The following is a 121,118-nucleotide window of genomic DNA, read 5'->3' on the forward strand; positions in this document are numbered from 1 at the left end:
ACAGACAGAACGGATTTAGCTTGGGGGCGAGCAACAACAGCAGTGTATGTCATACTTGATGACTAGGGCGAGGCTGCATTTACTAAACGTTTTGCCTCATGATAGGTGACATTCTTTTGAGTTTTGATTTTGATAATTTCAAATACACGTTTCCAGATTTCACATGACTTTGACGAAGACATATGGTCTCCAAGACAATTGACACATTTTGGAGAAGACAAACAGTCAGAATCTTCATGATCTTCTTCACCACAACTGTAGCATGTTGCACGATTCCTGCAAGACTAGGCACCGCGACCAAACTTTTGACACTTGTAACAACGAAGTGGATTTGGAATATATTGCTCCACTTCGATATTACAATATCCAGCTTTGATATACTTTGGGTGTTTCCGTTGTGAAAAACAAATGAAATAAGTGTTTGTATTTAAAGTTTCTTAAATGTTTCTTAAACGTGAATCGTTTGACATGAGTGACTTCTGGATTTTGTAGTTCAGTGGCGATTTCAGTTTCACTCATGTGGGGAAGCCACCGGTCTCTGTCTCTCAAGATGCCTTTGATGCTGTTCAGAGACTCGTGTGGAGAAACCGAAACTGCAGTATTTGCAAGCTGTTTTGTAGCTGATTGTTTTGCTGTTTTACACTCTATGAGCAGAAACCCAGATCTAAGTTTTGTGACAGCTTGGACAACACCAACTAGTCCATAAATTGCTTTTGATGTAGCAAATGGATTAAGTTTTAGAGGTTCACCGTCAGTAAAAGATACAACCAAATCTAAAAGTGTTATGTGAATGAAAAAGCCAAGAGAAAATTGAAACAATACAAAATCAAATCTGTGCAATTACATGAATAATCCACGCACAGGGCTTGGTGTGATCAGCCGATTGGTTGAACCGGGCCCATTCAACCACCCGTCTAGGTGAAGTCAGGGCCAAAGTGGTGTATTGAGCAACAGGAACACGGTTGCAGGCCCCTATTGCCCTTAACTACCAGGATCCCTTTCTCCGCCGACACAGGGCCACAACCCACGGCAAACGGGTTGGTGGACCAAATATGCCCCCCGGGTCCACAACGAGGGTGAGCGGCTCTCAGCGTTACCCAGCACCCACCACGAGGAGGTGGCCGTTCACGGGTGCCGACGTCATAAGAGGCTGATATGGGAATGAACCAATGCAACGTGAATGGTATGTGTATTACTTCAGCGAACGGAAAGCCACTGATATCGGGAACCGAAAATTTAAATGACCATATATATTACTGGATATACTTTTTCACTGCAATATTCTGATAACGTTAAAATGAAAATATAAAAGAAAAACGGTTAGGGGATATGGTTCACGGTACAAATAGAACAAAATCGACGAATGTTTTGCACCATTCGTTATTTATCTAGGCATTATCAATGTGTAATCTTGCGTCTTCGTTAAATGTTACCCTATTGACGTTGTAGTTGGATTATTTGAATAATGTGATAAAAAATCACATCTATAAACAGTAGGATTAGACTTAAAAGAGTTAAATCTGGACTGTCTGTGCATTTCTCCACTTGGTTTCGGGATGTAATTTTTGGCTGTTCAAGCAGAGATAATTCAAGTATTATAACTACCCATCAATACAGAATTAATATGCTGACGTGTCTATGTGCTCCTTGTGTTGGATTACCTTAGTATTAACATGTGCATACAGCATGGGCTATCCCTCAGTATTCTAGTATTCTATTCCTACCTATCTACTTTCCCACAATCCTTCCAGGTACATATTTGGAGGTGGGGGTAGGGGGTGTGGGAGGGAAGCAGCATTCTGTTGCATGTATGTGCGTTTCCTTGTTGTCCACATGTATGCCACATTAGTATCCATCAGTGTTTTTACTCACCATTACTCGCCATCTGTTTTCGCGAGTAACGTGGATCGCGTGTCTTTCCCCAGCAGTGGCACCGCCACAAAATATGCAACAGTTGAAGTGTGGAATTATCCAATAAATATTTCATTTCACGTTATCGCATTGCTTAGCAAAACGTAGTTCAGAGATGCGCAAGGAATGCGTAACAACTGTACCATGCCTCATATCTATAATTTGGTGGTCTATGGGTAACTGTTTGCATGCTACACTGTACGTGGAGTGATTCCACTAACATCACATTTCTCTTTTTATAGGGACATGTTAAATACGAATCAACGGGATTTAAAATGATGACTACGGTTTGACAAACACATTGCTTCTGTTCATGCCAATATGTAAATACAATCGTATATACCTTCAAAGAACTTTCAACCCGAGATTTAAACGGACACTCTTTTCCAACTGCCGACCGACATTGATAGTCAGTCCATATAGCATATGTTAAACTGTTGTATGATCTGTTGCTGGTTCTCCTAAATCCCACATGTCATCTGTGCTGGGATCGGAAGAATTTCATGCGATAGCTAATGTCTGTCCTGTGTAAAAATCATGATCTGAGGAGATGATTCACCCTCCTAGCTCCCCACCCACCATGGAGTGTCAACAAGGACGGTGCCTCATGCCTGTGGGTCTCCAGCAGACGGCACCAAGGATACTAGGAGGGTATACTCCAGCAGAAAATATCTTGAAAGGATATATCCTGCCAGATTTGCTGGCTTGCTTGTCTGACAAGCCCAAATATATCCCAGGCAGCGTAAAACAATTCAATTCTGAACATTACAGTGTGTTCGCGAATGGGAATAAGCACGTCTTACATTTTCATTTTCATTTCCAAATGTAGCTCAATATGACCCAGACAGCTGCCGACAGCCCATTGGTGTTCAGCGAACATTCAATAGCCCAGAGAGTTATCATTTTGCACGGGAGAGCGGGAAGACTCTAATAAAACATTTCCCATTCATGAGCTCCAAACTGCACTTGGTCAAGGTCAAGGTCATAACACCGTTCCAGGAGCTGATAACATACATTATCAACTCCTGAAGCACTTACAAGGATCTTGTTTACAGACGCTCTTATATATTTTTAATGATATTTGGACTTCAGGTAAATGTCCTTCTTCATGGCGTGACGCTATAGTAGATCCACCCAATTATCGTCCGATTTCATTGACTAGCTGTGTTTGCGAAACCACGGAACGCATGATAAATAATCGACTTGTTTGGTACTTGGAAACAAATAATCTCATAACAGACATACAGTGTGGTTTCCGTAAAAACAGAAGCACAGTCGACCACTTAGTGGGTTTGTAATCATTTCTTAAAAACGCACTAAATAATAAACAACATTCTGTGTCTATCTTTTCTTTGTCTAGAAAAAGCATGTGACACAACCTGGAAACATTTTAAGAGATTTACATGACTTCGGTTTGCAAGGTCGTTTGCCTCAATTTATAGATAACTTTTTAAACGACAGACAGTTTCATGTCCGAGTGGGTTCTAGCCTGTCTGATCATTACAATCAGGATCAGGGTGTCCCACAAAGCAGTATTTTGTCTGTCACTTTTTAGTATAAAGATAAACAGTTTATCAAAAGTTGTAAACGATTCAATTGATGGGTCGTTATTTGTGGATGATTTTAATATTTCTTGCCGTGGTAAAAATATGCATGAACGGCAACGGCAGTTGTGTTTAAACAAGATTGATAAATGGTGTCTTGAAAACGGCTTTAAATTTTCTAAATTGAAAACTAACTGCATACATTTTTGTCGTAAATACAAACCACATAAAGGCCCTAAACTTGTGAAGGAAGCTATGTTCTTGGGTCTAATCTTTGATTTACACTTAACGTTTTTACTACATATTAAATCCCTTGAAACTAAATGCCTAAAAGCTCTGGACTTGTTGAAAGTGATTTCAAATTCTAAATGGGGAGGGGAGCTACCCTTCTCCATCTATATCGATCACTCGTGCGTTCTAAACTTGATTGTGGCTCCGTCGTCTATGGTGGAGCCTGCAACAGCAACCTAAAACCTTAGATTCAGTTCATCATCAAGGTCTAAGACTTTGTCTTGGGTCATTTAGAACCTCTCCTGTTGACAGTCACTACGTCACAATATATCACAAAACTCTTCTCTAACGCACCTAACCCTGCATATAACTGTGTCTTCAATCCTATTATATAAATACAGGCTATAGATTGCTAACAACTGAAGGTAGATCACCACACTAGGGACCATGGGGACTTACAGTACCTTAGCTTCCTGCATTGACCGTAGCTGGATATACACCATCCTTTCAGATATTAGTCACATCTAGCCACAAATTTACAATACACATATACTACGATTAAAAACAGTGGAAAGTCTATATGTACTTGGAATGTTTTGGGATTTCCTACACTCTCAAGAGGACAATAATTTTACGGTACTTTAACCCCCCACAAGGATACAGCCACTAACAATCTTAGTTACTAATTCAAACTTCCAATCATAAAATATTTATCTATTTACAATTGATTTAACAAATCTCATTCTTTCTAAAATGTAATAATGTTATTGTTAAAAAGATCCTTCATAGTTCTTGATGTCAAATAGACATGCTTGACTGTGATTCTTTCATCACAAGGGATACAAAATGAAGGATCTTTACCTTTCAGTAGGTTTTCATGTGTAATTACTTATGCCTACCTGGGTGTCCCACTTCGTTTTTGCATCAGATCACGGATATCAGATCTAATGGTAGCTTTATAATCAGTGTAGGGAATAAGAAGTGGTGTCACAGATTTGTTGAGTGCTGCTTTAGCAGCAAGGTCAGCCAAAGTGTTACCAGGCATACCAACATGGCTGGGTAACCAACAGAAGACGATGTAGTATTGGCCAGTAGCAAGATAATTATAAAGCTCAATAATTTCTATTAAAAGTGGATGTTTACACGATAGGTTTTTATCTGAACGCAAGAAAGTGAGTCAGAAAATATTACGTATTGTTTATGTTTAGGGTGTCTTTGAATATATTAAGTGATGTTAATATGGCGTTTGCTTCTGCAGTAAAAATAGAGCTGTTATCAGGTATTCTATAAGATATTGTTCTCGATCCAGTGACTGTGGCACAAGCTATTTTCCAGCTCAATACTAGAAGCAACACGAAATGTCTTAATTCTGAGCCCAAGAGGGGGAACAAGAGAAGACTTTTTGTTATACAAATTATAGGCAGGATTAGACTCGTAACATATTGTAAGGATAATTTTATATGGCGTTGGATAAGAGATGGCTCATCTGCCTCAACGTAGAGACTGTCAACAGGAGATGTTCTGAAGGACCCTAGACAAAGTCTCAAGCCTTCGTGGTGGACAGAATCTAGTAGCTTCAGGCTGCTTTCGCAGGCTCCACCATATACGATGGAGCCATAATCAAGTTTGGAACGAACCAGGGATCAGTATAGGTGAAGGAGGGTAGTTTGATCTCCTCCCCACTTTGAATTAGAAACGACTTTTAATAAATCCAGCGCCTTCACGTATTTAGTTCTTAGGGATTTGATATGGGGGAGAAAAGTTAAATGAGAGTCGAAAATCAGACCCAAGAACTTGGCCTCCTTAACAACTTGGATGGGAGCGCCATTTGAAAACAATTCTGGGTCTTTATGCGACTTGTATTGTATACAATTGGTTTTCGGCTTAGAAAATTTACAACCGTTTTCAAGACGCCATTTGTTTACTTTGTTTAAGCACAATTGCAGTTGCCTTTCAATAGTATGCATATTTTTACCTCGACAAGAAATATTAAAATCATCCACAAAAAGTGATCCATAGATTGAATCATTTGAATCCTTGGATAAACTGTTTATCTTGATACTAAAAAGTGTTACAAACAAAATGCTGTCTTGTGGGACACCCTGATCCTGAATATAATGATCAGACAGGTTGGAGCCCACTCGGACTTGAAATTGCCTGTCTTTTAAAAACTGCGATAAAAAAAGAGGTAAACGACCCCTTAAACCGAAGTCATGTAAATCTTTCAAAATGCCATGCTTCCAGGTGGTATCGTAGGCTTTCTCGAGATCAAAGAAAATCGATACTGCATGTTGTTTATTTACAAAAGCATTTTTACCAAAGGATTCTGGGCGTACCAGATGATCAATGGTACTACGATTTTTCCTGAAACCACACTGAATATTTGTGATAAGGTTATTGGTTTCAAGATACCAACCTAATCTATTATTCACCATGCGTTCCATGGTTTTACACACACAGCTAGTGAGAGATGTTGGTCTATAATTCCACGGATCTGTATGATCCCGACCAGGTTTTGGGACTTTCCGCCAGGAAGGTGGGAAATTCCCCGATGTCCATATTGAATCAAAGTATTAAGCAACGTTTCCAGACACGATTCGGGCAAGTGCTTAAGGAGCTGATAGTGGATATCATCAGCCCCTGTTGCTGTATCATGAGCTTGCTCAAGGGCGGTATGTAGCTCATGTATTGAGAGTAATTTATTATAATCCTCACCGTTACCTGAGTTCAAATTTAATCTTTTCTTCTCCTGTTGTTTCTGCAACTTTTGAAACTCAAGGACATAATTGGATGAATATGAATGCTTGGCGAGAGTTTCACCAAGTTTATTTGTAATGTCAGTTTTGTTACTTAATAAATTATCACGACCCTTTAGATGATGAACAGTAGATTCAGAACCTTTCCCCTTTATTCTTTGAATCATGTTCCACAGCTTTATCATTGGCGTGCGTGAATTTATTTTACCAACGTAATTTCTCCACGACTGATGCTTATTTTGTTTGAAAACCCGTCTTGCTTTGGCATTTAAAATTTTTACTTTATCTAGAGTATGTACGGTGAGGCGTCGGCGAAAACACTTTTCAGTTTTCCTTACACACTTTCTGGCCTGTTTACATTCTGTTATTGAACCACGGTTTATGAATGTGACGAACTGCAGGGGACTTAGGAACAGACTGGTCTACAATTTCATTTAACTGAGCAGAGAACAACTTTATCAGGTCTGTTGTATTTATAAAATTTTTCCGGTATTAATTTTTCCATAAACAATGTTTCATTCAAAGACCAATTTGCCTTATTTGTATTCAGGTGAACAGCGCTATGAATGATATCCTGTCTAACTAATATAGTTGAACCTCCAGTTGTTTTATCCCCTGGAGGAGAAAATGAATGATAAGGACAATACTGCCTTAAATCAAATGCATCGGTATGTTTGAGATACGTCTCTTGGAGACATAGTGCTGACGGTTTAAACTCTTGAACCAACAACCGTACTTCATTTAAGTTATTTTTAAAATCCTTTGAAATTCCAATGTAATAGATTAGGTGAATAAACCATTGTGGTTTAAATATCTAAGGAGGTAACAGGAGATACTGCTCTCCCTTTCTTTTTCGGTGAGTGACCACAAGCGCTCACACGGGTGGATACTTCAGTATCCATATCTTCAAGCAATCCACATTTATTGTGAAGTAGCACAGTGTATTTTAGTGCTTTCGACAATCTATCTGACCCACTCTGCTTTTTCTTAATATCTACTTTGGTACACTTTGGCAGTTTAATTTGATAGGATTCTGTTTGTGTAGAAGATGTTGTTCCTGTTTTAATGATGGCTGTTTTGAATTTAGAGCTGCTTTTTTAATCATTACTGTTTCAGAAAGGGATGAAGTCAAATCAGTTTGAGAAGGAACAGACGTGGTCACCTTTTTGGCTATTGAAGCATAAGATGGACGTTCAGCATTTTCAGGTATAAGTAATCGGGCTTGTTGTCTGGCATCAGAGTAACTGAGTCGTTTCTCATATTTCAGTTTCTTCACACTGGCCTCATATTTCCACATGGGACAGTCTTTTGATGATGCCATGTGATCGCCTTTGTAATGTAAGCACTTAATGATGTTAGTGCACATCTTCCCATCATGATCAGATTCTCCACATCTGAAACAAGTCAATTTATTCTTACAAGAATTTTGCCCATGACCAAACTTCTGGCAATTGAAACAACGGGTAGGGCGTGGAATAAAAAGATCCACAGGAATAGAAAAACATCCAACCTTAATAGCGTGGCGTGTCAAAAGTCAAAAGGTATGTATTTCACGGAAAATCACGGTCATCTTTACGATAAGTAAACCGCTTGGCATCAATGACATCTTGACTTATAAGCTCTCATACGATTCATCAGCAAGGCTTCGGTCTCTAGGCCCTTAGAGAAATTAAGGGTTTTATGTGCAGAACAGGTGACAGGAATGTCTGCTAATTTGGTTGAAGTCATAAGATTAATGGCCTGTGATTTCCTGTCACATTCAACCAAAAGACCTCCAGAGCATAATTTTGTAACGTCTTGGAAGTCAAGACACCGGCTTTACCTTGTAGACCCTTTTCCAAAAGAAATGGTTAATAGGAAGAAAGGGCACGACCACCCTTTGCTTCAGCACAAGAAATCGTGGCCAATTATTTCTTTCGGAATACAATAATTTGGTAACGATTTTTTCTTCATCAGAATCAAGTTCAGAATCAGATTCTGAAGGTTGACGTTTTGGGGGTTTTTTTTGACTGTGTTTACCCATGTTGAAATGCATATTGGTTCAGCAACCCTGCTCCCTGCCCGCCATGGAGCGCCAACAAGGGCGATGTCATACGTAAGCGGACTTCCATCAAACTGACACCAAAGGTGGGGAGGGGTTGGCAAGCACTTAGCGTTACCCAGCCCCCAATACGAGGAGGTAGTTCGCCACGGGTGCCCCCGATGTGAGGTCGTTTTATTCATACACCAATGTGATTCATGTTTTGACGGATGATCGCATACCGGACATTGCACCTCTACTCCACAAATCATCTTGCAAAACTGTCCAACAGTGTATTTGTGTTTTACAAATTCTTTCATCATGTTAAATATAATACAATCTGTTCATACTATGAAACTTTGGCTTTGAAAAGTGGACGTTTCTTTTGCATGAGAGTTTACCGGTTGTCTGACTTCCATTTTTGAGTAAGTCGCAGTGGCTTAGCGGGTTAGGCGACTGGCTATGTAAACTGGCGATTAGGTGCCTGACTCTGTGGGTTCGGGTACGGGTTCTAGAATGTGTACTTTACCAAGAAAGTGTTGTCCTAAATAGGACACGTGTTGCCTGAGAAAGAGTGTTAATGATGCTGTTTAGATCAGCACCACACACATGGACTGGTCTACAAGGTCACTTGATCTTAATCTCATGCTTAGGGCATTATTGGAAGTCGTGTCTACGGTCTCCAAGGTCACCCCCAGACTCTGGATGACTTTGAGCAGGCACTATAGAGAGAATGGCAGAACATTTTAAAACAGCAACTCGATCATTTGGTCAATGCCAAGTTTGCATTTGTGCTTATGGTGAGACACATTACTGGACCTTTCTTCATTGTTCAAAACTGACTTGACCCCATGGTCCCTAGTGTGGTGATCTACCTTCAGCTGTTGGCGGTCTATAGCCTGTTTTTTAGATTGTCTTGTTCATATAGTGATATCAGTTTTAACTTTCCACGCCAGTTTTAATGCCACTTGCGATATGCTAGTTGATTATATTGCCGATGTGACGTTAAATATTGACTCACTTGAAAACTGACTGGAACCTTAATAATAAAGGTCACATGCAACCAACAAAAACTAATCTTAATTAAAACACATTTATCACTTATTCATGACATATGATATACACTGCTGCTTTTAAAAAAAAACAAATAAAGAAAATTATAAGCGTACAATCGCAATTCAAAAGTGCAATATTTTACCGAACCCAGTCATAGCGGGTGGATATGCACTCAAGTGTAACGACGGCTTCCGATTGGCTGTTACATTTGCTGATATGCTGAGGGTTCATTGTATGTACAGAAAGATGATCTGTTTGATGGGCATTTTAGAAGTAGCCAGTCACAAGAAAGTAAGATTCTTTATGGATAACAACTTCTTTTTGTGTACTTAATGCGTCGTTTCAGTGTGGATTCATATACTGTTGTCAAACAAAATCATATACACTAAAAGAAGTCGTTATCCATGATGAATGTATATATATAGAGATGTTGGCTTTGGAAAATACATGTCTGAATTTGCGCTCGATCCAATCAAAAATCATGTCAGTAGAGATGGTAAACTACTGCGTGGCTGGAATCTGTCATTCGTCCAAGTACAAAGCAGGACTTGAAACTGACAAGAGTTTGCACCAGTTTCCATCAGATCCAGTCATCCGAGAAAAATGAATGTAGTTTGTTTGCAACCCACAGACATAAAAACATGTCATGTGTATCACACGTGTCTAATTACATAATGTGGCAGGCACGGGACTCGGGTGCACGAGTCATATATCAACTTATTTTCTTTATGTCGTATAGTCTGATAGGTGTTAAGTTCAAATTGCACGTGGTCAGTGATTGAAGTTGTGTATTGCATGTTGTCTTTAGCAGACAGGCAGACAGACATACAGGTGTGAATAAACCAGACACTGAGCTTTCTCTGTGACAGAGACTGCTTACCACAATCAACAGGTTTTTTGACGTAGCGAGTAGATTATTTACTTGTTTGTGTACACAACCAAGATTAGACTACTGCTCACGACCTCAGACGCTGGGCATACATACTGTTTCAAGCTCCACGAACCTATTCACTGCGCATGCGTTATGGACGCAGCACAGCACTTGAAACCAGTTGTCCCCCCAGCGCTGGGGGGAATTCAGTGAAACGTTTGAACTCCAATTTCGCGGGCTTTTTTTCATCGCGTTGTTTTCAACTTTATAGGTTGAATTGGCATTTTTTATGATTTGTTTCGCTAAGTGCATACCGAAAGGTACCAGTTGTGTTTTACGTTGCATGTGACCTTTAACATTGTGCTAGGATGCTTCGTGGGTGTATGCTTTTGATGATTTCTACGTCTATTATGTGCTCAGTACCATTTCATTTCATATTATTAATCGTGTGTACATATGTTTCACCTTTCTGTTGCATCATTCCATGATTGCAATTTCAAAAAATGAAAATGTAATGAGGCCAAAAATGTGTGTTGCATAACATTTTGTGAGGAGTATATTTTTATGATAGCGTACTAATTTTCCATTAGGAGCTGTCAAAAACCAGCGAGTAGTCTTTCGATGACAGGGTTTTAGGTTCTGTTTTTGGGGGGTTTTTTTATTTACTGTTGATAAAATTTAAATTGTTCAGTTGTCACGCTACGCCTGCAATATTACTGGTGTGATGCTAACACTTAACTCACCTACTCACTCCATTTGGTATAACTTGCAATGAAAGAATCACGGTCAAGCATTTCCTGTTTAACTGTATTTATAAGGTACGAATATTTCAATATATATTTCACCCGTGAACGGACAAATCATTGTGGTGGGTGCTGGGTAATACCAAGAGCCTTTCACAACCGTCGTGGACCGGGAGGGGGAGGGGGGGGGATATTTGGTTTACCAACCCGTTTGCCGTGGTTTGCGGCCCTGTGTCGGCGGAGAAAGGGATCCTGGTGGTTGAAGGCAATAGGGGCCTGCAACCGTGTTCCTGTTGCTCAATACACCACTTTGGCCCTGACTTCACCTAGATGGGTGGTTGAATGGCCCGGTTCAACCAATCAGCTGGTCATGCCAAGCCCTGAGCACCACATTTCATTGCTCGATCTTTTGTTTGGCTGGGTATGCTATGATACATGTTTGTTGGGTTTTTTTCAAACTGAGAAAATGTGCCTAGATGTCAGTGTCAGAAGGCGGTGGATCATGGGTCAAGAATTATTAATTATTAATTTTTCTGCTGGAGTATATCATCAGGGTATCCTTGGTGCTGCAAGTAGGAAACCCACTTACAATTAACATTGTCCACTCCGTGGTGGGTTGATGAATCAAAATAATCTTACCATGGACTATCAAACCCCCACAAAAGAAAACAAAAAACAATCAAAACCAATCGTCATTTCGACAATGATAATGAACAAAGGTCATCCAACTCAACAGACAACTGGCCACGTTTCCTGCTTCTCAATACTGCAGACACCACTGAAACTAAACCCTTTTGTAATTATAAGTGCATATATGGCATCGCAAGTGAGGTGGAGAACATAAAACGATTGCGTTCAGGATTTTTTCTGGTTGAATGTAATAGCAAAACAACCACCAGCCTGATGAATACAGAAACTTTTGCTGGAATCCATGTTTCAGTTATTGAACACAGAATACTGAACACCAACAAAGGTATCAAAAGAGACAGAGATCGTTTGTTGGCCGAAATGTCAGAACTGGACATCGTTTCTGAAATGAAGGATTAGGGAGTCACATATGTCAAGCGATTCACCACCCGCAAAAAATAATGATGTCATTCCAACAAACACGTACCTCTTTTCCTTCTCTTCACCAAATCCTCCTAAGTGTGTCAAGGTTTGTTACTGCACTATGTCAGTTGATGTTTACATTCCAAATCCTATGCGATGTTTCAGATGCCAAAAATATGGTCATGGTGTCAACACGTGCACAGAGCCAATAACATGTACTCTGTGTAGCGAGACTTCACACGTAACTGAAGATTGTGAAAGCACGTTAAAAATGCACAAATTGTTCCAGTAATCATTCATACTTTTCCAAAGACTGTACAGTATGGAAAAAAATTAAAAAGTTAAATTTACTCAAAACATTAGCTTCGCTGATGCTAAAAGGCATCAACAGTACCAAATGTTTCATATGCATCAGTCGTTAAGACACCGTCTGGAAGTTTGTCAAGAGTAAATCCGGCAGTCACCAGTTTTTCCATAGAGTGTCAAACAGATTTTGACTTGGGTGAAAACAGTCAGATCCAAGTTCAGGATGAAGCACAGTTATAGCCTCAGTGCACTCAGAAGACTCGCCCAGAAACAATTTCAAAGAAAGCAGCGAAAAATAGTCAAGACTAGGGCAGAAACTGTGAAAAAATGTGTCACAGCTTCTAAGGGTTCAGAGAACCGTCTACAATTATTTAGCAATTATGGTTCATTGGAGGAGATGGATGTGTCAGAAAACATCCGTCCCAGGGCACATAGCTTGTCGCCCTCAAAGAAAGCGAGAGGTAGATCCCCTATCCATCGACCTAAAAGATATGTCATTTTACTAATATCGTACAGCGGAATTGTAGAGGTCTAAGAACTAATTTCAATGAACTACAGCTTTTAGTCCAGGATCTCACACCATCGGCATTCTGTTTGAATGAAACGTATCTGAAACAGATAATTTTACGCCAGTTTCACGTCTACCATTCTCTTCTTCCCCCTCCGGGCCACTGGGGGATCTACTATTTTTATACGGCAAGATGTTATTCACAACACTGTTACACTAAACACTAATCTCCAAGCTGTTACAGTGCAACTGACTCTGGGAGTAGCATTTACACTATGTTCTCTATATATTCCGCCTTCTTCAACACTTCGACATGCTGATCTTCTATCACTCTATGACCAACTTCCAAACGGCAGAACATTATTTTCGCCATCATCTAACTGTCCTTAACTTAAATAAATTCAAAATACCGGATGCAAAGGAGCGTCGTACCATTAAACAAAACAAACGACAATCGAGGAAAAATATGTCTCCAAACTTAATTCACGCACGCCAGTGTCCAAAGTATGGAACATGGTTCAAAGAATTAAAGGCAAAGGTTCAAAATCTGCCGTTCACCATCTCAAAGATGCTGATAATTTAATTACTGACAAATGCAAATAAAATTGGCGAAACTCTTGCCAAAAATTCTTCATCAGCAAATTATGTCCCTATCTATTGAATTGTACAATGATCTTGCTTACTGGCAAATACGACATCGCCTTTTGTTGGTAACCCAGCCATGTAGGAATCTCTGGTAACACACTGGCTGACCTTGCTGCTAAACCGACACTCAACAAATCTGTGACACCACTTCTTATTCCTAACACTGATAATTAAGCCACCATTAGATCTCATAAAAGAAGTGGGACTACCAAGTAGGTATGAATAAATAGAGATAAAACCCTATATTGGTTATACCTACTCGGGTTGTCAGCCCAGATTTGAAGAGGTCATCATGCGAAGATGTCGCGTTGGCCACACAAGATACATCCACGAATATTATATTAAAAGGTAAGGATCCTCTGTTTTGTATCCCTTGTGATGAAAGAATCACAGTCACGCATATCTTGCTTGACTGTGTTGAGTATTCCATCACAAGGGAGAAGTATTTCAAATCAAGAACATTGAAGGATCTTTTTACAATACTAGATCTCATTTAATTATAGGATTTTTAAAAGAATTAGATCGGTTAACTAATTTGTAAATAGATAAATATTTTATCATTGGCAGTTTAAATTGGTAACTCAATTTGTGAGTGGCTGTACCCTCAACGGGGTTTAAAGTACTGTAAAGTTATTGTCCTCCTGAGAGTGTACTAAGTCCCGAAACATTTGATGTAACGTTTTCCAGGTTATTAATTGTAGTATTTTTGTCATTTTAATTTATGGCTATCTCTCCGCATAAAAGCCAGTGGCTTTAAGGGATGGTGTAAATTCATCAAGGGTCCATGTAGGCAGCAAATGTGATGTAAGTCCCCATGGTCCCTAGTGTGGTGATCTACCTTCAGTTGTTGGCAATCTAAAGCCCATTTTTATATTGTATTGTCCTCTATGGTTGAACTGTTGTAGATCTAATTACTAGTTAGTATTTTCTGTGATATTCTAGTTGGTTTTACTGTCCTTCGTTGACAGATTTTTATAACGTACCATTAATTAATATGTAGTTTTGTCATAAATCACTCTCGTCACGATATGGCTGGAATATTGCCGATGTGACGATAAATATTAACTCACTCACTCACTCAAACCACTGACTATTAAGGTTATTTTTAGTAATATAATTGCTGGTGACTTTCACGAAAGTTGTCGCTGTTTTTAACAATGTTTTATTTCACTCAAACCCAACCAAAATTGAGTAATTTGCTTCACTGCATGTTTCAACATGTCGCATAAAGTACCCATTAAGCACACAAAAGTTGCGTGTCAAAGTGTTCCCATACTTTTTGTCTACATAGTGTCTGTGTGTGTGTGTGTGGTCAATCAAAGGACAGAAATTACCCTCCACTAATCCACACCTCTAGTCATATAACTTCCCGTGCCCTCGAGACATATATTCCGTGTACTGAATATACTGCGGGGCTATAATTGCACCTCATTTACATTATAGAAGGTCACAACTACTTGTATATATATTCCTGCTACGTGTGTGGCATGGCAGTGTAATCTGTTTTATTGTGCGCATACAGATCTGTTTCAGAATTTACACACGTTCAACCATTGGAACCACCCTAGTACAAGCAGAAAGGTAAGCTGGTTTACCAGTATTGTTTCTGCCCAACTGGAGTAGCGTGAGGTCAGACAAATTACAAATCATATCTTTGTGCCTTACTTCTTGGGCCACCTGATGAAACGTAGAATATACCCCGAAACCTTATATCACAGAAGTTGACATCCATAAATTCTCACCTTATTGTAAATCACGTCTGCATGTAAGTGAAACACTTTGCACGGAGTCATCATTTTCCCTCTGAACTTCCAAATCATTTCTGGAGACAGTGGTAATGACAGGGTCTCTAGTCTGGAAAGGCCATTATTTATTGTTCCAGGTATATTAGGAAAGAGTAAACGAGTTCCTATCTCGTGTTACATGTTAGAAATAATGCACAATTTCACATCTACGCACTGTTATGTTTTAGATTACACACAATGTTGTGTTTAATGTCTTCTATAGGAATGATACTCAGTATTGTCGTTAGCCAATGTTGTTAATTCGGTTATATTAGAAAACAGGCACAGCAGCACTCCGAATAAGATAAGCGTCATAACTTATAACAGCTGTTCTTTGGACATTGTCTTTCATTTCTCATTCCTCTCCATTCCACTCATGGCGTACTTCTGGGTAATGCAAGTACACAAAGGGTACCTTCTTTAAAGCAGTGTTCTCAATTTCATCAGTGAGAGACACAGTGAAACCACCTACCCAGTGGTGAATTCTGTTTTCTGTTTCAACCATGAAGATCTTTTTAGCTTAAATTCTCACTTAATTATAGGTTGTTACAATACTCATGGTTTCACAAACTGCACCAATTTGTATGGTTTGTATACACACTGCATACAAGTACCACGCCATTCTGTATCGCAGCGTTTTATGCTCATCGAAAAGAATACGGTTCTTTTTTCCTCAAGTGTGCGACACAAATGCTAAGATTTCAGATTATCATGGCAAAGGTCTTTCATTTTCACTCTGATTGATTTCTGGATCAATATTCAAATTCTTTGTACTGTAGGCATATGACCTACTTATCAGCTCCTTTGTTTTGTGTGTAGGGTATGTATATATATATGAGTGTATAAACATTACATATATTGACGTGTCTTCATAGACGATCGTGCTGTACAAGACACTAACACGGGGGTGTTTTCATCCCATTGCTGCCTCTGTACGAATAATTTGTTCACAGCGTCGATGAAGTCTCACACGTTTGGGAAATGGGACTACGCAGTGTTTGGTGTCATGGTGGCAGTCACAGTGAGCATTGGTATATACCATGCTATAGTCGGGAGACACGGGAGCCTGGACGAGTACCTTCTGGCTGGAAGAAACCTGACCTACTTCCCCGTCGCGATGTCTTTACTGGCGACACTGACATCGACCCTTACCATGTTAGGAGCATCAGCAGAAGCATATAACAATGGCATCATGTATATTCTCAGTTTCATAGCGATCTCCACTGGAAAGCTTTTGGAAATGTACCTGCTCCTCGATCTTCTGAAGAGGTTGAACATATCGAGCCCATTTCAGGTATTGATTCACATTATCAATGGCCTCGAAAAATCAATAGACACTAAATACTGTAGTGTGTACTCCAATAATTTTCTTTATTTTCCAACTCATTTCCCTACTGTATACTGGCTTCAACTATTTGAATGTTGTTTTGGTCAAAGATTAGCTGGACGTATGATGAGAATGTCAAACAGGCTCTGAGCATATAGCGCTTTATCTTCAAAGCAGATATAAATGTAATGACCGGGTGTCTGACTGGTTATTCTCTACCCTATCCACAATTACGTTTGTTTTAGGCGTTGTTTGAGCTCCTGCTTTCTTCGAAATTCAATAATTCAACGCGATTCCTTAGGGGTAACACCAATTATGTCACACGACCTTTTCACGACACATAGGACTCTGTGAAACTGCTTATGAAACAATTAGTGTTTCCGGGTCAAATAGTTTATTGATGAAGGAAAATATTCCAGGCCGTGTCCGTTGAAGCGTCATACTTGCTAAAAGTTCCACCGGAATATTCCGTCAAGATATTACTTCTCATGCAAAGAATCTCCTGGGGGCAACGAATTATCTTTTACCATTAAATAAAGGGTTTGTTTGTATCACTTAAACCTTCATAAAAAAAACACTTGAAAAACTTATGGTTGTTACATTCAATTCATTAGGGCTCCATGTCTCTAGCCAGGAGACCTATTGTAATCGTTCCGAGTATTATTATGTTTCACAAATTAAGATAGATATGCAGCAGAGACTGTTTAGGTGATCACAGTCAGGCCACACGAGAGTTAAAACAGTGAAGTAATGGTGTTTAGACACAAGGGAACAGTTTCTAATACCGGTTTCGAATGCCATCAGGCCCTGGAGCTGTATTAGATCTGGACCTTTTAATAACACTTTTCGGGCAATCTGGTGAGATGTATCAGACAAACGACCTAGTTACTTTCTCATGCATTGCAAGGTCATAATCACTGATCCATGGTGCCTCTAGGTTACAGTTCCCGGGTATAGACCACAACTGTTTCCAAAACCTTTCATTGGCATCCATGAGAGGAAGTTTATGAGGCTCACCATCACCACTCGTTTAAAGTTGTCTATAGAATTGTTTTTCATTGCTTCTACAAAGTTTATTTTGTTTGATGAATTAGATTTTCTTTTCCCATTTTCTTTCTTCTAGTCCAAACTTTTATTTTTTCCTTAAGGGAATCGACAATGTGGAGAAGTACCTTTTCTTTTGTTGTCTTGTACTGTAATTTTAATTTTCTCCAAATTGCCTTTTGCCGTTTAGACATGGAATTCCCTGATCTTAATTTCAGGCACAGCTCTATCCAGGAAATTTGTTTTCTTGTTTCTGTTAGTTATACTTATACTTTGTTTTATTGTTAGTAATAAATTGTCAGTGATTTTTCTTTGGAAAACATGTGAAGTTCCTCCAAGGTTCCAGCGGCAGCATAGACACAACAATTAACTTCATGTAATGACCAGTCCGCAGAAAGTTTCATAGAAATAATGTCATTTAATAAATCAATTTCATTTTTGGGAAAAGATATATTTGTTTGTTTGATTGGCCTCTGTTTATCCAAAAGTAGAGCAGATACTTCATCATAAATAGAGTGAAACAAAATATACACAGGGTTTTCGGAGAGATCAGCAACTGAGGAAGAGGAAGAGTGAGGGTCCAAAATTTCGGGGCCAATTGGATCTAGTTTGTTTCAGGAAGAGGAAAGAGGTTCACGCGGACGTCCATAAGACGTTTTGGGTCTGCTGCCACATGAGCATTTTGCTCATGAAAAAGTACCTGGCGGGCACCAGTTGAGGGTTGAACTGGCTCAGGGGGCATACGATGTTTAAGCCGTCGGAGTTGGTCTCGGAGATTTTGCATACGTCATGTAAGCATGCATAGGTATGGCATTGTCTCAATGCAGCCTACGCGACTTGTCATTGATGCGTGGATTATCAGACAATCCAGTCGCTATCGCACACTCTAGCAGTGTAGATTTGTTTTGACCAAGATATTCTTGGTTGGGCTCTGTGCCTTCCCCTGGGGCAAGTCCCATCTCCACTGTGATTTTTGTCACTATGTGAGGAAGGCTGACTGGGCTGCGGAGTCCAAAGATGGTTTACTCCTTGTCTGTCTGTAACCCAATGAAAACCAGCACCGAGGGATCAGCCCTAACTGGGTGATGTACGTTTGGTTCAGGGAATATAATTCCCTTATCTAGGCCCACCGCGAAGAGGCGTACGTCATCAGGTCTTTATTATTTTTTACAGATTAAAAATTGAAATGCAGCAGAGAGGGTTCGGGTGATCCTGGCACAGTCAGGCTGGTCAAGCTCATCATCAGCTCAGGGCCCTCGCCCCCTCTACACGCAGCCCAGACAGCGAAAGGGACTTCTCCCAGGAAACACTGCCTAGTCGAACCCACCAAGAACTTTCCGGAGAATATGGAGGCTCCCCAACACTGCAGCCTTCTGCATTACCCAGATTGTCAGAAGGGCTGTGCTCCCGGTGGAGAACCCGGGCACTCTCCTCATCTGCGCCAAGAGATCAGGAGGTACCAAACCAAGGGCACCGAGAACAATGGAGAGCCTGACGACAGTGTACTTGGGATGCAAGCGGGACATTTCAAAGGCGAGGTCCGCATATTTATCATGCTTTTCCTGAATCTTGCCAATCACATTGCTGTCAAAAGGGACAGAAAATTCAATGATATAAATAATTTCATTGGTTTTATCAAAAAGGACAAGATCAGGTTTGTTGGCTGGAATTCGTCTCAGGCTGTATATTGGCCTATTCCAGAGAAGTTTAAAAGCATCATTTTCCAGGACGCCCTGGACATGTTCAGGGTCATACCATGGATGGACCTCGGAGTCAAAGCCACAGGCATGGCGGAGACGATAATAAAAGCAGCGAGCCATGCCATCATGTCTTTTAAGATATGCTGTTTGTGCCAAGGAAGGGCATCCACTGACAAGGTGTTGGACAGTCTCTGTAAATTGATTGCAAAGACGACATTTCATATTGATGTTTTCTTTAAGAATCACATTCTGGCGATTGCGAGTGGGAAGTGACTGGTCCTGAGCAGCAAAAAGGAAGCCCTCAGTTTCACATTTGAGACCAGCCGACTTCATCCAGGCGAAGGAGTCGCTTGGATTGCTGTTTTGTTCCACACACTGCATATACACACGATGTAATGGCTTCTCAGACAGCTTCTCCACAAAGGACCGACTCTGGGCAGACTTGGTGAAAGACTTCACCTGGTTTACTCCCATCACTGTACCGTCCAGCAGTACATCGCCATCAACAAAATCAACTTCAAATTTCAAATTGTGTCCAACAACCTTGGCACGCTTAAAATAGCTGTGGAATTCCTTGCTTTCATCATGAATCTTGACGTGCTTCACCAGAGAATCATCTGACAAATAAATATGTGCAAAAGTACACAATAAAATTCTGTCATGAAGAGCTTCCACATTAATCAAACCCCGACCTCCCGAATTGATTGGCATATATAAACGATTAAGAGAGGAACGAGGGTGGTGTGCTCTGTTATCAGACATGATCCTTCTGGTCAGGCGGTCAAGATTCTGGATGTCTTGTTTTGTCCAATCAACTACTCCAAAGGAATAGGAGAGGACTGGCACAGCAAAAGTATTGGTGGCTTTGACTTTGTTTCGAGCATTTAGCTCTGAACTCCAGATTTTCTTTAAACAAGATTTATACTCGGCCCGAAGTTTATCTTGAATCAGGGCATTCTGGAGCTTGTCTCGAACTTGCATTCCAAGATAGGTGTAGGCCTGATCTTCCACAAGATGCTCAATAACTCCTCCCCCTTGTAACTTGACCGATCCATCATTAGTTACCTTGCCACGTTTCAAATGAAGAGTATTACATTTGTCGAGTCCAAACGTCATGCCTATATCATTAGAGACGGACTCGACAAGGAGAACCTGTTCTTTCAAATTGGTCTCTCCCTTGGCAAGGAGCTCGATGTCATCCATGTAGAGGAGATGAGTAAGAGGTGTTGGGGATCTGTGCTGAGGAGGTCCGGGATGATAGCCCTCCTCCCTATTGAGCAGAAAACTCAAAGGATTCAGAGACAGACAAAAAAGCAAAGGACTAAAGGAGTCCCCCTGGAAAATTCCCCTTCTAATTGGAATAGATTCCGAAGTCTGCACCTGCCCTTGTGAGTACATCTCAAGTTGAGTCGACCAGCAACTCATTAAAGACTTGAGTAAATCAAGTAATCGCTCAGGGAGGTCAATACACTGAAGAGACTTCAGAATCCATTCGTGAGGGACAGAGTCGTATGCCTTTTTGTAGTCTATCCAGCACATGGAGATTATTATTATTATTATTATTTACAGATTAAAAATTGAAATGCAGCAGAGAGGGTTCGGGTGATCCTGGCACAGTCAGGCTGGTCAAGCTCATCATCAGCTCAGGGCCCTCGCCCCCTCTACACGCAGCCCAGACAGCGAATGGGACTTCTCCCAGGAAACACTGCCTAGTCGAACCCACCAAGAACTTTTCGGAGAATATGAAGGCTCCCCAACACTGCAGCCTTCTGCATTACCCAGATTGTCAGAAGGGCTGTGCTCCCGGTGGAGAACCCGGGCACTCTCCTCATCTGCGCCAAGAGATCAGGAGGTACCAAACCAAGGGCACCGAGAACAATGGGGAGCCTGACGACAGTGTACTTGGGATGCAAGCCAGACATTTCAAAGGCGAGGTCCGCATATTTATCATGCTTTTCCTGAATCTTGCCAATCACATTGCTGTCAAAAGGGACAGAAAATTCTATGATATAAATAATTCCATTGGCTTTATCAAAAAGGACAAGATCAGGTTTGTTGGCTGGAATTCGTCTCAGGCTGTATATTGGCCTATTCCAGAGAAGTTTGTAGCTGTCATTTTCCAGGACGCCCTGGACATGCTCAGGGTCGTACCACGGATGGACCTCGGAGTCAAAGCCACAGGCATGGCGGAGACGATAATAAAAGAAGCGAGCCATGCCATCATGTCTTTTAAGATATGCTGTTTGTGCCAAGGAAGGGCATCCACTGACAAGGTGTTGGACAGTCTCTGTAAATTGATTGCAAAGACGACATTTCATATTGATGTTTTCTTTAAGAATCACATTCTGGCGATTGCGAGTGGGAAGTGACTGGTCCTGAGCAGCAAAAAGGAAGCCCTCAGTTTCACATTTGAGACCAGCCGACTTCATCCAGGCGAAGGAGTCGCTTGGATTGCTGTTCTGTTCCACACACTGCATATACAGACGATGCAATGGCTTCTCAGACAGTTTCTCCACAAAGGACCGACTCTGGGCAGACTTGGTGAAAGACTTCACCTGGTTTACTCCCATCACTGTACCGTCCAGCAGTACATCGCCATCAACAAAATCAACTTCAAATTTCAAATTGTGTCCAACAACCTTGGCACGCTTAAAGTAGCTGTGGAATTCCTTGCTTTCATCATGAATCTTGACGTGCATCACCAGAGGATCATCTGACAAATAAATATGTGCGAAAGTACACAATAAAATTCTGTCATGAAGAGCTTCCACATTAATCAAACCCCGACCTCCCGAATTGATTGGCATATATAAACGATTAAGAGAGGAACGAGGGTGGTGTGCTCTGTTATCAGACATGATCCTTCTGGTCAGGCGGTCAAGATTCTGGATGTCTTGTTTTGTCCAATCAACTACTCCAAAGGAATAGGAGAGGACTGGCACAGCAAAAGTATTGGTGGCTTTGACTTTGTTTCGAGCATTTAGCTCTGAACTCCAGATTTTCTTTAAACAAGATTTATACTCGGCCCGAAGTTTATCTTGAATCAGGGCATTCTGGAGCTTGTCTCGAACTTGCATTCCAAGATAGGTGTAGGCCTGATCTTCCACAAGATGCTCAATAACTCCTCCCCCTTGTAACTTGACCGATCCATCATTAGTTACCTTGCCACGTTTCAAATGAAGAGTATTACATTTGTCGAGTCCAAACGTCATGCCTATATCATTAGAGACGGACTCGACAAGGAGAACCTGTTCTTTCAAATTGGTCTCTCCCTTGGCAAGGAGCTCGATGTCATCCATGTAGAGGAGATGAGTAAGAGGTGTTGGGGATCTGTGCTGAGGAGGTCCGGGATGATAGCCCTCCTCCCTATTGAGCAGAAAACTCAAAGGATTCAGAGACAGACAAAAAAGCAAAGGACTAAAGGAGTCCCCCTGGAAAATTCCCCTTCTAATTGGAATAGATTCCGAAGTCTGCACCTGCCCTTGTGAGTACATCTCAAGTTGAGTCGACCAGCAACTCATTAAAGACTTGAGTAAATCAAGTAATCGCTCAGGGAGGTCAATACACTGAAGAGACTTCAGAATCCATTCGTGAGGGACAGAGTCGTATGCCTTTTTGTAGTCTATCCAGCACATGGAGATTATTATTATTATTATTATTTACAGATTAAAAATTGAAATGCAGCAGAGAGGGTTCGGGTGATCCTGGCACAGTCAGGCTGGTCAAGCTCATCATCAGCTCAGGGCCCTCGCCCCCTCTACACGCAGCCCAGACAGCGAATGGGACTTCTCCCAGGAAACACTGCCTAGTCGAACCCACCAAGAACTTTTCGGAGAATATGAAGGCTCCCCAACACTGCAGCCTTCTGCATTACCCAGATTGTCAGAAGGGCTGTGCTCCCGGTGGAGAACCCGGGCACTCTCCTCATCTGCGCCAAGAGATCAGGAGGTACCAAACCAAGGGCACCGAGAACAATGGGGAGCCTGACGACAGTGTACTTGGGATGCAAGCGAGACATTTCAAAGGCGAGGTCCGCACATTTATCATGCTTTTCCTGAATCTTGCCAATCACATTGCTGTCAAAAGGGACAGAAAATTCTATGATATAAATAATTCCATTGGCTTTATCAAAAAGGACAAGATCAGGTTTGTTGGCTGGAATTCGTCTCAGGCTGTATATTGGCCTATTCCAGAGAAGTTTGTAGCTGTCATTTTCCAGGACGCCCTGGACATGCTCAGGGTCGTACCATGGATGGACCTCGGAGTCAAAGCCACAGGCATGGCGGAGACGATAATAAAAGCAGCGAGCCATGCCATCATGTCTTTTAAGATATGCTGTTTGTGCCAAGGAAGGGCATCCACTGACAAGGTGTTGGACAGTCTCTGTAAATTGATTGCAAAGACGACATTTCATATTGATGTTTTCTTTAAGAATCACATTCTGGCGATTGCGAGTGGGAAGTGACTGGTCCTGAGCAGCAAAAAGGAAGCCCTCAGTTTCACATTTGAGACCAGCCGACTTCATCCAGGCGAAGGAGTCGCTTGGATTGCTGTTCTGTTCCACACACTGCATATACAGACGATGCAATGGCTTCTCAGACAGTTTCTCCACAAAGGACCGACTCTGGGCAGACTTGGTGAAAGACTTCACCTGGTTTACTCCCATCACTGTACCGTCCAGCAGTACATCGCCATCAACAAAATCAACTTCAAATTTCAAATTGTGTCCAACAACCTTGGCACGCTTAAAGTAGCTGTGGAATTCCTTGCTTTCATCATGAATCTTGACGTGCATCACCAGAGGATCATCTGACAAATAAATATGTGCGAAAGTACACAATAAAATTCTGTCATGAAGAGCTTCCACATTAATCAAACCCCGACCTCCCGAATTGATTGGCATATATAAACGATTAAGAGATTATTATTATTATTATTATTATTATTATTATTATTATTATTATGTTTTATTTTACAGATTGAGATAGATATGCAGCAGAGAGGGTTTGGGTGATTCTGGCACAGTCAGGCTGGTAAGGCTTTTCATCAACTTAGAGCCCTCGCCCCCTCTACACGCAGCCCAGACAGCGAATGGGACTTCTCCTCGGAAACACTGCCTAGTCGAACCCACCAAGAACTTTCTGGAGAACATGCAGGCTACCCAACTGCAGCCTTCTGCATTATCCAGATTGTCAGAAGGGATATGCTCCCAGTGGAGAACCCGGGCACTCTTGGCATGGGGAGCCTGATGACAGTGTACGTGGGATGTAAGTGAGACATTTCAAAAGCGAGGTCTGCATATTTATCATGCTTTTCCTGAATCTTGCCTATCACATTGCTGTCAAAAGGGACAGAAAATTCAATGATGTCAATGGACAGTCTCTGTGAATTCATTGCATAGTCGACATTTCATATTCATGTTACGGTTAAGAATTTGCTGTAACAAAAGGTGTAAGAAAACCACCGTGAACCAGCAAAACAGAACAAAGACAAGTCTGAAACATTGACGTTGGCGGATTTGTTGGCGATATAAACTCCAGTGAATGTCCGTCTCTAAACACGGCAACCAACCTTTATATATATTCAGTCATTTCCCGAAAATGCGACCATCGCCACTCACGTGGACAGCTTCCAGAACAGTCTCCGAGAAAATAAAATAAATGAAAAGGCAAGAGCAGATAATTTCAGAAGTTGGTTGGATTGCTGTTGTGTTCCACACACTGCATGTACACGCGATGCAATGGCTTCTCAGCAAGCTTCTCCACAAAGGACCGACTCTGGGCAGACTTGGTAAAGGACTTCACCTGGTTTACCCCATCGCTGTATCATCCAGTAGTATATCACCATCAACAAAATCAACCTCAAATTACAGATTGTGTCCAACAACATTGACAGACTTGACATGCATCACCAGAGCATCATCCGATAAATAATTATGTGCAGAACAATACAATGACATATGTATATATAGCGATTAAAAGAGGAACAAGGGTGGTGTGCTCTCTTATCAGACATTATCCTTCTGGTCAGGCGGTGAGGACCCAGGATGTCTTGTATTGTCCAGTCAACTACTCCAAAGGAGTAGGAAAGGACTGGCACAGCAAGAGTATTAGTGGCTTTAACCTTGTTTCAAGCATTTAGCCCTGAGCTCCAGATTTTCTTCAGACGAGATTTATACTCAGTCCAAAGTTTATTTGTAATCTGGGTATTCTGAAGCTTGTCTCGAACTTGCATTCCAAGATAGCAGTATGCCTGATCTTCCACGAGAGGCTCAATAATTCTTCCTGACCGATCCACCATTAGTTACCTTGCCAAATGACGAGTATTACATTTGTCGAGTCCAAATGTCATGCCAATATCCAATCGACAAGGGGAACCAGTTCTTTCAAATTGGTATCTGCTTTGGCAAAGAGCTTGATGTCATCTATGTAGAGGAGATGAGTAAGAGGTGTTAGGGAGGTCCGGGACGGTAGCCCTCCTCCCCGTTGAGCAGAAAACGCAACGGATTTAAAGACAGATAAAAATGCAAAAGACTGATGGGGTCCCAGTGAAATATTTCCCTTCTGATTGGAATAGTTTCAGAAGTCTGCACCTGACAGTGTGAGTACATCTCATGTTGAGTCGTATAGCAACTCATTGAGGACTTGAGTAAATCAAGCAGGAAGGTAAATACACTGAAGACACTGCAGAATCCATTCTTGTGGGACACATTCATATGCTTTTTTGTAGCTAAACCAGCACCTTTAGAGGGTTCGGTGATACGTTTTAGCCTCTTCTAAAAATCATTTCCTGTACAAGAAATTGATCCTCGCACCCTCAACATCCCTTTCTCGCCCATTTCGTCTCGCTGTAAATTATGTCATTGGAAGAGCAGTAAGGTGACACGAGGTTTGTCAAACACCCTGTGAATAATTTGTATTGAGTATTCAAACAGGTCATAGGGCAGAAGTTCTTGGTGGGTTCGACTAAGCAGTGTTTCCTGGGAGAAGTCCCATTCGCTGTCTAGGCATTCGCCGTCTAGGCATCGTGTAGAGGGGGCGAGATCCCTGAGCTGATGATGAGCCTTACCATCCTGATTGTGCTAGGATTATCCGAACCCTCCCTGCTGCATGTACATCTTTAATCTGTATGACATGATTAAGTAATGCTATTTACCATTAAATCATTATTTAAATATGTTTTGTGAATTGGTAAAGTTGTATAATTGGTAGTTTAGATTATCACTTTCACTTGTTAGTTGCTGTATCCTCAGAGTGGGTTACAGTTCTGATTAGACCGTACATTTAACCCATCATAATGGATAAATATTTCATGTATATTTGAAAGATGAGGATCCTCCGTTTTATATTCCTTGTGATAAATAAATTTAAATCTTCCCGGGATTTTTGTTGTTTCAAAGTTTGGCTGTATATTTCTTATTATCGCCAGCGGCTGAAGGGATGGTGTAAATCCAATTAGGGTCCATGCAGGTAGCAAGGGTACTGTAAGTTCTCATGGTTGCTGGTATGGTGAGCTGCCTTCAGTTGTTTGCGATCTCTAGCCAGTGTTTTACATTGCAATGTCTGCCTTAATTAAAATGTGTAACTTTTCCATGGGAGCTTTATACGAGCACTGGTCAAAAAGTTCTAAGACTTAGCTATTGAATAATATTATCGTTGATATTTTTCTATGATTGCACGATATTAGGAATATTGGATATCAGTCCATCAACAGCTATCCACATACCAAAGTTATGTGATTATGTTCCACAATGAAACTTTCACATTATTGATACGGGTGCATTCAAGTTAGACAGAAAATGTTACCTTGACACTTCCGCATTCATTTGCAGATTCTAGCACTGTTTTATCCAATTAAATTAAATTTTACATACTTTATTGTACTCTCAATAACATATACATAGAAGGATTAAACTAAACGTTCTGTTACTTGGCTGAGTTCTAGGGATGGCCTAGCACATTTAGAGGTTGCGGTGATACATTTTAGCCTCTTCTAAAAATCATTTCCTGTACAAGAAAATGATCCTCGCACCCTCAACATCCCTTTCTCGCCCATTTCGTCTCGCTGTAAATTATGTCATTGGAAGAGCAGTAAGGTGACACGAGGTTGTCAAACACCCTGTGAATAATTTGTATTGAGTATTCAAACATGTCATAGGGCAGAAGTTCTTGGTGGGTTCGACTAAGCAGTGTTTCCTGGGAGAAGTCCCATTCGCTGTCTAGTCATTCGCTGTCTAGGCATCGTGTAGAGTGGGCGAGATCCCTGAGCTGATGATGAGCCTTACCATCCTGATTGTGCTAGGATTATCCGAACCCTCCCTGCTGCATGTACATCTTTAATCTGTAAGACATGATTAAGTAATGCTATTTACCATTATGTTCCACAATGAAACTTTCACATTATTGATACGGGTGCATTCAAGTTAGACAGAAAATGTTACCTTGACACTTCCGCATTCATTTGCAGATTCTAGCACTGTTTTATCCAATAAAAATTAAATTTTACATACTTTATTGTACTCTCAATAACATATACATAGAAGGATTAAACTAAACGTTCTGTTACTTGGCTGAGTTCTAGGGATGGCATGTTGTTAACAGTCGCCATTTAATACGCTTTGGTCATTTATCACCAAAGTTCTGTGTTCATGGTATGTGATTCAGTGTTATGTTGATACCAGTCGAAAAAAACATACTGTTGTATAATTAATCCCAGATTTGTATTGTCTTTTTTGGATATGTTTCCTATTTTTTCCAGTATATCGAGGGTCGCTTCAAGTCCAGAGTACTTAGTCTCATCATGACGGGAGCGTCCTGCTTGGAGAATGTAAGATTCGTGTGGACATAAAACGTTCAACATCTCAGTGAAATCGATTTACCAGAGAAAGTAATATAGCAATACTTGATTTTTAGGTTGCATACATAGATAACATGAAAGATCAAAGATGATATTTTAAGGAATAAATACCACCATAACGCTTCTCAATACTGACATCGCATTGATGTGTCTTTATAACGTGGCGTTTCTTTGAATGTTTGGTGCCATTTCTTGCCAAAACGCCCAAAGCAGAGACATATATTTGCCTGGCATGCTTGGTTATACGTATAGAATAGACTGCGAAGACGCGTGAATAGTTGATCACGAAGTTCTTTGTGACGAGTCTATTCTACTTAAACCTAAATTCGTAACCGGTTTCGCTATTCGGAATATCGAAACGGGGTTCAGTGTAATATTCGCCGTAAGAGCACGTGCATATTACTGCACGCTTCGAACTATTGACGTGTAACTTCCTACTGACGCCATATAAAACTCACAAACCATAGTGTTCATGCATACACAAGCGTGACTGTACGGTGAAAGGTACGGAGCCGGCAATGACGGGTGAGACTGGTGATAACCTATTTTTGACACAGCGTGCGTTTTCGCATGATAAATTTACGGAAAGTGATATTAATTCAGACTTTGAACATCTTCTTGAAAGTGACATTTCTAATACAGACTTTGTTGTGTCAGTGCAAGATAACTTTGACCAAAATAATTCTTCTTCTGAAGGACTATTACGTGCAACACAAAACTTTGAAAAGGCGTAAGAACAACTCCCTGAAAATGTCTTGAATAAAGAATCTGAGTCCCGATTCGGCACACCTCTAACTGTCGAGGAAATCTCTAATTTGGAAAGGTTGGCCAAAAGTAAACATACGGAAAAGAAAGGTCAATGGGCTGTACGGGTTTTTGATGCGTGGTATCTTGAAAGGAAAGATGTCAGTTGTGGTCTGGGACAGTGTCTCCTCAATCTCGTGACGACGATTTATGTAGACATCTGGTTTCCTTTATAACGGAAGTAAAGAATCAGAAAGGGAGAGTAAGATGGGAACGCCATCAATGATATTTTGAGCTCAATTCAGTCCTTTCTCAGACAAAACGGCAAATTTAGTGATTATGAATTTGCTGCTGTTCGCCGAATTTTGGACGCAAAAATGAAAGCTCTCGCGCGAAAGGGCATTCAAATTCACGAAATTCCAGCTGACGTGTTTTCCCATAGCTATGAGGAAATGGGAAATGAGGATCCCAGGAGAAGACACGCCTCAAAAACTGTTAGACACAGTATTCTAACTAAATGGCATCTGCTTTTGTTTGAGGGGTGGTGGTGAACACCATGATTTTTCGGTTGGAGAATTTGATAATTGTGAAATTATCATGAAGAATGGTGCAAAGCATTTGAAGTATTTAGAAGGTGTGACTGACAAAAAAACGGTGGATTGAGCCACAAGAATATTCCTAGAAAGTGTGTCACAGCTGGACCCAATACAGAAAATCCTCTTAGAAGTCCTGTCCGGCTTCACGAAACGTACGTCACTCAGGTAACTATTACATTAGGCTCTCAGCTGTAGACAATGCAATTACTGATCGATAATTTATTCTTGAAAATTATAAAATATATCACATTTGTTAATGCATCCCTCTTTAAACGGAATAGAGAGATGGTGGGTTCGATTCCTTATCGTTGTGGTGATGGCTGTGAGTGTGTCAACAGCATACTCGTTGGCTCCACCTAAAGGACGAACGTGAGACACTTGCATCACTTCGGGCGTTTTTTCCCCATTAACCTGATACGTTGTTCACTCACTTACTCACTCACTCAAAGGACTGAGAGTTTTTTTTTAAATGAAGAGGGTGAGCAAAATTGTTGCTGGTACTGTTACACGGGTTACTAGATGTGTTGAACCCTGTGAACGTAAATGTCTTTCGTTTGATGCAGGCCTGCAAATGTTAGCGCCTTCTACCTACGATCCCTACCGGATGTGTGGTACTGCGCCTCACCCCTTTGGCAGTCAGACGCTGGGAGGGGACCTTGCGGAGACTCTGTAGAGACGCAGGATTTGAGGGCTACTATACCAACCACTCATTGCGAGCAACCACAGCAGCCCGATTGTACGAGAGCGGGCTTGGTGAGCAGCTAATTGCGGAGCGGACAGGTCACAGGTCATCTGCTATCCGAGGGTGAGTAGTGTCTTTGAATGTTAAAAGTAACCCAAACAACTTAAATACAGTTGCACCGCATTCTCTAGTTATTTAGATCTGAATACACTCAAATTGAAATCATAACCATACAATACACATACACTGTAATAGCTTATACAGAACAAGTGTGTTAATGTTCATCGTATTTCCGCTGACACGATACCAGTTGCAAAGTATCAACAACCCAGACAAGCTGTCATACAAGTTTAACCAGATAACTTTAACCTACAGTCTAGTTACTTGGAGAGAATAAGTAAACGCTAATGAATATCTAGGAGGGTGTTTCACAAGGACGAATATGCTTTACGTACCCATGGCCATGGATTAAACGTTTATCAAATGAATGTTTCAGCTACAAAAGAACAAGCGAGGAAATGCTGCAGGTTGTCGACGATGTCGTGCAGGGTACAAATACTTTAGACACCCACTACAAAAATGACTTGGTTTCCAGAAACCTGGAAACCATCCGTAATGTGAGTAATTGCGGAATCCAGTTGGTTTCCGTTCCCTGAAACTCACTAACTGAGTTTCCAACTAGATTCCATTTTGGAAATGTGATTTTGGTATTTCTGTAAATGGAAACCAAAATGAAACTAAGTTCGGGGGTTTCTTGTTGGTTTCCATACCTGGAATTCGCAACTCTCAGATCTCACTAAATGGAAACCAACATAAAAGTAGAAAATGTAGTTTCATGTTGGTTTCCATTGCGCTGTTTTGAACTAAGTAACATAAATTGTTTACCATCCTGACATCCAGTTGGTATCCATTCAGTAAAACTGGGTGGATACTAGTTTCCAAATAGAATCCATAATGGATACTCTAAGCTCCGGTGATGGAAACTGACACGAAGCTATGGTCATGTGTTGGTTTCCATTCCTGACTGAAACTTAGCTTTCACGAGGTGTTATAATTCAATCTGAATGTGCCTGGGGAAGGAATAGTAGATTCGTATCATTGCTTAGATGAACAAGACAACAAAAGTAAATTGTTGACGCATCATTCTGTGGATATCACAATAATAATTGTGGCTTCAAACTGATGATACAAGAACAAACTATACACTTTTTTCCTTCACATTCTTGTTTATTCGTAATGTAATGAAGCATCATATTCCAACTACCATGCACACATCACAATAACCGTACTAAACATGCAGATGGTGAAAGGACGAACGAATGGCTATAAATGGCCTTTGCCCAGCTATGTGGCTGGCACACTAAGGCACACTTAGTTCCGTTTCTCTAGATTGGGATGAATGGGACAAGTCCATGTTTCGGTTGTCTGCTTTGTCAAATTGAGGATCAGACGCTTTCTTTATCTGAAAAGAAATAATAAAACAGTGATATCTATATACAAGAATAACAGCAGAGTTGACTCTGCATAGAAACATTGCTCAAACTTTTATAATATATTAATTATAACTTATTGGATCATTGAGTTGTGTACGGGCTTGTATTCCTTTCAGTAAAATATTGTATAAAAATAAATAAAATTAAAGCCACTTTAGCAATAGCAATAGTTCAGATATATATTAATAATTAAAAGGTAAATGATGCAATATATATAAAAAAACCCGGCTATAGACTGCCAACTCCTGGGAATGTGAAAGAGTATAAGCATTTAGGAAGACAAGTATAAGTCATTAAAACAATTGTCAGTTCGGTACTTACATGATGATATTTATGCAGAATATACGTGAATTATACAATAAACTGAGGCAGTGCATAAAGTTTAGCGTTAAAAGCATTTATAGTTGGCATACTTTGACACTGAGTTCAAATACTTGACAACTAATCAGTGTCAGGTCATTAGTGTGTCGGGGTTCGTGTGTCGGCTTCACTGGGGCAGTCCCCACTTAACAGGCTCCTATTATCAAAATTAGCTAGCTGTAAAAACAATAGAACTTACCTGAGTCAGGTGTTGACAGACAAAACCGAAAGTAATGAACCGGTAATCCATGGGCACGCGAACTCGTGACATTTTATAAAAGCAACAGTTTTATGTACTGAAGTGGTCGTTTTCAGTCTTTGTCTTAAAATCACATCCAAGTTGGGTCAGAGAAGGATTTCGTGCCTGCCAATCGAAAAAGGATCAGGTATTTCTTATTACCCACAATGCCCCTACGCACAGTTGCCGCCATTTTGTCGCCTGATCCCAAGTTGTTTTGAGACGACTATGTTGAAAGCAGTTCTCACCCGGTATGTCCAGTAACGACGACAAGGAAGTCAACACAGTGCAGTATTCCTACGTTTGCCCGTGTTATCTGATTCAAAAGACTGGCAATGAGATTTACAATAGAAGCTTTGGAGATTCGGATGCGTGAAAAATTTAGAACAACAGCAGTCGTCGATCGCAGCGGGAGAAAAGGAACATCCCACGATCTGGTCAGGTACAGTGTTATTTTCTTGAAATAAGCAATAGCACATGTTTAACGTAAATGAGTAACTACTACAATACATATGAAATTTTAGACTTGATGGACCTCGGTAAACAAATGCGTGTCGAATTCTTAGCAAGAGAGATGTATGGCTTCCTTCGCTCAGCACTCGGTTAATTCAAGAACTCAATGTTACTGTGATTTTGATCAGCTCACACACGATTAAAATGGTTCAATGTGTTAATGAATGAGAAATTATCTTTGCAAGAAAAAAATAAATCACAAATATCTCTAGTATATTATTGCTAATGTGCTTGTTACGACTCAAAATAACTTCAAACGTATTTATAAATACGAATATTTATTTAAGAAATCCTTTTCATATTGCTTTTGATATTTGCACGTTTGAAAACAATGTAGTCGGGGATAGTGTGTCATTTTGCATTTATGGGTTAGGGATTCTCTGACCAGATTTCAAAATTGAAATTTCACAATGTTTTCAAACTAATATTGAAGATTTTTATATTATTGATTTATGAGATAATTTAGATTTGCCATCTGATGTAAGTAGTGTTATGCTTATCATATCAAGATTTAACGAACTCTGAATGAAGAAATGTGGATTGTGTTAGTCCCACAGAAAAGGTTACGAGGAGTATATAAAGAATATATGGGTATACAATGATGGATTGCCAACCCAAAATAGTATACGAATTTGCTGACCTGGATTCTTTTCATCTAGCATATTCTACACTTTGCAAATTGATATTTATTCTTTTTATTCGACACTTTATTGTTATCAAGAGTGCAATATGACAAGTTCCTGACTTTTTTTAATCGATGCATTTCTACGTTTCCAGCATAAAGGAGGGAAGTGTTGGAAAAACTGAAGAAGGCAGCCAGGACCAACTCATGTTGACATACAAAAGGTATGTATAACCTGAACCATCCAGTACATAATGTAAATACAACATAACCAAATAATGTAAATCCTAGGAATCAGTAAAAATGCATGGCGCATGTCACTATTCTTGTAACCTCCAACTGGAAACATGTTTCACTTATAGTTATGCATCATGCACATGTCTCCTTTCAGAAGCTTTTTGATGGGTTTGGATGAACAAGATGGATCACTTATGAAGGTGTGGGGAAAGCAGAGGCCCATGGCTTGTATGCAAAGGACGGCAAAAAGTTCAGAGTAAGTAAACGTATTCTAGTCATTTTACATCTTGCAGAGATTAAAAATTTTAAGGAAACCTTTAAAATATCAAGTTAATTTGGATTCTTTCTATGTACATTCAAGGAATTTCAAAATGAACACTGTTTAAAATGTGCAATTTATCCTTTGAAAAATACAGCTTAAAAAGTTTTAAATATTATGCAGCACATTATGCTGCAGCGTATGCTTCTGACCCCATATTCATAGCTTGTCTGCCTGAATGACTCCACATTATTGGTTAAGAAAACATGTCTTTTCACAATAACAGATAAATCGTAGTTCTATACTCATAATGTGCATTGTAAGTAACATTCAGAAATTAAATTATGGCTTTCAAAGGCGAATTTCTTCATGTCTCTGCACTCTATCATATATCAATAAGTTGTTCTGCGATTGAAATTTTTGATGTCAAATGCTCAGTTTATACTTCTTGATCTCTTCGCTTATCGGACATGGGGTTCAGTGTATTTCACCTCAAGCAATGTTTGACAGTTTTCTTTTCTCTAGCCATGGATATCGTAGACGAATGTTTGTTTGTACTGATAGTTTGTTTTCTAAATTTCAGAAGCTGGAAAGCAGGAAGGCTGTGAAACGATTGACTGGCCGGAGGAGAAGAAGCACACAGTTTTCCTCTCTTGGGGAAAGAGCTAACATTTTTCAAACTAGGAAGCCAAGTGATATGGGCTGGTCTACAGTGTGTTTAAGAAAGATATTCTGTACTCACTGCTAATTATTCCCTTGCTTTTGTTTCATTTACTAACTTGAATATTCCGAATATTATTTGTTTACAAACATATTGTTGAATATAAATAAACTTTTAATGAATTTGTATTTTATTCTGTTGTTTGTCATCCTGAAGCCTTTTACCATTATGCAATTGTATAAAATACCTGATTTGCTACATGTGAGACATGAGAAAACATCTTTTCCGGAGGACCGGGTAAAGGGCTGACACGAGCAAGTTTCAGTTCATGGAAACTAGGTATTAAACTAGGTTGGAAACTACAACACGGAAACCGGGTTGAAACCTACAGTAAACTCATACATGGAAACCAGGTTGAAACCTGCAAGAAACTCATACATGGAAACCAGGTTGAAACCTACAGTAAACTCATACATGGAAACCAGGTTGAAACCTACAATAAACTCATACATGGAAACCAGGTTGAAACCTACAATAAACTCGTACATGGAAACCAACTGGATCCCGCTTGGAGGAGTGGGTAATGAAACGAACTGGAAACCATCCTGAAATGGTGCAGTTTCAGTTGCATGGAAACCACAATGAACTATAGGAAACTCCCTGGAAACCAACTGGAAATGTTGGTTTCCATGACGTTTCTTCTCGGTTTCAGTGTTCCGGAAACCAGCTTATTTTTGCTGTGACCCGTCCTCTCGCACCGAAGGTTTATGTGGCGTCCTCGTCACCATCGACACACGTGGTGGAAAAAAGTTTCCCAACGTTTCCCATCATCGGCAATGCTGTCTCCAAACCTGAAAGTACCGTTGGAGACGTCTCGAACGCTCCCATCAGCTTCACCGTAGAAAGAAGTGGTACTAAACTTACATTCCAAATGTAAACATTTTGTTGTAATGACGAAATCCAACAAAAAATGTAATAACGTCGTTGTATGTTTCATATTCGAGGGCATCCTACCTCCCTGATGCAGATACATGTACTTAACACCCCACCCCTATATCCGTTTCATCACAAGTAGCGGCCAATAGTTGCAAACTGTTGAAGGCCTTTTGGAAACTATTGACGATCTACTTACGTGATGGGGATTTACTTATCACAAACTATTGAATGCTAATTTAGGTTTAATTCCGTCAATACGTTTTGAACTGCTCCATATATAGAAGATATGAGCGATAGGATTGTAGCTTCTTCTGCTAGGTAACAGTCCATACTTATTACCAAGTGCGGAAGTGCAGACTTAACGACATGTACGTATCACACATGTGTCATATTGCAGCAAAGTCCATGCCCTACCTGTGGAATGTTTCAATATATTCATCTGTATTTGTTTTCTATTACTTGCTTGTATTATTATGAAAGTCATCGTCTTGCGTCATCACTTTCGACTTCACTGGCTGCCAAAGAGACAGATGTATATCTCTAAAAACACTCTACTCGGTTGTACTGCTTCAAAGGTTTAAACTCCCTCAGAGTCATTGTCTTTTTCTGATATACATGTCAGCACACTCACACACACACATATATATATGTGTGGGTGTGTGACAAGCCCCCTTACCCCCCCCCCCCACCCACACACACACTTATGTGTGTATGTTCCGTTTTATCCAATATGTTTCAGTTTTATCTCCAGCGGGATTGTAGCAAATATAGTATTACATCATTACAAATACATTTTAACAAATACTTTTAACATCATGTCGTCACAATAAGGACACAGTTCTAGAGTGACAAGGTCAAACCTTCCAGTGGTTTAACATTGGTTTGAACTTATCTATGAAGTAGTGTTCTCGTAAAATTCGCTTTAGTTTGTCCGAATTTCCAACTTGAAATATTATTAATTTAATATCGTTTCCTTTGGCACAGACATCTAGATACTCACACAGTGGGATACATCTGGTTTCAGGACACTTTATTTGTTGTTTATGGACACGAACTCGGGCTCTGGAATTTTCTCTTTGACCAATAGACTGTTCATTACAGTCTAGGCATGTTATGACATATATTACATTTTTGGAAGAACAGTCAAAGTTCTGTTTTACATAGACATTACAGTGTCCTTCAACAATATGTCGACGAGTTCCACAGTGACATCTGTTACATCTGGACACAATAGGATTTAACACATTCTGTCTCTAAAAAGTAAACTTTCTTTTCGTTGGATCACAGCGTGTGCTACACATAGACTCAGTAATTGCATTGGTATCTTTGCCTTCTGAGCCATCTGTTGTAGAGGTTCACAATCCGTTTGAACCTTTCAAGATGGAGGTCAGTCCCATAGTTCCAAGCCATAAACCCCGCTCCCAACCAAGAACTCCAATTAAGCTTCCATGAGCTCAAATGCCATTATTTAATGGAACTGTAGGGGACTAAGGAATAATTGTAATGATTTACATTTACTTATACAAAGATTTTCAAGAAAACGTTGAATTTGATGTACGACAGTATAATGCATACAATTATTATTCAGTGAGACAAGACATAATGCATAGTTCTATTCCTCTGAATACTGCACTGCGGTTCGTGTGACCATGCGTATTGTTTTTACTTTGTGCTTTCTCTATGTGCCCCCTTCTTCTTCTCTCCTTCATGCAGCTGATCTTCATGAATTCTATGATTTCTAACAAGAATCTGTGTCTCTTTAATGATAACTCAAACAGATATTTACATCCTGGAACAGGGGCGGTATTCTAAAAAAGTCTTAAGTCCTAAAAAAAACTTAAGTCTATAAAAATGACTTAAGGGATTTTTTTTAAAAAAACTTAATTTTTGTCTTAAATCACTTCTTTATTCTTAGTCATATTCAATAAAAGTTTTAGACTTAAGTCTTGTTGTTTTTTTACTTAGTTCTTAGGCCTGCACCCATGTAGGCAGCCGCACAGCGTGTATATTTACCAAGATCCAACAGATTCAATGATATGAATGATGAGGAACTACTTAGAAGATACAGACTGAATCAACAAGGTATTAGTTTTTTATTGAACTTATTGGACCACAAATACAGCCACTGACTGGACGGAATCATGCTATTGATGCAAGAACAACGCTCTTAGTAACTTTGAGGTTTCTGGCAACAGGCAAGTTTCAGTTGTGTAATGGGGATGCTCACGGGTTGAGTCAACCGAGCGTTTCACGTGCGATATACACGACTGTTGAAGCCTTGTCCGCCCCTGCCATGGTGGCACGGTTTATACATTTTCCCAGGCCAGCAGAGTGTCAGCGCAACAAGGTGGAGTTTCACCGGACGGCGAACTTCCCAGGGGTGATCGGCGTCATTGACGGCACGCATATACAAATACAGGCACCAACTGTAAATGAGGATGTTTACGTCAATCGACATCACTATCACAGCATAAACACACAGGTACTTTCTTCACAGATTCATATACTTGTGTTCTCAAAGCTTATTTCCAAATAATCTCACAACATTTTGAATCGTCGATTTGGTTGTAAGAAATTTGTAAACTTGCCGTGGATCTGTATTTTTCAGGTAGTGTTCGATCCCTTCGACCGTATCATTGACATCGTGGCACGCTGGCCTGGGTCCACACACGGCTCAAGAATCCTCTCTCAGAGTGGTCTCTTCCGTTTAATGGAGAGCAACAACTTGCCAGCTGGGTGTCACCTTCTCGGTGATAGTGGTTATCCGTCTAAACGTTGGCTGCTTACTCCATTCCTTCGCCCAGAACCCGTAAGCCAGGCACACTACAACCGGTAAGAACTATCCACAAACTGTTGGAGTAACCTCCCTTGCTAGTGTGCAAAAACTTGTGATCATAATTGGATACACATAATACGGCAAAAAACAACCAAATTAAAACTTCGCGTTACATGCAAGTATATATCCAACAGATGATCATATTTATTATCATAATCATTTGAATAATAGGCAAGGTAACTAATGATGGATCGGTCATGTTACAAGGGGGAGGAGTTATTGAGCATCTTGTGGAAGATCAGGCCTACACTTATCTTGGAATGCAAGTTCGAGACAAGCTCCAGAATGCCCAGATTCAAGATAAACTTCGGGCCGAGTATAAATCTCGTTTAAAGAAAATCTGGAGTTCAGAGCTAAATGCTCGAAACAAAGTCAAAGCCACCAATACTTTTGCTGTGCCAGTCCTCTCCTATTCCTTTGGAGTAGTTGCTTGGACAAAACAAGACATCCAGAATCTTGACCGCCTGACCAGAAGGATCATGTCTGATAACAGAGCACACCACCCTCGTTCCTCTCTTAATCGTTTATATATGCCAATCAATTCGGGAGGTCGGGGTTTGATTAATGTGGAAGCTCTTCATGACAGAATTTTATTGTGTACTTTTGCACATATTTATTTGTCAGATGATTCTCTGGTGAAGCACGTCAAGATTCATGATGAAAGCAAGGAATTCCACAGCTACTTTAAGCGTGCCAAGGTTGTTGGACACAATTTGAAATTTGAAGTTGATTTGGTTGATGGCGATGTACTGCTGGACGGTACAGTGATGGGAGTAAACCAGGTGAAGTCTTTCACCAAGTCTGCCCAGAGTCGGTCCTTTGTGGAGAAGCTGTCTGAGAAGCCATTGCATCGTGTGTATATGCAGTGTGTGGAACAGAACAGCAATCCAACTGACTCCTTCGCCTGGATGAAGTCGGCTGGTCTCAAATGTGAAACTGAGGGCTTCCTTTTTGCTGCTCAGGACCAGTCACTTCCCAACTCGCAATCGCCAGAATGTGATTCTTAAAGAAAATATCAATATGAAATGTCGTCTTTGCAATCAATTTACAGAGACTGTCCAACACCTTGTCAGTGGATGCCCTTCCTTGGCACAAACAGCATATCTTAAAAGACATGATGGCATGGCTCGCTGCTTTTATTATCGTCTCCGCCATGCCTGTGGCTTTGACTCCGAGGTCCATCCATGGTATGACCCTGAACATGTCCAGGGCGTCCTGGAAAATGATGCTTTTAAACTTCTCTGGAATAGGCCAATATATAGCCTGAGACGAATTCCAGCCAACAAACCTGATCTTGTCCTTTTTGATAAAACCAATGAAATTATTTATATCATTGAATTTTCTGTCCCTTTTGACAGCAATGTGATTGGCAAGATTCAGGAAAAGCATGATAAATATGCGGACCTCGCCTTTGAAATGTCTCGCTTGCATCCCAAGTACACTGTCGTCAGGCTCCCCATTGTCCTCGGTGCCCTTGGTTTGGTACCTCCTGATCTCTTGGCGCAGATCAGGAGAGTGCCCGGGTTCTCCACCGGGAGCACAGCCCTTCTGACAATCTGGGTAATGCAGAAGGCTGCAGTGTTGGGGAGCCTGCATATTCTCCGGAAAGTTCTTGGTGGGTTCGACTAGGCAGTGTTTCCTGGGAGAAGTCCCATTCGCTGTCTGGGCTGCGTGTAGAGGTGGCGAGGGCCCTGAGCTGATGATGAGCTTGACCAGCCTGACTGTGCCAGGATCACCCGAACCCTCTCTGCTGCATTTTCATTCTAATCTGTAAAAAATAATATAAATTCAAAATTTCGGGGCCAGTTTGGACCCTCACTCTTCCTCTTCTTCACTTGCAGACCTTACCGAAAATCCTGTTTATATTTTGTTTACTTCTATTTATGAGGAAATTTGTGATTTACGTTTAGAGAAGCGGAGGCCAATTAAACAACTAAACGTGTCTTTTCCCAAAAATGAAATTGTTTTACTTAATGAAATTATCTCTTTAAAACTTTCTGCGGACTGTTCATTACATGAAGTAAATTGTTGTGTCTATGCTGCCGCTCGAACCTTGGAAGAACTTCACACAGTTTCCAAAGACAAATCACCCAATACTAAGAACAATAACCAAGAAAAAACCGGTTTCAAGTAAAATTAAGAGAAACTAGAAAATATATTTCCTGGATAGAGCTGTGCCTGAAATTTAGATCATCAGGGAATCCCATGTCTAAACGACAAAAGGCAATTTGGAGAAAATTAAAATTACAGTACAAGACAACAAAAGAAAAGGTACTTCTCCAAATTGTCGATTCCCTTAAGGCAAAAATAAAAATTTGGACTGAAGGAAAGAAAAAATGGGAAAAGAGAAACAAATTTATCAAGCAAAATAAACTATTTAGAAATAATGAAAAGCAATTTTACAGGCAACTCAAGACAAGTGGTGTTGATGAGCATGACAAACGGCCTCCCATGGCTGCCAATGAAAGGTTCTGGAAACAGTTGTGGTCTATACCCGGGAACTGTAACCTGGAGGCACCATGGGTCAGTGATTATGACCATGCAATGTATGAGAGAGTATCTAGGTCGTTTGTCTGTTACATCTCACTAGATTGCTTGAAAAGTGTCATTAAAAAGTCCAAATCTAATACAGCTCCAGGGCCTGATGGCATTCGAAACCGGTATTGGAAACTGTTTCCCTGCGTCCAAACACCTTTACTTCACTGTTTTAACTTTCTTGTTGACACAGGTGATGTCCCTCCATGGTTCTGAAATGGTCGCACAATACTTCTCCCCAAAACAGGAACCTTGACTGATCCCAAAAACTTCCGCCCTATCACATGTCTAAATACTCAATACAAATTTTTCACAGGGTGTTTGTCAAACCTCGTGTCATCTTACTGCTCTTCCAATGAGATAATTTACAGAGTGCAGAAGGGGGCGAGAAAGGGATGTTGGGGGTGCGAGGATCAACTTCTTGTACAGAAAATGATTTTGGAAGAGGCTAAAACATACCACCGCAACCTCTCCATGTGCTGGATAGACTACAAAAAGGCATATGACTCTGTTCCTCACGAATGGATTCTGAAGTCTCTTCAGTGTATTGACCTCCCTGACCGACTACTTGATTTACTCAAGTCTTTAATGAGTTGCTGGTCGACTCAACTTGAGATGTACTCGCAAGGACAGGTGCAGACTTCGGAATCTATTCCAATAAGAAGGGGAATATTTCAGGGGGACTCCTTCAGTCCTTTGCTTTTTTGTCTGTCTCTAAATCCTTTGAGTTGTCTGCTCAACAAGGAAGAAGGGTACCATCCCGGACCTCCTCAGCACAGATCCCCAACACCTCCTACTCATCTTCTCTATATGGATGACATCGAGCTCCTTGCCAAAGGAGATACCAATTTGAAAGAACTGGTTCTCCTTGTCGAGTCCTTCTCTAATGATATTGGCATGACATTTGGACTCGACAAATGTAATACTCTTCATTTGAAACGTGGCAAGGTAACTAATGATGGATCGGTCAAGTTACAAGGGGGAGGAGTTATTGAGCATCTTGTGGAAGATCAGGCCTACACCTATCTTGGAATGCAAGTTCGAGACAAGCTCCAGAATGCCCAGATTCAAGATAAACTTCGGGCCGAGTATAAATCTCGTTTAAAGAAAATCTGGAGCTCCGAGCTAAATGCTCGTAACAAGGACAAAGCCACCAATACTTTTGCTGTGCCAGTCCTCTCCTATTCCTTTGGAGTAGTTGATTGGACAAAACAAGACATCCAGAATCTTGACCGACTGACCAGAAGGATCATGTCTGATAACAGAGCACACCACCCTCGTTCCTCTCTTAATCGTTTATATATGCCAACCAATTCGGGAGGACGGGGTTTGATTAAAGTGGAAGCTCTTCATGATAGAATTTTATTGTGTACTTTTGCACATATTTATTTATCAGATGATCCTCTGGTAATGATGAAGACTCATGATGAAAGCAAGGAATTCCACAACTATTTTAAGCGTGCCAAGGTTGTTGGACACAATTTGAAATTTGAAGTTGATTTGGTTGATGGCAATGTACTGCTGGACGGTACAGTGATGGGAGTAAACCAGGTGAAGTCCTTCACCAAGTCTGCTCAGAGTCAGTCCTTTGCGGAGAAGCTGTCTGAGAAGCCATTGCATCATATTTACATGCAGTGTGTGGAACAGAACAGCAATCCAACCGACTCCTTCGCCTGGATGAAGTCGGCTGGTCTCAAATGTGAAACCGAGGGCTTCCTTTTTGCAGCTCAGGACCAGTCACTTCCCACTCGAAATCGCCAGAATGTTATTCTTAAAGAAAATATCACATTCACAGAGACTGTGCAACACCTTGTCAGTGGATGCCCTTCCTTGGCATAAACTGCATATCTTAAAAGACATGATGGCATGGCTCGCTATCGTCTCCACCATGCCTGTGGCTTTGACCCAGAGGTCCATCCATGGTACGACCCTGAACATGTCCAGGGCGTCCTGGAAAATGATGCTTTTAAACTTCTCTGGAATAGGCCAATATACAGCCTGAGACGAATTCCAGCCAACAAACCTGATCTTGTCCTTTTTGATAAAACCAATGAAATTATTTATATCATTGAATTTTCTGTCCCTTTTGACAGCAATGTGATTGGCAAGATTCAGGAAAAGCATGATAAATATGCGGACCTCGCCTTTGAAATGTCTCGCTTGCATCCCAAGTACACTGTCGTCAGGCTCCCCATTGTCCTCGGTGCCCTTGGTTTGGTACCTCCTGATCTCTTGGCGCAGATCAGGAGAGTGCCCGGGTTCTCCACCGGGAGCACAGCCCTTCTGACAATCTGGGTAATGCAGAAGGCTGCAGTGTTGGGGAGCCTGCATATTCTCCGGAAAGTTCTTGGTGGGTTCGACTAGGCAGTGTTTCCTGGGAGAAGTCCCATTCGCTGTCTGGGCTGCGTGTAGAGGTGGCGAGGGCCCTGAGCTGATGATGAGCTTGACCAGCCTGACTGTGCCAGGATCACCCGAACCCTCTCTGCTGCATTTTCATTCTAATCTGTAAAAAATAATATAAATTCAAAATTTCGGGGCCAGTTTGGACCCTCACTCTTCCTCTTCTTCACTTGCAGACCTTACCGAAAATCCTGTTTATATTTTGTTTACTTCTATTTATGAGGAAATTTGTGATTTACGTTTAGAGAAGCGGAGGCCAATTAAACAACTAAACGTGTCTTTTCCCAAAAATGAAATTGTTTTACTTAATGAAATTATCTCTTTAAAACTTTCTGCGGACTGTTCATTACATGAAGTAAATTGTTGTGTCTATGCTGCCGCTCGAACCTTGGAAGAACTTCACACAGTTTCCAAAGACAAATCACCCAATACTAAGAACAATAACCAAGAAAAAACCGGTTTCAAGTAAAATTAAGAGAAACTAGAAAATATATTTCCTGGATAGAGCTGTGCCTGAAATTTAGATCATCAGGGAATCCCATGTCTAAACGACAAAAGGCAATTTGGAGAAAATTAAAATTACAGTACAAGACAACAAAAGAAAAGGTACTTCTCCAAATTGTCGATTCCCTTAAGGCAAAAATAAAAATTTGGACTGAAGGAAAGAAAAAATGGGAAAAGAGAAACAAATTTATCAAGCAAAATAAACTATTTAGAAATAATGAAAAGCAATTTTACAGGCAACTCAAGACAAGTGGTGTTGATGAGCATGACAAACGGCCTCCCATGGCTGCCAATGAAAGGTTCTGGAAACAGTTGTGGTCTATACCCGGGAACTGTAACCTGGAGGCACCATGGGTCAGTGATTATGACCATGCAATGTATGAGAGAGTATCTAGGTCGTTTGTCTGTTACATCTCACTAGATTGCTTGAAAAGTGTCATTAAAAAGTCCAAATCTAATACAGCTCCAGGGCCTGATGGCATTCGAAACCGGTATTGGAAACTGTTTCCCTGCGTCCAAACACCTTTACTTCACTGTTTTAACTTTCTTGTTGACACAGGTGATGTCCCTCCATGGTTCTGAAATGGTCGCACAATACTTCTCCCCAAAACAGGAACCTTGACTGATCCCAAAAACTTCCGCCCTATCACATGTCTAAATACTCAATACAAATTTTTCACAGGGTGTTTGTCAAACCTCGTGTCATCTTACTGCTCTTCCAATGAGATAATTTACAGAGTGCAGAAGGGGGCGAGAAAGGGATGTTGGGGGTGCGAGGATCAACTTCTTGTACAGAAAATGATTTTGGAAGAGGCTAAAACATACCACCGCAACCTCTCCATGTGCTGGATAGACTACAAAAAGGCATATGACTCTGTTCCTCACGAATGGATTCTGAAGTCTCTTCAGTGTATTGACCTCCCTGACCGACTACTTGATTTACTCAAGTCTTTAATGAGTTGCTGGTCGACTCAACTTGAGATGTACTCGCAAGGACAGGTGCAGACTTCGGAATCTATTCCAATAAGAAGGGGAATATTTCAGGGGGACTCCTTCAGTCCTTTGCTTTTTTGTCTGTCTCTAAATCCTTTGAGTTGTCTGCTCAACAAGGAAGAAGGGTACCATCCCGGACCTCCTCAGCACAGATCCCCAACACCTCCTACTCATCTTCTCTATATGGATGACATCGAGCTCCTTGCCAAAGGAGATACCAATTTGAAAGAACTGGTTCTCCTTGTCGAGTCCTTCTCTAATGATATTGGCATGACATTTGGACTCGACAAATGTAATACTCTTCATTTGAAACGTGGCAAGGTAACTAATGATGGATCGGTCAAGTTACAAGGGGGAGGAGTTATTGAGCATCTTGTGGAAGATCAGGCCTACACCTATCTTGGAATGCAAGTTCGAGACAAGCTCCAGAATGCCCAGATTCAAGATAAACTTCGGGCCGAGTATAAATCTCGTTTAAAGAAAATCTGGAGCTCCGAGCTAAATGCTCGTAACAAGGACAAAGCCACCAATACTTTTGCTGTGCCAGTCCTCTCCTATTCCTTTGGAGTAGTTGATTGGACAAAACAAGACATCCAGAATCTTGACCGACTGACCAGAAGGATCATGTCTGATAACAGAGCACACCACCCTCGTTCCTCTCTTAATCGTTTATATATGCCAACCAATTCGGGAGGACGGGGTTTGATTAAAGTGGAAGCTCTTCATGATAGAATTTTATTGTGTACTTTTGCACATATTTATTTATCAGATGATCCTCTGGTAATGATGAAGACTCATGATGAAAGCAAGGAATTCCACAACTATTTTAAGCGTGCCAAGGTTGTTGGACACAATTTGAAATTTGAAGTTGATTTGGTTGATGGCAATGTACTGCTGGACGGTACAGTGATGGGAGTAAACCAGGTGAAGTCCTTCACCAAGTCTGCTCAGAGTCAGTCCTTTGCGGAGAAGCTGTCTGAGAAGCCATTGCATCATATTTACATGCAGTGTGTGGAACAGAACAGCAATCCAACCGACTCCTTCGCCTGGATGAAGTCGGCTGGTCTCAAATGTGAAACCGAGGGCTTCCTTTTTGCAGCTCAGGACCAGTCACTTCCCACTCGAAATCGCCAGAATGTTATTCTTAAAGAAAATATCACATTCACAGAGACTGTGCAACACCTTGTCAGTGGATGCCCTTCCTTGGCATAAACTGCATATCTTAAAAGACATGATGGCATGGCTCGCTATCGTCTCCACCATGCCTGTGGCTTTGACCCAGAGGTCCATCCATGGTACGACCCTGAACATGTCCAGGGCGTCCTGGAAAATGATGCTTTTAAACTTCTCTGGAATAGGCCAATATACAGCCTGAGACGAATTCCAGCCAACAAACCTGATCTTGTCCTTTTTGATGAAACTAATGAAATTATTTATATCATAGAATTTTCTGTCCCTTTTGACAGCAATGTGATTGGCAAGATTCAGGAAAAGCATGATAAATATGCGGACCTCACCTTTGAAATGTCTCGCTTGCATCCAAAGTACACTGTCGTCAGGCTCCCCATTGTTCTCGGTGCCCTTGGTTTGTCTCACTTACATCCCACGTACGCTGTCATCAGGCTCCCCATGCCAAGAGTGCCCGGGTTCTCCACCAGGAGCACAGCCCTTCTGACAATCTGGGTAATGCAGAAGGCTGCAGTGTTGGGTAGCCTGCATGTTCTCCAGAAAGTTCTTGGTGGGTTCGACTAGGCAGTGTTTCCGAGGAGAAGTCCCATTCGCTGTCTGGGCTGCGTGTAGAGGGGGCGAGGGCTCTAAGTTGATGAAAAGCCTTACCAGCCTGACTGTGCCAGGATCACCCAAACCCTCTCTGCTGCATTTCATTTCTAATGTGTAAAACATATAAATTCAATGATTTGATAATAACGTGTTTCAATGTAAGAACATTAATTTAGCACTGACACAAAACACTGATTAGATCACATCAAAGTAATTTGTTTCTATCTTCAACTTTTTCTAGTTTTTTTTTTCATGATAATGCACATTCTGACAATAATATACCTGAATTTTTTTCAGTAAAATTGAATTCAAATAACATAAGAAGATTAAGGAACCCAAACTCTTAAATATCTACTTAACACCTATCAAATTCATGCTTCTCTTCTGTAAAGCTGTGTGAACTATTTCCTTTCCCAATGTTGCTACAGTGCCACTGAGCATCTCTATGAAGCATATTAGGCACTAAATAAATACAATAATATCATTATTAACGCCATTGATGTTTTTTTTTTGTTTTTTTAAACTGGTGTGAACCAAAGTTATTTTGTTATATTTTGATATTAAGACAATTATTTTCAGAGCACACAAGATCACAAGGAGTTGTGTTGAGCGTGGAATTGGCCAACTGAAGCGCAGATTTGGAGTCCTTCATGGTGAAATCAGACAATCCCCAGAGAGAACTTGCAAGGTAAAAATGAGAAGCCAAATGAAGGGATACAAATATATCATTGAGAAATCACTCAATTTAGTAATATCTTGTAAGTGGCTGTAATAAGATGTGCCATGTTCATTGGAGATTTTGCCATTGTGTCATTTTATGTGTTTCGGATCATTAAGGCCAGCGCTGTTTTGCATAATATTTGCAAGGAACATAATATTTCAATTCCACCAGCTGATGGTATACCACAGCAACAACAGAGCAATGCAGCCGCAGTACCAGCAGTCATGCCTCCACAAGGTTTGATGGGAGTTCGTTACAGGGAGCAGTTTGCAAGGACTCACTTTCCATGTAAGTCTGATGACATATATTATTGATTGACTGAAGCAACTATCAAAATTATTTTCAACATTTATTAGGACTGGTAGAAAAGATAAGTTTCTGAAACCAACCCAATTTTCTACAATACAGTTCAATAAGAACAGAACACATGATGCACCCCGGTATATTCTAACAATATACTAATTGCAGTGTTGAGTTATATTACATATAGCAGTTTATAAATAACCAACATGGTAACATGAGAACAATGAGCACTGTTCACACACTACAGTAAAGTGTATAAATCAATGCTTATTGATAGAGCTATGTAATCATAAGTATAACTGAAACAAGTGTAGAATTGAACAAAGCTTACATACCCTACTTCCCATGTACTAATTAGACTAACAATTTATGGAAACATTATTTTTCCTGTGGAAACCTGACATAAAATTGAAATTGACTGTCTCATGTTGCACACACTTTGCAAATAAATAGTCATGTTTCCATGGAAACAGCAAAAAATCCCCCAAAATTAAAAAAACCCCAACAACTTCCAAATAGCAAAGGGCACATCTATAGGTAATGATTAACATGTATGTGAAGTTTGGTGAACCTAACATGTAAACTTTCAGAGATTGGGATGAAAGGAAATTTTGGGATGAAAGGATGGACGGACAGAGTCATCTCTATATACTCCCCTTACTCTGTAGAGGGGGTATTATTTACACCCTAAACATCAGGGGCGGTATTCATAAAAGAACTTAAGTCAGAAAAAAACTTAAGTTTTTTAGAAAAACTAAGTTTTTCACTCTTTCTGACTTAGGTTTTGTGATTTTACTTAAGTCATATTCATAAAGCAGCTTAGGCTTACGTTTTGGCAATTTCTGACTTAAATCTTAAGACTGGGCAGGGGTAGGCTTAACTAGAAGGTGTTTGACTTAAGTCAGTAAACAACATGGCTGCCTTAGCGAGGAGGCGTCGTTGATTTCAACAAAGAAGGCCACGTCTCGTTGAATACAGTGATGAAGAACTAATTCGGCGATACCGTCTTGATGGGAATGGCATTAGATTCGTTGCCAGTCTAATAGCGCCAGACGTAGAGCCCACAACCACCCGTAACCGCACACCGGATGCCACACAAGACACTCATCACATTGAGGTATTTTGTCACTGAATGACTGAATGACTGCATACGAAGTTTGTCATCTGACAGGATTGTCAAACAGTTCGTTTGCTTCCCCCTTCAACTTCGTGACATCAGGCGTGACCAGTCAAACCTTTATCAGATTGCACTCTTTCCCGGAGTTGTGGGGATGATCAACGGAACACACGTTCAGATTCAAGCTCCAACAGAAAACGAAAATGAGTTTGTAAACCGGCATAATTACCACAGCATTAATACACAGATCGCTTTCGATAGCGAAGACAAGATAATGGGATGGCCTAAAAGTCGGGCCGGGCCGGGCCGGGCCATGGCGGGCCAAATATATTATTGGATAATGAACCCATTAATGAGCACCATGCCTACAAGTGATTAATACAACATACATCCTTGATAATAATAATGAAGTTTAAGGCACAAACGCGCGCCATATACAGTTTACTACGAATAAATCGGCTAAAACTCATGAAGACGAGTTTCCTGCGAGCTGGCTGACCGAGGTTACGTCTAAAAGTGGAATCGATAAACGAAACATGATCTAAAATGCATAAATATTTGACTTCATTCGGATACAGGCTTCCATCAGCACGGAAATGTTTCCTACGTCTACATCCAATTAATACCACACCATAAATTCACTATTCATAGTATTTAAAGCATGCAAGATATGAACCCCACATTCTAAACATCATCCCAACCACAATAGTTCGGCCCTGCTCGGCCCGACCTCTCAAAACCAGCTTAAACCTAGAACATGCATCTTCAATTGTAATTAAATCCATAGACCGGTTTCATAACCACCTAAATAATACTTCATAATGTTATCAAGTGCAACATGTAAAGAAAAATGGCCCCTTAAAGTAAAACCCTTTTCGCTCTCCTTTCTCTACATAGCCTCAATCAAAAGTGTTAAGTCTCTGTTCGGCCCGACCTCTCAAAAACAGCTTAAACCTAACACACGTGTAGGGTTTTGTGTTTACAATTACAGATGAATATTCTATCTACCTAAATACCTCTTTGTTGAGTCTCAAAACGTAGTATTTGAAGCAAGCACGTTGCTTAAAGTCAACCCTATTTTCTAGACATTCTCAATAAAGACACAATATCACACAGCATCATATGTACCTAAATAACACTTTATAATGTTATCAAGTGCAGCATGTAAAGAAAACTGGCCCCTTAAAGTGAAGCCCTTTTCGCTCTCCATTCTCAACATTGTCTCAATCAAAAGTGTTAAGTCTCTCTTCGGTCCGACTTGGCCCGACCTCTCAAAAGCAGCTTAAACTTAACCCATGTATCTTGAATTGTAATTCCATCCATAGATTAGATCTACATGTACCTAAATATCACCTTTTCATGTTACAAAATGCAACACGTAAAGACAACCGCTCCCTTAAAGTGAAGCCCTTTTCGCTCTCCATTCTCAACATAGCCTCGACCAAAAGTGTTAAGTCTCTGTTCGGCCCGACTTGGCCCGACCTCTCAAAAACACCTTACGCCTCACAGATGTATCTTAAATTCTATTTAGATCCATAGTTTAGTATCATATTTACCGAAATATGGCTTTACAGAGTTTCAAAGCGTTGTATTTGAAACAAACAGGTTGCTTAGAGTGAACCCTATTTTCTGTACATTCTCAATAAAGGCACAGTATCACAAGCTTTCGGTCCGGCTTGGCCCGACCTCTCAAAAACAGCTTAAACCTAACACACGTGTAGTGTTTTGTGTTTACAATTACATATGATTATTCTATCTACCTAAATACCTCTTTGTTGAGTCTCAAAACGTAGTATTTGAAGCAAGCACGTTGCTTAAAGTCAACCCTATTTTCTAGACATTCTCAATAAAGACACAATATCACACAGCTTTCGGTTCGACTTGGCCCGACCTCTCAAAAGCAACTTCAACCTAACTCATGTATGTAGAAATGAATTTAAATCCTTTGAGTGATATCATATTACCTAAATAATACTTCATAATGTTATCAAGTGCAACATGTAAAGAAAAATGGCCCCTTAAAGTAAAGCCCTTTTCGCTCTCCATTCTCAACATAGTCTCAATCAAAAGTGTTAAGTCTCTGTCCGGATGTCACCGGATGCACCCAATCAACAGGATTCTCTCCATTCCACATGGTGTTTGGCAAGGAAATGAATATCACCTTCGACACAGCTATTTTACCAAAATAAAATATGGGTAAAACAGCTACTGAACATGTCATCCAAGTAATGAGTAACTTCAAAATGGTAAAGAAGATAGCTTCTGAAAATCTCAAAGTCGTTCAAGAGAAAATGAAAGAACGCTATGACAGAGGAAGCAAGGAACCCCACTATGACGTAGGTGATTTAGTTTGGATTACCAACCATGCTGTTACAAAAGGTAAGTCTCCTAAACTAATCCCCAAGTTCATAGGACCGTATGTAGTAAGTGAGATTTGAATAAGAGCACTTACAGACTCCGTGATAGAGAAACAGGCAAAGATTTGCCCTCCAAAACCCATGCGAACAGGATGAAACCCTTCTATGAACCAGTAGCAGGACTACCTGACCCTCTAGGTATAGCACCCAGAAATGCACCAGAGCCTAATCCAAATGAACCCCCATCTGACTCACAACAGGACTCACAGCAGAAAGGTGCTAATGAAGAGACTAATCAGTCTAAGGAACCTCCTCCAAAGAAAACCAATGATTCTAAGGAACCGTCTCCTCAAAAGGAAGCCAATAATTCAAAGGAACCTCCTCCCCAAACAAAGGTAAGTGAAAAAGATAGTAACAATGCTGACCAATACTACCCAGTTGAAAAATTGCTGCGTCAGCCAAATGAAAAATGGTAAGCGCCACTATCTAGTCAAATGGGTAGGCTATTCACAAACCTCATTGGAACCAGAAGAGAATGTTTCACCAGATGCAATTACTGCTTTCCATGAGAGATTCACCAGACCAGGTAAGGTACGTCGCCGTCCCTGCCGCTTTTTGAAAGTTACTGATAATAAGTAGGCATTAATAGGTAAGTAATCCTATCATTACGAGGTGAGGTAGATGTGTCCAATATCCAGTCATTGTCAGTCATGCAGATGCTTCACAGTATTATAGTGCTAGAAGTAGATGAGCGCTCCTGCTTCAAACCCAAACCCTTGTGTTGCCCTGCGTGGTGCCAATAACAGTTCCCTTTCCATTGTAGGTACTGGACACATATACCGAATCCTAATGCTGGTACTCCTAATTCCGCAGCTGGTTTTGGCTACAATCAATCCAAGTCACGACATCCTCAGAAACTTTTTGTATACTCGAAATGCTTCAAATTTATACATTACAACCAAAATTCCTCTGACGTCCTTCAGATCTCAGCTTTTTCTGTGTAAAGTCCATTTGTACCCTGTACCCATTAATCAAACATCTGCCCATGCTTCCCAAATTTTAGATCTTCCAGCTTATTTCCTCATTACAGAATCAAAAGATTATTACAGTTCCTTGTCTGCATCCGATTTGACTGTTTGCTCTAAGCAAGACGATATCATGTGCCCATTTAGTAGCGCTTTTCATCCAGCTACTTCTCTGTCATGTGTTTTATCTTTATTTTTGAATAAAAAATCCAATGTGTCAGTTCTCATTTTCAAAAAAAACGTAACAGGCATTCAAATGTCATGTTTTAAATATATAGATGCATAAAACTAGATGAAATACCCTGTGTTCTGTTTCCTTATAATGTCAACCAGTTTCGAAAAGTTGACCAAGACCTTTCCTGGTTATTAATTCCTGCGCCAGGTTATTAATTCCTGCGTGGACGATCGATGATGAACTGGAAACAATTTAGAATTAAAAATTACTTCAGAAATGAATCCAAATGGGCGATGAAAATATAATTATGCGCTTTGTAGCTTGCAATATCCAATGATATATTACGTCTACGCACGTGAAATAATCCTCATTCTTTGCAAAATCCTACATACTTCAACGGTTTCCTACCTTAAAGTTCTCAATGTCCCACAAGCGATCGGGAATGTCAGCCACCTTGGCTCCGGACAGAGACCTTGTCAAGATCCCTTCTTTCTCCGTATAACGTCCAACATACTTCAACAACGAGTCGCCAAGAAGTAATGCAGACATTTTCAGGTCATATGACTTGAAAACAGTTTTGTAGGGATACATTTGGAGAAGGTTACGTGAGATACTGAGGATTTATGAAAGCATACTTCTCCCACGACCCTCTTTAATGCTTTTATTGTCTGTATGTGTGTTCAGGAAAGCAAATTTATCTGAAAGGCTGTAAGTTTACAACATCCGGAAACAGCATCTCCGAGTAGGCTTTGTGTTCCAAAGCTCGTGCAGTGAAAACAAATTTCTCCTGGTCCGGAGCTGGACAACCTAGAGACGTATTGGATGTGTTTTCATAGTTTCGTATGTTCAAATTATGTAACCATAATATGTCATACTCAAATTTTTTAAGATGTCTCGTGTTACCTCTCTTCTGATAGGTATTAAGTTTCTGATATGTTTAAATCTTGCCATGAGTAGCCTCACTCGTCTATCTGTGTTTGTACAAGTGATGTCTATGCTATAAAATGTGCGGGAAAGTTCTATATTCTTAACTAGTGAAAAAAAACCAAGCTTTTCAAACGTTTCATGTCGTATAATTGGGTGTAATATCTTTTACTATTTTCAGTTTATTATATGTGTACATGCTTATAAATATATAATGAAACAAATGTCTCATTTTAGTATTTCTAATTTAGTCAGTTATTGTGAAAAACGTTATAAAGAAACGGCGGAGGAATCTGAAGGCCCCTGACAGGTAATTAAGGGCAACAGTATGTTGATTGAATCACAACACCTAGCTGATTGCAATTAGACAAGGGTAATTAAGCAAGCTGGATGCAGGTGTAATTAACAGGTCCATCAAATTCAACAAAGGCATTTAGAAGTTGGTGAGGTAATACAAGACACTATTATGGATGACAACTTCTTTAATTCTTTTAACACGGCGTTTCAAGGCTAATTCTTGCCCCTTCGTCAGGTGGATGACGAAGGGGCAAGAATTAGCCTTGAAACGCCGTGTTAAAAGAATTAAAGAAGTTGTCATCCATAATAGTGTCTTGTATTAGGTCCATCAAGTTCATTAGCCCGCGCAGTGCAGACCAAACACTGGGCGTCACTTTAAGCAAGGTGCTTGCTTCAAATACTCCGTTTTGAGACTCTATAAAGAACTAGTAAGGCAGATATAATACTATTCTATGGATGTAAACATTAATCAGTATATGTGTGAGCTTTAATCTGTTCTTGAGAGAACGGGCCGAGTCGGGTTCTCGTTAAATAACGTGTTTGTTTTCAAAACAACCATCTGAAACTCTGTAAAGCGATATGTAGGTTGATATGATACTAATCTATGGACAAATCAAAGGCGCAAGATGCCTTAAATTTGACGGCCAGAGAAAATCCTGAGTGTCTTTGTTGAGAATATATATGGAAGAGAGTGCTGCACTTTGATCGTTTTTTTTTCCATCAAATACTTCGCTTTGAGACTCTAGAAAGGATGAGTTAAGTAGATAAAATACTGTTCTATGTATATAAACACTAATCATTATTCATGCGAGGGGTTTGAGCTGTTTTTGATGGCTCGGGCCAAGTCGGGCCGAACAGAGACTTAGCACTTTTGATCGAGACCATGTTGAGAATGTACAGCCAAGAGGGCTTCACTTTCAGGGACCAGTTATCTTCACATGTTGCATTTCATTGCATCACAAATAACTCTTTTGGTAGATATACTACCAGTCGATGGATTTCAACATATGTCTGGATACATGTGTCAGGTTTAAGCTGCTTTAGGGAGCTCGGGCCAAGTCGGACCGAAAGCTTTTGATACTGTGTCTTTATTGAGAATGTCTAGAAAATAGGGTTTACTTTGGGCAACGTTTGTTTCAAATACAACGCTTTGAAACTATGTAAAGCCATATTTCGGTAGATATGATACTAAAGTATGGATTTAAATAGAACTTAAGATACATCTGTGAGGGGTAAGGTGTTTTTGAGAGGTCGGGCCAAGTCGGGCCGAACAGAGTCTTAACACTTTTGATCGAGGCTATGTTGAGAATGGAGATCGAAAAGGGCTTCACTTTAAGGGACCGGTTGTCTTTACACGTTGCATTTTGTAACATGAAAAGGTGATATTTATTTACATGTAGATCTAATCTATGGATGGAATTACAATTCAAGATACATGGGTTAAGTTTAAGCTGCTTTTGAGAGGTCGGGCCAAGCCGGACCGAAAGCTTGTGATACTGTGTCTTTATTGAGAATGTCTAGAAAATAGGGTTGACTTTAAGCAACGTGTTTGTTTCAAATACAACGCTTTGAAACTCTATAAAGCCATATTTCGGTAGATATGATACTAAAGTATGGCTTCAAATAGAATTTAAGATACATCTGTGAGGGGTTAGGTGCTTTTCAGAGGTCGGGCCAAGTCGGACCGAAAGCTTGTGATACTGTGTCTTTATTGAGAATGTATAGAAAATAGGGTTTACTTTGGGCAACGTATTTGTTTCAAATACAACGCTTTGAAACTCTGTAAAGTCATATTTCGGTAATTATGATAATAAACTATGGATCTAAATAGAATTTAAGATACATCTGTGAGGCCTAAAGTGTTTTTGAGAATTCGGGCCAAGTCGGGCCGAACAGAGACTTAACACTTTTGATCGAGGCTATGTTGAGAATGGAGATCGAAAAGGGCTTCACTTTAAGGGACCGGTTGTCTTTACACGTTGCATTTTGTAACATGAAAAGGTGATATTTAGGTACATGTAGATCTAATCTATGGATGGAATTACAATTCAAGGTACATGGGTTAAGTTTAAGCTACTTTTGAGAGGTCGGGCCAAGTCGGACCGAAAGCTTGTGATACTGTGTCTTTATTGAGAATGTCTAGAAAATAGGGTTGACTTTAAGCAACGTGTTTGTTTCGGTAGATATGATACTAAAGAATGGATTTAAATATAACTTAAGATACATCTGTGAGGCCTAAAGTGTTTTTGAGAGGTCGGGCCAAGTCGGGCCGAACAGAGACTTAACACTTTTGGTCGAGGCTATGTTGAAAGACAGGTAATTCTCTTTAAGGAACCGGTTGTCTTTACATGTTGCATTTCGTAACACTGCAGTGTGATGTTTAGGTAGATATGATACCAATCTATGGATTTAAATACACTTCAAGATCCATTTGAGAGATGAAAGATGCTTCTGACGGAATTTGCATGCTTGTGATAGAGTGTGTATGTTGAGACTATATATAGAAAAAGAGTGCTGCGCTTTGAGGAAACGTGTTTCCACATGCTCTGGTAAGTGTTATTTAGGTAGATATTATTGCATTTTGTCTGTCATGTGCACTTGTAAATTTAAGCATTTGCATACTCGGAGGCCATTGGATTTTTGCTGGATTTATGCTTTTTAGAATACAGTGGCAATACATACGATTTTTGCGCGTGCGAATGCATTTTTCCTTTTTTTTATCCTTTACAACATATTACAAAAAGTTGTGATTTAGTATATATGTCTTTCAACACATATTTATAATCATGTTACAGTTGCCCACTGGCTTTCGCCAATGCCCGCTCCTCTTCAACATAAACATCCTCTGCTGATTCAGCATGAGACAATAAAGGTTAATTAGGAAATCCCAACTGTTTTAATTAAAGATGGAAAAGCTGTTAAAACACCGTCACTTCCTGCCCAGAACCCCAGGATGTCACACCTCACGCGCTGAGAGAAGTAAGTAACCTTCTCACACAGACATATCAAGGACAACACATAACAACAAGACAATGTCTTTACTCTGGAACTCTCGGTATGTTATCAATTTTGGTTTTTCATTTTCAACCAAACCATACTTGGAATTCTAGCTACCCAAATGCGCAGATTTCGTTTTAATATCCTTCAGTCTACTTTTAGTAATACCCGGTGGCCCGGCCCGGCCCGACTTTTCTTGGCCCGACTTTTAGGCCATCCCCAAGATAATTGACGTTGTCGCTCGGTGGCCTGGATCGACACACGATTCACGCACGTTGACTAACAGCGGTCTCTATTAGTTCTTCGACCGCAGTGTTGTCCCCATCGGATGTCACCCTCCCGGTGACAATTGTTAGCCCTCTAAGAAGTGGCTACTAACCCCTTTCCTAAGACCATTGGCTGGACCACAAACAAACTACAACAAGTACGTCGAATTCCGTGTACAGTCGCTGATTGCAACATAGAGTGGTGTCCCTTGTATTTACCTCGCATAAACATTGGGGACTCGTCATTAATTATTATAGAGCATAATCGTTGTTACATTTAGTTTGAATAACCGAAGATCTATGTGTGGCACGTAGTCTAAGGCATTTCTGTATTCTTGACTACAATTTGACAGTCGGACCGAATGTTTACATTACCTGCCACGCCGCCACGCCTCTTGCCGTCACACCCGGACCAAACTTTCCTTCCAGCACACTGGCGTTTGTTTTGACGAGTTCGGTCAGAAGCAGTACTTTGTCTTTGTTCCAGTTAGGTTTTCTCCTCTGTGCCTCTGCCTCCGACATTTGCTTTGACAATGTATAAATACCGCAAGCGCAGAACCCTCACTGTGTCGTCTGCCGTAAATAACCAGTGGGAAATCCCCAAAAAGCGATTTTCACACCTTTATGTAAAAGACTTCCACCGGAAGTCTAAAAATAACGCGGAATCACCCTGGTGATTACGTGGGTACACACTATGGAAAAAACTTAGTTTGTCTTTGGAAACTTAGCTAAGTCTCTGACTAAGTTGCTTTATGAATATCAACTTAAGTCTCAGACTTAGCTAAGTCAGTTTTCAAAAACTTAAGTTATGACTTAGGAAAAATCTTAGTTTCTTTATGAATACCGCCCCAGACTATCAAAGTCTCTCATAAGATCATGCAATTTCATTACAATCAATAAATAAGTCCTTTGATGTGAAATAGTTTCACAGATTACGATTATGGCATCATATGTAGAATCCATTCAAAGGGTTAATAAATGTCAGCCATTAAAAAACTCAATATAATTGTTTGCATTGCAATACATTCTAGGATTCATCCAGATGATTCATGTTGGTAAAAGCAAAATAGATTTCGTATGTTAACAGTTAAGGTTGACTTGTTTTCATTTTTCAGTGCAAAATGGCATCAAGTGTTAAATGGATCAGACTGAGTTCTAGCACTTTAGAATTATGCTAATATTACCCATTTTTAAGCCTCAAGTCATTCGATTTCAAACATATTCCATATGTACATTCTTTAAATAGCAGCATCATAACAAGCCATAAAACTATAAAAATTTGAAACATTTGACATAAAAAAAGGGGCTCAACCTCACCCCATGGTTAATTTAATCACATACATGTATATCATCTTAAACATCAACACCAGTCTTACGAAGATCACAATTCCCCCTGGCCCTGAAAATCATGTACCGGAAATAAGCTGCAATTTATTCCAAAACTGAAGTAGATAATCAGTGAGCATCATCTTTCAAGTGTACAGATAACATTTGGTCATATCAGTCGTAACAATATTGGATAATAACATTAAAAGTAAAGCCTCCAAATATGCTAAAATGTCAGATGCAAGTCATGAAATATGCTATAATTTCAGAGTACGATAATGTCTTGTACCAACAATTCAAGTGAAAGAAAATCCAAGGTGTTGTTTTCCAATATTCTGACTGTTCATTAAGTTTGTATTCATCGGTTGTCATTAGCTCTTAAAATTACACAAGAGATGTCTACCTTTGACATAACAATGATAACATACACAATTTTGTATTTTAGGGATAAGTCACACGCAACCACAGGGGCTTGTATCGCTTTGAAACGGCGTTCGAAAGACATACAGATGTATTGACCCTACCCTAGTACTATATAAAAGGAAAGGGATGTAACGAGGAAACCACCCCCTCCTCGATCAAAGTTACATGTTACCGCGTAAAATATTTTTAAGGCCCCATCGAGGCCAACGGATCGAAAGCCAGATGATTTCCCTACAAAATGAGCTATAAATGGTCACAATCGGATCATTCTTTCAAAAGTTATACGCTACGAATCATCGAAAACAGCTACCTCCGCAATTTCACGCCAAAATCATGGATCACCCAATACGGCGAAAACTCACCTTTTAAATTCGTTTATTAATTCCAGCCACGTTGGCAGCACCAGCGCTGGGCTGGATTCGATCGGCCGCGGTATTCCGAGGGTCGGAAAACTTTTTACAACATCTACATGTCATTTTTTCGACAGTAAGCAAGCATTTTCACCAAAATAGCCGGCAATCCTACTCACATGTCGGCCATAAGCGACCTTGACATTCAAGTGAACTGAGCAGATCCGCACAAACAGACTCGGGCCATCCGACTGGTTGGAAACAAAATATACAGTGGAAATGGCGTGAGTAGGATTGCCGGCTATTTTGGTGAAAATGCTTGCTTACTGTCGAAAAAATGACATGTAGATGTTGTAAAAAGTTTTCCGACCCTCGGAATACCGCGGCCGATCGAATCCAGCCCAGCGCTGGTGCTGCCAACGTGGCTGGAATTAATAAACGAATTTAAAAGGTGAGTTTTCGCCGTATTGGGTGATCCATGATTTTGGCGTGAAATTGCGGAGGTAGCTGTTTTCGATGATTCGTAGCGTATAACTTTTGAAAGAATGATCCGATTGTGACCATTTATAGCTCATTTTGTAGGGAAATCATCTGGCTTTCGATCCGTTGGCCTCGATGGGGCCTTAAAAATATTTTACGCGGTAACATGTAACTTTGATCGAGGAGGGGGTGGTTTCCTCGTTACATCCCTTTCCTTTTATATAGTACTAGGGTAGGGTCAATACATCTATATGTCTTTCGAACGCCGTTTCAAAGCGATACAAGTCCCTGTGCACGCAACAACAATTTCATAACAGCAATACTTGTGCTTGTTAAAGATTGTTCTGTATATTTGGAACTAGTAAAATACACTGATGTGGGCTATGTGAAAAGCTATTCTTCCAATTTCCTGATTTTTGACTGAAGATAAATTTTCTGTAATTTCAGAACCTCAATTTCCAGTAACAACTTCTCTTTTTCCAAAACTGCTGAGGAAGTAGCTGATGTGGAGACTGATGTGCAGGCTGATGCTGATGTTGATGGTGATGCCAATGATGGCTCTAACTCTCTGAAACATAAACGTATATCATCAATTCCAGTTTTCTGTTCTTATTTTATATCTTAAAAGAAGGTTTTAACTAATTTCTAATTTTAAATTATGAATTCACACAGTAAGTCATGCATGTAGCCTGGGGAACTCATATAATACTATCAATAACTTATTACCTACTTTTCGAAGGATTGGTCTAGCTGTAGGAGCTGTATGAAGCTTGAATCCATTGACATTGGCCCAATCCCGGTTAGGACAGTGTTATCCCTGCCAATACAGTCCACCACTGCCTCTGTGATAGGGCTTATAGGTGTTGGGCGTGGTCCACCGACTGAAAATATAGTCAGACTTACTTTGAATTAATTATACTACTATAACATACCGCATTGGTGAGATTAAAAATATTACACAATCAACCCACAGTCACCTGCTCATATGAAATATAGATGATCAATTTTATTCATGGCAATGAACAGATTTACCTCACACAAAACTGAAAGTTGATGTTTTTGTGATTCTATAATTCATACACAATGGTGTGATATTATACTACTTTAGGTTTTCTCCTGTGCTTTTAAAATACTTACATAACTGAAAGAAAGTTGGATTTATTATGGTGAGAAAAATTGTTATGGTCAGTGGGAAAATTTTGGGTCAGTAGAGACATGGGAACCAGAAGAATTTTTTTAGGCCTTATCCCAGATATATTACTCTTTGTAGGAAATAAAATCTAAACATTACCGGTTGCAGTTGTTGAATTCTTGAATGTGCTGTAAGCACTTTTTCCGGCACTCTTCAGATTCTTCCATTTCTTAATGACCTCCTCTTTGCTTCTTTGTTGAGTGACCATTTGCATTGAGGGTGTCTGTGATTTTCTAAGACAAAAATTGGTTAACATTTGGATTAATATTACCTGGATCCTCGGTTTGAAAATAACAAATTTGGTTTTGGCATTCTTCTGTTTCAGGAGAGAACAAGACAATTTTCAACTTTAATGTAAAAGTAATTTTTCATTATGATTAATGATTTCTCTGATTTGGTATTTTGTGTACCATTACTCAGGGACATTATAAGTTGAAGCAAACGTCTTTTGGCCTGTAGGAAAGAATGTATGGAATATTTCTGTAAATAAACAATCATTACTGACAGCATAATACTTTATATTACAAGGGGGTAATTGTTGCAAATCAACCATTTTTTTTTAAAATCAGTTTACACAAAAATTTATGATGTTGAAGGTTCGTATATATTTCTTTTCGTACAATGTACCATCAATTCATGAGGTAATTAATACGTGTTATCAAATTTATCCTGATAAGACGTTCTTTAACGTGTTGAATGCACTCACCTGCTACGCCTCATGTCGGCTTGCCAAAGTCACACCCGGCCCGAATCTCCCCTCTATTACAGTCTTCCTCTACTTCACTAATTCTGCTAACAGCAGACATTCTTCTTTATGCCAGTTGGGTTTTCTTTTCTTGCTAGCATCGGTCTCGGCCATGCTGACAGATTTCTTGTCGTCTGCGTTCCGATGACAGAAGGGAATCCCCGCTTGACGTCACTTTTTATGTTCTTGCATTAAAGAGTTCCACCGGAAGTTTTCCGTTGCTGGTATTTTCCCATTAGCAACGATGCGCACGCACAGCGGCCAAGAACTTAAGTTAATGATCGACTTAACCTCCGACTCAGCTAAGTTTTTGACTAAGTCACTTTATGAATACGAACTTAAGTTTCTGACTTAGCTAAGTTAATTTTTGAAAACTTAAGACAAAACTTAAAAGAAATCTTAGACTTTTTTAGAATACCGCCCCAGGTACATATTCTTATCGACTTATCCTTAACAGACTCTGATTTCCTGAATGAGTTTGTTTGGTCAGACCATGATGGCCTGTGTGGAAGTGACCATTTTCCAACCATGTCTGATGTTCCTCCGTGTTCCAGATGGAATTTCTCAAAGGCTGACGGCCCTTGTTTGAAATAATGTCATCAAACATGTTACAACCTGAACTCTTCAGTGATATTTCCGACCCTCTGCGATTGTTTTCGGATGAACTCAAAAGAATTAGTGACGAATGTATTCTAAAGTCCTCTACAAATCCTCACATACGTGAAAGGTACTAAATCGAGCATCCACCATCTTAACAATGGAGATCAATTACTGACAGATAAGTTCGATATTGCAAATAAATTGGGCGAAATTCTTGCTCAACACTCTTCCTCTTTTAACTATGTGCCCCAATTTCAAAAATATCAAAAACAACAAGAAAAGGAAACTATTCATTTCAATGCAGATAATGGAGAGGATTATCATGAAATCTTTTCTATTCATGAGCTCCATGATGTTCTCGACCAAGTTCATCATAATGCTACAGGAGCTGATAACGTCCATAACCAACTCCTAAACCATTTACTAGAACCATGCTTACACACCTTGTTAAAAATGTTTGATGATGTCAGGGCATTCCCATCATCATGGCGTGATGTCATAGTTGTGCCTATAACAAAACCTGGACGTGATCATACTGACCCCTCGAATAATCTTCCTATTTCCTTGACTAGTTGCGTTTGTGAAAATATGCAACGGATGATCAACAATAGATTAAATATACTACCGACAAGAAATAAGGGAACTAATGAAATAATAGCGAATTTGAAACTGCTTTAAATATCCACTAAATCAATTTTAGGCGTCAAGTTCAATATCTGGCGTGTCCACCATGTTGGGCAACACATTCACGGCACCTTGATGGCATGCTGTTAATCAATTTCCGGATGGTTGCCCGTGGTATTGCCCGCCATTCCTCTTGGAGAGCTGCACCAAGCTGGGCCAGGTTGGCGGGTCCTGGGTCCCTGGCGTACACCCTTCGACCAAGAACGTCCCAGAGATGTTCAATTGGGGACAGGTCTGGGGACTTAGAGGGCCAGTCCAATGTCTGGATACCTTCTTGTCGGAGATAAGCGGAGACAATTCAGGCCCGATGTGGTCTGGCATTATCATCTTGGAATACAAAATTACGGCCGATAGCTCTAGCCAATGGAGCCACAACAGAACGCAATATTTGGTCAACGTATCGCTGACCAGTAATGGCTCCGTTAATGATGACCAAATCTGATCGTCTGTCATGTGTAATCCCACCCCAAACCATGACACTACCACCTCCATATCGATCATGGTCAAGAATTGCTGCTCTGGCATATCGCTCCCCGCTCCGACGCCAACAACGTTTTCTGCCATCTGTGAATCGTAGGCAAAACCTTGACTCATCAGAGAACATGGTGTAACGCCAGTGGCGCATAGCCCGTCCCTGATGCTGCCTAGCCCATGCCAATCTTTGGCGCTTATGGTGAGCTGGAAGGGTGACACCCTTAAAAGGTCGTCTTGCTTTCAGACGAGCTTGATAGAGTCGGTTTTTAACGGTTGAGGTTGAAATGCGTCTTCCAGTGAGTGTGCGGAATTCTCTATTGATGGCAGGGGCCGATTTAAACCTATCGCGTAGAGCAATTAACGTAATGAGACGATCCTGTCGTGGTGTCGTTGATTTTGGTCTACCACGCCCAGGTCTCGTTGCAACCCCACCCGTTTGACGGTACTTATCTCACAGGCGTGAAATTACACTTTTTGATTTACCCATCTGCCGGGCAACTTCACATAATGATGTACCCCCCTCTATCATCCCCACAATTCTCCATTTTGTTGCTTCACCGAGATACTGCCTCGGAGGCATTTCTGTCAGTAAGTGTCAATCACTATTGCATTAGTGATTGCGACTTCTCCAGTACATTTACAGGAGTTAACTTCTGTACGCACGTGTAGCACGTGCTGGGCATGCATTATTCGAAATTCCATTGTCATTGGATGTTGCGTTTGGGAGATACGCCACGATAACGGACCCTGTCACAGTCGAAGTCATCTACATTCAATTTCTTAGTTCCCTTATTTTCTGTCGGTAGTATATGGTACTTGGAATCCAATAATTTACTTACAAATACTCAATGTGGATTTCGGTAAAATCGAAGCACTGTTGACCATTTCGTCCGCTTGGAGTCAGTTGCTAAAATGCAATTATTAACAACCAAAATGCAGTGTTCATCTTTTTCGATTTAGAAAAAGCATATCACACTACATGGAAATATGGTATTTTAAAGGATTTACATAATTTTGGATTACGAGGCCGTTTTCCTCACTTCATATCCAACTTTTTATCTGACAGGCAATTTCAAGACCGAGTGGGTTCAACCAGTATTTTGTCTGTCACTTTATTTAGCATTGAAATTAACAGTTTAGCTCAAGTTTTAAATGAATCAATCGATGGTTCAATTTTTCGATGATTTAAATATATTCTCCCGCGGTAAAAATATTGAACAACTGCAGTTATGTTTAAACAAAATATAAAAAATGGTGTCTTGAAAACGATTTTCTAAATCCAAAACGAATTCTATACATTTTTGTAGAAAATATAAACCCCACAGGGACCCAGAACTATCTTTAAATGGCACACCCATCAAAGTTGTTAAAGAGGCCAAGTTCTTGGGTCGAATTTTTCATTCCCATTTAACATTCCTGCCACATATTAAATCCCTTAAAGCCAAATGCCTGAAGGCACTAGATTTGTTGAAAGTTATTTCCAACTCGAAGGGGGGAGGTGATCAAGCTACTCTCTCACACTTATAGTGATCACTGGTTTGTTCAAAACACGATTGTGACTCCATCGTACATGGTGGAGCCTGCACAAGTAACCTTAAACTTCTTGATTCTGTCCATTACCAAGATTTAAGACTTTGTCATGGGTCTTTCAGAACTTCACCTACTGAAAGTCTCTACGTTGAGGCCGATGAACCATCACGTACACAACGGTGCATAAAACTGTCTTTACATTACATTACCAAATTGTACTCTAATGAATCTAACCCTGCCTATAACTTTTCAATCCCCTTTGTGAGGACTTATACAACAAGACCTCTTCTCCTGTTTCGCCTCAGAATTAATACATTTCTATATTTGGCCGGCATTGAGCTAGAAAATATAGCTCCTCACTGCCTTCTTTCGTCTTCTCCTTGGCAGTTGGTTATCCCACAAGTCGACATAACGTTAACTTCACTTAGTTAACTAATGACTTACAATATAAACAAGAATATCGTCAATTAAAAATAAATATAACAATTACACATCCTTCGTTACAGACGGGTCCAAGGACGGAGGCGCAGTAGTTTGTGCCATTGTCATTGGATCCAGAACAATATCTGCTAAATTACCGGATTGCAGCTCTATTTTCATAGCTAAAGCTACTGCTATATTAACGGCTCTTAAATATATTCAAAGACACCCTAGACATAAACAAATATATAGTTTACACAGACTCTCTTTCGTGTCTTCAGGCTATTGAAAACGTATTTTGTAAACATCCACTTTTAATAGAAAGTATTGAATTGTGTAATGATCTTGCTACTGGCCAATACGACAGCGTCTTTTGTTGGCTACCCAGCCACGTTGGAATTTCTGGTAACACGATGACCGATCTTGCTGCTTAGACAGCACTCAACAAATCTGTGACACCACTTCTTATTCCATATTCTGATTTTAAAGCTACCGTTAGATTTTATGTCCGTGGTCTGATGCAGAAGAAGTGGGACACCCAAGTGAGTATCAATAAATTACATGAAATAAAACCTTACATTGGTTATACCTACTTGGGTTGTCAGTCCAGATTTGAAGAGGTCGACGATGTCGTATTGGCCACACAAGGTATACTCATGAGTACCTATTGAAGGGTGAGGATCCTCCGTTCTGTATCCCTTGTGATGAAAGAATCACGGTCAAGCATGTCCTGTTTGACTGCGTTGACTATTCATCACACGGGATAAGTATTTTATATCACGATCTTATTATCAATAACAGTTGTCATTTAATTATTTCATTTTTAAAAGATTTATATTTGTTAAATGAATTGTAAATAGATAAATATTTTATGATTGGAAGTTTTATTTGTAGCTTAAAATTGTTCGTGGCTGTATCCTCGACGGGGGTTAAAGTACTGTAAAATTATTGTCCTCCTGCGAGGGTACGCAAGTCCCAAAAGAGTTTCAAGTACATTTAGACTTTCCACCTTTTTAATCGTAGAATATGTGTATTTTTATCTATGGCTAGATATGTCTGAATTGCTAACGGCTAGAGGGATGATGTAAATCCAGCTGGGGACCATGCAGGAGGCGAGTGTACTGTAAGTCTCCATAGTCCCTAGTGTGGTGATCTTCCTTCAGTTGCTGGCAATCTATAGCCCATTTTTATACTGTCTTGTCTGAACTTGCAATCCAATTTTAGAGATAGATGCTAGTTTTACTTCTCAAATACTGTGATAGTCTAGTTTGTTTTACTGTCCTCCGTCGACAGGTTTTTATAATTTACATGTATTTATGGTGAATTTACAACTTGTTTTAGTCACGATATTGCTGAAACAATGCCGACGTGACTATAAATTTTAACTCACTCATTCACTCATTGGTGTCTTATTGACACCAATCTCATCAAATGTTAAAAGTTTCACTCGTGACACTAGGCATTCCTTTTCTCTTTATCACAAAACGTTAACGAAACGAGCAAACCTGTTACTTTTGATGTCAAAAATATATTCAAATTATAATCGTTAAAGACCGTTCGTATTCATGTGTCTTTTATTGGTCGGTCAGTCTTTAATCTTTCTGCATATATTTCAGGCCTTGTACATGAGCGTCATCCTGTATGGGCAAGGAATAGCACTACAAGCTGGTAAGACTGGTACTTTGAAAATTGAAACACAGTATTGTTAAAATCACACCTACTACCACTAACTACATCAAACTTATAATATATATACTAATTGACACGTAAAGCACATCCCAAACTGCATCAAGCTCAAAACAATCGATGCCAAGGTGTATAAGCACCCTTATACACGTTTTGTATACATGTGACACGTCCATAAAATTGTACATGTTGCACTCGTGCTTTCATATATTGGCAAATATTATTTCAGTTACGTCGTATTTGCATGCGTTTATGCAGGGATCTTTGATACTATTCCTTTTTCTGACATTACGCTTAGTGCTTAGGCTAAAGTGGTGTTGGACTATAGCCTGACATTATATTTTGTGACGTCTTGAAGACAACAGTAAGACAACGAAGTCGCACGCACAAACAAGCAATCTATGACTCCATACAAACACATACTGCATACCTGGAATTTCAACCGTAGAATTGGAGCTTGAAATCTTAAACTTCGTTCTGTGTCTCTCATTAATTCAGCTTTCAGCAAAATTGCAGCTCCATGACAGTTGTCTGTAAGTATTCATGTCTGAAACAAACAATCCCGTAATCGTTTCAAATACAATGAATTTCCAACAACTAAATTCTCGAGTCTTATTCTGTTTAATCGCCTTTTGACAGGAGGCAAACGTAGCTATAACCCTTATATGTGGTTGCAGATTAAAGACAAACTACTTCTTTAATGACATTTCCAGTGACAGGGCTCTCCACACTGGGGTCAATCTTAGCAACGTCAGCGGCAGTTGTTCTCTACACAACTATTGTAAGTTACATTTGATTATCGTCATAAACCAAGCAATATAATATTCTCAATTTTGTGATTGTTTCCGGTGAAAACATTGTATGAATTTCAGCTTTGACCGAAAAAGGGTTTTGCCATTGTCATCTGGATTTCAAATGGTCGGTCCAGTCTTGGTTTAAATGTATTATCAATTGTTTACCCCTTTTGTCATTCGATTTGATGAAGTGCATACGTCGAATATCCCAGAAACGATTATAGTCATGTAGCATATACGAGTGAGTGAGTGAAATAATATTTAACGTCATATCGGCAATATTTCAGCCAAATCGTGACGGCAGCCATGAAGAGCCACCTCCTCGTGGTGGGTGCTGGGTAACGCTAAGTGCTCTTCTCCCGTGTGGACCCGGGACAGAATGTGTCGTAAGAGGCGGCTAAAATGGGCAACCTGTTTGTCGTGGGTTGCGTCCCGTGTCGGTGGAGGACGGGAACCTGGTGGCTTAGGGCTTTGGGGCTTTTAACTGCTTTCCAATTGCCCAACACACCACTTTGGCCCTTACTTCACCTAGACGGGTGGTTGAATGGGCCCGATTCAACCAATCGGCTGGTCATGCCAAGCCCTATGCATGGATTATATATATATGTCATTGCACAAATTTTATTTGGACTTTAATTTCGGTCCTGGCTGAAATTATTCATCGACGTTTCTGGTTTTGGAATGTATTTGAAGTTCTGAATTTTGCCTAGAATCTTAAGCCCAGAAGGCGGTGGCTCATGGTCCAATCTGGTGGATTAATTCTTTGTAATTCTTCTACTGGAGTATACTTTACGGGTATCCTTGATGCTGCAAGCTGGAGGCCCGCTTGCTTTAGCATTGTCCTTGTGATACTCCGTGGTGGGTGGGGAGCTCGGATGATGAACCATATACACTAACTATGGCGTATGAAACCCCATCAAAAAAACAAAACGTCCACTTGATACTGACCATAGACCGTCTGCATCGATTGAATATTGGTCGCGTTTCGTTGTTATTGAGACTCCTGACAAGACACCGTTAAAGTTGAACCCCTTTGCTGTATCTAAGGGTGTTCAAGGTATTGCTGGGGAGGTGAAAAACATTAGACGCTTGCGTTCGGGTGCCCTGCTAGTCGAATGCGGGAAAAAAGCAACAAGCAACGAACCTGATGAACATGAAATCTTTCGTGGGCATTCCAGTCACGGTCTCTGCTCACAAGACCTTAAACACTAGTAAAGGTATCATCAGAGATCGTGATCGATTGTTTGCTGAGATGTCCGAACTTGACATAGGATCAGAAATGAAAGGTGTGCTGTGCGTCAAGCGCTTTTCGACTCGAAAGAACAATGAAACATTCCAAACAAATACATATCTGTTTACTTTCTCATGTCCAAATGCTCCAAAATCAGTGAAGGCATGCTATTGTAACATACAAGTTGACACCTACATCCCCAACCCGCTCAGGTGTTTCAAATGCCAGAAATATGGACATGGCGTGAATACTTGCACATTGTCTTTTGCGTGTGCTAACTGTGGTGAGAAAACACAAACAACAGAAGATTGTGACAGTGATTATAAAAAATGCACCAACTGTTCAGGCGACCATTCATCTTCTTCGAAACAGTGTCCTATTTGGAAAGAACAAATGGAGATAAACAGAATAAAATTTACTCAAAATATCTCCTTTTCTGAGGCAAAAAAACTGGTAAAGAGGTATGATTTTCCAGAAAGTTATGCTACAGTAGCAAAAACATCATCGGAGTCTACCCCTAAAATAACAAAACCATCCACAGGATGCCAGACTACCTTGACGTGGGTAAATTGCGATTCTCCACAGCTTTCGTACCCTGCCATATCATCTCAGACTGAGGAATGACTTCCTAGTACCTCAAAGTCTTCTTCTGATCACAAATCATCAACTCAGTCACACTCAAAGTCTCAACCGACAGCTGATAGTCAACAAACTGTGAAAAGTAAACCGAAGCCAACGCCTGATGCTTCAAAACAACAAAGTGGCAGGGCTCCTAAAGCGTCACAGAACAAAATTCAGTTGTTCAATAAATACGGGTCTCTTGAAGACATGGACGTTCCTGAAAATGTCCATTCTAGGGCACATAGCTTGTCGCCCTGCAAAAGAGAGCGGGGTAGATCCCCAATAAATCCCCTCAAAAGATAGTTTATTCCAATAATATTGTACAGTGGAACTGCAGAGGATTGAGGACTAATTTACATGAATTACAGCTATTAGTTCAAGACTTTACACCTTCAGCGATATGTGACCTAGAGACATATTTAAAACAAACATACATTTGACCTTCGTCAATTTAATGCACATCATTGTTTTGCACCTCTGGGTGATAGGGCCACTGGCGGAGCATCCATTCTAGTCAGACAAAACGTTATTCAAAGCCCTGTTTCACTTAATACTAATATGCAGGCTGTTGCAGTGAGAATTACGTTACATGTAGCGTTTACGCTATGCTCTCTTTATATTTTGCGTCTTCAACGTTTGCCAAAACTGATCTTCAAGCTGTATATGACCAACTAGCGAAGCCCTGTATTACAATGGGAGATTTAAATGGGCACAACCCACTCTGGGTTAGTGTAATTACAAACACTAAAGGTAAATGGTTGGAGGACTTTTGTTCTGACAATGGTTCATGTATTTATAATGATGGTTCCAACACATATTAACACCCTGGTACAGGGACCAAGTCTGCTCTCGACTTCTCACTCACAAATTCAGAACTACTTAATGAATTTGAATGGTCAGCCCACGATGACCTCTGTGGAAGTGACCATTTTCCTACTATACTAAAATCTGTAACTCCATCTAATGTTCCTCCATCATCAAGGCGGAATTTTAAAAGGGCTATATGAGCTTTATATGAAACACTGTGTGCGGAGAAACTTAAACCTGAACGTTTTATTGACGTTCCTGATGCTATTAAATGTTTTTCTGATGAACTGAATTCCATAACTGATGAGTGAATACCAAAGTCTTCTGCAGTTCCACATATTCGAAAACCATGGTTCAGCGATGAATGCAAACAAGCTAGGAAGGCAAGGAAAAAAGCAGAACATTATTTCCGTCGCCATCCTATGGTGCATAATTTAAATAAATTTAAAATTTTAAATGCTAAAGCATTTAAACAGAACAAACGCCAATCTTGGCAAAATTATGTATCTAAAATAAATTCTCGGACACCCATGTCCAAGGTATGGAACATGGTCCAGGAAATTAAATGTAAAGGTACTAAATCTACTGTCCCTCATCTTAAATTAATCAGATATTGCGAATAAACTGGGCGAAACTCTTGCTAAACATTCATCCTTTTTCTAATTATATACCTATATTTCAGTCATATCAAAGACAACAAGAAAAGAAAACTATTAATTTCAATTCTGATAATGGGGAAGATTATAATGAAACGTTTTCTATTCATGAACTCCATACTGCTCTTGATCAAGCTCATGACACTGCTACAGGAGCTGATAACATACATTATCAACTCCTAAAGCACTTACCAGAATCCTGTTTAGAGACGCTCTTATCAATTTTTGATGATATTTGGACTTCTGGGAAATAGTAGTAGTACTAATACCTAAACCTGGACGTGATCATACGGATCCATCCAATTATCGTCCGATTTCATTAACTAGCTGTGTTTGCAAGACCATGGACCGCATGATAAATAATCGACTTGTTTGGTACTTGGAAACAAATACCCTTATCACAGATATACAATGTGGTTTCCGTAAAAACAGAAGTACTGTCGATCACTTAGTGCGTTTAGAATCATTTGTGAAAAACGCGCTGATTAATAAACAACATGCTGTGTCTATCTTTTTTGATCTTGAGAAGGCATGTAACACAACCTGGAAGTATGGCATTCTGAGAGATTTACATGATTTCGGTTTGCGAATTCGTTTGCCTGAATTCATAGACAAATTCTTAAATAACAGACAATTTCAAGTCCGCGTGGGTTCTACCCTGTGTGATCATTACAACCAGGATCAGGGTGTTCCACAAGGCAGTATTTTGTCAGTCACACTTTTTAGTATAAAGATAAACAGTTTATCGCAAGTTTTAAACGATTCAATTGATGGATCGTTATTTGTGGATGATTTTAATATTTCTTGTCGTGGGAAAAATATGAATACCATTGAACGGCAACTACAGTTGTGTTTAAACAAGATTAATAAATGGTGTCGTGAAAACGGCTTTTAATGTTCTAAATCGAAAACTAACTGTATACATTTTTTGTCGTAAATATAAACCACATAAAGACCCTGAACTATCTAGATGGCACACCAATTAAAGTTGTGAAGGAAGCCGAGTTCTTGGGTCTCATTTTTGACACACACTTAACGTTTTTACCGCATATTAAGTCACTTAAAACTAAATGCCTGAAAGCACTTGACTTGTTGAAAGTGGTTTCAAATTCTAAATGGGGAGGGGATCAAGCTACCCTTCTCCATCTATATCGATCTCTCGTGCGTTCAAAACTTGATTATGGCTCCATTGTCTATGGTGGAGCCTGCAAAAGCAACTTAAAACTATTAGATTCAGTCCATCATCAAGGTCTAAGACTTTGTCTTGGCTCCTTTAGAACTTCGCCTGTTGACAGCCAGTATGTCGAGGCTGATGAACCATCCCTTGAGCAGCGACGTATAAAATTAGCTTTACAGTAAGTAACAAAACTATATTCAAATGAGTCAAACCCTGCATATAACTGTGTTTTCAATCCTCTGTATGAGGATTTATACAATAAGAAACCTTCTCTTGTTCCGCCTCTTGGTTTAAGAATAAAACCATTTCTGCTGCCAGCATTGAGCTGGAAAACATAGCTCCTTTCCGTCTTTTTGTCTTCTCCTCCTTGGCAGTTGGTTAGGCCACAAGTTGACCTAACATTAACGACTTTTAAAAAATCAGAAACGAATGAATTACAGTATAAACAAGAATATAATCAACTGAAACATAAATATAGCAATTATAAATCCTTATTTATAGATGGGTCCAAGGACGGTGGCGCTGTGGCTTGTGCCACTGTCATTGGATCCAGAACAATATCGTGTAGATTACCTGATAACAGTTTTATTTTTACAGCAGAAGCTAACGCCATACTAACAGCTCTTAAATATATTCAAAGACACCCTAAACGTAAACAATATATAATCTATTCAGACTCTCTTTCTTGCCTTCAGGCTATTAAAAATATCTCTTGTGAACATCCACTTTTAATTGAAATTATTGAATTGTATAATAATCTTGCTACTGGCCAATACGACATCGTATTCTGTTGGCTACCCAACCACGTAGGCATTTCCGGTAACGCAATGGCCGATCTTGCTGCCAAGGCAGCACTCAACAAAGCTGTGACACCACTTCTTATTCCATACTCTGATTATAAAGGTAGCATTAGAACTTACATCCGTGATCTGATGCAGAAGAAGTGGGACACCCAAGTAGGTATAAATAAATTACATGAAATAAAACCGTATATTGGTTACACCTATTTGGTTTGTCAGTCCAGATTTGAAGAGGTTATTTTACGACGATGTCGTATTGGCCATACTAGATATACTCATGTGCACCTTTTGAAAGGTGAGGATCCTCCGTTTTGTATCCCTTGTGATGAGAGAGTCACGGTCAAGCATATTCTGCTTGAATGTGTTGAATTCTCCATCACAAGGGATAAGTATTTTACAGTTAAATCAATGAAGGATCTTTTTACCAGCGTTAATTCATATTTAATTATTGTTTTTTTAAAAGAGATTGATTTTTTTGGTGGAATTGTGAATGTTATGTTGTGTAAATAGATGTATTTTAATGATTGGTAGTTTGGATTAGTAACTTGAATTGTTGGTGGCTGTGCCCTCAAAGGGGGTTTAAGTATTGTAAAATTATTGTCCTCCTGAGAGGGTACGTAAGTCCACAAACATTCACAGTAAATTTACGTCTACCAGGATTTTAATCGTAGTATTCATGTGATTTTAATTTCGGCTAACTTTTCGTACAATCGCCAGCAGCTGAAGGGATGGTGTAAATGTAGGTAGCAAAGTCCCCATGGTTCCCATTGTGGTGATGGTCTGTTTTTGTATTGTATTGTCTAAATAGTGCTATTAGTTTTAACTTTCCATGCTAGTTTTAATTGAAATTGTGATATTCTAGTTGTTTTACTGTCCTTCGTTGACGGGTTTTTATGATGTACATATGCTATATATTCATTGTTGAATGTTCTCGTCACGATATGGCTGAGATATTGCCGAAGTGACGTTAAATATTAACTCATTCACCCACCCAATATCGTGACGAGAATATGGTTGATATTGAAATGAAATAAACTCAGCAAAAATAAAAACTTGACACTCTTTATTTTTCTTGAGAGAGTTGTTGTGATTATGATTAAATGCATTGTCAAAGGCATTACGTCACACATTCATTCCTCTGGTCGGGCCTACGTAGCAAGGGGGTAGAGCACTGCACGCTCAAATCACGTTTCCGCGTGCCACAAGTCACCTGACCTGTTGATACACGTGCAATTAATCTCACGGTAGCAGGGTAGAGTGTCATCTAGAAAAACACGGTTTTATGGTTGGTTATTCGTTAATTTGCAATGCCACGACTGTCAAACATTCAGCGTGAACGTGCCATTGCCATGCTGAATAGGGGAACGTCCGTCACAGATGTTGCGAGGGTTATGGGATGCAGTCGACAGACCATCCATAATCTCCAGACACGTGTCCATCAAACTGGCACCACAGCTCACCGCCCCCGTCCTGGTCGACCACGTGTGACGTCACACGCAGAACACCGACAGATTGTCTTACGTCATTTGCGTAATCGGTTTGTCACTGCCACATTCACTGGAAATGTATTGTTTGGGGGTGGAGTGACTGCCCAAACCATTCGAAATTGCCTGCGGTAAGCTCGTCTTCATGCACGGCGACCACATCGTGGACCAATTCTAACCCGTTTCCATTGACGCCAACGTCTTCTCCGGACACGGCGGCACCTGAGATGGGCGCAGCGAGATTGGAATAGGGTTGTGTTTAGTGATGAATCAAGGTTCACATTAACGTTTGCTGATGGAAGGGTTAAAGTTTGGAGAAGACGAGAAGAGCGCAATGCCCAGTGTTGCGTACAGGACGTGGATCGATTTGGGAGAGGTAGCGTTATGGTTTGGGGTGGTATGAAAGGTCATGCTCGATCCCGACTCATTGTCATACAGGGAAACCATAATGCGGCAGGATACAGGAACCAGGTGCTCGTTCCAGAGCTTTTGCCATTCATGGCAGCTCATGGCCCAGGTCCGACTTTCCAACAGGAAAACGCCCGACCTCATACGGCCAATTTAAGAACGACTTTCCTCAGGAACGCTGGCATCAATATCGTGGAGTGGCCCTCAAGTTCTCCCGACCTCAAACGCATAGAGGATGTGTGGGATCTGTTAGGCAGGCGGCTCCGTCAAGTAAGGAACCCTCCACAGAACTTGCAGGATCTTGGTGCCATGTTGGTACTCGCAGTTTTTGATCATGGACATTGTAGTCGCATTTCCGGTGGAACCGATTCCACGACAAACACGATCTGTATGCTATAACATCTTTACTGACAAGAGAATTGAACACAATCGTTCTTTCAAACCCATTTTCCAAAATGTTCAAATTATTGAAATTCAATTTTTTTTATTTTTGTTGAGTTTAGTTGTTTTCCTGCCCTTCGATGACAGGTGTTCTTAAGTTACTTTTAATTATCATAAATCTGTAACTTCATTTAGGCCCTATGTGACTTAAAATCATACCTCACACACTCACTTGCTAAACACCTTCCTCCCGTAGACCCGTGAAGCGTTAGAATTGATTTCCAGTGAAAAGCGACGAACGGGATCGTGTAGTCAGGTTCGCGGACGTGGTGGCTGACACATGTGATCGTATCAGGGTAGATCGATCACTGTTTTGTCCAGACCAGTCTCGATTATTTACAGACTGCCGCCATACAGCTGGAATATTGTGTGAAAGTTCAAAACGAAACTCACTCTAATTATGTGCCTCAATTTGAAAACGTATTGAGAAGAAACTACGTATTTTCAATTCCGACAACGGAGATGATTATATTGAAGTATTCATGAGGTCTATTATTCATTTCTTTGACTAGTTGTTAAACTATGGAACGAATTCTTAACAATAGATTAACATGGTAATTGCAATCCAATAATTTACTTACAGATATTCAGTTTGGATTTTGAAAGAAATGAAGTACCATTGACCATTCAGTTTGCTTGGAGTAATTTTTCAAAAATACAAATATCAATTATCATGCTTTGAGTGAGTGCATTTAGATTTAAAGTCACATCGGCAATATTTCAGCAATATCGTGACTAAAACTAGTTCTTAATTCACAAGACAGACATATAATATATATAGAACGCTGTAAACGAAGGGCAGTAAAACACTAGATGATCACAGATTGAGTCAAAACTAGTTAGCAGATATCGTTAAAGGAGAAAAATCATTTTGGACAAAACAACGAAAAAATGGGCAATAGGTCGCCATACGGGGACTCACAGTGCCTTTGCTACCTGCAAGGTCCCTAGTAGGATTTACACCTTCTCCTTAGCCACTGGCGATTGTAGGGAAATTTAGCTGAAAATTAATACAACAAAAATCCTACAGCTAAAATTTGGTATGTTTAAATATTACTTTAAATGTTTCGGGTCTTACGTACCCTCTCAGGGGTCAATACTTTAACGATACTTTAACCCTCTTTGAAGGTACTGCCACAAACAATCTAAGCTACTTATCAAAACTACCAATCATTACAACATATCTGTCTACAGAACATATTAATCAAATTTCATTAATTAAACCAATTTCTTTTAAAAAGCAAGAATTAAATGAAAATTAGCAGTATTAGAAAGATCCTTAACAGTTTTAACATGGAAATATTTATCCTTTATGATGGAGAATTCAACACAGCCAAGCAGGAGATGCTTGACTGTGACATATCATGCTTTGCTATCTGAATATGTAAAACTACTACCAATATAATGTTGAGTACTATATTCATGTTACCTTGTGCATTTATATGCTGGTGGTGAATAAAAAGATTTGCAAATAAATACTCATAATCAAGATGCAGTGTCTATCTTTTTTGATTTAGAAAACGTATACGACACTACATAGAAACACAGCATTTTAAAGGATTTATATCCAAGTTTTTAAATGACAATTTCACGTCCTTGTGGGTGACTGATCATTATCATCAGGAGCAGGGTATCTCAAAAGGATGTATTTTGTCTGTCACTTTAGTTAGCATAAGACGTAATGCTTTAGTTGGAGTTTTAAATGATTCTTTTGATGAATCGGTTCTCTTTTTTCCTTTCTTGGAAATCTACAACTCTGACAAAACTACAGAACCATTACCTTCATCTGTCATGCAAGCAAAGTGATGTTGAGAATCATCCTGAACAGACTGAAACCACAGGCAGAGGATTTGATTGCCGAAGAGCAGGCTGGTTTTCATTGTGAAAGAAGTACCACGGAACTGATCTGCAACATCAGACTTCTGAGCGGAATACACAGTAAACGGCAGCAAGACATCTATCACGTCTTTATTGATTTCATAAAAGGCGTTTGGCAGGTATGGCATGATGCATTATGGGACACGATCAGAAAATACAACATGGACCAAAAGCTGATCAACACATCGGCAGCTGTACACAAAGGCAAGGAGTCCAGTACTTAAGCAAGGCATCGTTGGCGACTAGTTCCACACATCAGTAGGAGTCCGCCAGGGCTCCCTCCTCTCGCCCACCTTCTTCACATCTGCCTTGAACACATAATGACGGATAACCTTAAGGGACACCAGGGCACAGTCAGCATTGGTGGCCGGACTACACTGACGGGCTGGCGGGGGCAGAAGAAGAACTTGCTAATCTGGTGCACTACCCGGACAAGACATCTGCCAGATACGGCATTGAGATCAGTGCAGAAAAGACAAAGCTAGTGACAAACAGCGATAAGCCCATACAGCAGAAAATCAAGTTCCGTTGACAGGAATTGGAATTAGTTGAAGTACCGTAATAATATTGTCCTCCTGAGAGGCAACACATTTGAAGTCAAATTTAATCTTCCATTTTTTGTAGCCGTAGTATATCTGCCATTTTAATTTGTGGCTAATCTTGCGTACAATCGCCAGCAGCTGAGGGGATGGTGTAAATCCAGCTAGGGACCATACAGGTAGCAGAAGTACTGTAAGTCCCCATGGCCTCTAGTACGGTGATCTCCTTCAGCTGTTGGCGATCTATCGCCTGTTTTTATATTGTATTGTCTGAATAGTGACATTAATTTTAACGTTTCACGCTAGTTTTATTTCTTAATGTAATATTCTAGTTGTTTTACTGTCATTCGTCGACAGTTTTTTTTTACCATATACATCAATTTCCTTTTTTCAAGAATGTTTTCGTCACGATATGGCTGCAATACTGCCGATGTGTCTTTAAAAATAAACTCACTCACTCAACCAACCAGTTTATTGTATCAGTCGGAATTTTACAATGAATGAATGAAAGTACATATGTGAATGAATGAAAGAATAAATGATACACCACGACCATCCGTCCCAAAACATGTTAAAGAACGCAAACATATCGCTTTTTTTAAAAAAGGACACTTTTGTTTACATTAATAATTAATTCAGATATATATATATATATATATATATATATCCTCACGTGTTTTTTTTATTATGAAACTATCACTATTACTTTTCGCCTGATAGCATATTCCCTTCATGAGAATTAAAGGTGTATGTGAAAGACGTTTTGGAGCAATAACTAGAACCATTTAAAGAACGCTGTGTGGTATTTCATTGCGGATCAGAATAGATCGGCGATATGTCACATTTTTTCTCACTCCTAAAATACACCGTAACCTTTCTTTAAGTCACAAAACTATCACTATTGCTTACAATTCCCTTCTAAGAATTAAACGGATGTGTGAAAGACGTTTTTACGGACACAATTTAGTCTATCTTTGCGGTGAATCCATCATGGAAGCCAGTGAGTTATAACATATCGACGTGAAACTTTACTACAAGTCTACTATCCTAATACTAACACCAATAACAATTATCTGATTATCTGAATTAACTTTTCTGAAGTGACAAAATACTTTACTTATCTTCTACATGTAGGTTTTCAGTTGTCACAACACTCAGCGAATTTAATCAGCTGTTGAAAATAAACCTGGCTCAAACTTAAATACTGGGCTGCCGCCGTATTGGCTACACTGGTTACGTAACGACCCACGGCATACGTTCAAGAGCTTTTCGAGGAGTTTCCTCTCCCTCTGTATATAGTCTCCGTGCTTGGTGCGATGCTCACCGAAGACGGCTCAAGACCGAAGTCCTAGCAAGAGCAGCGCAGACAGCAGCAACACTTGCAGAACTGAAACCAAAGTGGAGAGACAAAACCATCAGTCTGTCAACTAAACTGAAGCTACAGCATGGGTTAGTCCTGTCAATCTTTTTATGTGCATGCGAGACACGGACAGTGACAGCAGAACTACAGAGAATTCATGACCGTCAGAGGTGGAGACAGCTGATGCAGCGTCCACCAATGCACCAGCCCTACGACCCCGGGAAGGGTTAAGGGACTCGTGAAACATAAATCATGAATTGATGGGTCGCTTTTTGTGGATGATTTTGGCGTTTCATGTCTTGGAAATAGCCTTCATATCATTTAACTATCCAATTGCAGTTGTGTTTTTACATAATAAATAAATTCAGTTACTGAATTCTAAATTTTCTAGATCGAAATCTGAAGGGAGGTCAAAATCTTGGAGGTATCAGTTTGTTTGGCCGCATATTAAATATGTTAATGTCACAGACAGCAGGGTGCAGAGCGGATGGGGTGGCCAGCATGGCCACCAGACCTGAACCCAGTTGAGTATTCCAGGGATGAAATCGGTTGACGTGTGCACAGACGTCACCCGGCACCCGATCTCCCAGCAAAATACACCGAAAGTCAAAAGTCCTGGTTTTCAGTGAGAAACAGTTCTAGAAAATCTTTTGTTGAATGCAGGTTAGGTTTGACGAAGAGGTAGATAGGCCGAATCATGCCACAACACCTGTATTACACTGTCTCTGTGTGTGTGTGTGTGTGCGCGCGCGCGCGCATTGGTCTGTGTGTGTGCTTGAGCACAACAACCAGCCTTATCGGGCGATCGACCTCGTGTTCACCAAGTCGAAACACACCAAAAGGAGGCAACTCTCAAACACTACCTTAAAGGTGTGTCGCTAAAACACTGTTACCCGTGATGCGAAATGTGACCCATAGTAACTATCACTTAATCAACAATAATACAAATTAGAGAAAACACACTCTCCTCACAAGAGGATTAGAATGCGATTCCGCAAGCTTTCTGTAAGAACTTGATAAGGTTCACGAGAACAAATGCACCTGCGTCTTACAGGTGCAAGGAGGGTTCAAAAGACATGGTGACCGAATGCGTCACGATTGTCATTTTCATTTTTGGGGTTGTCAGTTGGGGGTTGGTCTGTACAACTGATGTTTGCCAGAGCTGCCTGAACTTGGTATGTCACCATGTGTCACGTTTGTCAACACATTGAACATTATGACACTCTCAGTTGTATTATTTCATAGAAACGTTTCTTTACACGTGTTTTATATCATCTGACCTTTTTATTGATGACTTCTAGTTCAATACAAGTTTTAAAAAAAACCATCCATGCTAGTCGGGTTATTTCACAGTCCTTAGATAACTTGATTTTCTAATGACACGTATTTACTGTATGTGACAAACTGTTGTGGTCACGGTATAGTTGAAATACTGCCAATACTCACTCACTTACAAAACATTAACGTATCTGGTGGGCTTTGCTTAACTTTTCGGGGTCTAAAAATAGCCTTTTGCAAAACGTGTGATTGAATATGAGGTACAGTGATAATACATTGTTATCTATCATAATTATATTATTATGTCTTCAGGGTGGCCTTAGAGCAGTGATATGGACAGATGTTCTCCAGTACATCATTATGTTTCTTGGGATACTTGCGGTAATTATAAAGGTATTAATTATGACTATCGCTTTCATGTTATGCAGAAAGTAGCATCAAGTATTTGTAGAATATAGGTTTCTAATTCCCTGATATATCCTGTAGTACTATCTGATATTGATTATGGTTGTGGAATGCATGCTCAGTGCCCTTTGAGGCACATTATATGAAAGGCCAGGGTTTATAATTGTACAGCCGGCAATTGTACAGCGACGCTGGTTGGATAAAGTACTGAAATACTAAATGTGTTGGTGAATTGTAATGAATACTTGAATTCAATGCAACAGGGAACCATCGAGGTAGGAGGAGTGCAGGAGATATGGAACAGGGTACATTCAGGAGGAAGACTTGTGTTCATGTGAGTACTGGTTGTGATGAAGGGAGACTTTGTGCTGAGTTATATTCCTTTACAAATTCTGGAGATACAGTCATGCATGAGCTTACCACCACATTTCATGGAACATTGTGCGACCATTCATCAGAAGGTTAATTACAAGGTTGCAACATTCAAAGACTTATTGAAGCTTTCTAAATGTTTAATGGTAGACGTACGCGGGAACATTTCTGAATTGGAAGCATCAGTGAAAAAACACGGCCAATGTAATTCAATATCTAAACATGTAGTTTATCTTCCTGTGCTTTTGTATTTTGTCCGATAAACAACATGTTACACTTATATGCATTTGACATAGGGCTTTCAATACCGTGTATTCGCATTGTATGGACGCATTTGAACTTGCTTGTCTTTTCAGATTTGACCCTGACCCCACAATCCGACATACCGTATGGAACTTAGGAGTCGCCAAAGTATTTCTCGGGTTAGGTTTAGTTTTCAAACCCGCCTATCTACAGCGCATTGCCGCCACGAAGTCCCTCACAGAAGCAAGGAGGTATCTGTACATATACATTTAAGAACAATAATATTTCTTTTGTTTTCATTACAAAATTACAGTAATTGGACCATAAGTTGAGTCAGTGGTTAATGATGATTTCACACAAGGGTTCAATACAGTTCATTTTCCATCCAGTCAGATTATTTTCAAGGCCATTTCCCCTTTTGCGTCTTACGGAATCTGTTTCAGTCGATAGTCGACACTGATATCTCTCTGGAGGTGACGTTTTATATTTACCAGCTGTAACTATATATAGTGTAAATATCGTGCATGTTTCATCATTCCAAGTGCTAACATTGTTTAAAGTTTAAACTTTATAATAAATGTAATTCTACTAAACTTTCACATTCAAATCCCTCAACTCATTTTGGCTAATGGTTATAGTTGTGGATTTCTAATCCAGAGGTTACGGTTTCAAATCCGTTTTCAACCAGCTGAACTTTTGTAACTAAATTTAGAGACCAGTATACATAATGTATTTAAATTAGCCTCATTTAGTCTCGTTTCTGTATATCTCTCCTTTCAATTTTCAACTGAATGAGGTACCACAAAACTAAGTACTTCTGTTAAAGAGCGATGCTGTTTGGGCTAATCTGCACTCCCGTATTTGGAGCCTTTTGCATCATCAGCGGTCTTGTGGCATATAGTTACTATGATTACAAGAGATGCGACCCAATAGCGTCCAATCAGATCGACAACATTAATCAGGTATAATCACGATATATAATACTGTCGTAAATGGAAACCATAATAGGTACAGTTGTATGACAGCAGTACAGCGGATCGGTACAGATCGAATTTAGGTTCATCCATTATGCTTTTTGAAAATGTAAATATAGTCGTATGTTTAACCTAGAGTACAGCAGATATGTTTTGGGTTTTTTAATGTCTTGTGAAATGTAACATTGTTGAAGAGTGTTACAATCGTTTCTGTCAAGATTCATAAGACCGCAGTCCTGTGAATGTTGCACTTTCTCTTCAGGTGAAGGACGAATTTAAGTCTCTACCGTTTAAAATTGATACTTGCCAGTGATCACACAGGAACTTCAACAACTGAACATTTGATGCTGAATGCACACTTAGCCCTTGACTTCCTTGAATTCACTCTCTTCCCCAGGTATTACCATTCTTGACAATAGAAATTTTCCGGAATCTACCAGGAATGGCAGGAGTATTTCTCGCAGCACTGTATAGTGCATCTCTTAGGTCAGTTTGATATCATCAGTTTGAAGATTTGTTAATTCTTTGTACACGGTCTTACACAGATATATCTAACTGGGATGCACATATGGTGAAATCTACCTAACCACAATGCTCACCGCTTACCACAAGTTAGCAACAAATAGATTGAGAAGCCAGTACGTTTGTTTGTGTGCAAGTATTTATAAGTAAGGTAAGGTGATGAATTGTGCAACCTGAGTTCATTTATCATTAGTGTTTATGGATAATAGAAAGTGCAAAATGTGCAGTCACATCTCTGACATTGATTCACAATTCACTGCTCACTATTTATATTTTTCAGTTCATTATCATCAGGACTCTCAGCCCTTGCAAACATAACATGGGAGGAATTTGTAAGACTGCGTTTTCCTGAAATGGCAGAGTCTAAACAAATTGCAGTAACCAAATCTTCAGGTATGACAGAGATTGTATTGAAATTGTATTGATTGTATTGAAACATTGCACTGACCTGTGAAGATGCAGGCTAGAATTGGTCTAGCAGTAAATTGGTCTGGTAGTAAAGGGAATGATAGCACAGGCTCAGGTCCCGTAGAAGCATTAATCTATCAACCCTAGACTGTCTGGGTGTGAAAAAAATTTGGTGTAAATGATGACAGGGCATCATTCGCCATCTATGCAAAATCGTTCTGACACTTTAATAATTTTACCAATCCCCCTTGAAACCACCGGGTTATTTTTATGGATACATATCTAGTAAACAGTTCAGTGTCTATTTCCTAAGATATCTTTGGTTTTGGAAAGGAACGTTTGACTGGCCAGTTCCCTGCCCTATTCAGTAAGTTGTATTTTAAATCTCTTGTTTCACTCGGTGGTACTTGACTAGTTGGGAACACTTCAATGGTAATCTTGCACTGTTGATAGGTTCAACTTGGCTTCAGACAGAACCCTGATCTAGCCTTCGTTCAGGGATTTCATTGGAGCCAACATGAAATGAATTTGAGAGCTATTCCCATCCGTCCCGAAAGCCTGGCTTTCAGTACTCGTCTTTCGCAGATTTCTTGCGGGCTTCAGCAGAAGTTGTTTAGGTCACATGCACTGCCGTAATCCCACAGCCGAGGGAGTTTTTGACAACCTCTGTTACTGATTATGATTTCCATTATGTAATGCTGTTGTTACGAGGGTCATATTTCGTAGCACAATAGTAGTATTTTAGCGGGACGCTTTAAGGTAGAGCTTTAGAGTTGCCTCCCTTCAGTGTGTGTTTTGACGGTTGGTAAACAAGACACTGAGTGAGAAAGTTCTACATCTGTCTGGTTCTTCATCAACGTTTGACCTACATTGAAAACCACTCGCTGCATAACATTTACTGTTTCAGTGAAAACCAAGACTTTGATGGGTTGATATTATATTTGTGGCCCATTACTTTTGATTTGACTCAGCTGCATTGTACTATTCTCAATCATTGTATCTTGCTTTTGTTTGCAGAACATATTATTGAATGTATTAGACTTGCTTGTATTATATTTTGCTGGTTTACAGGGGATTTGGCAAATTATTAACCATAACAAAATTAGGGTCTTGTTTTGGATAGAATTCATTTGACATTTGAGACCTATTGTGAATATTTTTTCTCATTCATCCACTTTTGCGACCAAAGTTAATGGTGGAACCAGCAAAATGGTGTTTGAATTTGAGAAGTTTGTATTGTCCCCTGACTCTGAGACAGTAAGTCAATTGCGCAAATCAGATTTGTTGCATATTTCTTCACATTTCAAACTTGATGCCATGAGATTTTGGAAATGGTTGAAGAGGACGGTTCAGATCAATTGGAAATAAAGAAACTTGAGATTCAGTCACAAATTTAAAGAGAAGAAATGGACATGTAAATGTTTGAGATCGAGAAAGAAAGAAAGAAAATGGAAATCACAAAATTGGAAACTGACAGAGAAACTGACCTGAAAAAGCTTGAAAACCCTTATCCACCTACAAAGATTGATGACTTACATTAGGCAGCGATTTTGGCAGATGATTATTGTTTTAGGTCTCCAGGTAATACAAAGTTTTCTGACCAAAAGGGTTTTCCCCAGGTAGGACTTCAGGACATGCAGGTTACAGTTGTGTTAGAACAGGTTCAAATTCTTTCGGCAAGAAGTCACATTCTTTTCAGTCTAAGCCTAAGGCTACCAGTGGTTCTGATCCTGGTTGCAAGAAGTAAGAAGCCGGGTCATTTGATTTCTGCATGTTACCAACTCCAGTTTAAGAAGCAAGATGCAGTTTCCTCAAATGCTTTTGTGGCCATCGCACCTAAGCCTCTCTTTCCAGATGGTTCTGAGGAGAGTTTTGTTTGTGAGAGTAAGTCCTCAGATTCTGTAGTTTGGATGGAGTTTTTGCCTTTTGTTTCTAAGGGTTCTGTGTCACTTATGGGAGATGCGTCTACCCCACGGTCCGTTATTATCTTGAGGGATACTGGAGCACATCAATCTCTGATTTTGAAGGATATTTGCCTTTTTCTGATGATTCTAAAGGGAAGTCATATGTTATAGGTGGCAATTCTTCTGCGCCTCTCTATTTTGTGAATTTTGATTTCAGGTGAGGTTAAAGTTGGTGTTCTTGACTCTCTCCTAGCTCCTGTTGTTGATTTGTTGATCGGTAATGATCTTATGGAGGCCAAAGTTGATGCTGATCCTATTGTCACTGTTTCTTCAGAGAGTTCGGTTAGTACAGACATGTTTCAGGATGAATTTCTGGGTATTTTGTCCTTCTTGTGCTGTGACTCGTTCAATGTCGAAAGGCATTTCTTCCGAGACTTCTTTGCAAAATGATTCCATTTATGATTTGTTAGAACGTGATGATCACATTCTGTCCAGAGAGTAGCTTATTAGTGGACAGAGTGAGTATGTTGAAATCTAGAAGTTGGCTAGAAAGGCTGTTTCTTTTGAGGAGGTTAGCAAGTTTCCAGTTTGTTATTACTACAAGGATAGTGTTCTGGTGAGGAAATATAGGTCGCAGGATAGGATGTTTTTGCAGAGGATTGTTTCACCTTTGTAAGATCGTTGCACCAATGATTTTTCAAGTTTTATCAAGTTTTTCCCCTTAGTTCGCCACATGTTGTTCAGTCTGATCAGGGCTCAAACTTTTTGTCTAAGGTGTTTCAACAAGCAATATACCAGCTGGGAATTAAGCAAGTTAAGCAAGTGCTTCCCATCCAGGGAGCTTTGGAGTGAGTGAGTGAGTGTGTTTAGTTTTACGCCACACTCAGCAATATTCCAACTATATGGCGGTGGTATGTAAATAACAGAGTCTGGACCAAACAATCCAGTTATCAACAACATGAGCATCGATCTGCGTAGTTGGGAACCGATGACGTGTAAACCAAGTCAGTGAGTCTCACCACCCGATCCCGTTAGTCGCCTCTTACGACAAACACAGTCACCTTTTTTGGCAAGCTCAGGTTTGCTGAAGGCCTATTCTAGCCCAGGACATTCACGTGTCAGAGCTTTAGGGAGTTTGCATAAAACCCTGAAGAATATGATCAAGACTTATTGTTTTGAGACAGAGAAAGATTGGGATTTGGGTGTGCATTTGTAGTTGTTTGCTGTCAGGGAGTTCAGGAAAGTTTAGGGTTTAGCAACTTTGAGTTTGTATTTGGTCACAGTGTGCGCTGGCCACTGAAGCATTTAAAAGAACAATGACTGTCTAAACGACTGATCTCAGGACTATGTGTCTACATTTTTGGATAGAATTTCAAAAACAAGTGATTTGGCCAGACAAAACTTGACAAACCAAAATGAAAAAAAACTATGACAAAAAGTCATAGAGAGAAATTTCATTTGTGGTGGGAAAGTGCTAATTTACATCCCATTCCTGGTCAACAACTGAGAGCAAGATATCATTGTCCGTATGTTGTTAACAAAAAGGTTAGCGACATGGACTATGTCATCCCAATGCCTGGCTGTCATAAACAAAAGGGGTTGCGTCATGTAAACATGATTGAGAAATCCCCAGTTCATGATTGTTCTAAAGACAATGGTGAACATGTCAACAACACTGATGATGGTCTTAGCAATGTGAAATTAGATGACCTTAGTGATAATGTTTCACCAAAGGTAATTCTTGATGAGAGACTATCACATTTATCCCTTGTGCAGGAAGTTCAAATCTCAGATTCGATTCATGAGTTTTCTCACATATTTCCTGATATGCCTGTTGGAACTGATGCTCTGACCCATGATGTAGACGTAGGTGCTTCTGTGCTTCTAAAGCAACACCAATATCAGATGAATCCCGCCAAACGTGAAATACTGCAGAAGGAAGTGAAATATATGCTGGGCAATGACATTATTTTAACCCAGTGACAGTCTTTGAGTTCACCATGTGCCGAAGAGTGGTGGAGGTGGTTGGCGCTGCTGTGCTGACATGAGAGCAGTCAGTGCACTCTCATGAACTGATTCGTATCCTATTCTGAGAGTAGACAACAGCATTGATCACATTGGTCAAGCTAAATATATAAGCAAGTTCGACTTTCTGAAGTGATTCTGGCAGATTCCACTCACAGACCATGCAAAGAAAATATCAGCATTTGCTACACCAGGTGGAGTGTATTAATACAAAGTGATAAGGTTTGGTCTGAAGAACGTACCAGCGACGTTCCAGAGACTTGTCAGCAATGTCACATCTGGTCTTGATAGTGTTGAATCTTATGTGGATTATGTCATCAGTTATGACATGGAGTGGGAAGACCATCTGGAAAACAAACTAATGCCTTCTTCGAAAGACTGTCTGAAACAAAATCGACTGTGAATCTCGCCAAGTGTGAATTCGGGAAGGCACAAGTTAAATTCTTAGGGCATGTTGTAGGGCACGGCCAGGTACAGCCAGTTCATGGTAAGGTTGAAGCCATTGTACATTTTCCAGCACCTCGGTATTAGATTCAAGAAAGAAGATTTATCAACTGAACATCCAGTTTGTTATTATTCCAAGAAGTTTGACAAGTATCAGATAAGTTATTCTACCATTGAGAAAGAGACATTAGGTCTTTGAGGTGTCCCTAAGTACCACTCCTTTGCCAACTGACGTGTTTACTGATCACAATCCTTTGACTTTTCTTCATAAAATGAAGAACAAGAATGAAAGACTTGAGAGGTTTGACCTTGCAAGGGTTCAATCTTGTGATCAGATACAATAAAGGCAAAGACAATGTTTGTGCTGATGCACTTTCCACACTGTAAATGCATGATGGCTTGATGATGTTGCATGTTTGCATTTGCATTATTTCATTGTAATTCTGAACAAAGTTTCAGATGTTCTTCATAAAATTGCTACCATCATGTTGTTTCTTATCGTGGTATGACTGTAGCAGAAGGTTGTGTGTGTTTTTTTCTATTTTTGTGTGTGTGTTGTTTGTTTTATTGATAAAGTGATAACTATTATTGGGTCCCAATGTTAAGAGTTGTGAGTGGTAGTTATTATGGGCCACATTGATATCACGGTAATATCATTTTAGCGGCATGCCTATAAGGTAGAGCTTTAGAGTTACCTCCCTTTGGTGTGTTTTGACTTGCCCATCACAAAGGTTCTATATTTCACTGGAATGCTCAAGAATCAGTGACTGTGTATATAAGGCTTGTCTTTGTGTTCTCACACACACGCCCACGCGCGGACATACACAGAGTTATGCCGCAGTTGTATCATTATTTGGTCTGTCTACATCTGACTGTCTCTTCGTCAACTTTCAACCTACATTCAGCACCACTTCACTGGGAAAGATTTAGTAGAACTGTTTCTCACTGAAAACCAAGATTTTGGTGAGCTGATATCATATTTGTGACCCATTATTGTAGATTTGACTCAGCTGCATTGTACTAGAAACCTCTAATGTGAATCTTTGTATCTTGCTCTTTCGTCAATACATATTACAGAATATTTTAGGCTTATCAGTGTTCTATTTTCTGGTCTGAGGGGATTTCTCATATTATTTCTCACAGCAAATTATAAACTGTAACCAATAACATTGCCATTTGCGTGGATCAATGCTGATTCTGGTAATCACTGAATTGACTCAACTATTTACAGACCGCAATGATATAGTCACAGTTGTACAATTAACTCTGCATTTGGCAGAGATTTCTTATGTTTGTGAAAGGGGTTTTGTCGCTTCTATTTACAGCAGAAGGCAGACTAGCTGACAGAAATTTTAACCATATGAGTAGTATATACAATGGGGGTTTTGGCTCACTTTCAAGAAATGTCTCTACAAAGCCTTATTTACTAAATAAGGCTTTGGTTGGGCCCTTAGCTCTTGCTACTATTACCCCTACTACAAAAAGGTTGGGTGCCTATGTCACGTTTATATCGATGAAACAGTTTAACGTGAACCACCTACGATCTCTTTGGTGTTCATAATAAAGGCTTGCTGGGCTTTTTGTATCCCCTGTGCTATGTACTTTTTTTTCTCGTCCTCGCTGATAGCAGACTTACGAGACTTGGATCGAATATCTTGTTTCATTCCGTTATATTTTTTGAGTTCAGAGAGGATTGAACGAAACTCCTCTTCTGAGATCTTACTATCAGAGAGTGCCATGGAAATACGCTCACTCACTGTGTTCAGCTTTGCTTCAGCCAGAACCCTGATCTCGTCGTGTTTCAATGCCTTACGATGCAGTCTGCGTGATACCAACTTAAGCGCCAACCCTAACACCCCCGCTATCCCAGCTGTTATTTCAAAACCTAGCACTATAGGTGCAGCCACGATGGTGGTTAACAACCCAACACCTGCAGCCCCTAGTCCCATGCTGGTTGCCGTAAGGGTAGTGTCAGCCCCGTCCACGATATTGAAAGCTCTATTGTACTTCTTACATAGTGCTTTCCGCGTGTCACGGTCTTGTTCTAGTTGACGTTTTACATCACATAACTGCCTCAAGCGGAACCCATCTACGGTTTCCAGCGTCTTCGCTACTTCCTCTACGACTGGGTACAGACCCATCCTATAATATATATTTTGAAAGAGATTTTAATTGGGTTTCAGTTAATATTCTATTAATGAATTTGAAGTCTACAAGTTCTAGACTATTAGTCAGGGTAATAGGTGAGAGGCTAATAGACTTTCCTGTTGTAACAAAAACCCCCTGAGGCTTATTAAGCGGTTTATAGGACCCGTGGTATCCTGTTGTATAACAATATGACAATATTCGTATATGTGTTGTTGGTCATACCAGTGTATTGACACCCCGGGTAAAATTTGGTGTTCTCTTGAGATGTTTTCATTTTCTACAGGCGAAAAGAAGACTTCTATGATGAGTGTGAAAGGGGGGGATATATCAAGACTTATGTTAAAAGAATAATTGCTAAATGTTAATTTATTTTTTACTACAGTCTTTAACCTATTTTTTTCGGCATTAGTAACTGCTATGGGTACCCTCTCCGGAATGAAATCCCCGGCCCAGATGCCGTTGTTCCTAATCTTAGTGACAAACCCATTTTCGTCTATTGTGATATTAGGTGAGGTGAGTGGTAAGTTGATCAACCATCTAGGCTCTTTAAAATCTGATAACAACACCCGTCTGTACACGTTGTCTTTGAATTGTAGGATATATAAGGCGTCTTCCTCACCAGGCTGATCGAATCCCTCCGTATCTCCTAGGTCGTTAAGCGTAGTGTTGGGTCGATGACTGGTCATTATTATACTATTACGATATAATTTCCAACTGGTTTTTTTATAATAGTTCAGGGGTGAACTTCATACCCATGAAGTGTATGTTGTCAGGCAGGAAGATATTGGTTAGTGATATCTTGTTTTCCACGATCACGTTGACCCCCTGCAGACTGGTGTTGGAGTCGGAACCCACCCGCACGTAAATGTTACAAACTTGATACTGGTGTCGTTTCACCCACCCGAGTTTGATCCCCTTCACGATCTCGATATTATTCCCCAATGGTTCCCCTAAGTAGACTTTGATGATCAGTGTTGAGTTTGCTGGTAGATCCTCTAGTATACTGACCACGCCTTCGAATTCAGACACCAACTGCAATTTCACGTTTTGTATGGCCGGTTTACTCGATAGCATGTGGGCTGCCATAGTGTTTAGTGGGCTGACGACTATGCTACGTCTCTGAGTTGGGACGTAAGCCACGAGCAGGGTTCCATTGTTCACGACTTTGTTTAGGTGGTTGTCTTTGTTATCCGTGAACACGTAGGGAGAGACGAGTCTAATATTGAGAAACCAGTCGTCGTTATCGGGTAACAACACCCACTTGTCATCTTCGGTGAAGACGAGCATATATGGTTTGTTTTGGACGATGGTAGTGCTCTCAACATCGTCTAAGTCGAATAGTTTACCACCGAACGATGGGTATATTATCCAATTATTATCACCGGTGTTGACAAGGGCGTACTTAGTGTTGACTGTTGCTCTTGTGGTATCTACTATATCACTTAGGGTTCCACCGGAGGGGATTTCAACGCGTTTGTAAATGTTGTTTTTCAGTTACAAGGCGTACGATTTACCATCTACTCCGGGAGCGTCGAAACCGCTCGTGTCTCCGAGGTCGCAGATCCTGATATTGACGCATTTTTTCACTCCGGGCCCTTGTGCGCTGGTCATTTTACATGAAGCGTTAAGCTGAGGTATCCTATATTTACAGGATTATGATTTATATCTAACACCGATATTGTCAGCTCAGGTATGTTGCCCTGGGTTAATTTCTTATACTGCCGTGGTGAAAACGACTCGGTTCTACCGTCATTGTATTTCTCAGTTTTCACCGGCACTGCTCTCAGTATAGTGGAAGGGTGACCTCCTTGAATGTTGTACGTTGTGCTCACCTGACCGAGATGAATGTACAGCTCTCGGTACGGTACTAGGTCGGGTAACTTCGTGCCTGTGACGGTTGTTGTTGGTTTTATCTCGTCAGGAGACATACCGAGTATCCTCGCTAATGGTCGGCCGAGCCTCAAGGGGTTTCTTCCGTTGTTGATTAACACCACTGTACCGTTTGAGTCGTTCATCTTGAGTTCGGCTCCAAGGGGTTTGAAGACCTCGTCGTTTAGAGAGCACACGCTGTAGTAGCCGTCAGTTATCTGGCTGCGAGTTCCACTGACGAACAGCTTATTGTTGCTGATATTAATGTTAGTCCATTGCGGTAGGTAGGTGATATTGCAGAGTGCGACTTCGAGTTGGCCTGACGTGTTATCGATCGCGTGCGTCAGCTGAACGGCCTCACCGCTCGTTATTCCTGGAAGTGTTATGTACATATTATAATATATGAATCATATATTATAATATGGATTTAGCACACTTGAAAATCGTGGTGAATACAGATGGCACGGGGTTTAAAACAACCTTTATTAATATCTTTGAAAACTATGTCGTGTCCGTTAATAACGCGCAGGCGGTGGTAAACTGGAATCAAACCCCAATGCAGTTTTGGCAGAACCAACTCAACTTTGCTGTGTGGTGTGCGACGACAGGGTCGGGTGTGACACTAGACTACGGTATAGACGAACTGAGTAAGGCAGTCATTTTGTTTCATATTTATTATCAAACGAGACGAATATTGAAGGAAATAAGTGCTCCTCTTCCCCAAGATAAAGCGTGGAGTATGACGAATAACCCCTATGATAAACGCGCTTATGAACGTATTTGTGGGGAGTTTGAGATTCCAACGAATAAAGACTTTCGCCTTCCTGGTGTGAACCATGGTCTCGGTATAGTTCTCGTGTACTTGTACAGGTCTGGAACATATCAGGCCGGTTCTAAAGATGGTTCATACAACCCACACCGTCATACATTTACAGGCCCCACAACGAATGAACAGATCCATGTCAGCTGTATAAAGCAAACCAATCCTGATGCAGCCACAGCCTGGACTAAAATGATCTCAAAAACATCGAAAGAATTCACTCGTGCTGGTACAATACGCTTGAACGACTCGATTCGAACGTACGTGTGGGCGTTGTTGGGTGCGCAGTCTATGACGCGTTCCAACATACTCGGTAAGGGAACTGCTTACGACGCTCAGAAACAGTTCGTTTCCAACGTTGAGGATGCTATCAATTCTCCAGTTGATCTCCCGCGGGCCATCGAACGCTACCAAAACGTGTTAGAATACGCCAGATCGAAAGTCAATTACGTGTTCGGCGTGGGGTTGTACATGGCTCCGAGTGATATGCAACTGAGAGTAAAAAAAGTGGTGGGTTATAACAACAAAATAGTCATAGCCACGTCGGATCAAAAGTTGGGTATCAACCCCGATATTAACACCGCCTATATCCCACACATCCCACCACGTGAAAAGGGTATAGTGGCGCCACCCCCGGAGCCTAAAGTTCAACCACAGGAGGTGGCCCCCCATATTCATGTGGGGGTACCACCCTATCAGCAGCATATTGATAGTAAAACTGCCCTGGTGGTTGGTGGGGTAGCTTTGGGACTTATTTGGTTAAAGATTTTTTAGCCGCTACGTACACCAGACCCGCCACGGCGACGATGGCTGCCCACAGGTTTTGACTGAGCCACATGGCAGTTTTAGACAGAGCGCTCAACAACCACGAGACGATGCTACCCAGGATGCCGGGAAGGGCTTCGGCGGCTTTACCAGCCAGTTTAGCTAGGCCTTCCCCGAGTTTTTTTATCCAGTCTTTAACACCACCGCCTGTGGGAGTGGGAGTTCCCCCGCCGGCAGGTGTGGGGGTTCCCCCTGTCAGTGACACCACCAGGGTTGATATGATGAAACCCAATGCAGTCAGAATGCTGGCGATGGTGATCCCTTGCTCCCGGAACAATATCCTAATCCTGTCTGCTAACGTGGTGTCTCGGTAGAGGACTTGATTGATGGTTTCCCGCACACGGTTGACCTGGGATCGAAGCTTTTCTTTGTAGCCGGACGCTGTCTCCAACCAGACCTGCCTTTCATCTTCCAAATTACGTATTCGTTCCTCGATGGTGGCTTTCATAGACTCGTCCTCAGTTTCACCGAGTTTTTCCTTTTCACGGGCGATGTGGTCGTCTATCTCACTCACTTTGGCCGTGCTTTTCCAGAGCTGACCACGAATGGTTTGCATCAACAGGTCCAACCCCTTCAGTTCCCGAAAGGTAATTTCGAGGCCTAGGAAGGGCTTGTTCTCGTAGTCGGCCAACACCTTTTCAATATCATAAGTCATGTTTTGAACCGATGTGGCGTCCCTGATGACTTCCAGATCTTGACGGGCCTTCGGGGGAATCTTAGGTCGCGTGCCACCGTAATCTTCGAAGCCTAGTTTATCTTTGACTAAGTTAATATCATATGTAGTGACCAATGTTGATAAAGCAAGCGGTTTTCTCGTTTTTTGATTGAAGAGATCGATTCCCGGGTGATCCTTCAAAAACAGCTTACCCTCGTCATCAACGGTAAACTTGGTATAGTCTCGCCACAACGGTTTGATTTTGTCTCTTTTTTCAACTGCTTTATAATAAGAGTTGACGGCGCCCTTCACGAGTGTGGTCCTTGGTGAGATCTCCTGCTCGACAGCCGGATTACTGAATGAGGTCTCCTGATCGGTCCCTGTATCATCCATAGTATCATCCCACATCTCCCTCATAGGTATGTCTTCATCCATTATTCAGTATTAAAAATATATTTCATTTATATATAATAATGTACGGCAGAAAATTAGATCCTTTCAGAAGACTGAGAGAGCCATTAGGAGCCAGAGCCATGCGTCAGTCGGTGACCATCACCAACAATCCCAGCAAGATAGACCAGAATCAAACTCTGCTGGTTAGATTTCCAAACCTTGGTGAGAATGACCTCATTGTACCAGGCACTGTTCGACTGGCGTTCAATATCACGTTGACCTCCGACAACGACAAACGCGAGCTAGTGAGACATGCTATCGTACCTGGCCTTCTCCGGCCGGCATGCAAATCACAGCGTCTGGGTGCTAACGCAGAAGTTCAACTCGGTGTTGAAAGACCTCAGGGAGCAGACGCGATGGGTGGCCTTATTTCACTGTAAGGACAGGGATTCGTTCGAGGAGTGTTTGAGAGAGAACGATGTGATGAGCAAATTAGAACGGGAACGGGTGAAGAAACAGCTCGCTGAAACTAAACACGCTAAGCTCGTGCTAAAGACCGACCAACCAGTAGCATATATAGTATGCTAAAGCTAAGCAAAGCTAAGCAAAGCTAAGCTAAAGCTAAGCAAATGCTAAGCATAGCTATGATATTTGAAGTGTTTGTCGTGTGCAACTTAACCTTCATTTCTCTGTGTTTTGTCTGCATCGGGTATTATATAGTTGAAACTAAATCTTACTTGTTATATTATAAGATGGAGTGTGAGGAATTGCTCGAACAGTTGCCGGCAGGCCCCACTGTGGGGTGTACCCCCACTGATGATAAGCGAGAGAAACTGGTGGCGTTGGCTGTTGGTGGCAAAGCCAAACATTACTTTGGAGACTACACTCCGGATAAAATTCACAAAATGTCAGTCGAAGAAATCGATAAGCTGTACGCTAGATACGAGTCCCGGCTCGGAGCAGAAATGACAAAGACAATAGGATCGGCTATGACCCAGATATACACCGGTATTGTGTCATACTTCCTTCCCATTCCACCAGAGCGCCGACTTTACCTGTGGGAGGACCTAGATAAAGACCCTTTTATCGAACACGCCGTGAGCTCTATCAGCTGCGAGCTGTACCACAAATATGGTATGTTGTTGGCTCCAGTGACGGCGGCGATTATCACGGCAAAACATTGTCAATTTGAGAGAAAGAATAATAATAATAGTATAGATGGATGCTGCACAGGAACCAGTGGAGGTACCCCCAACAGTGAGTCCCGAGGTGACGGTGGAGACCCCTTCACTGGAACCAGTGAGGGAAGTGACCCCAGTGGGGGTACCCCCAACAGTAACCAGGCAGAAGAATCCTAAGAGAGTAGCTGCCGGTAAAAAACGGTGGTGTAACCAACATAAAGTGGCCAACCCAACCCGACTGTTGTTGGCTGTAGGTGTAACTGCTGCCTTGGCTATCTCGTGGTTATACGTGGGGGTACCCTCCCACAGTGAGCCACAACCCAACAGTGAGCCCCCCACCCCCACGGTAGACCCGCATATCATGTTATAATTTTAATATTTTATATCATATACATAATGTCTGAGGGGAAAACGTTCGTCAACGACGCATACCACGCCACAGTGGTCGCCAGTCTAGCCGTAGGGTACGCTCGGTTAATACCTGATAATATAATGAAATAAATATAGGATGGCCACGATAGCTATGATGGTCGGTGGGGCGGTAGTGAATGCCCTGGCATTTTCCGGGAGTAATTTCCTCTTCTCGAAACTACGAGATGATCACGTGGCTGAAATACAGGAAGAAAGGAAGCGGCACGATCTCGCTACTGAGAAATTACAAAGAGCACAGGCCGAGTACGCTAAAAAACGTCTCCAGAGGATCGATTTTATTAACGAACAACTCACGCGTGAAAACCATGCCGTTCAAACATTCAACGATGTCGATGAAGCAATGAAAGAATACTACCTACTAACTGGTAAACAATTGGAACCGCTCAATAAACCCACACTCGCTCAGTACTACACACCATCCAAGGGACAAATGAATCATGAACTGGTCTTCATAGTGTTGGGTATAGCAGCTACTGCGTTGGTTGCGAAGCAATTAAATTAAAATACCTATATAAGTAAACATGAGACCCGCTCCATACCGATGCGAATACATACTTATGGGGAAGACCGAGGTCTGTGGTAGGAAATGCAGGAATCAGGGGTTCTGTTGTTTCCATATGGGAAATCCTAACTACACGTGTTCTGTGTGTGGTATCAGGGTTAAAGGGCACTACTGTCTATGTAAAGCTCACGGAGCGAACATAGTCAGACATCAACTCATCTACGAGAATAAAAAAGGCTACATAAAAGAACGTAGGCGACTGCTCAAGATAGACTCCAATTACAGTGCGTGAAAGGGTTACCTCCCTTTACTGTGAAGCAATTAGACATTGGTTCTCTTAGGTGTAAACACTATGTCTACTGTATGCGAGCTGAAGCGGGTCGCAAAACAGAGAGGTGTGATCGGGTATTCTCGAATGCGGAAGTCAGCATTGTTGAGATTACTAGGTTTAGAAGCCCCTCCTACGGTAACACAATTAAAAGCTCAAGCAAAACAGCTTGGATACACGGGTTATTCAAACCTGGGGAGAGCCGGGTTAACCGCATTGTTATCACATGCCCCCGTAGCAAAACCTCCCACTGTAAAACAACTGAAAGCCGAGGCACACGATTCGGGTTTAGGTGGGTATTCCCGTATGAGAAAACCACAGCTTGTAGAATTATTACGACAGAATAGAGCTATTGACCTACAGTTCGTGCGCACTGAGCGCGCTGTAGGCAACTATTTGAGAGGTTGGCGCATGCACGTTGATAGAAACATAGACATTACAGATATCAAGCCTCTGATAGCTGATAAGGTCAACCAGGAACTAAACAACCTAGGAAGTATCAAGTTTCAGATCACAGTGAAAATGTCGCTCGATAAGCAGGTTGGGAGTACCACTGAGTATGTTCAGCCTTACTTCCGAGGTCAACAAGAGGTCGTCACACATACAGAGACCATTGACGCATCAATCGATACCAGTTTTCAGCAGATACGAGAATACCTAGAACGCTACACACACTTGGGGTCCGGGTGGGCTGTAGATAAAATCGATAATGTCTATCTAGATATAGCTAACTACGTGCCGTTCAGAGGCGAATCATACCTAGCCTTACCCCCCTACTATAGGAACAAACATGCCATAGTAAACGTTAAGAATAGAGGAAACGATTGCCTGAGGTTAGCTATCAGGTCAGCCTTATTTCCAGCTGGTGCTAATTCAGATAGGCTTTCTAGCTATCCCCAAGACGATGGGCTCAACTGGGATGGTATAGATGAACCCACCCCCATATCCCAGATCACTAAAGTAGAAAAACAGAATAATCTGGCTATAAATGTCTTTGGGCACGAAGGTAACACAACAATAGTACACAGGGTCAGCCCGGTGAAGGATCGCCAAGTTATCAATATATTCATGATCCAGCGAGGTGACAAGTATCACTACACATGGATAAAACACTTTAGCAGGCTGTTGTATGACCAATCGGCACACAGAGAAAAGACCCACTTCTGTGAACGATGCCTACATGGCTTCACCCGAGCTGATTTATTAGAATCCCACCGGGATGATTGTCAAGGTGTGGGGCAGATGGCCATACGAGTCGACATGCCTAAGGAAGGTGATAATATCCTAAAATTTAGTAACCACAAGAACCAAATGTCTGTGCCTTATATCATATACGCCGACTTCGAAGCCTTAGTTGTGGGTGGGGATTCCACCAGTGGTAGCTTCACCCACAAAACACAAGAGCATAAAGCCTGTTCGTTTGGATACATTGTCGTCCGTTGTGACGGGAAACGAAAGCTCCGGTAGTGTATAGGGGCCCTGACGCGGCTGAAAGGTTTCTAAAGTGTTTGCAGGAGGAAGAAAAAATTATTAGGAATGCATTGTATAGAATCGCTCCCATGCGTATGACCTGAGTTGACAGGCTAGCTCACGCTAGTAGCACTAACTGTCACGTGTGTGACTCACCACTTAACGGTGATTCGGTGAGAGATCACTGCCACATAACTGGTAAGTATAGAGGCGCTGCTCACAGCGCGTGCAACCTCAAGCTTAAAATCAACCCTAAGACAATAAACATCCCCGTTGTCTTTCACAACTTGAGAGGGTACGACTCACACTTGATCATGCAGGCCATCGCGAAAATCGATGGTAATATAACGTGCATCCCCAACAACATGGAGAGATACATCTCCTTCAGCTTAAACGGACTTAGGTTCATTGACTCGTTTCAGTTCCTCCTGTCGTCACTCGACAGTCTGGTCAAGGCCAACAATACCTTCCCTATCACCGATCGATACACAGACGCCGAGACTAGACCCCTGCTTATGAGGAAGGGTGTGTACCCCTATGAGTACATGGATAGTTGGGCCAAGTTCACCGAGACCAGACTACCCCCTATTGACTGCTTTTATAGCAAGCTGAATGAGGCGTCCGTCTCACGAGATGATTACTCGCACGCGACTAACGTATGGAATAAACTGGGTTGTAAGAACCTGGGTGATTATCACGACCTGTACTTGAGGACAGATGTACTGCTGTTAGCCGACGTGTTTGAAACATTTAGGCGGACGTGTTTCAAGCAGTATAAACTCGACCCCGCATGGTATTACACCAGCCCAGGTCTGTCGTGGGACGCCTTGCTTAAAAAGACCGGAGTTAATTTGGAATTGCTCACAGATTACGACATGCACCTATTCATTGAGAAAGGCTTGCGAGGTGGGATTTCCATGGCATCCAAACGATACGCGAAAGCAAATAATCAATACGTGAAAGGTTACGATCCTAACAAACCAACCAATCACATTCTCTACCTCGACGCAAACAACCTGTACGGCTGGGCCATGAGCCAGTATCTACCTACAGGGGGATTCGAATGGGTATCCCACGTTGATGTTATGGGGGTTGCACCAGATTCGAACAAAGGGTATATCCTCGAGGTTGACTTAGAGTACACCAAGGAATTACACACATCACACAACAGCTACCCCCTGGCCCCCGAACGTATGAGGGTTAACTCAGACTGGATGTCTGAGTACCAACATAACTTGTCAGGTGGTCGTGTGACAGACGTTGAAAAACTCGTGCCTAACTTAATGAATAAGACCAAGTACATCGTTCACTATCGCAACCTACAGCTGTACCTGTCGTTGGGTATGAAGCTGACCAAAATACACAGGGTGCTCATGTTCGACCAGAGCCCATGGATGGAGCCCTACATCAGAATGAACACAGACCTACGAAAAAAAGCCACCAGTGATTTTGAGAAAAATCTCTACAAGCTCATGAACAACTTGGTGTTTGGTAAGACTATGGAGAACCTGAGGAAACGCGTGACCGTGAAGCTGGTTCGGTCGAGTGAGGAAGACAAGCTCAGGAGATTGATAGCCAGTCCGGCATTCAACCGTAGTAAGATATTCACAGACAACCTGGTTGCCCTACACATGAAGAAAAGCCACATAAAATTCAACCAGCCTGTTTACGTGGGGATGAGCATCCTCGATTTATCCAAACACCTGATGTACGACTTTTACTACAACGAGCTCAAGAAACAGTACGGCGACAGGTGTGAAGTGCTGTACACTGACACGGATTCCCTGCTGATGGAGATTCGAACCGAGGACGTGTACGAGGACATGAAAAAACACCTCGATTTATACGACTCCAGCGACTACCCTAAGACCCATGCCATACACAGTACGGTAAATAAAAAGGTCCTAGGTAAGATGAAGGACGAGTGTGCTGGCACGCCCATAGCCGAGTACATAGGTTTGAGACCTAAGATGTACTCCATACTGAAAGCCGACAATAGTGAGATCCGGAAGGCTAAGGGGGTTAAGAAGTATGTGGTGAAACAACACATCAAACACGCCAGATTCAAGGAAGCCCTGTTCAAGACCCATACCTTTAGGCATAAAATGAACACACTTAGAAGTGATGGACATAAGATATACGGACTGACTATAAACAAGACGTCCCTGTCGCCTATGGACACGAAACGTTGGATAGCTATTGATGGGATAAACACATACGCGTATGGACATGAAAAAATTTGAGGCTATTTACTACAGCCCGCGTGGGTACTGGAAAGGAGCTAGCGCAGTAGATAAGCTAGCTAAAATAGCGCGAGTACCCCCGGAGGAAGCCAAAGCGTGGCTTGAAAAACAAGCCCTGTGGCAGATCTATTTGCCGGCACCACGCTACGTGCCTAGAAGGAGGTTCGGTATTAACATACCTAATAGCGTTCACCAGGCAGACCTACTGTTCCTACCCCACGACAAGAGGTACAAGTATGCCTTAACCGTAGTGGACGTAGCCAGTCGTTACAAGGAAGCCGAACCCTTGACCACGAAAGATTCGGCCCAGGTAGCCAGAGGATTTGAACGCATATACAAACGCAGCCCGCTGACGTGGCCAACAGAACTGCAAGTTGATCCCGGACGGGAGTTCATGGGTGCCGTGTCACAACTGCTAGCCAAACACAATACAAAGGTCAGGCGTGGCACGGCCGGAGCCCATCGCAGCCAAGCCATAGTTGAGAGATTTAATAAGACTTTGGCTGAGCGCTTGTTCGGCCATCAGTATGCTAGGAAAACGATCGACTGAATGGGTCACGAGGTTACCCAAGGTGGTGTCGGCAATCAACCATGAAGTCACCCGTCTCACCGGTAAGAAACCGGCAGACGCTATCAAACTAAAATCAATAGTTGCAGAGTCGGCCGCTCCATTGCGTGGGAAGGAGAAACAGATACCAGATAGTAGCAAGTCACGTTTGTAGTAGGGGTAATAGTAGCAAGAGCTAAGGTCCCAACCAAAGCCTTATTTAGTAAATAAGGCTTTGTAGAGACATTTCTTGAAAGTGAGCCAAAACCCCCATTGTATATACTACTATATGGTTATCCGACAGCACCTGGATATGTTTTATCAAAATAATGGAAAAGAATGCATAAAAGAAATCCATCACATTCGTAAAAGTCTCTTTGGAAGTTTCTATTAGTTGTCAACCTGTATTGACAGATACTTACGAATGAATAACGTTATTATACTATGATGACACTCACGTTTACTCGTTGATAAACCTGGATTAAACCTTTATGTTTAGATATGTTTTAGTGACTAAAGAAAACATAAGTGTTTGTGCTGGAATTTGTTTCCACGAAGATGAATCACTCTTCTGTGGGGTTGTCATTTCAGTGGTCGCGTGGGGAATCGTGACCTGTTGTGTTGCAGTATGTATGTCATCACTGAGATCCATCCCCCTACCCCAGGTAATAACCGGCAAATGTTTTTAACCTGTAGAAGTAATTTTGCATTTACATTAGTCAGTTAATAATAATTCATTTTCCTTCTCTCGTCAGTGCATTAGCAGGTTGATCGATCAAGTTTTTCCCTTCACGACATGGGATACTGGCTTCTGGATAATATTTGTATCTACACACACTGAATTATATTTGAATCGCTTATCTATACGTTTCTCTTTTTATGGTTTTGACACCAACTTTGTTTCAGCTTTATCACAGTGCCTCCGGAATCGTATCAGGGCCAATGTTCAGCCTCTACTACCTTGGGACTTTGTTCCCATTTGTCAACACACGAGTATGTATACTCTGCAGATGCCAAACTTTAGAGAATTTATCCTAAGTGCCATAGTTTATTTTATTTTGAGAAGTGCCTATTTCAGTGAGTGGCAATAATTTTACGCTGCTTTTAGCAACATGACTGTGGACACCAGAAATGGGCCTTAGACGTTGTACCCATGTGGGGAAGTGGAATTCAGGTCCTCGTCATGAGAAAACACCTTAGCCTCTGGACAACCACTTCGCACCATTGTGAAGAGGGAAAAGTTGAAATATAACTTATTAAAGAGCATGCTTATGAATTCCTTTCCCCATTTTTGAAATTTCCCAAATAAAGTTCAATGTATGTTACTTTAGACATCCATTTTACTAGGCATGTAAATCAAACCAGTAAACATCATTCGCTTTAACATAAATTCACTGAGCTATTTTGTTTTGTCTTGCTTGGATGCACAGTTGTTCCCACAGTATGTTGGGTGTATCGAAGAAGTTAACACTCGGTTCTGAAGATTTGAAACACAGTTTGAAAAGCTTGTAAATATATTTTGTAGTTCGGGACACATGTTTAGTATCCACTGTCTCTATCTCTATTTTCTTAGAGTGCCATTGCTGCACTCCTGGTTGGAATAAGCTGCCTGGCATGGCTGGTGGTTGGTGCCAATGTTTCCCCGGGGGTGAGGCAGACGCCCCCTCTGCCCCCTGCCCCTACAGATCATTGCCCGAGAGTCAACTTCACTCTGCAATACACGATGACAACACCAAACTCAACTCATGATGATGTACTAACTACTGGGTAACACTTGGGGCACCTTTCTACTTGTAAACAAACTTGTGTAATACTATGATGGTAAATGTCATTCAGATTCTATGTTTGAAAGGCTGTTAGTATAGAGTATATTAATCTATGCATTTATATATTTATTATGAACTATGGTTATTAGTTTCTTAACCTAAATATCACATTTGCTGCACAGAAAAAGAGTCCCCACGTTGAATGTTAACCATCCCTCGTTCGTTTCTACCAGGTCAGGTCTGGACGCTTTCTACAGTCTCTCTTACACTCTCTACTATATGTTTGGGTTCCTCATTGTGCTGGTGGTGGGCGTTGCCCTCGGTCTGGCCACAGGTAAATGGCAGTAAAACAAATATCGTCACCTTTCTCGTCATGATTCTAGTCCTATAGTGATCAGCTTACATTCCTTCACGACCCGTGAAGGTCCCGGGGTAAAATAGACCCGTGAAGGTCCCGGGGTTGAATAGACCTGTGAAGGTCCCAGGGTAGAATAGGCCTTCAGCAACCTATGCTTTCCATAAAAGGCGACTATGCTTGTCGTACGAGGCGACTAACGGGATCGGGTGGTCAGGCTCGCTGACTTGGTTGACATATGTCATCAGTTCCCGATTGCGCAGATCGATGCTCATGTTGTTGACCACTGGATTGTCTGGTCCAGACTCGATTATTTACAGACCGCCGCCATACAGCTGGAATACTGCCGAGTGCGGTGTAAAACTAAACTCACACACTACATTCCTTCACATAACATATTGAATTTATGTTAGATATACCACCCAATGCATCAGTGTGGACACAGACCTTTTCAACAGACGTTGATGTTTCAGGTGGAAACAAGGATGGAGTAAACCCTATCTACGTGAGAAAGTTCTACTGGAGGCGCGAACAGGAAGTGGAACATGTGATGGTCAGTATCATGGCTATCATTTCTCTAAAGTACACATACATCACTAACTAAATAAACTCCTTTAAAGGGGCTGTTCAGGGCTCTACCAATGACCTGGACTGATTTAATATGACAATAATAGTTCATGAGAAAGGTTGTTGATGTTTTGCGGGCAGCTGTGCATCATATGTAACCTAGAAGTTACATGATCCCCATGAAACAACATTGATGAGATTCAGATTCATACACTTGCTTTGAAGCACTTTTTCTAATGGCATTAACTGCGTACAAAGTGCAGACCAGGGTCCATCCTGATTCCATCCACCATCCCCATTGAACTAATTTATTTCTCTTTTCAAGCAATCCTTGACTGTGTTGAATCACAAGGGATAACCATTTTAAATCACGAACTATGAAGGATCTTTTTAGTAGTGTTAGTTGTCATTCAAACTTTGCGTTTTTAAGGAATTAGATTTGTTTCATGACTTGTAAATAGATAAATATTTTATGATTGGAAGTTGAATTAGGTACTAAGATTGTTAGTAGCTGTATCCTCGAAGGGGGTTGAAGTACCGAAAATTATTTACCTCCCGAGAGTGAATGTTAGTCCATAAACTGTTGAAGTCAGATTTATTCTTCCACTTTTTTAGCCGTCATTTTAATTTGTTGCTAATCTTGCATACAGTCGCCAGCAGTTGAGGGGATGGTGTAAATCCAGCTGAGAACCATGCAGGTTGCAGAGGAACTGTAAGTCCCCATGGTCCCCAGTATGGTGATATACCCTCTGTTGTTGGCGACCTATGGCCTGTTTTTTATATTGTACTGTCCAAATAGTGATACTATTATAGTACTAAGTCTGATAGTCCAGTGGTTTTACTGTCCTTCGTCGACAGGTTCTTCATAATATGCTATATGCACATATATTTCTTGTTTTATGTCACGTATGTTCTCGTCACGAAATGGCTGCAATATTGCCGATGTAACGTTAAATATTAACTCAGTCACGTTTCAAGTGATCGGACGTTATATCTGCTTTAGCTATTCAGAAAACCATTACGGGGGAGCCCTGAAATAAAATTTCGTGGAAATACACATTTCAGATATCAAATATTTTGCAGTCAAAGTTCCATTATCAGGCTTGGATAATTCCTTATGGTAAACAGAATTCAGGCCCAAAAAATACCGGCATGCTTATACTGTATGTGGCTACGCAACACAAAGTTTAATTTGTCCCAGTTTCGTTGTGACTGGATATTTTAATGGTCAGTTCTTCTGACATGAGCCACGAATTTGACACAACTCATGTTTTTGTTGATTTATTATTCAGCAAATGTTCACGTTTTCTGCCATGTGGAGGTTCACTTTTGACTTCCATGGTCGATGGAATCAAGTTTGCAAACTTCTTAACAAGCCTTGTAGCGAAATGAAGTATACCAACGATATATCAAGTTACACTTTAGAGGAAGAGCTCCCCGGCACCCTACGTCTATTTGTAAGATTCTTGAAAATCATTGATTGTCCAAGTTGTGTTAGTGGCATCGTATCTGAGGCGTCAGACATTGCACTTACTGTTATCAACTGGTTCATCTTGTCCAAATGTTTTTTTTTTCTGGCTTGAAGGCTCGGAGAAGATTTGATGTTGGCTTGTAGCTGTGATTGTAGGCTCCACCATATGAATTTCTTTATGTTGCAGACTGAAGAAAGATTAACCCATACATCAGATATCTCGAATGAAGATGGGCAACAAACAGAATCATTCATCAGGAATTAAAATCAATAACTCAGGACACCAAATACTGTAGGATAAAGATATTTTCAATATTTGCAGGTTAACTTGTATGCACACTTCATGTTTTGTAATTTCCAACAGCCAATGAATTGTGAAAGGCAGCGTTTGCTCTTCTCTGAAGAAATACATGTCTGACAAAAGTATAGGATTTGATAATTATGTTTGAAAGTAATTTAGAGTGAATCTTCACATGAGTTAATACTATACTGAAAGCCATTAAAACACAATTGGTATTTGTTGTCCTGGAACTTACAGAGTTTCTACTGACGACTTTTACCTGCGATACAGAGGATGTAGGGATAAAAGGGTTGATATCCTTGCCTGAAATTAAATCACGTTGGGAAAATGCCACGTTTGACACAAGGCATGAATCAGGTTTTCGCTATTGTTAGCGGCGTTTCTTCAGATGTGATGATTGTGCATCCGTTGGTCAACTCAGACACCTTTTTCGGGCCACCCCTCCTTTGTTTGATGCCGTTGTTGCGTCCCTGACGTTGTTTTTGATTGGACATTTTCCGATTACGTTATCCACAGATGTTTGCTTAAAACAAATCTGCCAGTTACATCTATGTATGTTGACATTTGTGTGAGTAAAGAAAATATGAATTTCAAATTGCGTTTTTAATGGCGTTCAGTATATTTTGTACAGCCAATCAGAATAAAGATATAGTACTGAGACTTCCTATGATTAAAGAATTGTTTGATTTAACAAACCCAGGTCACTCACAGATCAAATTCTTTCCGCGAAGTGTCTCTGCTGTAGATAGCAATTGGCAAAGAAAAAGGGTGTGACATAATGTTGGAATTGTTCAATGAAAATGCCTCTGGATTCATTCAAAGACAGAACTTTTTTCGAACTGAATAATGCAAAGGATGTTATATGAGTGCCACAACAATGCCAAGAAATGGGTTGCGCTCAACGCAGAGACTGCCATAACTGTGGACAATCATATGTTGAACGGAAAGCGGACAGGACACTTTAAAGAAGAAGAAGAAATAAAAACTACACCCATGAGAGGGAATATACTGTACATCAACAAAATCATATATAAATATATGATAAATATGATAAATGTAAGAGCGTTTCCCACAGGTAAATGAACTGTAAAGTAAATATTCAGCACAGGTTATAAGTATGTGGCGAAAACAGTTATGATGAATATAACGACAACAGTGTACATAAACAGGTACGAATAACATTGTAAATAGAGATATATTATTTATGGTTCAAAAAGCCAATGCTGTGCGGGATGAACGATTTCAGGGCTCTGTTTGATCTAAATGTTGAAATTTTGGCACGTCTGCCAGATCGTAAAAGTTTATATTCTATGTTTTAAAATGTGTGAAGAGTCACGTAAAAAATTAAGTAAGCCAAAGAGTCAAAATCTACCTTTGCGGTTTCACTGCTGAATTTGACGATCTTGTTAAGATTGTGTCGGTTTCTGACCCGATAGGGATCCATACCAGTTCTGAATTGAGAAGGTTAAGACGGTTTAAATGAATTTGTAAACATTAATAAAGCAGTGGAAGATAAGTTATGTCAACATTAAATGAGCGAGGTTTCTGCAAGAAATATAAACGTTGTTGACCCATTTTGTATAGAGCATCTGTATTATGATTCCAGTTTAATTTGTCATTAATTATAGCTCCAAGATATGTGTAGTTCTTAACAATTTCAACATCTAAACCATGGACAGTGAATGGTGAATGCTCAGACATACCTGTTCTGAAATCAATACTCATTTCGTTAGTTTTAAACACAGTGAGCAGAAAGTGATTGTCTTACACCACCAGTTACACCAGTGAGATTCACGAATTCCTGTATGTAGGCGTCCTCCATGTTGGTCAGCAGGCCTACTGGATCCACGTCTTCCGCAAACTTAACAATCGTAACAATAAAGCAATCATCATACTGGCTAGCAGTCATTTGTGTACAATAATCCGGTGAGATTACGCAACCCTCAAGGGCTCCTGTGTTGGTGATCAGTGTCTCTCAGTGAGATGTATTTACACCTACAAATTGTGGTCTTTCAATGAAATATGTTTCAGGCAGACAAATTACATACAGTGATTTTGGCCAACTGGCCCATATTACAATTGTTGTTACAACACGTTTTATGTTTCAAAACATTCTTGGACAATACACATTTAAAAAATGTTGCTATCGCTTTAATGGGATGTCTCTTTTGGGAATTCAACACATTTATCATTTGAGATTTACATACATACTTGCCATCGAGAAATATTTAAAAAATTATTCTCAAATCGTTAAATTCTGGACATTGAAGTAAAATGTGAAATTCATACTGGACTTGTCGGCTGTTACAATGGTTACAAAAAGTGTTCTGTCTTCCAGCATCCTTATTTCGTCTGGTTGCATTCACATTCAACTTATATAGAGAAATTCGGTATTTACAATATATCTCCATCAGCATCTTATCATGCGTGATATGCGAGTGGGTTAGTTACTATTTAGCGGCACATTGGCCATATTGCAGCCATATCGCGACGAGAACAATTCGGTTTAATTTAATCTATATCAACATTAAAATCAATAAATTGAAAACGTAAAACCCTGTCATCGAAGGACAGTAAAAACAGTAGAATATCACATACATGAACATAAAACTAGCATAGAAAACTAAAACATGTACAATTAAAGAAGACAATACTATATAAAATACGGCTATGGATCCCCAACAACTGATGGTAGATCACCATAACCATAGCTACCTTGGCTACCTGCATGGACCCTAGCTGGATTTACACCATCCATACAGCCCAAGGAACTGGAGTTCCAAAACCTGGTAGTATAAGCGTAGAATCTTCAGTTGTGCTGTTGTGCTAGGTTTCTGTAAAGCATAACATGCAACTTTCTCGATAGATAGTTATTGTGCACATTCATTCTGTTCAGACGGTTTATTACGTATGGATCTGACATTGGAGAAGAGAATACTTGGGAGTAGAGAGTCGGGACTTCTTACCCTCACTCTTTTACGTCGTTTCCTCTGTGTTCATTAATCCGATTGCGAATTTTTAACTCATTTCTGAGGTATATCCATTGAGAGATCGCACATATGGACAAGAACACCGTCCCGTCCATAGGCGACCAGCGTCCCACCATAATGGTGAACACTGTCCAAGCCGTCACACCTCTGATTTGAAAACACTTGTCCAACCAGCAGGATCACGAGTGAAAGTGAAAAAGAAGTATTTACCGTGAATTGTCCAGTCATCGGATACATTTACATTTGTGTAAGACGTCCAGAGGAACAAATTTAGCATGAAATGTGTCAGATCTCTGTGTATGTTGGTTTCCACAGTGCAGCGCCACCTACTCCTCCTTTAAATGACCTCTCTGCAAAAGAGCTAAAAACATTAAGATTTATTCAGAATCACCCGACAAGAGATCATTTAGCCCGAAAAGCTAGTCTTGCCTTCCGCATGTTACTCACCAGCTCATCCTATCTTGGAGAGACAGTAAAAGGCAAATAATATGGATGACAACTTCGTGTTTATTGTATGTCACGGCGTTTCTGGGCTATTCCGTCTTGCTCCTTCGTCAGGTGAATTGATACAAACAAGATACATCATAAGCATTTCATGTATATAATTATACTAAATTGTTCAAGAAGCCAGTGTTGCATGCATATGCAATAAATTGAATAAGACATATGAGATGAAAGGGCTATACATTGTTGGGTAGAAGCCAATAGTGATCTAATTGACTTCCCAAACACTGATAGGTACACTCCTTGGTCATGATCTATGCTCAAATATACAGAGTCTTTAAAGTATTCGAACCGGTTGCCTGAAGGCGAAGACCACATAAAGTCACTTGTGTTATAATGTATTATCAGTAATACCTGCACACGATAAACACATTTTTGTACTTTATTGATTATGAAGATATGTTCATCAGAATGGTGTGATTTTATGTGATGTACACCGTATACTTACTGTCATTACAGTGTCCTCTTCCACTGCTGTTTGAAACAAACAGATATCGGTAGCGTGTGGTTATTGACTGATCGGAATGCCACTGATCATCAGCATTTTCGTTGCCTTCAATGTTTGAAGACTAAACTACCGTTATTTGGAGGACAAGAAAAGGTAATTTTCAAATTCACAAAAGCAACCAGACAAGTGGCTGTCCCGAACAATGTTACTCATTGTTTCTTCAGTCATTCACTTGAAGACGGCTCGGATCTTTTTTCCCTTTTTTGTCTCATCATGTCTGTCTGTTTTGTGTTTAACGTCGTACCCAGCGATATTCCAGTCATGTGGCAGTTTGAACCAATCTGTCCAGTGGGTGAGTGAGTGAGTGAGTGGGTTTGTTTCACGCTGCACTCAGCAATGTTCCACCTGTATGGCGGCGGTCTTTAAATAATCGAGTCTGGACCAGACAGTACACTGATCAACAGCATCAATTTGGGCGATTGGAACCGATGATATGTGTCAACCACACCTGACCTACGATTCCGTCAGTCGCCTCTTTCGACAAGTTTAGTCGCGTTTTGTGGCAAGCATGGGTTGTTGAAAACATATTCTACCCTGGATTTTCACGGGTCGTCAGTTCAGTGAAAGACATAATGACCGAACCATCTAACCCATATCTTTACGAGTTTGTAGGTCTAAGGTTCGTAGGTTGTAATATCACACTATTTGCTGATTGAACTGTGTTAGTTAATTCACTGCAGATAATTCCCCTGTGAAAAAAGGGATTTGTCGGTAAACACAGATGCAATTGAATATATATTTATTGTTGTGGTCATTTTCTAAACAAATACATGGATTTTACACGTCGAAAATGGTGTACAAATTCATTCGACAATATTTTAAATTGTATTCTTTTAAACCTATGGTTTTTGATGGATTGACATTGACATCAATAAAGATTTGAAATATCGAGTCATGATACTATATATACCGGTGGAAACTGTACAAGCTATTAGTAGAACATAACACAAATGTTGTCCTAAAAATTACATATCATGACACAGAGAACACACAGCAATTTTATATATATTACAACATTAAACAAAGTCCAATTTTGATGAATTTGGCAATTTTAGGGTTAAATGGTGAATACTCACCTTTCATTAGATACACAAATGTTTCAATAGTAGGAAGCTTACAGTAATATGGGGAAGAAATTAATGTCTGAAGGCATTGCGTGCTGGGCAGTATCATGGAAAGTGAAGTTCATCATAGACAGATCGATGATGCACAAAGTTCTATTCCAGGTTCTATTACATCGTTCATTGCATTACTCATAGCACAATGAGAAACATTTATACCTGTAAAATACATACGTGTGTAACAGTTTGAAATATTCTATGTTTAGGCCACTAATAAAACTGTGGTGATTGACCTCAACCTCTGATCAAAGATTCTGATTGTTGTCCATTTGTTGAACTGCTGGGTCCTTCCATCGTTGCATCCGATATGTGCATTAACCTTGTTCCCCTCTGAAACAGAAACAGAGAAGCCCATGACGTAGCCTAGATTTATGGCTGTTAGCCAACATAACTTTAGTTTTAATTCGTGATATTGGATGAAAATGCATTGGTTGCATCTTACACAGGACACAGTTTAAGCTGTAAACCTTGAACTAAAAATTAGAAATCTATGAAACACATACCAATATCACCCCAAGCTGATTCTAAAGTAAAGTATTCGCTCGTGTTCAATAACCAACATGCAATATGGGTACAATGTGTGAAACCCATTTATGGTGTCCTCGCATTGATATTGCTGGAATATTGCTAAAAGCGGTGTAAAACTAGACTCACTCACTCTGAACTGAATGTGGTGCATGGCAACCGATGCCGATTATTAGATCAGGCTTAACAGATCGTTGGTCGCATGTCAATGTACTTCCCTCGAATAGAACATTACTTATAACATCAACTATGGGTTTCGGGTACTCAAGACTCCAATGTTTACAAGACGCCCGCTGAAATCATGGTTAGTGAGGCATCGAAGAACAAACACACCATATAAACAGGTTTACTTAATATTCCAGTTTCGTTGCATACCCTTTAAAAAACAACAAAGGTCGCTAATCAAGTTGTGTTCTTGAACAAATACGATCAATTATTTGCTAGTCATTTCACAAATCTATAATCCTCGTATTCTTGTCCATGATATACAGACCGCCTCGTGTTCCTTTTCCAGTTCGCGTCTCCTGTAGAACTTTCTCAAGTAGATAGAGTTAACTTCATCCTTGTTTCCACCTGTACAAAAACGTAAGTTCATACTTATCTTTGGACTTGAATCCTTCATACTCGTGGGATGTTGACCTGAATATTGTCTACCAAGAGATATAACCTAACGTTAACCAAGAGATAAAACAGTCATAGTCAGACAGAAAGATAAGACGAAAAGATTAAATTTGGTTTTAATGTCATTTACCTGTGGCCAGACTTAGGGCAACGCCCACCACCTACACGATGAGGAACCCAAACATATAGTAAAGTGTGTAGGAGAGACTGTAGAAGGCATCCAGACCTGACCTGGTAGACAGTAATTCTAAGTTACTGACAGAAAGAAAACATGGACACAGGGTTTGTTACGACACGTGTTTCATAAGGTGTGAACGTTCAGATGGGATACTTATTACAAGTCATCTCTACTGTTATAAGAAACGTATTGGGAAAACACTTAATCGATTAATTAATATGAAGCAGTTAGACGATTATTTGTGTTACCCATTATTTTCTACATTGTTTGTTTACAAGGTAAACAATACAAGTCCATGCAGGTAGCAAAAGTAAGGTAAATCCTCATAGTCCCTAGTATGGTGATCTGCCTTCAGTTGTTGGCAATCTATAGCCCATTTTTATATTGTGTTGTCCTCTATAGTTGTTTTAGATTTAATTCCTAGTTTTAAATGGATATATGTGATAATATTGTATACTAGTGGTTTTACCGTTCTTCGTCAACAGGGTTTAGTTTCTTATATTCATTCATTCTACAATGTTATTATTACTTGTTCTCGTCACGATATGGCTGCAATATTGCCGATGTGACGATGAATAGTAACTCACTCCCTCACTCATAAACAATACAAAATGTCGCCAAAGTAACCGAGTATATTGACGTGGATCATCATAGGTTGAGTTTGGTGTCGTCATGAGCACTTCAGTAGTGAGGTTGACACTCGGGCAGTTATCTGTCGGGGCAGGGGGTAGAGGGGGCGTCTGTCGCACCCCTGGTGAAACACCTGCGCCGACCAACAGCCACGTCAAGAAGCTGACACCTGCCAGAACCGCACAAATGGCGCTCTGAGAAGATAAAGCAGATACTTAATATAAAGATATGTGTTTCAGTTTGGGGTTCTCTCCCTTTTCGGCAGACTGGGGTAACATGGTGTTTTAAAATGAACAGTTGCAAACTTGCCACACCCAGTAAACTTAGGTAGCTATAAGCAGGACACGATCAAGTACTTCAATAAATTTGATATGAACAGTAATTTTTCTCTTCAGTCAGGGAGTAATTGCTTGATAATTGGAATATCGACAATGGAAACATACTTTTGTATTGACAAATGGGAACATAGCATCGAGGTAGAAAAGGCCGACAACTGGACCAGCTATAACTGCATTGGCGCTGTAAATCTGCAACAAAGTGTCTCTTTGCAATTAGCCTTATTTCAAATACAACAGATGGTGAGAAAATATGCCGATGATGTAACATAAATCAGTTCATTCAGACTCAGCTGGTGGTTTTGAGACAGCATCTCTTGCTGCTTCCTTTTGTGCCACTGAAGAGTGAGTTTGGATTTATTCCGCTTTTAGCGCAATATTACAGCAATATCATGGGTGGAAACACCAGATATTGGCTTCCCATGCTGTACCCATTTAAGGAATAACCTTAATACTTGGCCCCTTGAGAGAAAGGTGAAGGAATAATTGTTTTTATACCCAGTTTGACATTATTACTTTAGTCCGTTCAAAGACAAATACTGCGCTTCAGTCCGTTATTACCTGGAGTAGAGGGATGGATTTGATAGATGCCGTACATATCGCCAGGCAACAAATGAGAATTCCCCACGCCACCACTGAAAAGAGGAGCATGCAGTAAGCACTCATTCCTATAGTGCAGTCTGTTTTAGTGTAGCTTCCCTTTGATTATCTAAAACGTTTTCTATCATTAGTAACTGTTTATGCTAAAATATATTTGGTCAGTCGTCAACCATCTCTGATAATATAATATTATATACATGCATGTGATCTATAACACTCAGAAACTGGTATTGCGGTCATACCTGATATTTTGGCGACTGCAATTTGCTTAAATTCAGACATTGTTGACACGCGGGCTTTTACAAACTCCTCCCATGTTATGTTTGCGAAGGCTGACAGTCCTGAAGATAATGAGCTGCAATATTATGATATTTCATTCATAAGTTCATAGGTTGCAGTTGTACAGTAAGTGTTTGCGCAATTTGTTTATCCGTAGATAGATGGATACAGAATATGTGATATCTTTCTTCCCTTACTTGTAAGTATGCATTGATATACTGGGAACTTAATCTCCATTTGTGCTTAATGGCATATCTCAAGGCATATCAAACCGACCTGAGAGACGCACTGTACAGCGCTGCCAGAAATACTCCCGGCATTCCTGGCAGGTTCCGGAAAATGTCTATTGTCAAGAAAGGTAATACCTGGGAGGGTGAGAGAAGGAGGGTAATAGGAATGTTTCACTCATCCCCTTTTTCCAGTTGCATGTTTACCGTTGCAATATCCATACCCAATACATACAACACATTAACAAAATCTAAATAGTAACGTATATGTTTAAAGGAACAATACAGGTTCATTGTTAAAGCTATTCTACTTTACTGCAGAGTCAGGATATGTGAACAGATTCACACATTTTACCACGCCTGTGAATATGCCAAATACTGAGAACCAATTGAGCAGATTATGTGGTAACTACTCTGTAGACAATAAATAAAAGATCAATATCGTACCTGGTTAATATTGTCGATTTGATTGGACGATACAGGGTCGCATCTCTTGTAGTCATAGTAACCAAATGCCACAAGACCGCAGAGGACGCAAAGGACTCCAAAGATAGGACTACAGAATAGCCCTATCAGCACCGCTCTTTAAAGGAAATATTATTATGGTACGTCAATCAACGTAAGAAGAAGATATATATCAGGTATCTAGATAACATGAGCTTCCATAACCGTCAGGCAAATATTTATGGCTTATATAGGTGGCTGTCAAAAGCAACACATTCAAGAAATTTGTTGTTTAACGCCTTACTCACCAATCTTCCAGCTACATGACGATAGTATGTTCACCAGGACATCAAGTATGCGACGTCATGACCATGGATGTACGCAAGCATTTGATGATGTATGTCAACCAAGTCAACGATTATGACCAAACGCCCATGTTGGTCGCCTCTTACGACAAGCATGGGCTGTTCAAGACCAGTTCTCACCCACATTTTCATGTGTGTATGAATGTATCACCCACGATTTAACGGAAATATTTCTCAAATTGTTAGAAGAAACCTAAGAGAAATTGCCCTTAAACTGTGAGTTGGTATAATGTTATTCAGCAAGTACTCACAATGTTTGTATACAGAGATTCACTCATCGGATACCACTGGCTGCAAATGGGACAGTGAATGTGATCTGTATGGATGAAGACTGAACTGTATTGGCCCATTGTGTGTTATGAGCAAAGGCTTACGCGTCCCTGGTATAATGCAATTACTATTTATGATTATGGAAACACTCGAGATTGAAAATATATGCAGATACCTCCTTGCTTCAGCGAGTGACTTTGTGGCGGCAATACGCTGAAGATAGGCGGGCTGGAAAAGTAAACCGAACCCAACAAATACACGGGCAACACCCAAGTTCCACACGGTATGTCGGATTGTGGTGTCAGGGTCAAATCTGCAAAACACAGCAGCAGTATGAAAGGTCATATGAAAAATTATACACTCGACCTGTGAGACACTTTCATGTTCCCGAATTTGTATGTTTCCCAACGACCAATAATATTCAGTTCATTTTGGAGCAGCCCTAATCAATAAACAACACCCTGTATCTATCTTTTTTCATCTTGAGAAGGCATATGATACAACTTGGAAATATGGCATTTTAAGAGGTTTACATGACTTCGGTTTGCGAGGTCATTTCCGCAATTTATAGCCAACTTTTTACATGACAGTCAATTTCAGGTCCGAGTGGGTTCTACCCTGTCTGATCATTACAATCAAGATCAGGGTGTTCCACAAGGCAGTATTTTGTCTGTCACACTTTTTAGTATAAAGATAAATAGTTTATCGAAAGTTTTAAACGATTCCATTGATGGATCGTTATTTGTGGATGATTTTAAGATTATCTCTTGTCGTGATACAAATATGCATATTATTGAACGGCAACTGCGGTTATGTTTAAACAAAATAGATAAATGGTGTCTTGAAAACGGCTTTAAGTTTTCTAAGTCAAAAACTAATTGTATACATTTTTGCAGAAAATATAAGCCACATAAGGACCCTGAACTATCTCTAGATGGCACTCCCATCAAAGTTGTAAAGGAGGCCAAGTTCTTGGGCCTAATCTTTGACTCCCATTTAACATTTCTGCCTCATATTAAGTCCCTTAAAACTAAATGCCTGAAGGCTCTTGACTTGTTGAAAGTTGTTTCCAACTCAAAGTGGGGAGGGGATCAGGCTACCCTCTTACACCTATATCGATCACTGGTCCGTTCGAAACTCGACTATGGCTCCATCGTATATGATGGAGCCTGCAAAAGCAACCTTAAACTTCTTGCTTCTGTCCACCATCAAGGTCTAAGACTTTGTCTTGGGTCTTTCAGAACTTCACCTATTGATAGTCTTTACGTTGAGGCCGATGAACCATCTCTTACTCAACGACGTATAAAACTGTCTTTACAACACATTACTAAATTCTATTCTAACGAATCTAACCCTGCCTATAACAGTGTGTTCAATCCGCTTTATGGGGATTTGTATAACAAAAAGTCTTCTCTTGTTCCACCTCTTGGGCACAGAATTAAAGCATTTATTTCTTCGGCATTTCTGGTAACGCAATGACCGATGTTGCTGCTAAGGCAGCACTCAACAAATCTGTGACACAATCTTATTCCATACACTGATTATAAAGCTAACATGAGATCTTATATCCATGATCTGATGCAGAAGAAGTGGGACACCCAAGTGGGTATAAATAAATTACATCAGATAAAACCTTACATTGGTTATACCCACTTGGGTTGTCAGTCGAGATTTGAAGAGGTCATACTACGACGATGTCGTATTGGCCACACTAGATATACTCATTCATACCTTTTAAAAGGTGAGGATCTCCATTTTGTATCCCTTGTGATGAGAGAGTCACGGTCAGGCATTTTCTGCTTGACTGTGTTGAATTCTCCATCACAAGGGATATGTGTTTTACAGTTAAAACAATGAAAGATCTTTTTACCAGCGTTAGTTTTCATTTAATTATTGGTTTTTTAAAAGAAATTGATTTTTTGATTGAATTTTGAGCAATATGTTTTTGTAAAAAAGGTGTATTTTAATAATTGGTAGTTTGGATTCGTAACTAGAATCCATGCTAGTTTTAATTCAAATTGTGATACTGTAGTTGTTTTACTGTCCTTTGTCGACAGGTTTTATAACACACATATATTCCTTCTCAGTGGTTTGTTCCCGTCACGATATGGCTGAAATATTGCCGATGTGACGTTAAATATTAACTCACTCACTCACTCTTCCACTGCTGTTTGAAACAAACAGATATCGGTAGCGTGTGGTTAATGACTGATCGTAACCCCATCATTAGCATTTCCGTTGCCTTAAATGTGTTTGAAGACTAAACTACCGTTATTTGGAGGACAAGAAAAGTAGTTTTCAAATTCACAAAAGCAACCAGACAGGTGGCTGTCCCGAACAACATCACGTGTTACTCACTGTTTCTTCAGGGCACCCGTGGCGAGCCACCTCCTCGTGGTGGGTGCTGGGTAACGCCAAGAGCTCGCCGACACCCCCGTAGTGGACCCGGGGGGATATTTGGTCCACCAACCCGTTTGCCGTGGGTTGCGGCCCTGTGTCGGTGGAGGAAGGGATCCTGGTGGTTGAGGGCAACAGGGGCCTGGAACCGTGTTCCTGTTGCTCAACACACCACTTTGGCCCTGACTTCACCTAGACGGGTGGTAGAACTGGCCCGGTTCTATCAATCGGCTGGTCACGCCAAGCCCTGTGCATGGTGATTATTTTGTGCACATTTCTGTTACTGGGTCTTGGATATTTCGATTTTCCATGCAAAATTATATGTGTAATAACTTGCCTAGAGTCCTATGCCAGAAGGCGGTGGCTCATGGGCCAATCTGGCAACCTAGACCTCCAGGTTCTGTTTGTCTTCAGGGATCTGTCTAGGGCAGAACCAGCCTGACTTATACCTTGTTTGGCAAAAATAGCTACCCATGTCCATTTTGCTGGAGTATAGCATCCCTGTAACCCTGGTGTCTATAGTTGGCTTCCACTACGACACCGTCCGCGTTGACACTCCATGGTGGGTGGGGAGCAGGGCTGTTGAATATATTTCCTTCATTATGGCTACCCCACAACTAACTGGTTCTCGGTCAAAAACTAAGAGAAGACACGTTGATGCAGATATTGCTACTTCTTCGGATGAGGAATCTGTACACAATACTGATTACTGGCCACGATTTTTAGTCGTAACAGGTGTTGATGGTGAACCCCTCAATATCAATCCCTTCGGAATTTCGAAGTCAATTGAGGGCATATGTGGCAACGTAAAGAATGTTACCCGTCTCCGCTCTGGTTCATTGCTTGTGGAATGTGCTCGGAGACAACAGTCTGTGAATCTCCTCAAAGCCCATCATTTTGCAAATACTGAGATTGTTGTCTCAGTACACAAAACTTTAAATTCATGTAGAGGTATTGTCCGTGACCGTGCAAAGTGCCTCTCAGACATGTCAGAGGATGAGATTACAGCAGGGCTGCAGAGTCAAGGCGTTACGCATGTGAGACGGTTCACTAGGAAAGATGGCGAGAGAGTTATCAAAACAAACACTTACCTTTTCACGTTTGCACTATCAAAAATACCTTCATCAATTAAAGCCGGGTATTTCAACATTGGAGTTGATGTATATATCCCAAATCCTCTCCGGTGTTTCAGATGTCAACAATTTGGACATGGTGCAAAATCTTGCCGTAACTCTCCAGTTTGCTCCCGCTGCAGTGGGAAACATGACGGTACAGACTGCACAGATGTAATCAAGTGTGCAAACTGCAGCGGCGACCACATGTCCTTCTCAAAATCATGCCCATGCTACATGCAACAAAATAAAATTCTCACCATAAAATATTCTAAAGATGTTTCTTTCTCTGAGGCCAAAAATATAGTAGAAAAGGAGTCCTCTTCTTCCACTTCTGCAGTGTCTTACTCTGCTCTAGTTTCTTCCTCACGTACAAAGGTTGATCAAGGATGTCAAACGTCAATTAACTGGATATCTGATGTACAGACGGTTCTTTATGAAATAGATGCTGAAGTCACACCTTCCCGTTCCACATCTTCCTCACAAACGACTGTGTCTGCTGAAACAGTACCAGAAACTGAAAGTCAGCCTGAACCTGAGATAAAACGAACTACTTTGCTCACAAAGAAGGAAAAACAAAAGCTCAAGAAAAAAGAATCAAAGGGCCTCAAACATACTGAGGTGCCTTTACCCTTGACTGTTCCTCTGGAGGTTCACAATATCTTCGAATCTCTAGATATGGAGGTCTCTCCATCGCTGCCATTGCAGCATAAAGGCCCTCCTCATTCACGATCTCCTATTATGCCCCCATGAACTGCCCTGACAGTTTATTACAGTGGAATTGTAGAGGTCTTCGGAATAATTTATCTGATCTTCAGCTATTGATCCAAGATTTAAAACCTTCTGCTCTTTGTTTACAAGAAACATTCCTCAAAAACACAGATAAAATTGATTTAAGACAATATGACTCATATCATCACTTTTCTCCCCCAGGCGATAAAGCAACTGGGGGATCTTCTGTTTTGGTGAGGCAGGGTGTCATTCATAGCCCTGTCCCTCTTCGTACCCCTCTCCAGGCTGTTGCAGTTCGTGTGACATTGAATGTCGTGTTCACTTTATGTTCTTTATACATCCCACCGTCATATTGTCTTCAACAATATGATCTTCAGTCACTTTATGACCAACTCCCGAAACCCTGTATAATCATGGGAGATTTAAATGGTCACAACCCACTTTGGGGTAGCAATGACAGCAATACGAAAGGTAAAGTTTTGGAGGATTTTTTCTTAAACAATGACTTATGCATATTCAATGATGGTTCTTCTACATATTTGCATCCAGGAACTGGAACGTATTCGTGTCTTGATTTAGCTGTTGTTGATTCTCATCTGCTAAGTGAGTTCGAATGGTCAGTTCACGATGACCTCTGTGGAAGTGATCATTTTCCCACTTTATTACAATCTGTGACACCATCGGATGTCTCTCCATCATCACGATGGAACTTTGCTAAAGCTAACTGGGCTTGGTATGAAATTCTTTGTTCTAGTAAACTAACACCTGATGTTTTTCTTGATGTTCCTGATCCTATAAATTCTTTCTCTACCGAACTTCATAAAATAGCTGATGAATGTGTTCCGAAGTCCTCTTCTAATCCACATATACGTAAACCATGGTTTACTGATGACTGCAAACAAGCTAGGAAGGCACGAAAGAAAGCAGAACAGTATTTCCGTCGCCATCATATGGTCCATAATTTAAATAAATTTAAAATTTTAAATGCTAAAGCGAGGCGTACCTTTAAAATGAATAAACGTCAATCTTGGAAAAATTATGTCTCCAAAATAAATTCTCGAACGCCCATGTCTAAAGTGTGGAACATGGTACATAAAAGTAAAGGTAAGGGTACAAAATCTAGTGTCCATCATCTTAAACATGGAGATCAATTACTTACTGATAAATCAGATATTGCAAATAAACTGGGTGAAACGCTTGCTAAACATTCTTCCTCTTCTAACTATATGCCGAAATTCCAACAGTATCAAAGACAACAAGAAAAGAAACCTATTAATTTCCATTCAGATAACGGGGAAGATTATAACGAACTATTTTCTATTCATGAGCTTCATACTGCTCTTAATCAAGCTTACGATACTGCTACAGGCCCTGATAACATACATTATCAACTCCTGAAGCATTTACCAGAATCCTGCCTAGAAACTCTTCTAAATATTTTTGATGATATTTGGGCATCAGGTAAATTTCCTCCCTAATGGCGTGACGCTATAGTAGTACCCATACCTAAACCTGGACGTGATCATACCGATCCGTGTAATTATAGACCCATTTCACTAACTAGCTGTGTTTGCAAGACCATGGAGCGCATGATTAATAATCGACTTGTTTGGTACTTGGAAACCAATAACCTTATAACAGATATACAATGTGGTTTCCGTAAAAACAGAAGTACTCTTGATCACTTAGTGCGTTTGGAATCATTTCTCAAAAACGCTCTAATTAATAAACAACACCCTGTATCTATCTTTTTTCATCTTGAGAAGGCATATGATACAACTTGGAAATATGGCATTTTAAGAGG

The 121,118-nt window shown here is 40.5% G+C and overlaps 2 protein-coding genes and 1 pseudogene across 2 annotated transcripts; 2 read left to right on the forward strand and 1 right to left on the reverse strand.

Annotated features, from left to right (window-relative positions):
- The first annotated feature begins 16,374 nt into the window (after nucleotides 1–16,374).
- Nucleotides 16,375–105,440, forward strand: LOC137292113 (sodium-coupled monocarboxylate transporter 2-like). Its single transcript, XM_067823655.1, has 16 exons — nucleotides 16,375–16,719; nucleotides 28,254–28,322; nucleotides 66,763–66,814; nucleotides 67,546–67,613; nucleotides 80,619–80,699; nucleotides 80,975–81,045; nucleotides 81,440–81,577; nucleotides 82,153–82,288; nucleotides 82,698–82,786; nucleotides 83,103–83,215; nucleotides 101,608–101,681; nucleotides 101,923–102,009; nucleotides 102,590–102,783; nucleotides 103,016–103,116; nucleotides 103,611–103,690; nucleotides 105,363–105,440. Exons 1-16 carry the CDS (start codon nucleotides 16,384–16,386, stop codon nucleotides 105,438–105,440), a joined length of 1,767 nt encoding a protein of 588 aa, XP_067679756.1. The 5' UTR covers nucleotides 16,375–16,383.
- Nucleotides 32,661–34,941, forward strand: LOC137291865 (uncharacterized). Its single transcript, XM_067823407.1, has 4 exons — nucleotides 32,661–32,907; nucleotides 33,756–33,824; nucleotides 33,992–34,093; nucleotides 34,680–34,941. Exons 1-4 carry the CDS (start codon nucleotides 32,801–32,803, stop codon nucleotides 34,702–34,704), a joined length of 303 nt encoding a protein of 100 aa, XP_067679508.1. The 5' UTR covers nucleotides 32,661–32,800; the 3' UTR covers nucleotides 34,705–34,941.
- A 5,393-nt stretch (nucleotides 105,441–110,833) lies between the features above and the next one.
- Nucleotides 110,834–119,285, reverse strand: LOC137292114 (sodium-coupled monocarboxylate transporter 2-like; annotated as a pseudogene).
- Nucleotides 119,286–121,118: the final 1,833 nt, after the last annotated feature.

This window comes from Haliotis asinina, chromosome 7 (genome assembly GCF_037392515.1).
Source record: "Haliotis asinina isolate JCU_RB_2024 chromosome 7, JCU_Hal_asi_v2, whole genome shotgun sequence".
NCBI lineage: Eukaryota > Metazoa > Mollusca > Gastropoda > Lepetellida > Haliotidae > Haliotis > Haliotis asinina.

Bases quoted from the DNA above. Each gene is read 5' to 3' on its own strand.
- LOC137292113 (XM_067823655.1), top strand. From the start codon at position 16,384: ATGAAGTCTCACACGTTTGGGAAATGGGACTACGCAGTGTTTGGTGTC. The intron at 82,787-83,102 runs GTCAGTTTGATA...TATATTTTTCAG, and splicing joins CTGTATAGTGCATCTCTTAG to TTCATTATCATCAGGACTCT. The intron at 102,010-102,589 runs GTATGTATACTC...CTATTTTCTTAG, and splicing joins TCCCATTTGTCAACACACGA to AGTGCCATTGCTGCACTCCT.
- LOC137291865 (XM_067823407.1), top strand. From the start codon at position 32,801: ATGAGATTTACAATAGAAGCTTTGGAGATTCGGATGCGTGAAAAATTT. The intron at 33,825-33,991 runs GTATGTATAACC...GTCTCCTTTCAG, and splicing joins CTCATGTTGACATACAAAAG to AAGCTTTTTGATGGGTTTGG. The intron at 34,094-34,679 runs GTAAGTAAACGT...TCTAAATTTCAG, and splicing joins AGGACGGCAAAAAGTTCAGA to AAGCTGGAAAGCAGGAAGGC.